This window comes from Osmerus eperlanus, chromosome 2 (assembly GCF_963692335.1).
Source record: "Osmerus eperlanus chromosome 2, fOsmEpe2.1, whole genome shotgun sequence".
Classification (NCBI taxonomy): domain Eukaryota; kingdom Metazoa; phylum Chordata; class Actinopteri; order Osmeriformes; family Osmeridae; genus Osmerus; species Osmerus eperlanus.
The window spans coordinates 20,635,823-20,779,572 of record NC_085019.1 but is presented as its reverse complement, the minus strand read 5'-3'; the positions used below and the strand labels follow the sequence as shown (position 1 = coordinate 20,779,572).

Genomic DNA, 143,750 nt, shown 5'->3' with positions numbered 1-143,750 from the left:
TAGTCTTGTCACATTACGTGACTGTTCTGTGCCACTGCTAGCTCGCTAGCCCAGCCTACAAACGACTGGTTGAGTGACCGGTGGCGTAACATGTATTTTACTGTAATCTTGCACTAGTAAAATCTTGCACTTACATAAATGTTGTGTAAAAGTGGTATTTTGATCGATAATGTGAGTACATGAACCCAAATCTGCACGCTTGGCCATGACTACAACAGTAACCTTAGAGAACTACAACTCTGTATTAACTAGTGATGGGTCGTTCGCGAACGATCCGGCTCTAAGAGCCGGCTCTTGAAGGTGAACGTCGGGAGCTGGCTCGCATATCTGAAGAGCCGACTCTATTTTTAATAGATTAATACAGCCTATAAAAACTAAATGATCATGAAATAATGAATTTTAATTGTATTTAAAATAACTGACTAATTCAAAGAACAACAAAAAAATACTTGTAGGCTTAAAGGTGCACACGATCATCCTGCATGAGGGAGGGCCGAGCCAACTCACTCACAGTCAGAGAGTAGTCAAAACTCGGAGGAGAGCCATGACAAATCAATGCATTTGTAAAGATATGTGGTTACGGTCGAGTATGATTTCATTTCATAATTTACTTCAAATTGTTTTCACACCCATCATAGTCAAATTCATAGTTAAAACATGTATTTTTTAACCCTTTCACACGTAGGTTCTAAATTCCTTGACTGGTCCCCCAGAGTGAGTTTTTTATGCGCGTGAGTTTGGATCAATCTCAACGTTCCAGAAATTGATTATGACGCATTAAAATCGAATTGCTATACAATTTAAGTATTTCTCGGTTCGCATTTTCCATTGACCTAGTTTGCACCCCGTATTAGTGACGAATACTCCATTCATTGGTTGTTTTGTTTATCCACCTTCTCGTTACGTATTTCTTCCGCTTCAGGGGACTGGCGGAAACCTTCAAAGTAGATATTTTGGCTATTATTCTGGTGACTGAAGTATTTGTATAACTCAAATTATACCACCCATATAGTTTGCACGATACTGAGATGAAAGCATGAACTGTTGTATTTCACGAGGTGATGTTTTTGCCAAACTAGCTAGCTCGTAGTGTAGTAAAGAGTCAATCAACAAGTTAGCTGTTGCTAATTTACTAGGCTATGTTACGTTGTTTGTGTGGTCGGATTATAACGAATACAAAATAATTTGGATACATCCAGTCAGTCTAATTTGATTTATATTCATCGTTTTGTTTTCTCTAGCTGGCTTCCATCTCGTAAACCTTCTGAGTTGGCAACGCAGCCAGTGTTCACAAAATAAGTTACTGGATGGAAGCCAGCTAAACGAAAACAAAACGATACATTACAATCCTAGTAATACGCTAGACTGACTAGATGCACTTGCATTACTTTGTTATAATCCTACTACACAAACTACGTAACATAGCCAAGTAAATTAGCAGCAACTGTTGATCGTCAACCAAATTGAGCTATAGGCGAGACTGGAACATGACTCCCACACACCTCGGCGAAAGGCGATCAAGCAAGCTCATGCTGCTTGGATACCTTCAAACCTTTTTGGTTGGCATCTTTATCTGGGAAACTTTTCTGGTGAGTAGATTATTTATACCCACAAAATATACACATACCTGTGGCATGATATTGAGACGAAAGCATGACCTGTGGTTGTTTTCCACTATCTGATGTTTTTACTAGCTAGCTCGTAGTAAAGGGTATTATTCAGGTAACTAGCGATTACTAACTTGCCATGTTTAGTCAAATTAAAGCAAACACAATAATTCAGACATCCATTCTATATTGATGGCTATGTTTTGTGATCTCTTGCTACCATCTACTGTCATTAATTTCCGTGTTGATAGAAAATGTATTCCTCATTTATTGTCAGGCCACAGTTCAAGCAAAAATGAGAGGCAAGTGTAATTTGTTTGGAAAATCTGGGCTAGGGCTAGTTGATGGACGACATGTAGAATAAACCAGACTTTATGCTTATTCAATCTAACAACCTATTGAAATGACAAGACGGCAATGTATGACTGTAATGTTTCATAGGGTAATGAAACGCACCACTTGTCATACCACTTGATTGCCTGCTGTTGACCGTTTTCTATATCTTGAACATCTCCCTATAATTTTACAGGTGAATGTTGGCCTGCACAGGCCCCGTTCCAAGAAACAGAACATGACAGCACTGCTGTACAAATTGTCCATGTATAGTACATGGCCTTCTCTCAGGTGTCGAGCAAGTACGGTCAGCACAAAGTGACCATTCCTTGCTGAACATCAACGAGACCGTCAAACACCTAATTCCTTGATGTACCAGCAGCATGTTTATTTTTTTGCAAAGGCTGAAAGCCCATCTCCCATCCCACACCATCACCACATTGCATAGAGGGACTGTAGAGAGCATCCCAAGGAGCTGCATCACGGCCTGCAGAGGACAGTGAGGACAGCTGAGAAGATAGTCAGGATCTCTCTGCCCTCCCTCACAAACATCTATACCAAATGCTGCATCCCCAAACCCACACGCATTGTGGACAAACCCATGCACCCCACACGCTCCTGTACATCATCAAACTCAATATTTTTGCATATTGCTGCTACCTCAATAACTGATGTCCATGTATTATGGTATTAGTATGTTATGTTTACATTCAGTTTCCCTTGCACTAGCTTACTTGTTTACATTCACAGTATCCCCACTTCTTGGTGTTTTGAGGCATTTGTCACAAATTTCATCTTGTCTTATTGGACCAATTTTATTGACCTAATTCCACACAGTTGTTGTAGTTGTCTAGGTTATGTCTAGGTCCTGGAAGAACGTTGTTTTGTTTCATTGTGTACTGTAAGTATATGATGACAATAAATACCAGTTGACTTGTCATGACAACAGATCCAGAAATCCCAAGCCCTTCATGATCCTGGATGTCCATAGTGGATCCTGTGTAAAGGATCATGTCCTAAACATAGCCAGTACATCACACAACTCAAACATGCTGTACCTTTTTGCCGATATGTTGACGGAAGCTTTGCCTACCCCTACACAGTAAGGTTTTAAATAATTTTGATGTGATATTTTTTATAGCTGTGTGCTAATGATATTCATTGATATGTAACGTGACAATGACGAGATTGTACCCTTTCCTGGACATGTAATTAGCTACCTGAAATGAGTAAAAGGATATGTGTTAAAAATTAAGAAACGTGTTGGTGTGGGCTTTTAAACTTATTAAAATATTTATTAAAATAACTTAGTACTGTCATTACTGTTCCGATTTTTAAATATTCACACAGGTGAATCCACAGTGAATTGATATGATATATTATCGTAGTGTAGCTTTCGAGAAGCTAACTTGGCTAATGACGATAATGTAGGCTGCCATGTTTTTTGTTTTGATCAGTACTCTGCATTGTGGGTGTCAAATGGTCAACGAGATGACCTAATCTTCTCACGAGAAAATACTGAGGTGTACGGGGTCAAGGGGTACATCATCAAGGGTCATATTTGTTGCCGGAAGACAAAAAAATCAAAGATGGCCTCTAGTAGCTCAAAACGAGACGAAAGACAGACGAATGTCAGATGTTTTAGATGCATATTTGTGAACGTATATCTATTATTTCGATCTCTGGTTGGTTGTACAATAGTAAAATCTGTTGAAAGCGATAGCCAAGTCAAGGAAAACGGATAATATTATGGTTTACTAGGTGGCGTGAGTAAAGCGTGAGTTATTTTTGGTTAGCTGTTAGCTAACATTAGCTAAACTAAATTGTTTGAACGTTTTCTTATGGATAATAAAGGTAAACTTTCTCAAAATATACAGTAAATTGAGATTCATGTTTATAACATACGCGTAGGCTAATGCTGAAGAGTTTATTGTTACGTAATAAGCCAAACTGGACATTCTAAAGGACGCGTTCCAACACACCGGTGTGTTGGTACGCTCCAGGGACCAGCCAGGACTCAACACACCGGTGTGTTCGTACGCGTCAAAGGGTTAAAGATCCGTTCGGGAGCCAAAAGAGCCGGCTCTTTTTGGTGAGCTGAGCCATACGAGCTGGCTCACGAAAAAGAGCCGGAATGCCCATCACTAGTATTAACTTGTCTAACACGCCCCCGAGCGAGGTGTACTGTGGGAAGGCAAGCGATGCAGAGCGTTAAAAAACGCTGCAGTGTGAACGCAGCGTAACAGACCCAACATGGTGTCAGAAGTGGCCGTTTGCAATTGAGGACGACGGACGACCCGCGAATTGCAACGAGAGCCAAAGTTTGCTGTGAGAGAAAAGTCCGGTCACTTAGCAACTCTCAATAGCACTTAGCAACGAATACAAACCTGTGGAATAAGCTAGCTTGCTAGGTTGACGTTGAATGCATGCACTCTGAAAACTCTGTTGATGCTGAAGGAGTAGAGGAACTGTCACTACAGAGAGATGTGAATGTAGTTCCCGAAAACAACCAGCCAGGTCTCGGAGTAATTCAAGCTGTGGAAGCCCCGGTGCCCAGACACGTCATGGATAAACTCACTCCACCCTCGTGCATGCAATTGACAGGTAATCTTGCCGACAATTGGAAGCGCTTTAACCTTTTCAAAATCCTGTTAAATTTGCCTGAAAACGCCTAAACAGCATACCCAAAGTAAATTGAAAGCTGTTCTTGAACCATTTGGAGTGCATGCATGTAAATGGTCTCTTTTGAAAGCTGACACTCTGAAGTTTTTTCCCCTGTTGTCAGGACCCCTGTCAGTCCTACTGGTGTTGATTAATTTGTTGCAAACTTTCAACCGTCTCTGGAGGAGGGGATCCCTCTCTGAATTGCTCCTCCCAAGGTTTCTTCCATTTTTTTTTCTCCTGTTGAGAGTTTTTTGGGAGTTTTTCCTTGTCTTCCTTGAGGGTTTAGGTTGGTTGAGGGGCAGTTCTATGGGCATATGTGAAGCCCTCTGTGACATGCTTGCGTGTAAAAAGGGCTATACAAATAAATTTGATTTGATTTGATTAATAGAGGCTTGAACACAAGGAAATTGAAAGTTTCTAAGTCCGCCTAGATTTTGTTTTGAAAACAGAGGCCTGAAGAGGCCTAGAAGTGGTAGGTATTAGCTGGAAGGCAACATTGGACCACAGCTTGAAGCCTTACCCAATTCAACTCAAAAGTCGAATATAATACCACAATATATTCATATTTGACACATGTTTTTATAAGAGTACATCCAGGTGTTTTCTAAAAGGGCCTTTTGGAGACTCCAAAATGACCCTTTGTAACCAAGGTCAAAAATACCTAAAAAGGTATTATTTTTCATAATTGTTATCTCTAATGAAAGGTGGTACTTAGAACTATCATATATAATAGCTAAATCCCTAATTAGTATTACTGAAACACAAAAACTGAAGCATGAACACATTGGAGTGCTTTATCTGATTCCCAGGATTGGCGCACAAAGAACTCTGATTCTGTCAACCATATTGCGCAATCGACTTTTATTTTGAAGGTTCCACAGACACATACAAATGAGGTATTGGCATTTTCAGCAAGCTGTCAGCTACAAGGCTAACGAGCTAATTTCAGAGCCAGTCGAAGCCAGTTCGAGAAATTAGTTTAGAACGAGTGTGTGTGTGTGGGGGGGGGGGGGGGGGGGGCGGGGGGGTGGGGGCGGTCAGGACGCACCGACCTAGTTGGCTTTAGAGGGCTGTCAACGGGGCATGGAAGCTCCTATTGGGTCAAACAATGTGTCAATCAAAAGGGGAGGGTTCAACGGACATTTTGATGCCTTCATATCGTAAATACTCCATTGCTAACCGGAGAAAATAACACTTTTATGTGAACAAGTTGTTTCTTCCGTCGGCTAACTTGCATAATGAAACAAAGGATAATGGCTATTCATGAACGTAAAACATTGTATTTGGACAAATTACTTTACATGGCTAGATACTTTGAACCCTTGGGAATGTACGCAGATCAAGTTTTGATGTGTTGTTTGCATACCTGGACGACACAGAACCTTTGAGGGTAAGTAGAGACGTTTGGCTTTGTAAACAACACCAAAGTGGTGACTGGACAAAGACGTTGACTAAACTTGTTGTTGTGACTCGATCTTGAAATGGTTTACATATCTACAAGCACAAGAATCGTAGCTTTCCAATGATGTATAACATGTGTAGTAGTCTAAAAAATATATTTATTAACATTTAGTGCGTAGTAACAGGGGGAGTAGGGGGCAGTGTTTCGGTCCCGCGGGCGGGCCCGGACGAAAAACAGGTTTTTAAGCAAAGATTTAACATCTATTTGGCGGCTAGTAGAGCAGGGGGTGATGATGACAAACTGAAAGCGTCCATTTTCTTGCATGTCATTGGAGAAGATGTTCTGGACATTTATAATAGCTTTCAACTAGATGAAGACACGACGTTGACAGTTTTGATACCCAAATTTGAAGAGTATTTTGTGCCTAGTCAGAACGTAACTTTTGAGCGGTACAAATTCTTCACTCATGACCAGAAACAAGGTGTACCGTTTGATCAGTATTTAGCGGAGCTCCACACACTGAGCAAAACATGCGAGTTTGCACCTCTAAAGGACTCACTTGTCAAAGACAGAATAGTCTGTGGAATTTATGACAATGTGCTCAGAGAAAGACTGCTCCGTGAGACAGGACTTACATTAGAGAAGTGTGTTCTGACATGTAGAGCCGCAGAAACTACTAGTGCACAGGCCAAGGAGCTACGCAGAGGTGAAACAGCAGTGCATGCAGTGGAAAAACACGAACGAAGGAAACCAGTTACCACACAGAGATGAAAGAGAGAAAGCTACAGAGTTTAAGTGTAGTAAATGTGGATACAGCCACAAGCCCACATCATGCCCAGCATATGGCAAGTCATGTAATACCTGTGGAAAGAATAATCACTTCTCAAAATGCTGCAGAGCAGACAAGGATAAAGGGAAAAAGATAAAGAAGAAAGTCTACGCAGTTGAAGAGGATAGTGATAGTGACAGTGACTTTGTTTGTGACAGTGTGCAGACTTGTGAGAAAGCAGACAAAGCCGAATGGATTGTACCTATAGAGGTAAATAAAACAGTAATACCATTCAAGCTTGATACAGGAGCCCAGGTAAACCTGCTATCGATGGAGGACTACAAACCCTGACTGTGAAGAGCAAGATCCTTCCTGTAAAAATGAAAGTGACAGGATACACTGGAGACATCGTGCCAGTGAAAGGGAGCTGCATAGCAACCTTCAAAAACAAAGGACGACAGATAAAGGCACAGCTACTGATCGTAGACAAGAGTGTACAACCAATCCTCGGACTCAGGGCATGTGAGAAGCTCAATCTGGTCAAAAGGGTGTTTGTAGTGACATCACAAAAGGCCCCAAACAAGCACAACTCGCTCATGGAGGAGTACAGGGACTGTTTTGAAGGACTTGGATGTCTACCTGGACAACACAAGATACATGTGGACAAAAGCGTGTCCTCAGTTGTGCATCCCTGCAGGAAAGTCCCGTTCAAGCTGAGAGACAAGCTGAAAGTGGAGCTGGCGCGCATGGAGAAAATGGGAGTCATAAAGAAAATCGATGGGCCTACAGAATGGGTCAGTTCGCTGCAAAAGAAGACAGGTGCTTTGAGAATATGTCTCGATCCGAGGGATCTCAATAAGGCAATTAAAAGGGAACACTTCAAGTTGCCAACCAGAGAAGAAATCATGGCGCAGTTTGCTGGAGCGAAATGGTTTAGCAAGTTGGATGCTTCGTCAGGCTTCTGGCAGCTTAAGCTAGAAGAGGAGAGTTCGAAGCTTTGTACCTTTAACACGCCTGAGGGCAGGTACCGCTTTCTTCGTCTGCCGTATGGCATCTTGTTAGCACCTGAGGTCTACCACAAAACCATTCACATGATATTTGAGCACATACCAGGGGTTGACACCATGATGGACGACATAATTGTGTGGGGGTCTACCCGAGAAGAACATGACACAAGACTGAGACAAGTGCTTGATAAGACAAGAGAGGTCAACTTAAGACTGAACAAGGACAAATGTGAGTTTGGAGTGAAAACACTTACCTTTGTGGGAGATGTTGTCAGTGTGGAGGGGGTGAGGCCGGATCCAAGGAAGACATCAGCGATCAACAACATGCAGCGACCCCAGGATAAAGACGAGGTCAGACGGTTTCTGGGTATGGTAACATACCTCGCCAAGTTTATACCACAGTTGTCCACACAATCAGCACCTCTCAGAAGCCTTCTCAATCAGAAAAATGAGTTTGTCTGGTCACATGAACAATGCTTTCTGCAGCTGAAAAAGACTAACACAAGAACCTGTGCTGAAGTTCTATGATCCAGAGAGGAGCACCAGGATCTCTGCAGACGCATCACAGTACGGCCTGGGGGCGGTGCTACTACAACTGCATGCGGAGGAGAAGTGGCTGCCAGTCGCCTATGCATCCAGAGCCTTGACGAGCGCAGAGACCAGGTACGCTCAAATTGAGAAGGAACTTTTAGCGAGTATGTATGCGTGTGAAAGATTCCACCAATATGTTTATGGCCAAGCTTTTGAAGTAGAAACGGACCATAAGCCACTTGTGTCGATCATGTCCAAGCCGCTGAACGATTGCCCTGTCAGAATACAACGCATGTTAATAAGACTGCAAAAGTATGATGTACAGATGACATACACACCCGGAAAGTATATGTTCACCGCTGACACTCTGTCTAGGGCAGTGGACAAGGAGGAAAGTGCTGACAGCGAGACTTGCGCAGACATACAGGCGTATGTGGATATGATTGTGACATCATTACCAGTTACAGCTGACAGAACCGAGCACATCAGACAAGAAACCAATGAGGATGAAACCATGAAAGTACTTAAAGAGACAATACAGAAGGGATGGCCTAAAAGCAAAAGAGACTGTCCAAACACATTACAGGACTACTGGAATCACAGAGCAGAGCTTACAGTGGTGGATGACATCGTTCTCAAGGGAAGCAAGTTAGTCATACCTCATTCACTACGGAAAACAATGCTTCAAAAGATACACGAAGGCCACTTAGGGGAAGTCAAGTGCAAGCGCAGGGCCCGAGAGGTGATGTACTGGCCAAGAATCAATGACGACATTCACCAGACAACAGCATCTTGTGAACTTTGTCAAACCTACCGACCAAAACAACAGGCCGAGCCTCTGATGCCTCACCCCGTGCCTTACAGACCTTACTTTAAAGTACTTTTCTAATTATCCCGAAGTCGGACAACTGCAGTCAACATCAAGCAAAGCAGTCATCAGCTACCTTAAGACTGTGTTCGCGAGACACGGTGACCCTGTGAACTGTTTACAGACAATGGTCCACAATTCTCTAGCGGTGAGTTTGCTTCATTTGCCAAGGAGTGGGGAATCCAGCATTCAACGTCAAGTCCCACTTACCCAAAATCCAATGGCCTGGCGGAAAGCTCTGTCAAGACAGTCAAAGGTCTGATGAAAAAGGCTGAGGACATAGATGACTTTCAGAAAAGCTTACTGATCTATTGGAGCACGCCTCTCCGGAACGGCCTGTCACCAGCCCAGATGCTGATGGGTCGGCGTATTCGTTCCAATCAGCGAGGATTTGCTGACGCCCAAGGGTGCACACAAGATCAGAAAGGAAAAAGTGAAGCAAAAGGAGGAACAAAAACGGCTGCATGACAGGAGAGCAAAACGATTACCTACCTTGAAGCATGGAGACAGAGTACGTCTCAGAGACATCAACTCAGGTACATGGAGACTGATGGGACGCGTTGAGAAAGAAGTTGCTCCACGTTCCTACAGGGTCCAGACGGAGTGTGGACTGTCTCTAAGGAGAAATCGCACTGATCTTAAGCTACAACAGACTGATGAAGAAACAACAGCTCAGGAGAGGGAGATTCCGCAACACACTCCAGAATCTCCTGTACCAGTCAGCAGTGAACAAGACCACGCTGACAGTGGTCTGACAGTGGTGTCCAGCTCTCCAGCTGCTGAGAGACTTTCCAGACCTAGGAGGGAGATTAAGCCAACTCAGAGGTTGATTGAGAATTGCTGAAAAGAAACACTGACTGATTCATTATATGAGTTCCTGAGAAAAAAAAAGAGGAAATGTTGAGTTGTAATGACAATGTTGAAATGTTGGCTCACAAAAATACTGCCCATCCTCAGATTTGTACTCAATAAAAAAAAAACATGTCACTGGATGAACGATGTTAAAGTCATACTCTTGAGAAGGTGAGTCAGGCTTCTCTGTGTGAATGTAAATTCAACATGAAGAATGATAACATGCCTGGATGTCATGTTCGTCAAGACTTGTGTTAAGTGTGTGCTAAGAGTTTTTTTTATTTCAGTATGAATGTGCTAAACCAATTGTAATTCTTTGTTGTTGCTTGCCAGTTTTGCTAATCTGTTTTCGATAGGTCATCGATTTCGGTACAACACCTGTATTGTTTGCCGTCTCGGGCAAAGGCAGAGATTGCAGAATTCAAGCGACAAACAACTGCCACGTGTCATTCCCCTTTATTTTCAATTTGACCAAAGACCACATTGTTTTATTCTCCATCTTTCAATGTATTTTGCCGATACATGAACCTCGCAATGTCATCACAGATTAAAATTACCATTCAAAATATGTATTCCTTTTATGAGAAGGCGGCAGAACCCATCTCCCAGCTAACACAGTTACGTTGCCCTTACGTTGCCGCAACGTCACTCGATGATCAAACATATGTAGCCCGGGTGGTAAACATTTCTGTTTGAACTATGGTATTACATGACTATGGAAGTTTGAATAAATAAGAGTTAATGGTTTGGTGGGTCGATTTTGGGGTTTGAGAGTTATGGTTTTTGATTTGATGAGAAATGCATATTGTTCATGTTTTACTGAATGCAGCATTTGAAAATGTATATCTGTTGTCTAAAAACACATGTTAAAGTGTACCGGTTACAAATATGAAGAGAGTAAGATGAATGTTTCGTGAATTTATGTTGTTGCTTTAATTTTGATTATGACGATGAGCCAATCCGATGTGAGGTCAAAGGACAGGGTAACGCGGGAAGTGGGGAGACAGAGCGAGCGGAGGAGTTGAAGGGAGAAGAGAATTGTAGCGTACGGTAAAATACCAAGTGAAGATTCAATATTATCATTAGTGGTGTTATGTTTATATGGTTGGGTGAATATCAACCAACAACAATAACCAAGAAAGAGGAGTTTGGCTGTTGGCGGTTTTGGATTAAGCACGGGCTTTGCCGCCAGGCTAGCGACAGCGAGTGCCAGTGTTGGAGCCGGTGGAGGTCGGGATTGTCGTCGTCCTCAGTCTTCTTCCTGAGTTGGTTCGTCTCGTAAATCCACGAGAGTATTTGGTCGGTCTCTTTTCCACCTGCTGCCGCCCTTCTGCCGCTGTGCAGGTGGCTACCGCACTGTTGACCCGAGGTACCAGCTCACTTTTATTTTGTGCCATCGTGGCGAAACAGCCATTTTGTTTACGGCTACAACGCACACAAGCTACAGTCCGGCCTGCACCGTAGAACTGTACTGGACGAAGGCATTAGTGTATTAGTATTGCCGGCTAGTTTGTATTGTCGTTCAATGTGCATATGATATGTCATGTTAATGTGAAACAACAATTGAAGAACTGGTCTGTGTTGTCTAAAGTAAATCTTTCCTGTTTTTGTTTAACAGTTGGGTGTATTGTTTTTTTCATATGGTTTAGATTAGTAACAACTACTAAAGAATTCAGGTTAGCCACCTCTCATTACAAATCAACCAAACTAGAGAGGCGCTACACATACGTTGCCGCAACGGACTGTGCATCTGTGGGACGCCAGAAGGTAACCGCAACGTAATCTCGTGACGTTGCCAGTCCGTAACCGCGACCTCCTAGCAACGTCATTTTCCGACGTTGCCAGTCCGTAACTGCAACGTTAACTAAGTAACCTATATTTCTCAATGCTACTGCTTATATTGGGGCGGTTCATATGCAGACCTCATTTGCCCAAAATGCTACTTGTTCTTGTATAATAGGCTACATGGTAGCCAACTTTAGGAGGACTATGTTTGTGTGATGTGTAGCCTAACTCCAGCTAATCATAAACAAGGCAGCATTTCCATGTAACATTGTCATTTTATTTCAAACAAAGTGCCAAACAGTGAATTAAAATCTTCTGCCAGTCCCCGCTACAGGTCCTGTCTGTTGGCCCTGACAATGAAGCACAAAATAAGTTAGTGTTCTATCAACATAATTGCACGTGTAAAAAGGCGCTATATAAGTCATAAAAAAATCACATCTAAAATAATATACATCATCAAAAAAATGTGATTCTAGATTTTTGTCACATAGCCATGTGAAAGGTTGGATATGGAAGCTGCAATCCAGTGGCGGCCGGGACTTTGCAGAGGCCCCCCCGCAAAGTCGGAGCTCGAGGCCCCTCCCCTAAATCCACTCAAAATGTATCTCCATACTATCTTATACATTGCTGTCTACCTTTAAATATAGCCTATATTCACCAATGTGAGAGAAATAAAAGTTTAAAAATTATAAAATCATTATAGCAGCCTATTTGTGTGGCGTCCTGCAGAAACCCGTCGGATGTCGCGGCCGCTCATTGTTGGCTATAAGCCATAAAAGATCGATTTTTTTTTTCTGTTTTCTATAGTTAACACCGTAAACTTCATTGTAATGTACAAAAAGTATAGCTTCTGAAAAACTGTTAATTTCAACGTTTTTTGGACATGTCAGCTATAGCAAGATTTCCAAGCCATTTCAAATCAAATGCTCAGTTTGCTTGCTCTTTTGAGTGCTGCAGCAGCCCCAAACAACTGATCAATGAAGTCAGGCTGTGAAACTTAAAAATAACTTGCTGAGAAGTTATTAAAGTAGCCTATACTTAAACTGACATTTACATTCACAACGTGATTACGAACAAAAGGATTTCCTTTCCATATTCGCCACAGAATTAGAATGAAACGGAGTGGAATGCAATTTTCTCGCTTATCACTTTATTGACACAGGTCAACTTTAAAATTATGTAACTTCAGTTGTGATAAAGATATGAGTTATTTAAACAGATTTGTATTCAGGATAGTTTGTAGTTTCCAAATATGTATAATACCCAGAAAGACCCAAATGCTCACGATGTGAAGGGTTTCCGCAGGCCGCCACACATTTGTCATTGTTTAACCCTTGTGTTATCTTCGGGTCGTTCTGACCCATCAGTCATTATGACCCACCGCCGTATTGCGACAACTTTACCGCATACAAAAACAAAGTGAAGCATTTTCTTTTAACCGTTGGGCTGTCTCAGACACCCCACATTGCGAAGGTTAAAAGAAAATTATTTGTATTTGTTTTTGTATTGGGTAAAATTGGGTAAACACAACGATGGTTCGTTATGAACCTTTGGGTCATGTGACCCGAAGGCAGCACGAGGGTTAAACCAAAGACAGCACTAGCCTTCTGATAGTTCAGCACCAAGGATAGCATCGCCGAAATAACACACAATCAATGGAGGAAAGGAAAACATGTATTCTTGCCAATAAGTAGGCTAAGCAAGTATATTTATTGTTGGTTGCTGGTGAAGACGTGCTGCTGCTAGCTAGCTGCGGTAGTGTTTCGTCTGGAGATGTTGATAATATTCTTCTCTGGCTGGTCTAAATAAGTGTGTAATCTTCGGGTGTTTTGCTCGAACTTGTTCAGACAACAGTTTATTGCTGCGCTTTAGAGCACCGCGTGCATATTTTCTTTTACTCATGTATCTACCGTCATCTAGCAGAACGTAGCCTAATGATTAGTATTTTTGAAATGTGCGCGTTCAATAGGCGTAATGGCCCAAAAGGCACGTAAGATACGCAAAAGCCATTGTTGCCAGATTCAGGGATTTTGAGACTATTTAGCCTATTTAGATCTGTTACGTTGCCTACATTACGGAATTCCTTTACCTGGCAGTTGAAACTTGGGGCTCTCAATGAGCGCCCTCAAAGAGTTTTCCTTGTTTTTTAAATATATATTTTTTTAATATAGGCCCAGTCTGTTTTTTGATATGTAGGGCGGGGCCCTTAGGAAGTGGGGGCCCCCCCGCCTTGCGAGGGCTTCCCAGCCGCCACTGCTGCAATCATGATTCATTCACCTGGCTTGTTTTATATGGGCTGCCGGGGTGTGTTTGAGTGTCTCCTCTATGAGGAGCTCCACAGCTTTCTCTCCCAGTCCCGTCTTCCACTTCATCACAGTGTCTGGAATTAGAAGTCATGAACTTATTGTCAGCACCAATGTGAACGTTGAACGCGGCGTGTAAGCCATAGTTCATGGCATCTCCAAACACTTACTCTCTTTCGCAACTCCAGCACCTTAAGGCGCTCCTCAAGGTCTTGGAGTTAAGCCTGTGTTTGGGCCACCTGTAGGTCCATCACTGGCACCTCTTCAGTGTGTCTGCCCTGTAGTCGCCTGAATAGGAGAGCCTCTCGCTGGTTCTCCTCCAATGTCTCCATCTTCCGGAGCATAACCTGTAATGTGTCTGTCATTAAAGACAAGTAAAACAAGTTTACAAGAGTTAGCATGATTGGCATACATTGTGGTTCTTCTAGATTAGCTGTAACATTGATGTAAATAACAAATGTTACCTTGAATGGTTGTATACAAAGCACATATTTTTTTGAGTGTCTTATATTTGCACTTGCCTGGCTGCCAGCTGTTTTCCTGGGTCCCCAATGGGTTCACCTCCACCAGAGTTGACATCTAGGGGTATGGAATCTGGTGATGCAAAAGTTTTAAGTCATGCTTTTGCTTCAAAACATAGCCTTCAGGGTTGCCATGGCTCATACAATTATTGTCACTGTTTTAAACGGTCATTCATTACTTAACCCTCGTGCTGCCTTCGGGTCACATGACCCAAAGGTTCATAACGAACCATCGTTGTGTTTACCCAATTTTACCCAATACAAAAACAAATTAAAATAATTTTCTTTTAACCTTTGCAATGTGGGGGGTCTGAGACAGCCCAACGGTTAAAAGAAAATGCTTCACTTTGTCTTTGTATGCGGTAAATCTGTCGCAATACGACGGTGGGTCACAATGACTGATGGGTCAGAATGACCCGAAGATAACACAAGGGTTAACCATCATTTCCCAGGGACACAGTGCTAGGCCGTGTGACGGTGGTTGGATAATCTGTACAGAAATGACAGTGGAATGTAGTTTATGTACATAGTTTTAGCATATTGATATTAAAGGAGTAGCATTGCACATATTTGATCGTTCGAAAGCAGGGCCCCACATAGTAGCGTCGCACATGTGTGATTCTGAACATTCCAACCGACTATTTTCCGATAGACAAAAACTATATGACAAACGCTATAGTATGGCTTCAAAATGTACAATTAGTAGGCTAATAAGTAACACTACTGTAGCAGGTAGTAGCATTGCTACGAGTATTATGCTAGGTTGCTAAGTAACGGAAGCTAATTAAAGCTACCTAGCTGCCGTTTTGGAAAAATAACTGGTGGAAGCGTCGGAAATATTTAGAACTCACGCATCTAAAGGTTAAAACGAATAAACTTATCCAAAAACAGATGTCATGTACAAATTGGAAAAATTAGTGACATGATACTTTTATAGACGCCATTGCTGTGCATGCCATGACCGACTGTGATTAAAACGTGATCAGCCACGTTAGCTCCACAGTCTTTGAAAATTCCGGGCTAAATAAACTATTTTGGGACAAGGTTTTTTAATAACAGTTCTGAACGTTTATTTTCACTGATTCTTTTGTGGGTGATTTGTGAGACGCTAAACTTTGATAACATGTAGGCCTATGCATTTTCAGTATTTCAACATAACTTTCTGCAGGGTTTAACCTCTACTGTACTGTACAGTAGCTAGCGAAATCCTAACGTAAACAATGTGAATCTGATAGCACATAAACAGGCTAAATAGCCTAAATTTCAAACATATACGTATTAGCATGCCCCATCCAATTTCTGAAAATATGTTTATATATTTAAAACTATTTCTGTAAAGAAACTCACCTTTGAAGTAGCTAATTTCCAGTTGAAATCCAATGCGTACAAGACGGTGTTGAACCCCTGCGAAATCTCTTCTGAAACCCCAGTTTCAGCGATGCGTTGAAATGGGCATGCGCAAAGTTGTTGCTCAGGGGCAGACTGAGGGGCAGGTTTGCTAAGGAAGAATTGTAATATTCTGTGATGACTTGTCTTTGGAAATGAAACTCTTAAGAGTCGCTTACCTTTTGGTCACATTTAACAATTTTGTATTACAAAAATTATTGGAGCACAAATTTGCATTGTGTGTCATACAGCTTTGGTGTGCTATACAAAGAATGTTTGCTTAATCATGTTACACATCACACATTGATTGCTTTTGTACATGTTTATAGTAAAGAATGAAAGACTAAATTATATTCCAAATTCAGTCTTTTATTTATTAAAGTTATGTTTCTTCATATGAGAAAATTGATGACCAATGACATGCTGGGGCTGGGGCTGCACATGAATTATATGCATTGTGTACATTTATACGTGCCGGGTGCAACATTTAATATTGTGTGTGATTGAAATTCATGTAGACTATGGCTACATTGCAAAAGTGTCAGAACTGAGAGCAGTCCAGTGTGATCTCTCCATCTCTGGATAAACCACTATATTGCACTCGAGATCCGTTGTCCTGCGACCAAAGAGCGACTTAACCGCAACTTAACCCATGGTACCAAAATTAATGTATTTAGCCGGCCAAGGTACAAACGTCACGGCAACGTTGTCCACGGGACCAAAAATAACAGTATCCAACCGACCAAGGTACGACGTCGCGGCAACGTTGTCCACGGGTCTAAAAATAAGGTAACCAGCCGACCAAGGTACAACGTCACGGCAACGTTGTCCACGGGACCAAAAAATAACGTAACCAGCCGACCAATGTACGACGTTGCGGCAACGTTGTCCACGGGTCTAAAAATAAGGTAACCAGCCGACCAAGGTACAACGTCGCGGCAACGTTGTCCATGGGACCAAGAAATAACGTAACCAGCCGACCAAGGTACAACGTCGCGGCAACGTTGCCCACGGGTCTAAAAATAAAAAAACATGTAAAACATGTTCTTGCATTGTGAATAAGGGTTTGAAATTAGGCCTAGTTTTTAGGGTAAATTTCCAGAGGAAAATTAATTCCCTCTGCTCACTTTTAAGGCAAAGTAGGCTAAATAATAATACATTTTATTTACATAGTGCTTTACATGGTAGGCTACTCAAACTACACTTTACAGTAAAACCAGCAGCGCATAAACACAGATACAGCAATACAACCAACACATAAAACAAGCATATTAAAAGCAATTAAAACAGAGTGTACAACTTTCCAAGTAGATATTTTTCAATCCTTACGCATTCAGTCGGTCCGCGATTGTCTGCCAGGCTTTTCGCTCTGTTTAATAACAGCAGCCGTATTTCCTTTTTTGCATATTATATGCTTCACTATGCTTCAATTTCCATAATTAGTTGCTGCTCAGCGGGTGAAAAATATGCCACACGCGTCTTCTCCATTTCTGCATCAGTAAATCTGTGATCGATACCATGGTCTATTTAAGAAAGCCGTGAAGGTGCACTTATCCCAACTATGTACATCTGGATTGACATAGCGGCACCTTCTCATCCTGGTTTGGCAAACGTGCAACCGAATAAGCCGCGATGAGCGGATAACACTAAGTCAAGCTGCGCTTTTTCAGTCATCCTGTATTTCTTTATTCTACTTTCGTGCAATAGCCCCCAGGTGATTTTAAGCTGTTTACAGATGTGTTGTTGTCATGGCTACGGTGAATGATGCTGCTCAACGTGTTGAATAAAAAAGAAACATTAGAAAGAAAATAACTGTGTCAATATGCTTGCATGCTCGTGTGTGTACACGTGTGTGTGTGTACACGTGTGTGTGTGTACGTGTGTTCAGTCATCCCCCCTCACAGCAGCCCTCAGGCTGCTCCAGAACTCCTCCCTCCCCTGCTCGTCCCGGGGCCACTGCAGGAAGGTTCTGGAGCTCATCATCCTCCTGAGCCGGCAGAACCTGCGGGGGACGTCCTTCTCCCCCAGCGGCTCCAGCAGAACCAAGATGGCCGCCTCGTCCTGGTCGCCCTGGAACATCCGCAGGTGTGAGAACTCCAGCTCGTAGCGGCACCAGTCCGACCGCACAAAGTGCCCCGACAGGACAAAGATGGTGCGCCGGCTGTTCTCGATGGCGATGAGGATGTTGTCAACGATCCACTTGCCCGGCAGGAAGTCCCTCTTGTGGAGGCAGAGGGACAGAGGTACATCCTGGGAGCTGGAGTCCTCTTCAAGCTCCGGAACCAGGAAGTGCTCCACCCAGTCGGCGTCCTGCTCGATGTAGGAGACGAAGGCGTCGTAGCTGAACCTCGAGGAGTCGCTGACGGGGTCGTCGTTGCCGAGGAGACGGCTGCGGTCTTGGTGACGGTGGCGGCGCCTGGCGCTGCGGTTGGCAGATAGCCACGCCCACATCATCCGGAGGTACCAGAGGACGTGCAGCCGGTGGAGGAGGGCGGCGAGGAGGCCGGCGGCGAGGAGGGAGAAGCCACACAGAGACGCCACGAACGCCAGGCGGTGACAGTCCACCACCGAGAACCTCACCCCGCCCACCCTCTCGCCCCGCACCCACAGCGGAGAATCACAGACGTAGCTGTCCGGATCGTCCGTGAGACGCACCCCCACACCTCCCGCTCCCGTCCCCTCCACCGTCGCCCCGGACAACGCCGTCGCCATGAACGCCACGAAGGAGCAGGAGCACAGGAAGTTGTTTCCGCCGGCCTGCAGCTCTCGCAGACGCCCGAAAGGTCGTAGGTCGTCGAGGGAGAAGTCGCTGAGGGCGTTGGTGGTGACGACCAGCAGCTCCAGGTTGGGGGTCTTCCAGGGGGAGGGCAGAGCCAGCATCTTGTTCCCAGAGAGGAGCAGCTCTCTCAGCCTGGGAAGCACCACACCCAGGCTGGTCAGGTCGTTGTGGCTCAGGTCCAACACCTCCACACACCGATGTCAGAGGTTAAATATGATATGTTGAAGCCATTTCTGTGGAATAGTTTAATATTAAAAAAACACAAATATATATTTTTTAAAGAGATCTTATGTAAATATTATGTTTTACATATATTATGAGGCTCTGTGGAAGCTTGATAACGACCCATTCATTAGAATCAGGTGTGCCGGAGCAGGGAAACATCTAGAACATGCAGAACAGCGGACCCTGAGGACCAGGGGGGAACACCCCTGATCTAGAACCTCCATCTGCTTTAGGGGGCTGTTAAAACCCAGTCCTCAGTAACACAGACTTCTTAGTGTGTACCGGTGGCGTCAGTGCACCCCTACCTCCAGGGTGCTGGGCAGGCAGGGGGTGACCGTCCGCAGCGAGGCCCAGGAGAGGTTGAGGAACCTGAGGGAGGCCGGCCAGGAGCAGGCCCCGGGCATGGAGGCCAGGGCATTCCCGCTGATGTCCAGGTGAGTGAGCCTGTCCAGGCGTGCCATCAGGCGGCCGGCCAGGGCCAGGGACTTGATGGCGTTGGAGCTGACGTTGAGGACCCGGAGGTTCCGGAGGATGCCAGCCCCGTAGCAGAGCGTCTCTGCCAGGGTGTGGTCGGTCAGGAGGTTCTCACTCAGGTCCAGGTACTGGAGGTTGGTCAGGAGGACGGAGGTGAAGCAGTGGAGGACGAAGGCCTGGGGAAGGGAGGGGAGGAGTGGGGAAAGAGGAGAGAGGGGAGGGGGAGAGAAGGGATGGAGGAGGGAGGGGGGTACTTATCAATGATGGAAACTTCTTTTGTGAAACTTTTTTTCACAAGTCATGTCTGTATTACATACAGAGAGAGACAGAGAGGCCTGAAACTGATTTAGGCAGAGCACAATACAGTACAGTAGAGTCCTCATCAATGATTAAAAAAAAACTGTGAGAAAATCTTTTCAACCTTTCGGAAGAAATAAATCTAAACTTTATTGTATTCTTTTTAAGAAACAATACTGAATAGTACAGTATAGTATGGCTGAGTCCTCATCAAGTACTCATCAATGATGAAAAAAAATGTAGTAACTTTTTTTCGAAAATATTCTTTCAACTTGTAGAAACTTTTTGGTGTTTTTTTTTTTCACCTGTAGAAATGTTTTGGGAAACTTTCTTTTCCAACCTATAGAATTTTTTGTTCACACACATTGAAAGAAGAGGAGAGGAGAGGGGAGAGGAGAACAGAGAAGCCTAAAACAGAGTAGATTACAGCAGAGTACAAGAGTACAGCTCCATGGTAGCTTCATAGACTAGCTTACGTTTGTTGTGCATGAAATGCAGTGTTGTGCATGAACGAGTTCAAAAGAACGCGTTCATTAAACACGTTCATTTTTATGAGAACGATGAACTGAACGCAACTTAATGACAAATAATGAATTGAACGGTGAACATGTTCATATTATCTGAGGTCTAGCTAAAACGTTACGGAATGTTTTCCTTCTCCTGAGGAGAGATGATGTCTAAATCGAATGCTTGCACCATGTCGTTGCTCAGTGCCTGTAAAATTTTCGCTATGTAGCCTAACCTAAACCAACTAACTCGACTTTGCACTACGTTACCCATGATTCATTTCACACACATGTAGACCAAACAAGCAACGTATTCCAAGACAACAGGTGTGTTCGACTTCATGCAGGGAGCGTCGGAAATATTTAGACCTCATGCATCTAAGGGTTAAAAAACAAGTTAAGTCTTTCATTCTCACTTTCCACCTTAAAACTATGAAATGAACTGAACTATGAACAAGTTCATAATTTAAATGGTGAACTATGAACGTGAACTATTCATATTTACTTGTATGAACTGAACTTCAAGCCTGGCTTGAAAATGTGAGAAGTAGAATGTACAGATATTTTTCTGAAAAATAAATTGTGAAGTCCCATCTCTGCCAGAGCGCAAAAATGGATCTGAATCTGGGATGTTCAGACCCCCCCCTTCCCTTCACCCCCCCCTCTCCACCCCCCCCCCCCCCCCCCCCCTCACCTTGGCCCTGATGACAGACACCTGTCGGGGGTACTGCAGCAGGAACCCCAGCTCCTGCATGGAGCTGAAATGGTACAGGTTGACGATCTCCACGTTCCTCAGGTAGAACGTGTCAAACCCCTCATGCTGTGTCTTCCGCGCTTGCTCCAGGTGCCCCGTCCCCACCAACCTCACATCCTGCAGCGACAGGAAGCTGAGCGGCGTCCCGTCCGTCACCTCCAGGAAGTCGACCAATGTTTCATCCGACAGCGAGGTGTTGCTTAGCGACAGCGAGCGCACGCGGCGCCGTGCCACGGCGGCAAACGGACGCACGACACGTTCCCGGCCATCTGGAGGTCGCACAGGGTCAGCGGCGTCTCTGGGTACGACACGTCGTCCAGGACAGCCTCCGCCAGCGTCTGGTTGGTCAGGAAGGGCTCCCGCAGGCTGAGGGTGGCCGCGCCCAGGGACCAGGGCCAGGACAGGGAACCCGGGTCGTAGTGGCGGAGGTGGTTGGCGTGCAGCTCCAGGAGGTCCAGCCGGCCCACCCCTGCCAGGTCGTGGCTCCGGAGCTCCTCCAGGGAGGGGCCCCCCAGGCGGAGGGTCCGTAGGGACAGCAGGCCCTGGAACAGGGGGCGGGGGCCCAGGGACCTGGGCGGGGCAGGGGTGAGATCAATATAGGGCACACTCCCTCCTTCAAACTCTCTCTCACACACATACACACTCCTTCCCTCACACACACACTCCTTCCCTCACACACACACTCCTTCCCTCACACACACACTCCTTCCCTCACATACACACTCCTTCCCTCACACACACACTCCTTCCCTCACATACACACTCCTTCCCTCACACACACACACACCTACCTGTAGGGGTTGTCCAGCAGATTGAGGTGAGTGAGAGACAGCAGCCCTGTGAACCAATCAGCGTTCAGGCTGGCCAGCTTATTGGCCGACAGGTCCAGACGCTCCAGTCTCCCTAGCGACCGGAACGCCCTCCACGCCACGCTCCAAAGGCGGTTGCCATGGAGACGCAGGGTGGTCAGGCGGGCGTAGGCGGCGAGGTCGGCGTTGGTCACCGGAGAGGTTAAGGGAGAGGTCGAGGGCGACGACGTGGAGAGGGACCTTGGGGATGAGGGTCAGGTTCCTGGAGGAGCAGTCACACACCTGACGCGCATCACAGCCGCACGCCGTCCCCCCCTCAGCCCTCACCCCCGGATCTGACCTCTGACCCCCGGAGAGGAGGAGGAGGAAGAAGGGTGGCAAAGGCATGGCTGTCCGGAGAATGAGTGAATAGTGAGAATGAGTGAATAGTGTGAGAGAGAGAGAAAGAGAGAGAGAGAGAGAGAGAGAGAGAGAGAGAGAGAGAGAGAGAGAGAGAGAGATTAGTCAAGCATGTTAGGGAGTCAGGTGGCTGAGGTTAGGGAATCGGGCTAGTAATCAGAAGGTTGCTAGTTCGATTCCCGGCTGTGTGTCCTTGGGCAAGGCACTTCACCCTACTTGCCTCGGGGGAATGTCCCTGTACTTACTGTAAGTCGCTCTGGATAAGAGTGTCTGCTAAATGACTACATGTAAATGTAATGTAAATGTTCTGTAAACTGCAGAAAAAGAGCGAGGGATGGAAGACTGTACCTTTCTGAAGTTCTTCTGTGTGGTTCTCCTTCTGTGTGTGAGAGAGAGTGTGTGAGCGTGTTTGCGTCTGGACTGACAGAGGTACAGAGGGAGGAAGTCCTTCTCTCTTCGGAATGAGAGAAGGACTGTCTCATCATGTGTGTGTGTGTTCTGCCTGTTCAATGTAAAAAGAGGATATGAGCATTTTGTTTTTCCCGGTTACAGACACTCCACTGCGGTTACCATGACAATGATCTCCCCTAAGGCCCAGAGTGAAAACAAACACACACACACACAGGTCTTCTGATACAAACACTTTCAAATAACCTGCAAGCACAGAGGTATTCTATATGGGTTTTTATTTCAGTGCAGCGAGTAAAACTAGGAGATTATTATATGAAACTGTCTCAGAGACCAACACAGAGAGACAGAGACAGAGACAACGAGAGACAAAGAGAGATAGAGAAAGTAGAAGGTTATTCACATGCAACATCCAATCAGCCATCAATCAGTCATTATATATTTTTCATCCTGCATATTTACTGATCATTGATCTGTTGGGCTAAGATGATTCATATGAAATGTTCCAATAAAGGTGAAAAATATTTGTGAACACAAAGTCCAGGTTTGCGAAATACTATTTATATAAGGAACCTTAAGGTTCTTACATTTATCATTCAGTAAGAGAGGGCCTCTCTCCAAAACCAGACACCCAACACACACAGGCTGGGCTCTTTTTGCATTTACCAATTATTACGAACATTGACTCATACTGCCCATCCCTCAGATTTTTACTCAATAAAGAAACTAAAGCCACGTCACTGGGTTCTGTTTATGAAGCTGGATGAACGAAGGTAAAGTCATAGCCTTCAGAAGGTGAGTCAGGCTTCTCTGTGTGAATGTAAATTAAACATGAATGAATTAAAGAATGATAAAATGACGATGTCATGTTCTGGTATACATGCCTCTGAGGCCAACACAAACCCCCTCTTCTATTTTATTCCACTGGTTATATGGGAGTAGTGTGGTTGCGTGTATTACCACAGTCTACCACTGCACCGGCACAGGCAGCGGTAGCCTGCAGCGGTAGACTTTATTTACATAATCAAAAAAACATGATCATGAAACTATAATAAAATAAACAAATAAAAAATGTGTGTGCTGCTTAGATATTCTCATCTGTGTGGGTCCTGCAGTGAGCTCTGAAATGGCCAGCCTGTATAAAAGTTTTACCACAGAGGTCACAGCTGTAGGGCTTCTCTCCAGTGTGGATCCTGCTATGAAATCTGAAATTGTCAGCCCGGCTAAAGGTTTTACCACAGAGGTCACAGCTGTAGGGCTTCTCTCCAGTGTGGATTCTGCGGTGAACTGTTAAATCCCCAGTCTGTCTAAAAGTTTTACAACAGAGGCCACAGCTGTAGGGCTTCTCTCCAGTGTGGATTCTGCAGTGAACTGTTAATTCCCAAGTCTGTCTAAAGGTTTTACCACAGAGGTCACAGCTGTAGGGCTTCTCTCCTGTGTGGATCCTGCAGTGAGCTGTCAAAGCACTAGCATGCCTAAAGGTTTTACCACAGAGGTCACAGCTGTAGGGCTTCTCTCCAGTGTGGATTCTGCAGTGAACTGTTAAATCCCCAGTCTGTCTAAAAGTTTTACCACAGAGGTCACAGCTGTAGGGCTTCTCTCCAGTGTGGATTCTGCGGTGAACTGTTAAATCCCCAGTCTGTCTAAAAGTTTTACTACAGAGGTCACAGCTGTAGGGCTTTTCTCCTGTGTGGATTCTGCGGTGAACTGTTAATTTCCCAACTTGTCTAAAGGTTTTACCACAGAGGTCACAGCTGTAGGGCTTCTCTCCAGTGTGGATCCTCATGTGCTGCTTGAGGCTACTGGATGAGGAAAGGCTCTTCCCACATGTGTCACAGTGATGTGTCTCCATAACTCAGCTCTCTCTTGGTTCTCTGTCTGGTCTTTCTGGATCCTGGATGTAGTCTCTGGAAGCTTGTTTCTCTCTGGTTACTGCTGTTTCTGGTTGAGTCTCTCTCTGGTTGAGTCTCTGTAGTCTCTCTGGTCGAGTGTCTCTCTGCAGTCTCTCTGGTTGAGTCTCCCTGTAGTCTCTCTGGAGCCTTAAGGTGTCCTCTCTGTCTAGTCTCCGCCCATATTCAAATATGATTGTCCAGTAGGGGATCTGCAGCTTTCACATATAAATGACATCTAATGTCTGTCATAATGGGCCATTTTGCATATGTAATGTTGATCATTTGGTGAGAGGTGTATGTTTTTCAGGTTTATTTTTACTGGAGAGACACAACACTGTGACAAAACTTATTTGGCACACAACTCTTCTTTATAGCTGAGAAGTGAACTTTTACTGACAAGATAGTGATTCTTTTTGCGTTTAGTTTAGACAATAGCCTCTTGTTTGACTCCAAATTAATTGACAATTTGACTTACTGTCACGGCCACAGCCGTGCCCCCCCGGTTTCAGTTTTTTGCCCTGCCCTAGTGTTTCCCTGTCATTGTCTTCACCTGTTCTCGTTAGTGTCCACCTGTGTGTCGTTTGGTTCTGTGTATTTAGGTTTCAGTTTTGTGTCCAGTCTTTGTCTTGTCCTTACCATACCTGTCTGTGTGAGTACCCTATCTGTTCCCGTTTTTGTGAATAAAACCCTTGTTTCTGCCATGCCTGCCGACTCCCCTGCATTTGGGTCCAACCCCACCTCACGCCGTGACAGAAGGACAAGACCACAAATGGACCCAGCAGAGAGTTCCCCGAACCCTTTCCTAGGGACCCGACTTGCTTTTGACCGAGGCTGTTCCTGCCGGGGGGTCTCGGCCGCCTGCCGCCGGTACCCAGCCCCGTTCCTGCCCTGTACTCCAGCCTCGGTCCTGCCCTGGGCCCCTGCCTCGATCCTGCCTTGTGCCCCTGCCTCATTCTGAGGTTGTGCCGCCCTGCGCCCGGACGAACAAGGTTGCGCCGCCCAGCACCCAGACCACCGAGGCTGTTCCTCGTTCTTGCCCCAGCCTCGGTCCTGCCCTGTGCCCCAGCCTCGGTCCTGCCCTGTACCCCAGCCTCGGTCCTGCCCTGTGCCCCAGCCTCGTTCCTGCCCTGTGCCCCAGCCTCGGTCCTGCCCTGTGCCCCGGCCACCGCCTCCTCCGCCCGAGGACTGCTGGCCACCTCCTCCGCCCGAGGACTGCTGGCCACCTCCTCCGCCCGAGGACTGCTGGCCGCCTCCTCCTCCGCCCGAGGACTCCTGGCCGCCTCCTCCTCCGCCCGAGCACTTCTGGCCGCCTCCTCCTCCGCCCGAGCACTTCTGGCCGCCGCCTCCTCCTCCGCCCGAGGACTTCTGGCCGCCGCCTCCTCCGCCCGAGGACTTCTGGCCGCCGCCTCCTCCGCCCGAGGACTTCTGGCCGCCGCCTCCTCCGCCCGAGGACTTCTGGCCGCCGCCTCCTCCGCCCGAGGACTTCTGGCCGCCGCCTCCTCCGCCCGAGTACTGCTGGCCACCTCCTCCGCCCGAGTACTGCTGGCCACCTCCTCCGCCCGAGGACTGCTGGCCACCTCCTCCGCCCGAGGACTCCTGGCAGCAGCCTGCCGCCGTGCCCTGTGTATTTAGGTTTCTGTTTTGTGTCCAGTCTTTGTCTTTTCCTTACCATACCTGTCTGTGAGTACCCTATCTGTTCCCGTTTTTGTGAATAAAACCCTTGTATCTGCCTTGCCTGCCGACTCCCCTGCATTTGGGTCCAACCCCACCTCACGTCGTGACACTTAGGCTAATTAGAACCTCATCTGAAGACCTGATGCTGTTTCCTTAGCCTGCTCTACATCTGTAGTTGTTTGATGCTGTCTTTCCTGCATACAAAATGGTTCATTCATTTTGTAGCATATCCTATGGCTAGCAAGTTTAACCCTCCTAGCATATTGTATAGTTATTTTGATATTATTAATCAAATAATGATTCATTATATTTGAATAACCAACAGTGTTAACTTATTCACATTGCCAACACGTTTTTCCAGCACGTGTCTAGCAATGCAATGGCGGTTCTTCATGTGAATCCAGTGGTCTCCCTTTTATTTATCTAAATTGTGTAGGCTACACTCACAAATACATTACATAAACGGAATATAGAAACGAAAAATGTCTCTGATCCACTGTTTATTGAGACTGCAAGATTCTAACTTACGGTAGACTGATTAACATTCAGTGACTTGGTAACGTAGCATTCTATCATGATAGCGCGACTTCTATGCGACTATCTGTGCTGCACACCCCTAATCAATACTCCTGTCCTAACCTTGGTAAAAAAATTACAGAAGCTAGGTTTAGCTGTAACAATATTCTGGGTAGCATACAGGGGCGTCGTTAGACCCTTTTTTACTGAATCTGCTGTGCCCCAGTAAAATCTAAAGTTTGAGTTTTAACAATTTACTTTATTAGTTAGTGCATTCATTTAGATTGATAATCCTGGAAAAATAAACGCAGTATCCCAATCGACCCTTGTAAAATCAAAGCTGAATCAAAGTCAAAGTTTAACCGAAAACACAAACCGATGCCCACAGAATTCCATGTCAGTGAGCTCTTCTGAGCTTGCCAAATAGCCACTGCAGCACGCACACAGAAGTCCAGGTGTCGGACTCGGCAAACAAGTCAGAATTGAGGTAGGCTAAGAAAACATTACAAAACTAAAGAAAGTTTCTAAATGATAGGCCTACCAATCATCTTATTTTGACTAAAACATAACAACAATATAATAAGCAAGGCGAGTTTCTATAGCCTAGTAGTGCATTGTGCGCAGCAATCTTTGAAGAAAAAAAAGGGATATGAATAAGGGCCTGTGCCCCAGTAGGGCTTTATGTGTAACAACACCCCTGGTAACATATACTATCACCAGTTAATACTATTTTCCACAGTAGAATCTGCATTTGGAAGCCTGGTCACTACCGCTGCTAGTTTTTTTGTGTGACTAGTTATTTTGCTAGATGAAAAAGTCCCCTTTCTTCTTCTTGGGTGGCATAGCTACAAAGAACAAAAAGGGGCAAACATGTACATGCTGAAGGGAAAAGGGAATATTTAAAGGTTTTACTCTGGCCTGTTATGGGGTAGGCTATGTTTGCAGACAGCGCTGGTAAGTTACCGTTGTATTCGATAGGTCATTTGTTTGACCTAAATAGTCAGTGTGGACTTAGGGCTTCTCTCCGGTGTGGGACATGCAGTGACGTCTGAGATTGCGAGCGTTGCTAAAGGTTTTACCACAGAGGTCACAGCTGTAGGGCTTCTCTCCAGTGTGGATTCTGTGGTGAACTGTTAAATCCCCAGTCTGTCTAAAAGTTTTACCACAGAGGTCACAGCTGTAGGGCTTCTCTCCAGTGTGGATTCTGCGGTGAACTGTTAATTTCCCAACTTGTCTAAAGGTTTTACCACAGAGGTCACAGCTGTAGGGCTTCTCTCCAGTGTGGATCCTGCTATGAAATCTGAAATTGTCAGCGCGGCTAAAGGTTTTACCACAGAGGTCACAGCTGTAGGGCTTCTCTCCTGTGTGGATCCTGCAGTGAGCTGTCAAAGCACTAGCATGCCTAAAGGTTTGACCACAGTGGTCACAGCTGTAGGGCTTCTCTCCAGTGTGGATCCTGCTATGAGCTCTGAAATGCCCAGCCTGACTAAAGGTTTTACCACAAAGGTCACAGCTGTAGGGCTTCTCTCCTGTGTGGATCCTCATGTGCTGCTTGAGGCTACTGGATGAGGAAAGGCTCTTCCCACATGTGTCACAGTGATGTGTCTCCATAACTCAGCTCTCTCTTGGTTCTCTGTCTGGTCTTTCTGGATCCTGGATGTAGTCTCTGGATGCTTGTTTCTCTCTGGTTACTGCTGTTTCTGGTTGAGTCTCTCTCTGGTTGAGTCTCTGTAGTCTCTCTGGAGCCTTAAAGTGTCCTCTCTGTCTAGTATCCGCCCATATTCAAATATGATTGTCCAGTAGGGGATCTGCAGCTTTCACATATAAATGACATCTAATGTCTGTCATAATGGGCCATTTTGCATATGTAATGTTGATCATTTGGTGAAAGATGTATGTTTCACAGGTTTATTTTTACTGGAGAAACACAAAACACTGTGACAAAACTTATTTGGCATACAACTCTTCTTTATAGTAATTTGGTTTTCTTCAAAAATTATAGGTTATATGATTAGACATGGTACAAAAGAGACACATGTTCGTTTTACATAGCAAATAAAACCACAGAGACATATCAGTCTGTGTTTGTATTCCATTTATGCCATTATCTTCATTTATCTTTTTCATCCTGCATATTTACTTATCATTGATCTGTTGGTCTAAGATGATTCATATTACATGTTCCAATGAAGGTGATTTTTTTTTGTGACCACTAAGTCCAGGTTTGCGAAATACTATTTATATACAGAACCTTAACGTTCCTACATTTATCATCCAGTAAGAGAGGGCCTCTCCAAAACCAGACGCCCAACACACACAGGCTGGGATCTTTTTGCATTTACCAACTATTATGAAGATTGACTCACAAAAATACTGACCATCCTCAGATATTTACTCAATAAAAAAAAACAAAAGCCATGTCACTGTGTTCTGTTTATGAAGCTGGATGAACGAAGGTAAAGTCATACCCTTCAGAAGGTGAGTCAGGCTTCTCTGTGTGAATGTATATTCAACATGAAGAATGATAACATGTCTCGATGTCATGTTCTGGTATACATGCCTCTGAGGCCAACACAAAACCCCTCTTCTAGAACATTTTAAATTGCTGCGACGAGACGTGTATCACTGAAAACGATCTATTCCACTCGTTATATGGGAGTAGTGTGGTTGCGTGCATTACCACAGTCTACCACTAGATGGCAGCGGTAGCCTGTGCTGCACTACTCGGTAGTAAATCAAGACAGCCACAGACTATTTAGTTTTTGGTCTGATGCTACACTCATCAGTCCTATCGTGATGGGTCCGCGACTTAATGTGTGATTATGCAACAGATGCCCATGTAGGCCTACTCACTGACAACTCATTGAGAATCTATTCTGTGCTGTGAATTATATTCATAGGCAACACTCACAATTACATTGTAAGTCTACATTGTGATCCTCGAGGCTCCAGGTGTGCGCCAGCCGCCAGACCGTTATGTAAATCTGACTTTTGAGGTAAAGGGTCAACAACATGGCTCATCGATGGCTAATTTTCCTGGCAGGACTAGCTGTCTCACGAAATGTAACTATAATGATTTGAACAAAAATATTGCAGTCATTCAAGGCATTCTGTGTGAAAGCAATTACAAAAGTATCCACAGTTTAATTCACAGACTTGTGTTAACCCTCGTGCTGCCTTCGGGTCACATGACCCAAAGGTTCACAACGAACCATCGTTGTGTTTACCCAATTTCACCCAATACAAAAACAAATAAAAATAATTTTCTTTTAACCATTGCAATGTGGGGGGTCTGAGACAGCCCGACAGTTAAAAGAAAATGCTTCACTTTGTTTTTGTATGAGGTAAATTTGTCGCAATACGACAGTGGGTCACAATGACTGATGGGTCAGAATGACCCGAAGATAACACAAGGGTTAAGTGTGTGCTAAGAGTTTTGTGATTTCAGTACGAACACATGTGCTAAACCAATTGTAATTCTTTGTTGTTCCTTGCCAGTTTTGCTAATCTGTTTTCGATAGGTCACCGATTTCGGTACAACACCTGTATTGTTTACAGTCTCAGGCAAGGGCAAAGATTACAACTTTCAAACGACAAACAACTGCCACAGATGATTTTACTTTATTTTCAATTTGACCAAAGACCACAATGTTTTATTCTCCATCATTCAAAGTATTTTGCCTCTACATAAATGAACCTCATCGTAGATTAAAATTACAATTCGAAATATGTATTCCTTTTAAGATGAATCTATTGCTATTGCTTATTACCTGATGTCCAGTGTCCTTGGCTCAGACACTCACTACACCAGCATAACAGGGCTGAAGGGGTGCATTGACGCTGAACGAACTTCATGGGTGCGTTTGTTGGGGGCAAGTCTTGCCTCATAAGATCATTCACAGCTGGGACACAATGATTCTCTCTAAAAAGAGAAAATCATTAATGAGTTGTGTATCTCAACACTTCAGTTGCCACACTTAACAAAAAATGATATTACATTGTACAACATTGTATCCATGAAGGAACTTGACTCTGAAAGTATGGTGTAAAAATGAAGACTTTAATTAGATAATAAAAACATGACCATGAAACTAAAACACTATGACATAGTAAACAACAATACAAAAATATAGCTGCAAGCAGCGATGTGGGTTCCTCCGCAAAATGGCAAAATATTATAAACATGTACACTATCGAAGATCGAGAGTTGGAAAACAAGAGAGCAAAACTACTTCATGTTTGGCCAACAACAGGCTGAATGGGGATTTGAACTCATGAGCATAAGGTTACAAAGCAGTCTCTCTATCCTCTCTGCTACACACCAACTGTTGAGATATAGAACTGTTTCTTTGAATAGAAAGGGCTGAGTATTAGCTTTGGTCAACATTGGGACAAAGGTTAAGAAACAGTTGACATTTCAAGGTGAAATTGCATGAAATTGTGCATGGTATTTCAGAATGATGTCATCCTGTTTAGCTAAACAGATAATCAAAATTATGACAGGCCAAAAGATAATGGCTGGATTCCAACCTAGTACCTTACACTTTACAGATCACCATCCCAGCCCATTGAGCTATTCTCAGTGTTGAATATTATCATGTTCAGTTACTGTATAAAAAAATAATCTGTTTCTCCTGTGGTAAGCATTGTAAGATTCGTCCAAAGTTGAAACTGCTTGTACATTTCCTATAAAAACGGGACAACGGAATGACTGGGTTGCTGCTGTAAAGAATAACTTACTCATAGTTTTTTTAAAAAGGTTGTTAGGAGTGCCATAACTTGTCAAATTTCAAATCATGCCTAGCATCAGTGGGGATGTGTCCTTACTGAAATGAATTTGTGCAACAGGCAAGGGATCCACCTGAACAATTAATTTACTTCATTAGAGATAACCATTAGAGTTATCTCTACCATGCGTAGACTACAAGTAGCTAGCTACTGTGGTGAACCTGGCTTGTTTTGCAGTGGTTTACACAGTCTCGCTAAACAGATGATCGGAGTGTTGTGATGGGCTCAAATAAACACGCATTGCTATGTTTTACAACCGGAGGATTTATCGGGAGACTAGAAACCGTTTGGTCAGAATAAAAAATTAAAAACTATGCCTCTGACTGGTATTGAACCTTGATTACCAGCACACCATCTCAGCCAATTGAGCCATTCCCAGGCACGGAATACACAAAGTTCAATAACTGGATAATTAAAAAAAGCTGTTTCTCCAATGGCGAGCATTGTCAGATTTGGTCCAAGTTCAAACAGCTGTAATTCAGTCATATTTTGACATATCAAGGTGAAATTTTGCATGGTACTTCAGAGGCATGTCACCTTAAAGCTTATTAGGTTTGAACCATCCTTCAAAAATACATTTGATTTAGTGACACAAACATATTGAGGCAATGTGTACATTTACATAAATACACCCATTTCAGCCATTTTGTACTTGATTCAATTGCCTTAAGTAACGTGTTTAAATACGTCAATGATACATATCTGTACCAAATTTCAAGTCAATTTCACCTTTGGTTCAAGAGAAGAGGAATTTTGAAGGTTTTCCCAAATTATCACAGTACAGGAAAATCCATCTTGGCGGACCTTATGGGTCCTTGAGGCTTTTTTGTTCCTCATGAAAAATGAGGCATGCACACCAAGTTTCAGAAGAATTGGAGCAATGGGGTGGAAATGCCATCACTTTGAAAATCGGACTTTTGGGCGTGGCCTGTGGCGCCCCTTATGGTCCGATGTGGCCCATATTTGGTGTGGGGGTACCCACTTGGATGTAGTATCAATGTGCCAAATTAGAAAATTTATAACCAGGGACTTTTTGAGATATTGGGGCGCAAGGAGAAGAAAAATAATAAGAAGAATACCAACAATAACAATAGGTTCCCTCCTACCGGAGGAACCTAATAAGGTATAATTCTTACCTGTCTTGCTTGTTCCAACATTGTATCCATAGAGGAACTTGACTCTGAAAGTATGGTGTCAAAATTATTCTAAATAAGACTTTATTTAGATAATCAAAAAAACATGATCATGAAACTATAATAAAGTAAACAAAAAATAAAAATGTGTGTGCTGCTTAGATATTCTCTTCTGTGTGTGTCCTGCAGTGAGCTCTGAAATGGCCAGCCTGTCTAAAGGTTTTATCACAGAAGTCACAGCAGTCAGGGCTTCTCTCCAGTGTGGATCCTGCTGTGAACTGTGTAACTGCTAGCATGGCTAAAGGTTTTACTACAGAGGCCACAGCTGTAGGGCTTCTCTCCAGTGTGGATCCTGCTGTGAACTGTGTAACTGCTAGCATGGCTAAAGGTTTTACTACAGAGGTCACAGCTGTAGGGCCTTTCTCCAGTGTGGATTCTGCGGTGAACTGTGTAACTGCTAGCATGGCTAAAGGTTTTACTACAGAGGTCACAGCTGTAGGGCTTCTCTCCAGTGTTGATCCTGCTGTGAACTGTGTAACTGCTAGCATGGCTAAAGGTTTTACTACAGAGGTCACAGCTGTAGGGCTTATCTCCAGTGTGGATCCTACGGTGAACTGTTAAATTCCAAGCCTGTCGGATTCTGCGGTGAACTGTGTAATGCTAGCATGGCTAAAGGTTTTACCACAGAGTTCACAGCTGTAGGGCTTTTCTCCTGTGTGGATCCTGCGGTGATCTGTGTAACTGCTAGCACGACTAAAGGTTGTACCACAGAGGTCACAGCTGGCTTTTCTCCTGTGTGGATTCTGCGGTGAACTGTTAATTTCCCAACTTGTCTAAAGGTTTTACCACAGAGGTCACAGCTGTAGGGCTTCTGTCATGTGTGGATCCTGCAGTGATGGTGGTGTTGGTGGCAAATAAAAATGACTGTTATTTAAAAGGTGTTTGAGGTGAAAATTCCCCCACAAAAACGTTAAAAATAAATTTGGAAGCTTCAATAACGTGAATCTCTGCAAAATCTGAGTCTGGATGATGACGTTTAATGTATAAAGAGTTGATGAAGTTCTACGTGTGATATAGATGCATTTTCTGCCGATAGAAATGAATGGGAGGAATTCGCGTATAAACTGCACACAAAACAGCTATTTGGCGTATATATGGCACGCAAAATAGATAGATGTAAACTTGTGTCATAGATACGCAAAAGTATGAGACTGAGTTGGTATTATACAACAGAACACAGCCAATCCAACGCTCCCTATCTCATTCGCCACAGGTGTATCTAATCACCAATTATCTACAGTTATTCCTGGCCTGTGACAGGTACGATTTTGGGGGGCAAGTCTTGCCTCATAAATTCATTCAGAGCTTGGACACTCAATGGTTCTCTACAAGGGCGTAGGATGTACTTTGACATTGGGGGGACATATTGACCCGATATCTTCTGTGTCACGCTTTCAAAATAAAGGTTCCAAATGTACCGTTTTTTTCCCTGCGGTATCTAGGCTCATTTTCGTGTGGGACGCATGCTGCATTTTCCAGTATTGAGGGGGACACGTCCCCCCCAGTTCCTACGCCAATGGTTCTCTAAAAAGAGAGACCTCTAAAAGAGAGAATCATTAATGAGTTGTGCATCTCAACACTTCAGTTGCCAAACAAAAAAAAAATGATGTTACATTGTACAACATTGTATCCATGAAGGAACTTGACTCTGAAAGTATGGTGTAAAAATGAAGACTTTAATTAGATAATCAATAAAAACATGACCATGAAACTAAAACACTATGACATAGTAAACAACAATACAAAATAAGGTATAATTCTTGCCTCTCTTGCTTGTTCTGGTTCTTGATCATCTGCTATACTTTCTATGTGCACTATCTGGTGTATTTAGCGTGACATCCAGTGAATGACATATAAAGTCCTCAGACAGGTATTTCCAAAGCATAGACAAGAAAGTCTTCAATATGTCATTTGTTGGACATAAATAGTCAGTGTGTGCTTCTAGATCTTCTCTCCAGTGTGGATCCTGCAGTGAGCTCTGAAACTGTTAGCCTGGCTAAAGGTTTTATCACAGATGTCACAGCTGTAGGGCTTCTCTCCAGTGTGGATTCTGCGGTGAGATGTTAAATCCCCATTCTGTCTAAAGGTTTTGCCACATAGGTCACAGCTGTAGGGCTTCTCTCCAGTGTGGATTCTGCGGTGAACCGTGAAACTGCCAGCCTGGCTAAAGGTTTTACCACAGAAGTCACAGCTGTAGGGCTTCTCTCCAGTGTGGATTCTGCGGTGAACTGTTAAATCTCCAGCCTGTCTAAAGATTTTATCACAGAGGTCACATCTGTAGGGCGTCTCTCCAGTGTGGATCCTACTATGTGTTCTGAATTGGCAAGCCTGGCTAAAGGTTTTACCACAGAGATCACAACTGTAGGGCTTCTCTCCAGTGTGGATTCTGCGGTGAGATGTTAAATCCCCAGCCTGTCTAAAGGTTTTATCACAGAGGTCACAGCTGTAGGGCTTCTCTCCAGTGTGGATTCTGTGGTGAACTGTTAAATCCCCAGTCTGTCTAAAAGTTTTACCACAGAGGTCACAGCTGTAGGGCTTCTCTCCAGTGTGGATTCTGCGGTGAACTGTTAATTTCCCAACTTGTCTAAAGGTTTTACCACAGAGGTCACAGCTGTAGGGCTTCTCTCCAGTGTGGATCCTGCTATGAAATCTGAAATTGTCAGCGCGGCTAAAGGTTTTACCACAGAGGTCACAGCTGTAGGGCTTCTCTCCTGTGTGGATCCTGCAGTGAGCTGTCAAAGCACTAGCATGCCTAAAGGTTTGACCACAGTGGTCACAGCTGTAGGGCTTCTCTTCAGTGTGGATCCTGCTATGAGCTCTGAAATGCCCAGCCTGACTAAAGGTTTTACCACAAAGGTCACAGCTGTAGGGCTTCTCTCCTGTGTGGATCCTCATGTGCTGCTTGAGGCTACTGGATGAGGAAAGGCTCTTCCCACATGTGTCACAGTTATGTGTCTCCATAACTCAGCTCTCTCTTGGTTCTCTGTCTGGTCTTTCTGGATCCTGGATGTAGTCTCTGGATGCTTGTTTCTCTCTGGTTACTGCTGTTTCTGGTTGAGTCTCTCTCTGGTTGAGTCTCTGTAGTCTCTCTGGAGCCTTAAGGTGTCCTCTCTGTCTAGTATCCGCCCATATTCAAATATGATTGTCCAGTAGGGGATCTGCAGCTTTCACATATAAATGACATCTAATGTCTGTCATAATGGGCCATTTTGCATATGTAATGTTGATCATTTGGTGAAAGATGTATGTTTCACAGGTTTATTTTTACTGGAGAAACACAAAACACTGTGACAAAACTTATTTGGCATACAACTCTTCTTTATAGTAATTTGGTTTTCTTCAAAAATTATAGGTTATATGATTAGACATGGTACAAAAGAGACACATGTTCGTTTTACATAGCAAATAAAACCACAGAGACATATCAGTCTGTGTTTGTATTCCATTTATGCCATTATCTTCATTTATCTTTTTCATCCTGCATATTTACTTATCATTGATCTGTTGGTCTAAGATGATTCATATTACATGTTCCAATGAAGGTGATTTTTTTTGTGACCACTAAGTCCAGGTTTGCGAAATACTATTTATATACAGAACCTTAAGGTTCCTACATTTATCATCCAGTAAGAGAGGGCCTCTCCAAAACCAGACGCCCAACACACACAGGCTGGGATCTTTTTGCATTTACCAACTATTATGAAGATTGACTCACAAAAATACTGACCATCCTCAGATATTTACTCAATAAAAAAAAACAATAGTCATGTCACTGTGTTCTGTTTATGAAGCTGGATGAACGAAGGTAAAGTCATACCCTTCAGAAGGTGAGTCAGGCTTCTCTGTGTGAATGTATATTCAACATGAAGAATGATAACATGTCTCGATGTCATGTTCTGGTATACATGCCTCTAAGGCCAACACAAAACCCCTCTTCTAGAACATTTTAAATTGCTGCGACGAGACGTGTATCACTGAAAACGATCTATTCCACTCGTTATATGGGAGTAGTGTGGTTGCGTGCATTACCACAGTCTACCACTAGATGGCAGCGGTAGCCTGTGCTGCACTACTCGGTAGTAAATCAAGACAGCCACAGACTATTTAGTTTTTGGTCTGATGCTACACTCATCAGTCCTATCGTGATGGGTCCGCGACTTAATGTGTGATTATGCAACAGATGCCCATGTAGGCCTACTCACTGACAACTCATTGAGAATCTATTCTGTGCTGTGAATTATATTCATAGGCAACACACACACCAATTTACATTGTAAGTCTACATTGTGATCCTCGAGGCTCCAGGTGTGCGCCAGCCGCCAGACCGTTATGTAAATCTGACTTTTGAGGTAAAGGGTCAACAACAATATGGCTCATCGATGGCTAATTTTCCTGGCAGGACTAGCTGTCTCACGAAATGTAACTATAATGACTTGAACAAACATATTGCAGTCATTCAAGGAATTCTGTGTGAAAGCAATTACAAAAGTATCCACAGTTTAATTCACAGACTTGTGTTAAGTGTGTGCTAAGAGTTTTGTGATTTCAGTACGAACAAATGTGCTAAACCAATTGTAATTCTTTGTTGTTCCTTGCCAGTTTTGCTAATCTGTTTTCGATAGGTCACCGATTTCGGTACAACACCTGTATTGTTTGCAGTCTCAGGCAAGGGCAAAGATTACAAAATTCAAACGACAAACAACCGCCACAGATGATTTTACTTTATTTTCAATTTGACCAAAGACCACAATGTTTTATTCTCCATCATTCAAAGTATTTTGCCTCTACATAAATGAACCTCATCGTAGATTAAAATTACAATTCGAAATATGTATTCCTTTTAAGATGAATCTATTGCTATTGCTTATTACCTGATGTCCAGTGTCATTGGCTCAGGCACTCACTACACCAGCATAACAGGGCTTAAGGGGTGCATTGACGCTGAACGAACTTCATGGGTGCGTTTGTTGGGGGCAAGTCTTGCCTCATAAGATCATTCACAGCTGGGACACAATGATTCTCTCTAAAAGAGAAAATCATTAATGAGTTGTGTATCTCAACACTTCAGTTGCCACACTTAACAAAAAATGATATTACATTGTACAACATTGTATCCATGAAGGAACTTGACTCTGAAAGTATGGTGTAAAAATGAAGACTTTAATTAGATAATCAATAAAAACATGACCATGAAACTAAAACACTATGACATAGTAAACAACAATACAAAATAAGGTATAATTCTTGCCTGTCTTGCTTGTTCCAACATTGTATCCATAGAGGAACTTGACTCTGAATGTATGGTGTCAAAATGATTCTAAATAAGACTTTATTTAGATAAAAAAAAAATGTGTGTGCTGCTTAGATATTCTCTTCTGTGTGTGTCCTGCAGTGAGCTCTGAAATGGCCAGCCTGTCTAAAGGTTTTATCACAGAAGTCACAGCAGTCAGGGCTTCTCTCCAGTGTGGATCCTGCTGTGAACTGTGTAACTGCCAGCATGGCTAAAGGTTTTACCACAGAGGTCACAGCTGTAGGGCTTCTCTGAATCCTGATGGGACCCCTGCACTGTCTGCACTGGGGGGCTTCTCCCCGGCTCCAAACCTTTTGAGGGCAACCTTTTATTCTTCATTCAACCTTTATTTAACAAGGAAAACCTGTTGAGACATAATCCCTTTTTCAAGGAGACCTGAAGAGCGATATTCAAAAGTTACATTGACCACATGTATGACAGTACGCACCTACTTACATTTAGCAGACGCTCTTATCCAGAGCGACTTACAGTAAGTACAGGGACATTCCCCCCGAGGCAAGTAGGGTGAAGTGCCTTGCCCAAGGACACAACGTCATTTGGCACGGCTGGGAATCGAACTGGCAACCTTCAGATTACTAGCCCGACTCCCTCACCGCTCAGCCACCTGACTCCCTGTTATAACTGCAGCCTTGTCCACTACCAGAGGATAACTCATCACGCGTGCGTTTGTGTGTGTTCTCCCAGGTTCTCCTAATGTTGTGAAGTCAGAGGAGAAGTCCCCCAAACCCCCAGAAGGTTCCTTTAAATTCATACCCTTCAGGAGGTGATTCAGGCTTCTCTCTGTGTGAACGTAAATGCAACATGAAGAATGATAACATGTCTTGATTTCATTTTCTGGTATACATGCCTCTGAGGCCGACACAAGACCCCTCTTCTAGAACATTTTAAGGTGCTGCGACGGGACGTGTATCATCACTGCATTTCGTGGCCTTGGGTGGGGATTTCATTAACAATTTATTCCACACATGACATGGTACATTACCACAGTCTACCACTAGATAGCAGCGGTAGCCTGTACAGATGTGCAACAGATGCTCATGTACTCACTCTCAACTCATCGAGAATGTCTTCTGTGCTTTGAATTATATTCATAGGCAACACTCACACACCAATTCTTATTGTAAGTTGACATTGTGATCCTTGCAGGTGTGCGCCAGCCGCCAGACCGTTGTAATTCTGACTTTGGAGGTAAAGGGTCAACAACAATACAGATCCTCGATTGCTAATTTTCCTGGCAGGACTACGCTGTCTCACTCTACAGTGATTGTAAAAGTCATGCACAAACATTCAACTGTAACCCAAGCTATCTGCCATGATGATGTCATCATGGACCCCCATTGTGACATCATCAAACATAGGCAGGAGGAAGAAACAGAAATCCTTCTCACTGAAACTGTCAATCAATGGTCCAATAGTACAATAAGTCAAATGAAGTACCAATAAGGGTAATTAAAATGGCAAATGTCTTGCTCTAAATGTATAATGTAATATTTTGTATTCATTGAGATTTCTATTTAACAATTTTTGCAAATTAGAAAGGATCAACCCAAAATCATTATTGTTGTATACTTTTCAAAAGTCTGATATGTAAATAAAAACATGCTTCAAAATATCTGCTGTTTCACCTTTATTATTGTTATTATTATTATTATTATTATTGTTACTACTACTACTACTACTACTACTACTACTACTATTACAACTATTACTACTATTACTACTACTACTACTACTACTATTACTACTACTACTACTACTACTACTACTACTACTACTACAACACAACTTCTATAAAGGTTCTTCACAGAGCTTCAAAAAGTTCTTCAATGTGAAGGGGTTCTTCTAAGAACATTTTCTTGAAGTTTCCTCAAAGCACCATAAGAGGTTCCTCCACAGTTTCAAATTGAGGAACCTTCAAAGGTTCCTCAAGGTTCTTGTTCTTTCAACAATTGTTGAAAGTTGGTAAGTGTGCCAGTGATCCAAATGACTGAGCAAAGGTGTAGACGTTTAACTTTCTTGTTTGGAAGGGTTAGCAGAAAAAAAAACATTGCTGACATGGTGATGACAGAAAGGAGGGCAGTCCCTGATGCTTGTCAGGGTTGGTGTTACCGTAGATGGAAAGTCTCTCTTATCAGTGGAAATGAAAGGCCCTCTTTATCTTCTCGAAGAAGCCACGTTTTGGCAAAGACTCCATTTCCAGTTTTCTTTTTTCTGACTTTTTCTCTTCCTTTTCTTTCTTCTTCATTTCCTTTCTTTGCTCTTCTGCTAACCTTTGCATCTCTTTCCTTTCTAGATCTTTCATTTTGCGTCTCTCATTCTCCAGCTTTGTTTGAATCTCCATGTTTCTTTTTTCTGCCTGCTCCAGCTGCTTCCTCTGTTTCTTCTCCATCTTCTCCTGCGCCAGCTTTTCTGCTTTCTTCTGCTTTTCTATGAACTCCCTCTCTTTCTTTGCTGCTTTCCCCTCCTCAGCCTTTATCTCATTCTCAATTTTTGTCAATATGTCACTGTTGGAACTCTCCCCAACAGATGCCTCCAGTACTTTCATCTTTGCCAATCCACTCTCTAATCCTTCCTCCTGGTTGGCCAAGGGGTGGGTGTAGATTCGAGTGTCCTTAGGAAGAGGTGTGCAGGTGGGATGCTTGACCCCGTGGGGGTGCCTGGCCTGAGCTTCCAGGGGCTTGGTGGTGGTGAGGCCCAAGTATGCTCCATCTTTACCCAGTGGCAGGGGTGTGGGGGTTGGGGAGACTGGCTGATGGATGGGGGACATTGATGGAAGTTTGATATCTTCTGTCTGTGTTGGAGACAAGAAAATAGTTAGCACTGTAATGGAATACCCAACAAAAAAGGACATTTTCTGAAGTAAAAAACAAATGACATGTTGGCATATAGTCTTACCTCCTCAAGCAGTTCATCCAACATCTTCAACTCCTCCAAGATGGTAGGAGACTTAAGCACCTGTGTGTGAGGTGTCTCCTGCAGATCTTCAAGTTTCTTCTTGGAGGAGTTGAGCTCCTGCTCTTTCTGTCTCTGCTCTGCCTCCCACAGCTCTCGCTCCTTCTGCCTCCACTCTCTCCACCTCTCCTGCCTCTGCATGTCCAGACTGTCTTCTGCCAGCCTTTTCTCTGCCTCCCTTAGCTCTGCCAGCCTCTTTTCAGGCGGCTTCTGTAAGGCATTTTTCAGGTTTACCCACCTTTTAATTATAAACCTCGTTTCAGCATCCTTCTTTGCTGCCTGCATCTTCCGGGCCCATCTCTGTTCAGCCAGTATCTGTGGCCCGCTTTTTACCACCGGTGTCCGTTCTTTCTTTTTCTTATCCATCCGCTTCTTTTCTGGAAATACGCTCATGTTCTCTGTTCTGTTTGGAATGGAAAGTGACTGCAGTGTTGACATCAACTTTTATAGTTATTTTACTCATTATGACCAACAGATATGACACATTAGAAATGACACATTGCTTTGTGACATCATAGCTATTGTGACAAAATTCTGACTCGCCCGCTGGACATTTCATTCTCTGATGTTTTTCTAACATAGGGCTATTTCATGGCAAAAACATGGCGCATGTATCTTCAAGTAAGAAAATGACTTGGTTTACGGCATGTCCTGGAGTGCCCCAAAGGTTGATTTGTAATAAACAGCACAATATTCTCTAAAGCAAAATAACTGTGTAAATAGTAATTTTCTACAATATATTGCCGACATGCATCATTTTCTGGTCTTGTCACCTGAAGCTTGATAAAAAAAGGCTGGGCCTAATTAGCAATAATCTGAAACCAAAGCAACCGTAAAACCTAAAGCAGAGTAACGGAAAAGTTGAAACTTTGCTGAATTCTAATCAGAAAAGTTGCCTGACAAGAAGTAACGCAAATTACAAAAACTAAGACACCTATCATCATATATACCGAAGGATGATTTCAACTTCTGGAACTTATTTTAAATATCGACTCAATAATAAATCGATTTTTGAGCACAACTCCTAAATATGTAGCATAAATAACAAGAGCACATGAAAAAGGTACTTACGGATTCAGAGTAGCATTCTGCTTGTAAAAGTGTCAGTACAGATCGAGGTAGAAATCTAGAAAGGTCTTGCACAAACATTCAACTGTAACCCAAGCTATCTGCTATGATGATGTCATCATGGACCCCCATTGTGACATCATCAAACATAGGCAGGAGGAAGAAACAGAAATCTTTCTCACTGAAACTGTCAATCAATGGTCCAATAGTACAGTATAATAATTACCAATACTACTACTACTACTAATACCAAGCTGTTTTGGCTAAATCTCTCAGCAGTAAATACAGTGAACCTGTCAACCGGCATGATAACAGCTGATAGGAGTCACTTTAAATCTTAAACATTGATGGTTGTGGCTTCAAAATAGCTGATGTGTATCTGTGCAAAACCCTTGTGAACTTGGAGAGCCCCACCCGTCATCATTTAAATTAAAAAGCTGAATACAAAAATACACAAATGATACAGAAAACACTAGAAATGACTATTTTACTGCCCTGCTGTAATAAGAACATACTCTAAGTCAGTATTCCTCAACCCTGGTTCTCGGGACTCACTGTCCTGCCAGTTTCCCTGCTCCAACACACCCGATTCTAATGAATGGGTGTTATGAAGCTCAGGAGAAGCCTGATAACAAACATTCATTTAAATCAGGTGTGTTTGACCAGGGAACATCTAAAACATGCTAGACATGGGTCCCAAGCACCATCCCAATCATGGGAAACTTGCTGCCCTAAAAGCCCATTCAATAAAATACAGACAAACACAAGCACACACACACACAGAGAGAAGTTCCTGGCATTGAGATAGACTAGTATATCTTCTGGTTTCATCCTATGAGTCAACAGCTCTGGGACACTTAATGATTCTCTAAAAAGAGAGAACTCTAAAAGAAAGAATCATTAATGAGTTGTGTATCTCAACACTTCAGTTGCCAAACTTAACATACAATGATATAACATTGTACAACATTGTATCCATAGAGGAATTTGACTCTGAAAGTATGGTGTCAAAATGAAGTCTTTAATTAGATAATCAATGACAACACAATCATGAAACAATAAACACTATAATATAGTAAACATCCATTAAAAAAGTAAGGTATTAATTATGCCTGTCTTGCTTGTTCTGGTTCTTGATCTTCTGCTGTACTTTCTATGTGCACAATCTGGTGTATTTACAGTTAGGTCCATAAATATTTGGACATTGACACAATTTTCATCATTTTGGCTCTGTATACCACCACAATGGATTTGAAATGAAACAATCAAGATGTGCTTTAAGTGCAGACTTTCAGCTTTAATTTCAGGGTATTTACATCCAAATCAGGTGAACGGTGTAGGAATTACAACACATTTTATATGTGCCCCCCCCCACAATAACAACATGAGCATGAAACAATGAACACTATAATAAAGTAAACAACAATACAAAATAAGGTATAATTCTTGACTGTCTTGCTTGTTCTGGTTATTGATCTTCTACATGTGCTGTCCTAGTAGGTGCAGGCAAGTAGTTCTTCCAGCTGTGGGTCATAAAGAAGTTCTCTCAGGAGGTGATTTCTGGGAAAACTTCACCCACTAGGTTTTTCTATCATAGATGTGCAAGAAACTCTTCAATAGGTCATTTGTTTGACATAAATAGTCAATGTGGGCTGCTTAGGGTTTCTCTTTAGTGTGGGACATGCTGTGACGTCTGAGATTGTTAGCGTTGCTAAAGGTTTTACCACAGAGGTCACAGCTGTAGGGCTTCTCTCCAGTGTGGATCCTACTGTGGACTCTGAAATTGCAAGCCTGGCTAAAGGTTTTATCACAGAGGTCACAGCTGTAAGGCTTCTCTCCTGTGTGGATCCTGCAGTGAGCTGTCAAACCACTAGCATACCTAAAGGTTTTACCACAGAGGTCACAGCTGTAGGGCTTCTCTCCAGTGTGGATCCTACTGTGGACTCTGAAATTGCAAGCCTGGCTAAACAGAGGAGAAGATCTAAGCAGCACACTGACTATTTATGTCAAACAAATGATCTATTGAAGAGTTTCTTGCATATCTATGATGGAAAAACCAAGGGGGTGAAGTTGTCCCAGCAGTCACCACTTGAGAGAACTTCTGTATGACCAACAGCTGAACGAACTACTGGCCTGCACCTACTGGGACAGCACATGCAGCAACACCAGATCTACAGTTCAACATGACAGGACACAGGGAAGATACACTACCCCTCTAACAATGGAGGGGAAGCTGTGTCAGACTGGGGAAAATCTTGGTAAACACTGGCTGACACCTTTCAGTTGTGAAGCACACATTTGTAATTAAGAAACCCATCAAGGTGCTCAATATTAATTTCTGGTTGACCTCTGTTTATCTCTGCAGCCCTTTATAGTTTCATGATCGTGTTTTCATTGATTATCTCATTAAAGTCTTCATTTTGACACCATACTTTGAGTCAAATTCCTCTATGGATACAATGTTGTACTATGTAATATCATTTAATGTTAATTTTGGCAACTCAAGTGTTGAGATACACAACTCTTAAAAAATTCTCTCTTTTAAGCGGCAAGACTTGCCCCCCAAAAACGTACCCATCAAGTTTGTTCAGCGTCAATGCACCCCTTCAGCCCCGTTATGCTGGTGTCGTGCTCGAACCAAAGAAACTGGACATCGGGTAATAAGCGATATATAGGTTCTGCCACCTCCTCATAGAAGGAATAAATTACATTGCAAGGTTCATTTATGTAGAGGCAAAATAGCCTATATTGAATGATGGAGAATAAAACATTGTGGTCTTTGGTCAAATTGAAAATAAAGTAAAATCATCTGTGGCAGTTGTTTGTCGCTTGAATTCTGCAATCTCTGCCCTTGCCTGAGACTGCAAACATTACAGGTGTTGTACCGAAATCGTTGACCTATCAAAAACAAATTAGCAGTGTGGCAAGCAACAACAAAATATTACAATTGGTTTAGCACATTTGTTCGTACTGAAATCACAAAACACTTAGCACACACTTAACACAAGTCTGTGGATTAAACTGTGGATACTTTTTTCATTGCTTTCACACAGAATGCATCGAATGACTGCAATAGTTTTGTTAAAATCATTATAGTCCTGCCAGTAGAATAAGCTATCGAGGATCTGTATTGTTTTTGACCCTTTACCTCAAAATTCAGATTTACATAACGGTCTGGCGGCTGGCGCACACCTGCGAGGAACACAATGTAGACTTGACTTCCTTGAGGGTTTTGGTTGGTTGAAGGGCAGTTCTACGGGCGTATGTGAAGCCCTCTGTGACATTGCTTGTAAAAAAAGGGCTATACAAATAAATGTGATTTGAATTTGATGATCAGTCGTCCAATGCACACTGATCTTTATCCATTGTTGAAGACTACGGACGCACTTCTCTGTATTTACATTTGCAAGTAAAGAGACTGGATGGTTCTGAAACAAAAGGGTTTATTGTCCTATTTGCCAGATGATAGCCCGATAACAGGGCAGTTTACACCCTTCTCTCCTACCTCACTGGAAGATGAAGACTGGAACAGAGATGTGTTAAACATAGGGCCGGGCGGTAGGCCTATGTCCTCAAATTTACGTCATTGCGGTATAAATCTGTAGCACGGATGGTACCGGTAGGCTATATATCACGATATATACGTTTTTCGTAACATTTTTTGTCCATTCGTTTCAATAGACTGCAATCCGCACCGGCCATAATCTGCCACACTTGCATTCATTCCTCTGGGCCCACACTCCCCCTTCACAGCAGGGTCCCCCTGAAATACACACAAGCATCACATGAAAACATGAAGGAAACATTTGGCACAAAGCAAATAGGCACGTCATATTATATTCAGCTGGTTTCCTTTGATTTAGAAATCTTCTGGAAAAAATAATCTCCAATACTTTTGTTTATCTAGTGTATATCATTTTAAATGTATTTTGGGCACTGTCAGGACACAGTAGGATATGTGAATACAAACGGGGTATTTCTAGAATCACACAAGCACAATTCATCTTGGGAATTACATGTATTTATTTACCCATAAAACAGACCACATATAATGTATTTAATAATACTGTTTGATTAGGAATATGTTTGTTAGTGAAAGGGTTATCCTATAAGGATTGAAGAATGCTGACAGAACTGTGATCAATGGTTCAGAGATGAGTGTCTTGGGGGGCTTCAGTTTGTGTATATTTGTCAGTTAAAATGAGAGCAGGACGTTATCTGAACTTTTGGTACAAGTCTAAGTTTGGGGAAAGGGAAGTGTGCTGTGAAGCATGTAACATAAAATACACTCAGGATTCTGCTTTGTGAAGGTTGTATTTATGTCAGTCATGTTGAGAGATCAGCTGAGTGAATGCACCAAGTACAGACTACATTACAGTGACACTAGAATGCGCTAGTCCAGCTGTTACTCTGCTGCTCTGAGGAAAAGCCCCAAGAAAGAGGATTAGGGTTAGATAACCCTTCACAGGTAATTGTGGTTATTATGTCCACCCGTAATCTCTAATAGTCTTTCACAAATTATGTGAATGTTTTCATTTTCCTCATCCACAGCCTAAAGTCAATTCAAACATCATCAGTCACCTAACATTATACTTGATTTCTCCCTTCGAGAAATAACATGCGTTCACCATAATAATTCCTACCTAAATAAATACTTTTGACATTTACAGTAAAATATAAAGCAATCCTGTCCTTTCAACAGTTCAACCATATTTACATACAACAGAAAATAATGCTAAAACCTACAGGAAAATATTTAAAGACTGCAATTTCAGTCTTACTCCATGTTATGTAGCATATTACGAAGTGTACTGAAGTATGTGTGTGTGTGATTACATAGGTTGTGTGTCATAGGTCTGAAGATTCAGACACGTATGAAACAGTATGGGGAGTTTAATAAGGAGGATTTCTTTTATTAAAGATGGGTGAACAACTGAAAAAAGCTTAATTAATCGGTGAGATGACTGAAAGCTAAATGACTTACTGACCACAGCCCTCTCGGTAACAGTTCTTACTAAAATAAAATCAGAATGTCAATTGATACATAAAACTCTTCATAATTATGAATTGACGATACTGAGTTAAGTACTATTACACACATTAAGATAGTAAAAGAAAATATTTAAAAAGAGCATTTGGTGGGTACACCATGTTCATGTCCGACAAAGCAGGGGGAGTGAGGTGACATAGAATAATAATAGTAAAACTATAAAATATCCCCTGTAGATTTTCTGTAGATGCTCAAAAAGGAAAACCTTTTTATGCAGAGACAGCTACTGTTCAGCGTTAAAGTAACTGTAGATGACTAATTAATACTTGTTGATAGTTAGTTCAGAATCTGCTGTTTATAACATCTGCAAATGTGAGTCATGTTGACACTAAATAGTTCCAAGTTCCTCTATGGATGCAATGTTGTACAATGTAATATCATTTTTTGTTAACTTTGAAGTGTTGAGATACACAACTCATTAATGATTTTCTCTTTTAGAGAGAATCATTGTGTCCCAGCTGTGAATGATCTTATGAGGCAAGACTTGCCCCCAACAAACGTGGGGGCAAACGTCTATAATGTATACTATTTACAGCCACCCATGCAGCCCCGCTAGTGAACCTTCCCATGTTTTATGACGCTGTTTTGTGTGTCTGTGTGTCAGTGAGGCTCCCAAGGAGGCCCCAGTGAGGAAGTACCTGCCCTCTCTGGAGAAGACTGATGAGCAGAAGAAAGATGAGGTGCATTCATCTACCCTGAGTCTGTGTGTTCTTTATGATTGGTTTAAGCATTTTGGTGACCTTTTGATTTTTTACTGCTTTGTGTGTGTGTTCCAGTTGCTGAGCGCCATGGTGGCGAAGCTGGGGAACATGGACGACCCTCTTCCACAGGAGTCCTTCCAGGGTGTGGACGATGACGAGTGGGTAAGTGATGCCGCCACTTAGTATTCTTTAGATATTCCATTTCAGGGTGGGTTTCCCACATGGTTTTATTTTGTATCAAAGATTAAAGATTAAGACTTATTTAGTAGACATGCACGTGCACACTTCTTGTCCTAATCTTGTTTTCTCTCCTTCGTAGGACGACTAGTGTGTGTGTGTCTGTTGCCTTGTGGACCAATCAGGGTGCCAGCATCTGCCTGGGCGTGGCAGGAGGATGCCATTCTTGTGTGCCAACCTACAGCTGTGAACATCATTAATGAGTTGTGTATCTCAACACTTCAGTTGCCAAAAAATGATATTACATTGTACAACATTATATCCATAGAGGAACTTGACTATGAAAGTATGGTGTCAAAATGAAGACTTTAATTAGATAATCAATAACAACATGAGCATGAAACAATGAACACTATAATAAAGTAAACAACAATACAAAATAAGGTATAATTCTTGACTGTCTTGCTTGTTCTGGTTATTGATCTTCTACATGTGCTGTCCTAGTAGGTGCAGGCAAGTAGTTCTTCCAGCTGTGGGTCATAAAGAAGTTCTCTCAGGAGGTGATTTCTGGGAAAACTTCACCCACTAGGTTTTTCTATCATAGATGTGCAAGAAACTCTTCAATAGGTCATTTGTTTGACATAAATAGTCAATGTGGGCTGCTTAGGGTTTCTCTTTAGTGTGGGACATGCTGTGACGTCTGAGATTGTTAGCGTTGCTAAAGGTTTTACCACAGAGGTCACAGCTGTAGGGCTTCTCTCCAGTGTGGATCCTACTGTGGACTCTGAAATTGCAAGCCTGGCTAAAGGTTTTATCACAGAGGTCACAGCTGTAAGGCTTCTCTCCTGTGTGGATCCTGCAGTGAGCTGTCAAACCACTAGCATACCTAAAGGTTTTACCACAGAGGTCACAGCTGTAGGGCTTCTCTCCAGTGTGGATCCTACTGTGGACTCTGAAATTTCAAGCCTGGCTAAACAGAGGAGAAGATCTAAGCAGCACACTGACTATTTATGTCAAACAAATGATCTATTGAAGAGTTTCTTGCATATCTATGATGGAAAAACCAAGGGGGTGAAGTTGTCCCAGCAGTCACCACTTGAGAGAACTTCTGTATGACCAACAGCTGAACGAACTACTGGCCTGCACCTACTGGGACAGCACATGCAGCAACACCAGATCTACAGTTCAACATGACAGGACACAGGGAAGATACACTACCCCTCTAACAATGGAGGGGAAGCTGTGTCAGACTGGGGAAAATCTTGGTAAACACTGGCAGCCCTTTATAGTTTCATGATCGTGTTTTCATTGATTATCTCATTAAAGTCTTCATTTTGACACCATACTTTGAGTCAAATTCCTCTATGGATACAATGTTGTACTATGTAATATCATTTAATGTTAATTTTGGCAACTCAAGTGTTGAGATACACAACTCTTAAAAAATTCTCTCTTTTAAGCGGCAAGACTTGCCCCCCAAAAACGTACCCATCAAGTTTGTTCAGCGTCAATGCACCCCTTCAGCCCCGTTATGCTGGTGTCGTGCTCGAACCAAAGAAACTGGACATCGGGTAATAAGCGATATATAGGTTCTGCCACCTCCTCATAGAAGGAATAAATTACATTGCAAGGTTCATTTATGTAGAGGCAAAATAGCCTATATTGAATGATGGAGAATAAAACATTGTGGTCTTTGGTCAAATTGAAAATAAAGTAAAATCATCTGTGGCAGTTGTTTGTCGCTTGAATTCTGCAATCTCTGCCCTTGCCTGAGACTGCAAACATTACAGGTGTTGTACCGAAATCGTTGACCTATCAAAAACAAATTAGCAGTGTGGCAAGCAACAACAAAATATTACAATTGGTTTAGCACATTTGTTCGTACTGAAATCACAAAACACTTAGCACACACTTAACACAAGTCTGTGGATTAAACTGTGGATACTTTTTTCATTGCTTTCACACAGAATGCATCGAATGACTGCAATAGTTTTGTTAAAATCATTATAGTCCTGCCAGTAGAATAAGCTATCGAGGATCTGTATTGTTTTTGACCCTTTACCTCAAAATTCAGATTTACATAACGGTCTGGCAGCTGGCGCACACCTGCGAGGAACACAATGTAGACTTGACTTCCTTGAGGGTTTTGGTTGGTTGAAGGGCAGTTCTACGGGCGTATGTGAAGCCCTCTGTGACATTGCTTGTAAAAAAGGGCTATACAAATAAATGTGATTTGAATTTGATGATCAGTCGTCCAATGCACACTGATCTTTATCCATTGTTGAAGACTACGGACGCACTTCTCTGTATTTACATTTGCAAGTAAAGAGACTGGATGGTTCTGAAACAAAAGGGTTTATTGTCCTATTTGCCAGATGATAGCCCGATAACAGGGCAGTTTACACCCTTCTCTCCTACCTCACTGGAAGATGAAGACTGGAACAGAGATGTGTTAAACATAGGGCCGGGCGGTAGGCCTATGTCCTCAAATTTACGTCATTGCGGTATAAATCTGTAGCACGGATGGTACCGGTAGGCTATATATCACGATATATACGTTTTTCGTAACATTTTTTGTCCATTCGTTTCAATAGACTGCAATCCGCACCGGCCATAATCTGCCACACTTGCATTCATTCACTCCCACACTCCCCCTTCACAGCAGGGTCCCCCTGAAATACACACAAGCATCACATGAAAACATGAAGGAAACATTTGGCACAAAGCAAATAGGCACGTCATATTATATTCAGCTGGTTTCCTTTGATTTAGAAATCTTCTGGAAAAAATAATCTCCAATACTTTTGTTTATCTAGTGTATATCATTTTAAATGTATTTTGGGCACTGTCAGGACACAGTAGGATATGTGAATACAAACGGGGTATTTCTAGAATCACACAAGCACAATTCATCTTGGGAATTACATGTATTTATTTACCCATAAAACAGACCACATATAATGTATTTAATAATACTGTTTGATTAGGAATATGTTTGTTAGTGAAAGGGTTATCCTATAAGGATTGAAGAATGCTGACAGAACTGTGATCAATGGTTCAGAGATGAGTGTCTTGGGGGGCTTCAGTTTGTGTATATTTGTCAGTTAAAATGAGAGCAGGACGTTATCTGAACTTTTGGTACAAGTCTAAGTTTGGGGAAAGGGAAGTGTGCTGTGAAGCATGTAACATAAAATACACTCAGGATTCTGCTTTGTGAAGGTTGTATTTATGTCAGTCATGTTGAGAGATCAGCTGAGTGAGTGCACCAAGTACAGACTACATTACAGTGACACTAGAATGCGCTAGTCCAGCTGTTACTCTGCTGCTCTGAGGAAAAGCCCCAAGAAAGAGGATTAGGGTTAGATAACCCTTCACAGGTAATTGTGGTTATTATGTCCACCCGTAATCTCTAATAGTCTTTCACAAATTATGTGAATGTTTTCATTTTCCTCATCCACAGCCTAAAGTCAATTCAAACATCATCAGTCACCTAACATTATACTTGATTTCTCCCTTCGAGAAATAACATGCGTTCACCATAATAATTCCTACCTAAATAAATACTTTTGACATTTACAGTAAAATATAAAGCAATCCTGTCCTTTCAACAGTTCAACCATATTTACATACAACAGAAAATAATGCTAAAACCTACAGGAAAATATTTAAAGACTGCAATTTCAGTCTTACTCCATGTTATGTAGCATATTACGAAGTGTACTGAAGTATGTGTGTGTGTGATTACATAGGTTGTGTGTCATAGGTCTGAAGATTCAGACACGTATGAAACAGTATGGGGAGTTTAATAAGGAGGATTTCTTTTATTAAAGATGGGTGAACAACTGAAAAAAGCTTAATTAATCGGTGAGATGACTGAAAGCTAAATGACTTACTGACCACAGCCCTCTCGGTAACAGTTCTTACTAAAATAAAATCAGAATGTCAATTGATACATAAAACTCTTCATAATTATGAATTGACGATACTGAGTTAAGTACTATTACACACATTAAGATAGTAAAAGAAAATATTTAAAAAGAGCATTTGGTGGGTACACCATGTTCATGTCCGACAAAGCAGGGGGAGTGAGGTGACATAGAATAATAATAGTAAAACTATAAAATATCCCCAGTAGATTTTCTGTAGATGCTCAAAAAGGAAAACCTTTTTATGCAGAGACAGCTACTGTTCAGCGTTAAAGTAACTTTAGATGACTAATTAATACTTGTTGATAGTTAGTTCAGAATCTGCTGTATATAACATCTGCAAATGTGAGTCATGTTGACACTAAATAGTTCCAAGTTCCTCTATGGATGCAATGTTGTACAATGTAATATCATTTTTTGTTAACTTTGAAGTGTTGAGATACACAACTCATTAATGATTTTCTCTTTTAGAGAGAATCATTGTGTCCCAGCTGTGAATGATCTTATGAGGCAAGACTTGCCCCCAACAAACGTACCCATGAAGTTCGTTCAGCGTCAATGCACCCCTTCAGCCCTGTTATGCTGGTGTAGTGAGTGCCTGAGCCAAGGACACTGGACATCACGTAATAAACAATAGCAATAGATTCATCATAAAAGGAATAAATATTTCGAATTGTAATTTTAATCTACGTTGACATTGCGAGGTTCATTTATGTATAGGCAAAATACATTGAATGATGGAGAATAAAACATTGTGGTCTTTGGTCAAATTGAAAATAAAGTAAAATCATCTGTGGCAGTTGTTTGTCGCTTGAATTCTGTAATCTTTGCCCTTGCCTGAGACTGCAAACAATAGCGTAGTCCACAGCGTAGTCCTGCCAGGAAAATTAGCTATCGATGAGCCATATGGTTGTTGACCCTTTACCTCAAAAGTCAGATTTACATAACGGTCTGGCGGCTGGCGCACACCTGCGAGGATCACAAAGTAGATTTACAATGTAAATTGATGTGTGAGTGTTGCCTATGAATATAATTCACAGCACAGAATAGATTCTCAATGAGTTGTCAGTGAGTAGGCCTACATGAGCATCTGTTGCATAATCACACATTAAGTCGGGGACCCATCACGATAGGACTGATGAGTGGAGCATCAGACCAAAAACAAAATAGTCTGTGGTTGTCTTGATTTACTACCGAGTGGTGCACACAGGCTACCGCTGCCATCTAGTGGTAGACTGTGGTAATACACGCAACCACACTACTCCCATATAACGAGTGGAATATATCGTTTTCAGTGATACACGTCTCGCCGCAGCAATTTAAAATGTTCTAGAAGAGGGGTTTTGTGTTGGCCTCAGAGGCATGTATACCAGACATGACATCGAGAAATGTTATCATTCTTCATGTTGAATTTACATTCACACAGAGAAGCCTGACTCACCTTCTGAAGGGTATGACTTTACCTTCGTTCATCCAGCTTCATAGATTTTTTTTTATTGAGTAAAAATCTGAGGATGGGCAGTATTTTTGTGAGTCAATCTTCATAATAGTTGGTAAATGCAAAAAGAGCCCAGTCTGTGTGTGTTGGGCGTCTGGTTTTTAAAGACAGGTCCTCTCTTACTGGATGATGAATGTAAGAACCTTAACGTTCATTATATAAATAGTATTTCGCAAACCTGGATTTTGTGTTCACAAAAATATTCACCTTTATTGGAACATTTCATATGAATCATCTTAGACCAAAAGATCAATGATCAGTAAATATGCAGGATGAAAAAGATAAATTAAGATAATCAAATGGAAGGAATACAAACACAGACCAAATTACTATAAAGAAGAGTTGTTTGCCAAAGACGTTTTGTCACAGTGTTTTGTGTTTCTCCAGTAAAAATAAACCTGAAAAACATACACCTCTCACCAAATGATCAAGTGGCCCATTATGACAGACAAAATTCATATGTGAAAGCTGTAGATCTCCTACTGGCCAATCATACTTGAATATGGGCGGAGTCTAGACAGAGGAGACACCTTAAGGCTCCAGAGAGACTACAGAGAGACTCAACCAGAGAGACTGCAGAGAGAGACTCAACCAGGGAGATCACAGAGACTCAACAAGAGAGAGACTCAACCAGAAACAGCAGTAACCAGAGAGCTTCCAGAGACTACATCCAGGATCCAGAAAGACCAGACAGAGAACCAAGAGAGAGCTGAGTTATGGAGACACATCACTGTGACACATGTGGGAAGAGCCTTTCCTCATCCAGTAGCCTCAAGCAGCACATGAGGATCCACACAGGAGAGAAGCCCTACAGCTGTGACCTTTGTGGTAAAACCTTTAGTCAGGCTGGGCATTTCAGAGCTCATAGCAGGATCCACACTGGAGAGAAGCCCTACAGCTGTGACCTCTGTGGTCAAACCTTTAGCCGGGCTGACAATTTCAGAGCTCACTGCAGGATCCACACTGGAGAGAAGCCCTACAGCTGTGACCTCTGTGGTCAAACCTTTAGACGGGCTGACAATTTCAGAGCTCATAGCAGGATCCACACTGATCCACACTACTTTATTATAGTTTCATGATCATGTTTTTTTGATTATCTAAATAAAGTCTTATTTAGAATCATTTTGACACCATACTTTCAGAGCCAAGTTCCTCTATGGATACAATGTTGTACAATGTAATATACATGTACATGTAAATGTACAATGTAATATCATTTTTTGTTAAGTTGGGCAACTGAAGTGTTGAGATACACAACTCATTAATGATTTTCTCTTTTAGAGAGAATCATTGAGTGTGCAGCTGTGAATGATTTTATGAGGCAAGACTTGCCCCCAACAAACGCACCCATGAAGTTCGTTCAGCGTCAATGCACCCCTTCAGCCCTGTTATGCTGGTGTAGTGGGTGCCTGAGCCAAGGACACTGGACATTGCGAGGTTCATTTATGTAGAGGCAAAATACATTGAATGATGGAGAATAAAACATTGTGGTATTTGGTCAAATTGAAAATAAAGTAAAATCATCAGTGGCAGTTGTTTGTCGTTTGAATTCTGTAATATTTGCCCTTGCCTGAGACTGCAAACAATACAGGTGTTGTACCGAAATCGGTGACCTATCGAAAACAGATTAGCAAAACTGGCAAGCAACAACAAAGAATTACAATTGGTTTAGCACATTTGTTTGTACTGAAATCACAAAACTCTTATCACACACTTAACACAAGTCTGTGAATTAAACTGTGGATACTTTTTTCATTGCTTTCACACAGAATGCCTTGAATGACTGCAATATATTTGTTAAAATCCTTATAGTTACATTTCGTGAGACAGCTAGTCCTGCCAGGAAAATTAGCTATCGATGAGCCATATTGTTGTTGACCCTTTATCTCAAAAGTCAGATTTACATAACGGTCTGGCGGCTGGCGCACACCTGCGAGGATCACAATGTAGACTTACAATGTAAATTGGTGTGTGAGTGTTGCCTATGAATATAATTCACAGCACAGAATAGATTCTCAATGAGTTGTCAGTGAGTAGGCCTACATGAGCATCTGTTGCATAATCACACATTAAGTCGCGGACCCATCACGATAGGACTGATGAGTGTAGCATCAGACCAAAAACAAAATACCATAAAACAATATATCACAGCGAGTACAAAAATGTAAGTCAGTTACCACTAACCACAAGAGCAAAAAGTCTCTAAGCAAGAGTCATTGTGATCCTTGAGGAAACTAACATCGGGTCAAGCGAACCATTCCTAAGTACCGTTGTACTCCCGGAACAAGTGCGTCTTGAGCCTTTTCTTGAAGGTGGAGAGACAGTCTGTGTCGTTATGTTATTGTTGTTATGTTTTAGTCAAAATAAGATGATTGGTAGGCCTATCATTTGAAACTTTCTTTAGTTTTGTAATGTTTTCTTAGCCTACCTCAATTCTGACTTGTTTGTAAGTTAGAATCTTGCAGTCTCAATAAACAGTGGATCAGAGACATTTTTCGTTTCTATATTCTGTTTATGTAATGTATTTGTGAGTGTAGCCTACACAATTTAGATAAAAATAACTTCTCAGACTTCTCAGCTATGAAGAAGAGTTGTATGCCAAATAAGTTTTGTCACAGTGTTGTGTCTCTCCAGTAAAAATAAACCTGAAAAACAAACACCTCTCACCAAATGATCAACATTACGTATGCAAAATGGCCCATTATGACAGACATTAGATTTCATTTATATGTGAAAGCTGCAGATCCCCTACTGGACAATCATATTTGTATATGGGCGGAGACTAGACAGAGGAGACACCTTAAGGCTCCAGAGAGACTACAGGGAGACTCAACCAGAGAGACTGCAGAGAGACACTCGACCAGAGAGACTACTGAGACTCAACCAGAGAGAGACTCAACCAGAAACAGCAGTAACCAGAGAGAAACAAGCTTCCAGAGACTACATCCAGGATCCAGAAAGACCAGACAGAGAACCAAGAGAGAGCTGAGTTATGGAGACACATCAATGTGACACATGTGGGAAGAGCCTTTCCTCATCCAGTAGCCTCAAGCAGCACATGAGGATCCACACAGGAGAGAAGCCCTACAGCTGTGACCTTTGTGGTAAAACCTTTAGACAAGTTGGGAAATTAACAGTTCACTGCAGAATCCACACTGGAGAGAAGCCCTACAGCTGTGACCTCTGTGGTAAAACCTTTAGGCATGCTAGTGCTTTGACAGCTCACTGCAGGATCCACACAGGAGAGAAGCCCTACAGCTGTGACATCTGTGGTAAAACCTTTAGACAGACTTGGGAATTAACAGTTCACTGCAGAATCCACACTGGAGAGAAGCCCTACAGCCAGGGGCGGTTTTAGGCACGGGCGGACCGGGCAGCCGCCCGGGGCGGCATTTTTTCATGTCACGTGGGGGGCGCACGAGCATAAAATAAATAAATAAAAATCTCTGCACCGCGAAGCGGTTTTCTCTTTTCTATCATTTCACTGTGTGGGGAATTGGCAAATTGGCGCCCCCTTCAGGCAGCTGCAGGCACCCCTGCTTGCTGAGAAGGTGCCGTGTACAGAAGCTGTGTGAAAAAAGGGGAGAGGGACAGACAGCTCATCTGACTGGGTCTCCCAAATGGAACGGACAATTCATAATATTATAAATATAGGCCTAAAGTTCCTGCACATTTTTGTTTTTTTGAATTGTGTGAAATGGCGAATTAAAAAAATGGGTATAGGCTAATTCTTACGTTGGTTAGCCTTTTTGCTATGATGCTTGCTATGCAACAACAATATTTCGGTTTTAACTCAACAAACACGAGATAACATTTCACCATAATAGTGTGCTTTGCAACAAAACTGTTACAAGTTAAGTTATTATTTATTTTCATTATTTAGGTTAGGCCCTGTAATTAGCCAACGGAATTTTCAAATCTGTAGGTAGTTTCAAAGACGAACATTTGCTATTTGCTACAACTATATTTCGTGACAAAGTATAGTTTAACGTCATAACTAAAAGTGTTCCTCCCTAAAAGTTATATTAATATATGTACACATTTACATTTGTATGTAAATGATTAAAAAATGACTAAAATGTATGTATATATTTTTTGTTGTGGACCTGAGGGGTACATTTTGGGTTGTTGGTTTCGGCCACTGGGTGGCGGTGTCGCGAACCAGATGTTCACGCGGTGCATCTTGGTCGTTCTTTCTTTTCTTTTTCGTCCGAGCATGAAAGCAGCACCTTTGGAAACTGCCGGAGTAGACCGTGTAAACATCTAGGTAAATGTTATAATACTGTTTAAAACATGTATGTTAAAAGGTTTGAATTATACCTGTTCGTCTTTAGCCGGGTGATGTTTTGTGTTTGTTATGTATTTTTGGATGGATGTCTATGGATTCGTATGTGGCGGCTAACGCCAGTGTTTCCGTGACTGTATATTTATATTGTTTTGTTTTCTTTGTCAGTGTTCCTAAGTCCACTGCCGTATTGTTTTGTATTATTTTTGTTTTGAATCATTTCTTGGGGTGTGATTTCTGCGTAACAGTTAATAAACGAACCCGGGAAAAGTAATTGTGTCCTGACTTGGTCTCAGTTCGGCAGGCTACAATTTTGGTACCAGGAGTGGGGTTTGTAAAGAGAATAATTTTTCTCTACAAATTGGCAATAGTGGCCTCAATTTCTTTTAAAAAATACGGCAGTGGTGAAGATTAGCAGGTGGTTTCCAGTGTTCCAGTCCCAACGGCCAGCCTGGTGTGGATAAATCGGTCCTGGAGGAACGCGTGGTGGGATTTCCAGCCGGTGCCTGCTGTGTGCATGTGAGGAACAGACTCGTCCGTATCGGCAACGTTCCACTCCAGACTTCAGCTGCATTGAAGAGGGTCCAGCGGTGCCATCAACTAGAGACTGCCTCCTTCATATCCTTGGTTTTCATAAATTTGGACTGAAAAGTGATAAGCAGTACAACCTATCAATATGTCTAGTGAATCTGGTGATGAAGAGGTTGTAACCAATGACAATGGGCAGTCAGTCCCAGTCTCAGGGGGAGCAGCTGGTAGAAGTACCGATCCTATGGAAGAAATTAACACATTACGTGATGAACTAAGTAGATTGCGTGACGAGACAAGAGCAGATAGGGTACATAGCAGTGCACCCACACATTATTTTGTCTACATTCCACGGGAACGTCAGGTCCAATTGTTTAGTGGAGTATGAGAAAGATGGGAAGACTGTGGAGGAGTTCATTGAGGAGGTAAAGAGTGTTTTAAGAACCAGGGGACAGTCCCGAGAAGGGCACTGTGATTACATACTCTCACTCCTCCGTGGCCCTGCATTAGAAGAGATGCGATTATGTATGGGAGATCAGTCAGTGGAGGCCAGTGAGCTCTATTTCTACTTAAGAAATGCCTTTGGGGAAAAACGTAGTGTTACAAAACTTCTACAGGCCTTTTATAACCGTAAGCAGGCAGATGGAGAAGACCTACGTGACTACTCCCATGCACTATCACAACTGTTGAAATCTGTTATGAAACAGTCCAGTGATGCTGTACTCAATGAGAAAGTTGTGCTGAGAGACCAGTTCATTGAGGGTTTGGGAGATGCAGCTCTTAGGCGGGAGCTCCGCAGGATGGTTAGAGATCGGCCAGAGGTCAGTATTCTAGATATTCGGGATGAAGCGCTCCTGTGGCAAGCGGAGGAGACTAGGTCTTACACTAGAGTTGCCAAGAGCCGGAAGGTTCAGTCAGATGTCAATGAAGCCCTGTGCTCTGGGGTCACAACAGAAAGGGAGCAGCGCACCATTTTAGATCAGGTTCAGAGAGCTGTTGCCCGTCAAGATAAACAGATCACAGAGTTAACTAAAACACTGTCAGAGTTGGCTGGGGCTTTGAAAGATTTGACTACAGGCAGTACATGTCGGACAGTCCCAGAGCCTAGACAACGAGCTAGACCCCAACCCAGATTCACACCAGATGGAAAGCCTATATGCTTTAAGTGTAACGGGGAGGGACATGTAGCAAGGACATGTCTCCGGTCACAGAGAGTTCAGGATGAGACACAAACCGAGTTCCCTGTAGTACAGGAAAACTAGCACCCTCGGTTGTGAGGAGCCAAACCAACCGAGGGGAAACAGTTGTCTCACAGAAAGACAGTCTGGACAGAAGTAGGATATTAGAAAGAGCAGTTGGGGAGTGTAGGACTGTGGAAGTAAAACTTAAGGGTGTTGTGACAACATGTCTTCTGGACACTGGCAGCCAGGTCAGTACAATGTCAGAGAGTTTCTTTAGAGAACACTTGTCAGGTAAAGACGAGGAAATTCATCCTACATTTGAGTGGTTAAAGATTACTGCCGCCAATGGGCTGAATATACCTTATGTGGGATATGTGGAGCTTGATGTTGAAGCTATGGGTCTGACTATCCCTGAGCGTGGGTTTCTAATAACTAAAGATGCATTTCACTCTGCCTCTGTGCCAGGTCTCATAGGCATGAACATTGTAAAAAAAATGCAAGGAGTTGGTGTGTACAGAGTTTGACCATGCAGTGGAAGGTAAATTTGACTCCAGCTGGAGGGAAGCCTTCCAGAAAATTCAGACAGCGGATGTAAAAGATAAGGTCTCTTTTGCTAGGGTCTCTGGTAAGGATGTGATCCATGTGCCAGCATCATCGGCTGCTACAGTTATGGCTAAGGGGCTCAGGGTTGTAAATGAGAAAAGCCCCTTACTGGTGTTGGAGCCTGTGAACACACCATTACCTGAAGGGCTAATTGTTCTACCTACCTTGGTCATCTCAGAGAGCCATACCTTTCCGGTTCAAGTGATGAACATATCTAGTGAGGATGTCTGGTTGAAGCCAAAGACGAGGCTTGGAGTTCTGACTTATGTAGACAGTGTTTCAGCTGAGGAGGGGTGTGAAGTGAAGTTTCAGAGGATCGTGTCTGATACCGAGCAAGTCAGTATTGATCAGCAGACAGGAGAGTCCTCTAATTCACAGTCTGTCATTGACCAGCTGCAGATTGGTGGTTGTCCAGAACAGCAAGCAAAGTTGAAGGCTCTGTTGGAGAAATATATTGGGGTATTTGCAGTTGAAGATGAGGATTTAGGACATGCTGATAAGGTGAAACATGAGATACATCTTACTGATGACACACCTGTGACGCAACCGTACAGGCGTATTCCCCCTACACAGTACAGTGAGGTAAGGGAGCATATCAGCCAGTTGCTGAAAAAGGGAGTTGTTCAGGAGAGCTCTAGTGCATATGCTTCCCCTATAGTGCTTGTAAGGAAAACTGATGGCAGTCTGAGGTTATGCGTGGATTACAGAAAACTTAATTCAAAGACAAGACGGGATGCCTTCCCATTACCAAGAATAGATGAGAGTTTTGATGCTTTGACTGGTGCTAAGTTTTTCTCCACCATAGACTTAGCCAGTGGATATCATCAAGTGGCTATGCATGAGAGAGATAGGCATAAGACAGCATTTACCACACCGTTTGGTTTGTTTGAGTACGTTAGGATGCCGTTTGGTGTCTGTAACGGGCCAGCCACATTTCAGAGACTTATGCATGCTACTATGAGTGACCTCGTTTTCCAAATACTCCTGGTGTATTTGGATGACATTTTGGTTTACTCTGAGACATTTGAACAGCACCTGGACAGGTTGGAAGCTGTATTTAGGAGACTAGCAAAGACTGGCCTTAACCCTTGTGCTGCCTTCGGGTCACATGACCCAACGGTTCATAACGAACCATCGTTGTGTTTACCCAATTTTACCCAATACAAAAACAAATACAAATAATGTATTTTAACTATCGCAATGTGGGGGGTCTGAGACAGCCCAACGGTTAAAAGAAAATGATTCACTTTGTTTTTGTATGCGGTAAAGTTGTCGCAATACAACGGTGGGTCACAATGACTGATGGGTCAGAATGACCCGAAGATAACACAAGGGTTAAAGTAAAACTGCAGAAGTGTGCTTTCCTACAGAAAACAGTGAAGTTTCTTGGTCACAAGGTGTCAGCAGAGGGTGTGGGGACAGACCCAAGTAAAATCTCTGCTGTTAAGAAGTGGGAGATCCCATCCAGTGTCAAAGAGCTTAGGTCCTTTTTGGGATTCGGTAGCTACTATAGGAGGTTTATTCAGGGTTTCTCGCAGCTTGCTGGGCCACTGCACAACCTCGTCAACCACTGTTTGCGTGAAGGAAAAGTAGATAAGGGAAATCGTATGTTTAAGTCAATGTGGACTCCTGAGTGCAGTCAGGCCTTTGAACAGTTAAAGGAGAAGCTTACTTCTGCCCCCATACTGGGTTTTGCTGATTTCACTTGCCCCTTTGTCGTTGAGACAGATGCTAGCCAGCACGGATTGGGTGCAGTGTTATATCAGCAACAAGGTGACACCAAACGAGTGATAGCGTACGCAAGTCACAGGCTACGCCATGCTGAGAAGAATGACCGTAATTACAGTAGCATGAAACTGGAGTTACTTGCTTTAAAATGGGCGGTCACTGAAAAGTTCAGGGGTTATTTGCTTGGATCAAAGTTTGTGATCCTTACAGATAATAATCCCCTCTGTTACCTTCAGACAGCTAAGCTGGACGCCATAGAACAGCGGTGGGTGTCACAGCTGTCAGTGTTTGATTTTGAGGTAAAGTACCGACCCGGGTGTAGTAATGCTGCAGCAGATGCCCTCTCTCGGCAGGAGTTTGTAGGGGAGCCTGAAGGTGCTTCAGACTCTGATTTTGATGATTGTGTTGCTATCTGTAATGTGGTATGGAGAGGAACAGCTTTAGAGCCGGACCTTGCCTCTAAGGGCCTTGAGTGTTACAGGGTAAGACAGATCCGAGCTCTAGAAGCAGATTCTGCTGAGCAGAGTGACAGACAGGGAAACACCTATACACTCCCAGGTTATACCCAAGAAGAACTAATAGACTTCCAAAAGAATGATCCAGCTCTGAAGGAGTTTATGACATTCTGGGATCAAAATAGGAGGCCGAGCCAAAAGGACAGAGCTGTCATGTCCAGGCCAGTTAAACGGCCTGGACATGGCCCTTTACGGCCTGGACATGACCCTTCTCTCTGACATCCGTCAGAGAGAAGGGTTGTTGTACCGAGTTAAAACTGGCCCACAGCATGGTGAATGTTGGCAGCTGCTCTTGCCTACCTGTTTAAAAGACCAAGTCATAGAAAGTGTACATGACAATATGGGGCATCAGGGCATCGAGCGCACTGTGAATCAGAGAGAGGTGTTTTTGGGTGGGGATGTATGATGATATTGAGAGCTGGGTTAAAAACTGCCAGAGGTGTATTCTGACCAAAATGCCCCAGCCCAAGATCCAGGCTCCAGTTAAGGCATTTCTAGCTTCCCGACCTCTTGAGGTTGTTGCTGTAGATTTTACAGTGTTAGAGAAAGCTTCAGACGGACGTGAGAATGTGTTAGTGATCACGGATGTATTTACCAAATTTACTCAAGCATATCCTGCAAAGGACCAAAAAGCTGATACAACAGCAAAAGTTTTGCTTAAGGAGTGGTTCATGAAGTATGGGGTGCCAGAGAGATTACACTCTGATCAGGGTCGAAATTTTGAAAGTGACGTTTTAGCGGAACTGTGCAAGCTCTATGGTGTTAAAAAGTCAAGGACAACCCCTTACAGACCGCAGGGTAACGCGCAGTGTGAAAGGTACAACAGAACACTCCACGACTTACTGAAAACACTCCCACCAGGGAAAAAGAGACGGTGGCCCGAGTATCTTCCTGAGTTAGTTCATGCCTACAATGTCACACCACATTCCACTACAGGATTTTCGCCCTATTATTTACTTTTTGGGGTACAGCCACATCTCCCTGTAGATGCATTATTAGGGCATGGGCATGTTACAGACAGGAAACAGGACTGGTTGTCTGTCCATCAAGAGAGGTTGAGACAGGCACATGAGCGAGCTAGGGAGTACTCAGAACAGAAGGCAGCGGAAAGAATCTCTCTCCAAAATAAGGTGTTTTGTCCTCCTGTAAACATAGGTCAGCTTGTCTATTTGCGTCACAGGCCTTTAGGGAGAAATAAGATTCAAGATGCATGGAGTCCAATAGTCTACCAAGTGGTGGATGTACAAGGGACCACATACACTGTTGAACCTTTGGAAGGTGGGCCCATGAAGAGAGTTCACCGGACTGGATTGCGCCCCGGAGCAATTCCAGTGCCTAAACCAAGAACTAGGGTTAGGGCACAAACTAACAGTCAGCCTGTGGTTGAAGAGGGTTTTGAGTCAGCGGAGCCTGATTTTGTAGTGGTAGAAGATGTCACTGACTACTCCACGGCAGAACAGGTTGATGTGCACCTAAAGGAAGATACAGGTTTTGGTGCTATTATAGGGAATGAGTCAGGTTGTAGTGGTGTGGACACTGACGACACTGAGTCAAGTGTTCAGGAAAGCGAGTGTGCGGACGATGACTTGCCCTTAGGATCTGGTGATGATGTCCGTCCTGATGACGCCGGTAGGGATGAACATGTAACGGGAACAGGTCTTAGTCCCAGTATATCGGTGCCTACTGTCAGGAGAGGCACGAGGGCAACAGCAGGGTATCATTCAAATCCGTTTCACTTACCTACGTCTGCATGTAATTCGGTGACAGTCCACACAGAAATGATCTCACAGGTATTAACAAGCCTGGGTGTTGCCTTATTTGAGAAAGCCTTGCAGGGAGTGATTGGGTCAGCTCAGGTTTTATAATCTGCAGAGACGCTGATTTATTGTAGGGGAGAATGTAGCCGGGTGGTGAATGCATGTGTATGTAAATGATTAAAAAATGACTAAAATGTATGTATATATATTTTGTTGTGGACCTGAGGGGTACATTTTGGGTTGTTGGTTTCGGCCACTGGGTGGCGGTGTCGCGAACCAGATGTTGACGCGGTGCATCTTGGTCGTTCTTTCTTTTCTTTTTCGTCCGAGCATGAAAGCAGCACCTTTGGAAACTGCCGGAGTAGACCGTGTAAACATCTAGGTAAATGTTATAATACTGTTTAAAACATGTATGTTAAAAGGTTTGAATTATACCTGTTCGTCTTTTGCCGGGTGATGTTTTGTGTTTGTTATGTATTTTTGGATGGATGTCTATGGATTCGTATGTGGCGGCTAACGCCAGTGTTTCCGTGACTGTATATTTATATTGTTTTGTTTTCTTTGTCAGTGTTCCTAAGTCCACTGCCGTATTGTTTTGTATTATTTTTGTTTTGAATCATTTCTTGGGGTGTGATTTCTGCGTAACAGTTAATAAACGAACCCGGGAAAAGTAATTGTGTCCTGACTTGGTCTCAGTTCGGCAGGCTACAAATAGCATGTAATAACAGACATTTAGCGTGTAAGGGCATGTTTATGTAACCCTCCTATTATGTTTGGCTGTTTTAGCTGTATAGAACATAATCGGTCTTACCACAACAGCCTTTTGATTTCAATGAGGGGGGGGGGGGGTGGGGGGGCGCGAAGGGCGTCTCGCCCTGGGTGTAATTCAATGTAGAACCGCCCCTGCCTACAGCTGTGACCTCTGTGGTAAAACTTTTAGACAGACTGGGGATTTAACAGTTCACCGCAGAATCCACACTGGAGAGAAGCCCTACAGCTGTGACCTCTGTGGTAAAACCTTTAGCCGGGCTGACAATTTCAGATTTCATAGCAGGATCCACACTGGAGAGAAGCCCTACAGCTGTGACTTCTGTGATAAAACCTTTAGACAGGCTGGCCATTTCAGAGCTCAATGCAGGACCCACACAGAAGAGAATATCGAAGCAGCACACACATTTTTAATTTGTGTTTACTTTATTATAGTTTCATGATCATGTTTTTTGATGATCTAAATAAAGTCTTATTTAGAGTCATTTTGACACCATACTTTCAGAGTCAAGTTCCTCTATGGATACAATGTTGTACAATGTAATATCATTTTTTGTTAAGTTTGGCAACTGAAGTGTTGAGATACACAATTCATTAATGATTTTCTCTTTTAGAGAGAATCATTGTGTCCCAGCTATGAATGATCTTATGAGGCAAGACTTGCCCCCAACAAACGCACCCATGAAGTTCGTTCAGCGTCAATGCACCCCTTCAGCCCTGTTATGCTGGCGTAGTGAGTGCCTGAGTCAAGGACACTGGACATCAGGTAATAAGCAATAGCAATAGATTCATCATAAAAGGAATACATATTTTGAATTGTAATTTTAATCTACGACGAGGTTCATTTATGTATAGGCAAAATACTTTGAATGATGGAGAATAAAACATTGTGGTTTTTGGTCAAATTGAAAATAAAGTAAAATCATCTGTGGCAGTTGTTTGTCGTTTGAATTCTGTAATCTTTGCCCTTGCCTGAGACTGCAAACAATACAGGCGTTGCACCGAAATCGGTGACCTATTCAAAAAAGATTTGCAAAACTGGCAAGCAACAACAAAGAATTACAAATGGTTTAGCACATTTGTTCGTACTGAAATCACAAAATTGTTAGCACACACTTAACACACGTCTGTGAATTAAACTGTGGATACTTTTTTTCATTGCTTTCCCACAGAATGCATTGAATGACTGCAATATTTTTGTTAAAATCATTATAGTTACATTTCGTGAGACAGCGTAGTCCTGCCAGGAAAATTAGCTATTGATGAGCCATTTTGTTTTTGACCCTTTACTTCAAAGGTCAGATTTACATAACGGTCTGGCGGCTGGCGCACACCTGCGAGGATCACAATGTAGACTTTTTCTTTTAACCATCGCAATGTGGGGGGTCTGAGACAGCCCAACTGTTAAAAGAAAATGATTCACTTTGTTTTGGTATGCGGTAAAGTTGTCGCAATACGACGGTGGGTCACAATGACTGATGGGTCAGAATGACCCGAAGATAACACAAGGGTTAAGTCGCAGACCCATCACGCTAGGACTGATGAGTGGAGCATCAGACCAAATACAAAATAGTCTGTGTGTCACGGACCCACCTCCCTGAGCTTGTTTCCATTACACACCTGCTCCTGATCATCGTTACCACTACTTAACTTGTGGCCTGACATCCAGTCCCTGCCGGATCGTTAGACGTACCAGTACTTTGCGCTTTAGTGCCTGTATTTAAAGTATACCACTAGTCATCCTGTTCGCTTTGCAAATTTTTCCTTATTTTTCTGACCGGACTCCTGCTCCTCTGTTTCAGCCTCTGCACCCTGGAGACCCATTCACTCCCGCCTAGCCACCCTCACCACCGACCTGCACGTTTGTTACCACCATCACCTGTACCCACCCGTCACCAATAAATACCTTTTTTTTCACCACCTACCAGTCCCGGTCTGCATTTGGGTCCGATCACTGGGATTTGTGACACTGTGGCTGTCTTAATTTACAACCGAGTGGTGCAGCACAGGCTACCGCTGCCATCTAGTGGTAGACTGTGGTAATGTATCCAACCACAGGACTCCCATATAACCAGTGGAATAAATTGTTTTCACAAAGTGCAGTGATACACGTCCCGTCGCACAGCAATTTAAAATGTTATAGAAGAGGGGTTTTGTGTTGGCCTCAGAGGCATGGATACCATAACATGACATCGAGACATGTTATCATTCTTCATGTTGAATTTACACTCACACAGAGAAGCTCATTATAGTTACATTTCGTGAGACAGCTAGTCCTGCCAGGAAAATTAGCTACCGATGAGCCTTATTGTTGTTGACCCTTTACCTCAAAAGTCAGATTTACATAACGGTCTGGCGGCTGGTGCACACCTGCGAGGATCACAATGTAGACTTACAATGTAAATTGGTGTGTGAGTGTTGCCTATGAATATAATTCACAGCACAGATTAGATTCTCAATGAGTTGTCAGTGAGTAGGCCTACATGAGCATCTGTTGCATAATCACACATTAAGTCGCGGACCCATCACGATAGGACTGATGAATGGAGCATCAGACCAAAAACAAAATAGTCTGTGGCTCTCTTGATTTACTACCGAGTGGTGCAGCACAGGTTACCGCTCCCATCTAGTGGTAGACTGTGGTAATGCACCCAACCACACTACTCCCATATAACGAATGGAGTAAATCGTTTTCATAAAGTGCAATGATACACGTCCCGTCGCAGCAATTTAAAATGTTCTAGAAGAGGGGTTTTGTACCCCAATGACAAAATACATTAGACACCCCAAAACAATCTTCAAGCACAGACTAATTCCATGCTCTGAAGCAATTAGATATTTTAACACTGGATTTCTGTCAGCAGCCATCAGTATACTGAAATTGTGCCAGAATAAGTGAAACCATGGGTATGTGGCCGACATGATATGATGTGCCGACTACGCCACCTAGTTGTAAGTCTAGGAACTCAATTGGTTTGTTCTGAGGGGGAGGGACCCGTGTGTTTGACCAAAGGAACAGTCAACAACCATAAACTATTGTATTTTAATAAGTAAAAGGTATTTACAAGTCTAAAAGAGAGAATGTCTCAGTCTAACAGCGTCACCCGTGTGTGCTGACTGGTAGCCTCGGTCCTCTGATTACCTCGGTTCCCGTCTCGTTCCCACAGCGTCGTCCGGGTGTGCCGACTGATAGCCAAGTCCTTAGATCTCACTCCGTTCCCTTGATTGTCTCGATCGGGTTCTCCGTGACTTCGTCGGTGGTCTATCTCTCCTGTTTCACCGTGACTTCCTCGTTTTATAGGCCAGGTAGCCCACCCCAACTGCACTCCAATTGGTCCCTTCCATTATTGTCAATTAGGCCCAATTGCGCTCCAATTGATCCCCATTCCCTTCCCTTATTGTCAATCAGGCTTGGTGATTCCGGAGGTACAGCTCCGCTGTCAAAAGAAAAGCAAAACAACCACACAGCAACCAAACAAAGCACACCACTGCAAACCAAATAATAACCCAGTTAACTAATTATACAAATACACCCTGTACCTCACTTTCAAGCCTGTGACAGGTTCGGTACTATACATTGAATACCATAGAAACGTGGAACCAATACATCTGTTTTTCAAAATGAAGTTTTGAGCAAGTTCTTTTTAAAGAAAGCTCTTTCTGAAAGCATGTTTAGAATCTGAAATATACAATATATATGTACTATTAGGGCTTTTGTTCATAAAAGCAATTTGTGGGAACAGTTCAACTGTCAATACTCCATTTGTTTGTGCCGCTGTGTCTAATTGTTCTAACCTAGCTATGAATGGGTATGTTTAAATATTTCAAGACATGTTTTTTTGCAGGCTCTGAGGACACTTCTAGTTGAAACTTAAAAGCAATATCCAATAATCACCATGTTCAGTACTATCACACTAGTCATTTTTGTAACAATACATACTGTGTACAGTAACAGTATTAGTGACTATGTTAAGATTGTGGAAAAGTCATTGTCTATGTTTTGGATTATGCTACAATGTATATAATCTCACCTGGACTTTCGTCACCTTTGGAAGTCTCCAGAGGTTTTGTGTTTTGTCTGTGTGTGAAATACTGCCTAATGACTTACTTGACGTGACTTTTTTCTGTTTTAGATCCTACAGATCTTCCCTAAACCAGTAGAGCAGGTCCTATGGTGTCACACACTAAGGAATGTAACCTGCCAACCGCAGGGTTTAGTGCAGCCAGCAGCATACCTTTACTGAAAACTGAACACAACTCTATTGTACATTGTATTGTTGTAAAATAGGATTCAATCAATCTACTTGTGAAATGGATTTGGAACCAATGACCCTTCACTGTGAGAAAAACTACATCTAACCCATGTGCACTGTCAGTGTCATGCCAAGTCAGACTGCAGGATAAGTTTGCAACGAACAAGTTTGAAACTTTTATGTACTGACATAGCTTAGACAATGTAACACCTTTTCACTGAAAGTTGTTTATGACAGTATTACACTCTGTAAGGTGAAGACATAATAATTGATTGACTGTAGTGTAAGGCTGGGTGTCACCTTGCCCCCACCACTCATATGCTAAAATCTGGAGCTGCTGGACAGAGTTTCTACTTGATGGCTCTCACATCTCATTGTGTAACTTACTGTAGCATTGCCAGTCATATGTTGATAAGTAAGGGTCAATATGTGGTGTGATTGATTGTTCTTGGGTATAAAGAGAATTGTGAAGCATTATTCTCTGTATTCTTCATCTCCTGAGACCTTCTCCTCAGCTCTGGCTTGTCCTAATCGAGAGTTAACCTTAATTTTGTAACATGTTTGCCTTGTCATTGATTTCATTCATTTGCAATGTTATTTAATTACTTTTGACCGTTCTTGCTCTGATTTAACCCGTATAGTCTGTAATTCTATTGGTATATGTCACATGGCCTTTCAGGGGTGACCTTGAGCCTACATAGACACTGGAATCGGGCCATGAACATCCCAATGATCATGCCTGGCTCATGCTCTGCAGTTGACTGGAGCACTGAAGTGTTTTGTTCTTCATTAACGGAGTGACTAAATTCAGCTGAGTTCTGGATTTTTATAAGTATTGTCAATATGCAGATTGGGAGAGAAAACTATAAATCTGACAATAAATGACAATAAATGACAACACATCACCAGGCTTAGGTCTCAATCATGTCTCTCTCAGCTCTGAAAGCTGGAGGACCATCTTTTATAGGGCACAAGAATGTAAACATAGATAGTGACAGTTAGGCAGTAATGGTGTTACAACAATCAAAGAGAAAGAAATTCACAGCTCCCCGCTATTGACCACTCTCAGGGCAGAGAGGGATCATAGTTGGAGCTCTCCTTGTAGTCATCACAAGGGACGTTTACCCAGTACTTTCTCCTGACGCCAAACATCTATTCAGCCTGGCACATAGACACAATCTACACTTGTTAGTAGCAAACATATTAACTAGTATCCAATGACTAGTTCTATTGATTAGGGAAAGTTCTATTGATTGGTGAATAACGTAAGTACACAGGATATTCTCCACAGTACCCTCTGTCACCAAGCAGGTAACCATCAAAATCTCCCATGATAATACGAGGATACAGTTTGCATTTTCAGTTGCAATAGGAGGAAACAAAATATACATTATAATAGGATATATATATATAGAAATTCACCAAGAGCAAATCTAGCGGTCAGTGTACACTCACAAAATATTTGCGAATCATTCACAGACCCAGGACACTTCCACGTTGCTGATGATGTGGGTTGGAGTATGAAGCTGCAGTTGCTGTATTGTGAAGTATCTTTCATTTAGAATGCTAATGCTACTATTTAGGTGCTACATTTACTGGTCAGGGCCTCTTGCTAGAGACAGGCAGGAGCCAGAGAATAGAGAGTATTGGGCAAGACCTGTCAAGAATACAAATATGCTGACCACATGCTGTGCCCTGTAAGGAAAATGTATATGGAAACTATATTTGACCCACTATACTGCATTGTATATAAGGCCTTCTGTAACTCATGGCCTCACTCATGTGACCACTTTGCCTGGACTGGTTTAAATGATCCAAGCTCACTCTAATAAACCAAGTCAACCCTTTTAAAATGTTGTCCATCTTTCCAGCCATCATGACATCATCCTAACACTTCCTATTCACATAATCTCCTTAATTTACTGATGGAGCTGTGATAGGAATTTAAGTGCCATCTATGTAGCCAATCACACCTGGAAATCCTAAAATATATCAAATTAACTGATTAGTGCATCAAGTCTCAAATCAATACTAGATAAATAAATGAATGCTTAAACTGGCAACTGCAATTCTATGGAATTCTTTTTTGATGTGTCTTGTGGGTCAGTGATTGGGAAACAGTACAAAACTATTCAGAAAACATTTCAGTGCAAGAGTCAGAACAAGAGTCACATTTCTAACAGTACGACAGACCCGGCCCAAGCCCGGCCTTGGAAATATGCTCAGCGTCAGTAATGTTATGTGGAGAACTCCCGTTGACAAAAAACAAGTGCATCACAAATAATTTGTTCCAAACTGAGAGCATGTCCATGATGAGTCATATGAACAATATGAGGGATGAGAATAGTGTTCAAATGAATGATTGATTTGTGCAGAAAAAACACTAATGGATAATTATCAGGAAATTATCAAACATCTAAGCGGCGTCTGATCAACTCATGTCCTGCTTCTGCAGCCGAGTCCTCCTCTTCTCCTCCAGCTCCTTCTGGATCTTATAGATCTTCTCGGCCACCAGGTGGTAGTACTCATCCTGGGACCGAGAGAGGAGGTATGCATTAGGGAGTATTTCCCCTCTCTAATATTATCACTCTACCTGTCTGTGCAACACCAAGACTCATTCATGTGATTGAGTGTGTCTGAGTGTGTGCGCCCGAGTGTGTGCGTACATGTGTTCTTACCCTGCTGTAGGCCAACTTGTACATGTGATTGAATGCATGTGTGTATGTGTGGTAATAGTATTCCTACCCTGCTGTTGGCTGACTCGTACATGTCCCCCTCCACCTTCCTGGCGTAGGCCACCAGGTTCTCCATGCGCCGGTCCTTCAGCGCAGCCGGGTCCGGGGTGGGGAAGATGGCCTGCACACTGCTCACCCAACACACGCACAAACACAGAGAGACACATATAAGCCAAGTGGACACGGGTGTCCTCACCTGACCACACCTCCAACACTGCCTGGTCAGGGAGCGAGGCCAGGTTAATTACCTCAGTGGTGCACGAGCGGTGTGTCTTGCCAATCTGACAATAAGAGTTATGTTCACAACGCTTTTACTGTATTTTTCTACATCTTTGATGTATTCTGGCTGTGAGGCAACTCGCAGACAGCAGTGCTCTAGGTCAACACTGCTATGGAATTGCGCACTTTGATTCAAAAGCTCTTTGGGTGCTGTTGGCTGACGTGGTCACCGTTCAAGTTTGTGCAGACTGTGCACGTGTGTTTTTTCATTCAGAAACGGTGCGTGTCTGGTGCAGTGAGGGCGGACTCACAGCTTATGGACGAGGTGGTTCCGCAGGTCCTGGGTGATGTCCTCATGCCAGGACTTCCTCATGCCCGCTGCTGAGGGAGGGGTTGCCGTGGGCATGGAGCCCAGACAAAATAGACAAATGAATGGCCAGGTACACATACCTGATGAAGTTAAAACATCAAATAAATTGTAGAATCATTTGTTGTACACGAGACAAGTGAACCTGTGGCAATCAATAGCCTAAGTTATGGGTGCTTGATTGGGAATGATTCTTATGTTCAAAACAGTAGTCTACAAAGGTGCCAGTTTACAAAATATTTCTCAGATTTCAAATTGTGGGCCTATTGTTTAGATTGCTCACCGAGTGGTTTTGGACCGTGTACCTGCGGTGGCCATTGGTTTTTCTATTTTGATATCCGCGTTGACAAACGCAAAATGGGGCCGTAATATCGTTTTGTCACTTTAGTAACTCACATTTAGTAACACATTTAAGTATAACAGCTTGTTTTTTGTTTTTTTGGGGTGGGGGGGGGGGATAATGAAATAACCATATAAAAAAAATGCTATAACGAGCCATTAATCGTTGTTTTGATTATTCCATATCCTTTTTACTGGTATCTGCAAACAAATAAAAACTAGGCGCGTAATATCGTTTTGTCCATTTCGGATGTCAGAACTGGATTATGGGGAAATGCTTGGATTGTTTTATTTTATTTTGGAATAATGGAATAACCATATAACACAAATGGTATTAAGAGTCATTTACTCGTTTGTTTGATTGGCCGTATTATGCTTACTGGCACTCGTGAAAAGGAGAGAGAGGGGGAGAGATGTGCAATGATCGGAGGTGTTATTATTTCCAAACACCAGATGGCAGCAACGACTATCTTTTTTTTAACCTGTGATCTGTAGGCCTACTATCTTGACGACACAGCAGCAGGTTCTTTAGTAGAAGACACACACACCAAACTGTATGCACATGTTGACCGAGTTTGCTAGTTGCTACTAAGTTAATAAACAATGATCTTTGATGAACCCAAGTTTAATATATATTAGAAACATTACAAGGCGGGGCTCCAGTGTGTGTTCAAACAAGGCCAAAAGTGCCATAAGGTATCAGTTGAAAAAGACAATCACACCCGTCAAAGTAACCCTCCCCCCACCTCAATTACCTAAATAATCTATATACTATGCCACTGCTTTTGCCTGTTAATGCCTGCACTGCAGTGAAGAAAACTATATGACAACAATAATGTTTAATGTAACTGGCCCCTCTAACAGAACCTCTGGCCCCAATGTAACTGCCCCCCTCCCTCCCTCCCCAGAAGATGGGAAACTGAACAGTGTATTAGCATGAACCAAATAATGCCAATACCAATGGAATTACAGTTATTTGACTCTAAGGGTCAAATCAGAGCAAGAATGGTCAAAGTAAGGTTACATGAAATATACATTTAATAACATTGCAAATGAATGAAATCAATTACAAGGCAAACGTGTTACCAAATGAAGGTAAACTCTTACCTACGCTACCATGATTATTGTAAACCAGAGATAAAAAGCAATATGTGAGGAAGGAGAAGGACTAGCCAGAGCTGAGGAGAAGGCCTCAGGAGATGAAGAATCCACAGAACAATGCTTCACAATTCCCTTTATACACAAGAACAACCAATCAGACCACATATTGACCCTTACTTATCAACATATGACTGGCAATGCTACAGTAAGTTACACAATGAGATGTGAGAGCCATCAAGTAGAGACCCCGTCCAGCAACTCCAGGTTTTAGCATATGAGAGGTGGGGGCAGGATGACACCCAGCCTTACATATGCATACATATTTAAAATATACAGAAATATCAGTTGCAAAATGTAAGTACACCAATGAAAATTCTCCAAATGTTTGGATGTTTGATATTAGTTTAAACAATAGGTTTGGAGGTGATATAGTAAAATAAAAAAAAATAAAAGTGCCCCCAGCGTGGCAAGCACACCTCACAATTTCCCTGAAATTGTACTCTCTCTAGTTATGCAAGTATTGTATGTTTGTCTTTGAAAATCAACTAGTCACATTCAGTTAAAAATGTTTTAGAGGTAAAGTTACAAATTATTTCCATCTCAGATTGGCAAACAGCATGGGCAAATGTTCAATCTAAAACTCAAAAGTGGTTGACAGGTCATCCCTCATTTTCTCCTGTAGCATTTGCTTGTTCTCCTTCCTTTGATTCTCTTTCTCTTTATTCATCTCTCTCTCTCTTTCTCTTTTTCCTCTCTTTCTTCTTCTCTTTCTGTAGCTCCCTCTTCTGCCTCCTGCTCTCCTTCACACTCCTCTGCTCCACTCTTGATTTCTCCTCGTTCTCGTTCTCCTTCTCTCTTTGTCTCTCCTGCTCCTGTTTGTCCTGGTCATGCAGAAAGGTCAGTATCTCATTGGCTTCCTTGGAATGCTGTGTGCTCCACCATTCAGCTATCAGCCTCAACTTTTTTTCTGCCTTGTGTTTTTCACCTGTATGAACTGGAATTTGATAGGCTGCTTTCAACTGTGTGACAGTTGCGCTCAGGCTCCTGATTTCATACATCAAGAAACACCCATAGGAGCATAGCACATGCTGCCGCTCAAACTCCCCCAGGCTCTGGTCCTTCTCCAGGGAGATGAAGATCTTAGTAGCCTCTTCCATCTGCAGGTTTTGACCGTAGGCCTCTGCCAACTTCACACGAGCCGAGATGTTGGAAGGCTGTAGCTCCACAGCTCTTGAGAAGTGATGTATGCTCTCTGCAGTTTCGTTGTCAAGCATGCTTTCCGACGCAACCTGCTTCATCCTCGCACGCTGCCTCCTCTCCTCCAGCATCTGGAAGAGCAGCCACTGGTGGCACAGGCCTGTCTGGTAGTGCAGAGAGAAGGATGTGGGAGTGACCTCCAGAGCCTTCCTTAGAACATCCAAAGACTCCTTAATGGATCCCTCCATTTTAAAGAACTTGGTTAAATGGTTGGTAACCAGAAGAGAATCTGGGGACAGGCTCAGGACCTGCTTGACAAGTGCCATGGCTTCCTGTCTGTCCTTGTCCTGGCTTTGCAGTTTTAGGGCTAAGAGGGCCATAACCTCCACATTTTCAGGCTCCAGGACCAGGGCCTTCCTTAGCTGGCTGGTTACCTTGCTGGTCTCCTCTTCTCCCTGTACCTTGCCCTTTAACCTACCATCTAGTCTGTACAGCACCACAGCATAGCCCACATTGAAAGACACGCTCTGTGCTTTTGAGCAATTGAATATATCTCTTGTTCTGCCTGTTTTGTGATATACATGCCTAAAAGGTGCCTAATATTTATATACTGATATAAAATCGGCATTATAATTATTAGTACTATGATGATTTTTGAGTTGGCAATTTTTTGGTTCCCCCTCAGGACTTGGTGCCCTACGCACAGCGCGTAGTGCGCGTTATGGGAGCGGCGGTACTGAGTACAATATTGATTATTTAACAGTTAATTTACTCTCAGGGGGAATGTCCTTGCTTATACACTTCTGCCTCCTATTTTCTGAAACAGAAAATATCAAAAGAATAGACAAGTGTAAATAAAACAGGTGTTAATCCTTAAATATTATCATTTGGCCTAAATAAGCTTTGCACAGAGACTTGTTGATGTTGTTGCATCAGCACTGTTTATGTAGCATAAACGTATCGTATAAAATGTTATGGATGGGTTCTGTATTTGAGAGTACAGTAGGGATTCTCTGTGTGTTCGCATTTTTTCCGTCTTAAATATAAACAGAGGACATATACAGAAAACGCACTTGTTCCAGGAGTACAACGGTACTTAGGAATGGTTCGCTTGACCCGATGTTAGTTTCCTCAAGGATCACAATGACTCTTGCTTAGAGACTTGTTGCTCTTGTGGTTAGTGGTAACTGACTTAAATTTTTGTACTCGCTGTGATATATTGTTTTTATTATTGTTGCTTGCTTTTTCCACAGGTACACTTGCACTTATAGCAGTTCATGTTGTTTAATTGTAACTTGTTTAACTACATGCTCTTATGGTTCTTCCCTTTGGCACTTATTTTTGTTGTTCACAATGTGTGCTTCATGTTTTGGCTACTCGCAATGTTTTGTGGCTATCTCGTTATGATCAGTGACCTATGCACTTTGTAAAGCTCTCTCTTGGAAGTCGCTTTGGATAAAAGCGTCTGCTAAATGAATAAATGTAAATGTAAAACAACTTACGCCTAAACAGAAATTGTATAGGTTATGTTGCACCATGAGACAAGTGAGTCTGTGTCATCAATAAGTTATGGGTGTGTGATTGGGAATGAAAGTTTTAATAAAAACTATGTCTATAAACATGCCAGTTTACAAATATGTCTCAGATTTACAATTGTATTGTTTGGATTACTCACCAAGAGGTTTGGGAGACTCCGCCATTTTATGTCATCAGAAAACAAGGAAGTGAAAGTGAAGGTTTAAACTCATTCAGTTAACCCATTCCTGTCAAGGTAGCAGGCTAATGCATGCAGTTTTTGTTGCAAGCAGGAAAGCATCTATCATGCATGTGCATGTAGTCTGTCAATCTAAATAGAGCTTAATCAATTTTACAAATATTTTAAGAACTGGTAGAGGTGTCCCCTCACCAGGATTCTCTGGCAATTTCAGTCTAATCACTGGAGTTTTTTTCTTAAAAGCTCTTTTCTAGTTTCTCATCTCATTCCCTTGCCTACTATTAGGATACAAAACCTCATATTAGGTCAGTAGTCCACACAGCTGGGGCATCTTAAAAAGTCCACTTGTAACAGCAGCAGGTTAGATCCAATAAATATCAGTGCTCCCAACAGGTACACACTCATGAACAATAAAACAGGGTTCTGTTTGGGTGCATTCATGCATGATCTTTTATTTATATGTTTGTGGAAAACCCCAATGACAAAATACATTAGTCACCCCAAAACAATCTTCAAGCACAGACTAATTCCATGCTCTGAAGCAATTAGATATTTTAACACTGGATTTCTGTCAGCAGCCATCAGTATACTGAATTTGTGCCAGAATAAGTGAAACCATGGGTATGTGGCCGACATGTAATGAGGTGCCGACTACGCCACCTAGTTGTAAGTCTAGGAACTCAATTGGTTCGTTCTGAGAGGGAGGAACCCGTGTGTTTGACCAAAGGAACAGTCAACAACCATAAACTATTGTATTTTAATAAGTAAAAGGTATTTACAAGCTTTCGAAATGTCTAAAAGTCTAAAAGAGAGAATGTCTCAGTCTAACAGCGTCACCCGTGTGTGCTGACTGGTAGCCTCGTCCGTAGGTCTCCTTCCGTAATCCGGATCACTGTCTTTCGGTCCTCTGATTACCTCGGTTCCCGTCTCGTTCCCACAGCGTCGTCCGGGTGTGCCGACTGATAGCCACGTCCTTAGATCTCCCTCCGTTCCCTTGATTGTCCCGATCGGGTTCTCCGTGACTTCGTCGGTGGTCTATCTCTCCTGTTTCCCCGTGACTTCCTCGTTTTATAGGCCAGGTAGCCCACCCCAACTGCACTCCAATTGGTCCCTTCCCTTATTGTCAATTAGGCCCAATTGCGCTCCAATTGATCCCTTCCCTTATTGTCAATCAGGCTTGGTGATTCCGGAGGTACAGCTCCGCTGTCAAAAGAAAAGCAAAACAACCACACAGCAACCAAACAAAGCACACCACTGCAAACCAAATAATAACCCAGTTAACTAATTATACAAATACACCCTGTACCTCACTTTCAAGCCTGTGACAGGTTCGGTACTATACATTGAATACCATGATAGAAACGTGGAACCAATACATCTGTTCTTCAAAATGAAGTTTTGAGCAAGTTCTTTTTAAAGAAAGCTCTTTCTGAAAGCATGTTTAGAATCTGAAATATACAATATATATGTACTATTAGGGCTTTTGTTCATAAAAGCAATTTGTGGGAACAGTTCAACTGTCAATACTCCATTTGTTTGTGCCGCTGTGTCTAATTGTTCTAACCTTTTTTTGCAGGCTCTGAGGACACTTCTAGTTGAAACTTAAAAGCAATATCCAATAATCACCATGTTCAGTACTATCACACTAGTCATTTTTGTAACAATACATACTGTGTACAGTAACAGTATTAGTGACTATGTTAAGATTGTGGAAAAGTCATTGTCTATGTTTTGGATTATGCTACAACGTATATAATCTCACCTGGACTTTCGTCACCTTTGGAAGTCTCCAGAGGTTTTGTGTTTTGTCTGTGTTTCTGAAATAGTGCCTAATGACTTACTTGACATGACTTTTTTCTGTTTTAGATCCTACAGATCTTCCCTAAACCAGTAGAGCAGGTCCTATGGTGTCACACACTAAGGAATGTAACCTGCCAACCGCAAGGTTTAGTGCAGCCAGCAGCATACCTTTACTGAAAACTGAACACAACTCTATTGTACATTGTATTGTTGTAAAATAGGATTCAATCAATCTACTTGTGAAATGGATTTGGAACCAATGACCCTTCACTGTGAGATAAACTACATCTAACCCATGTGCACTGTCAGTGTCATGCCAAGTCAGACTGCAGGATAAGTTTGCAACTAACAAGTTTGCAACTTTTATGTACTGACATAGCTTAGACAATGTAACACCTTTTCACTGAAAGTTGTTTATGACAGTATTACACTCTGTAAGGTGAAGACATAATAATTGACTGACTGTAGTGTAAGGCTGGGTGTCACCTTGCCCCCACCACTCATATGCTAAAATCTGGAGTTGCTGGACAGAGTTTCTACTTGATGGCTCTCACATCTCATTGTGTAACTTACTGTAGCATTGCTAGTCATATGTTGATAAGTATTGTAAATATGCAGATTGGGAGAGAAAACTATAAATCTGACAATAAATGACAATAAATGACAACACATCACCAGGCTTAGGTCTCAATCATGTCTCTCTCAGCTCTGAAGGCTGGAGGACCATCTTTTATAGGGCACAAGAATGTAAACATAGATAGTGACAATTAGGCAGTAATGATGTTACAACAATCAAAGAGAAAGAAATTCACAGCTCCCCGCTATTGACCACTCTCAGGGCAGAGAGGGATCATAGTTGGAGCTCTCCTTGTAGTCATCACAAGGGACGTTTACCCAGTACTTTCTCCTGACGCCAAACATCTATTCAACCTGACACATAGACACAATCTACACTTGTTAGTAGCAAACATATTAACTAGTATCCAATGACTAGTTCTATTGATTAGGGAAAGTTCTATTGATTGGTGAATAACGTAAGTACACAGGATATTCTCCACAGTACCCTCTGTCACCAAGCAGGTAACCATCAAAATCTCCCATGATAATACGAGGATACAGTTTGCATTTTCAGTTGCAATAGGAGGAAACAAAATATACATTATAATAGGATATATATATATAGAAATTCACCAAGAGCAAATCTAGCGGTCAGTGTACACTCACAAAATATTTGCGAATCATTCACAGACCCAGGACACTTCCACGTTGCTGATGATGTGGGTTGGAGTATGAAGCTGCAGTTGCTGTATTGTGAAGTATCTTTCATTTAGAATGCTAATGCTACTATTTAGGTGCTACATTTACTGGTCAGGGCCTCTTGCTAGAGACAGGCAGGAGCCAGAGAGTAGAGAGTATTGGGCAAGACCTGTCAAGAATACAAATATGCTGACCACATGCTGTGCCCTGTAAGGAAAATGTATATGGAAACTATATTTGACCCACTATATTGCATTGTATATAAGGCCTTCTGTAACTCATGGCCTCACTCATGTGACCACTTTGCCTGGACTGGTTTAAATGATCCAAGCTCACTCTAATAAACCAAGTCAACCCTTTTAAAATGTTGTCCATCTTTCCAGCCATCATGACATCATCCTAACACTTCCTATTCACATAATCTCCTTAATTTACTGATGGAGCTGTGATAGGAATTTAAGTGCCATCTATGTAGCCAATCACACCTGGAAATCCTAAAATATATCAAATTAACTGATTAGTGCATCAAGTCTCAAATCAATACTAGATAAATAAATGAATGCTTAAACTGGCAACTGCAATTCTATGGAATTCTTTTTTGATGTGTCTTGTGGGTCAGTGATTGGGAAACAGTACAAAACTATTCAGAAAACATTTCAGTGCAAGAGTCAGAACAAGAGTCACATTTCTAACAGTACGACAGACCCGGCCCAAGCCCGGCCTTGGAAATATGCTCAGCGTCAGTAATGTTATGTGGAGAACTCCCGTTGACAAAAAACAAGTGCATCACAAATAATTAGTTCCAAACTGAGAGCATGTCCATGATGAGTCATATGAACAATATGAGGGATGAGAATAGTGTTCAAATGAATGATTGATTTGTGCAGAAAAAACACTAATGGATAATTATCAGGAAATTATCAAACATCTAAGCGGCGTCTGATCAACTCATGTCCTGCTTCTGCAGCCGAGTCCTCCTCTTCTCCTCCAGCTCCTTCTGGATCTTATAGATCTTCTCGGCCACCAGGTGGTAGTACTCATCCTGGGACCGAGAGAGGAGGTATGCATTAGGGAGTATTTCCCCTCTCTAATATTATCACTCTACCTGTCTGTGCAACACCAAGACTCATTCATGTGATTGAGTGTGTCTGAGTGTGTGCGCCCGAGTGTGTGCGTACATGTGTTCTTACCCTGCTGTAGGCCAACTTGTACATGTGATTGAATGCATGTGTGTATGTGTGGTAATAGTATTCCTACCCTGCTGTTGGCTGACTCGTACATGTCCCCCTCCACCTTCCTGGCGTAGGCCACCAGGTTCTCCATGCGCCGGTCCTTCAGCGCAGCCGGGTCCGGGGTGGGGAAGATGGCCTGCACACTGCTCACCCAACACACGCACAAACACAGAGAGACACATATAAGCCAAGTGGACACGGGTGTCCTCACCTGACCACACCTCCAACACTGCCTGGTCAGGGAGCGAGGCCAGGTTAATTACCTCAGTGGTGCACGAGCGGTGTGTCTTGCCAATCTGACAATAAGAGTTATGTTCACAACGCTTTTACTGTATTTTTCTACATCTTTGATGTATTCTGGCTGTGAGGCAACTCGCAGACAGCAGTGCTCTAGGTCAACACTGCTATGGAATTGCGCACTTTGATTCAAAAGCTCTTTGGGTGCTGTTGGCTGACGTGGTCACCGTTCAGGTTTGTGCAGACTGTGCACGTGTGTTTTTTCATTCAGAAACGGTGCGTGTCTGGTGCAGTGAGGGCGGACTCACAGCTTATGGACGAGGTGGTTCCGCAGGTCCTGGGTGATGTCCTCATGCCAGGACTTCCTCATGCCCGCTGCTGAGGGAGGGGTTGCCGTGGGCATGGAGCCCAGACAAAATAGACAAATGAATGGCCAGGTACACATACCTGATGAAGTTAAAACATCAAATAAATTGTAGAATCATTTGTTGTACACGAGACAAGTGAACCTGTGGCAATCAATAGCCTAAGTTATGGGTGCTTGATTGGGAATGATTCTTATGTTCAAAACAGTAGTCTACAAAGGTGCCAGTTTACAAAATATTTCTCAGATTTCAAATTGTGGGCCTATTGTTTAGATTGCTCACCGAGTGGTTTTGGACCGTGTACCTGCGGTGGCCATTGGTTTTTCTATTTTGATATCCGCGTTGACAAACGCAAAATGGGGCCGTAATATCGTTTTGTCACTTTAGTAACTCACATTTAGTAACACATTTAAGTATAACAGCTTGTTTTTTGTTTTTTTGGGGTGGGGGGGGGGGGGGGGTAATGAAATAACCATATAAAACAAATGCTATAACGAGCCATTAATCGTTGTTTTGATTATTCCATATCCTTTTTACTGGTATCTGCAAACAAATAAAAACTAGGCGCGTAATATCGTTTTGTCCATTTCGGATGTCAGAACTGGATTATGGGGAAATGCTTGGATTGTTTTATTTTATTTTGGAATAATGGAATAACCATATAACACAAATGGTATTAAGAGTCATTTACTCGTTTGTTTGATTGGCCGTATTATGCTTACTGGCACTCGTGAAAAGGAGAGAGAGGGGGAGAGATGTGCAATGATCGGAGGTGTTATTATTTCCAAACACCAGATGGCAGCAACGACTATCTTTTTTTTAACCTGTGATCTGTAGGCCTACTATCTTGACGACACAGCAGCAGGTTCTTTAGTAGAAGACACACACACCAAACTGTATGCACATGTTGACCGAGTTTGCTAGTTGCTACTAAGTTAATAAACAATGATCTTTGATGAACCCAAGTTTAATATATATTAGAAACATTACAAGGCGGGGCTCCAGTGTGTGTTCAAACAAGGCCAAAAGTGCCATAAGGTATCAGTTGAAAAAGACAATCACACCCGTCAAAGTAACCCTCCCCCCACCTCAATTACCTAAATAATCTATATACTATGCCACTGCTTTTGCCTGTTAATGCCTGCACTGCAGTGAAGAAAACTATATGACAACAATAATGTTTAATGTAACTGGCCCCTCTAACAGAACCTCTGGCCCCAATGTAACTGCCCCCCTCCCTCCCTCCCCAGAAGATGGGAAACTGAACAGTGTATTAGCATGAACCAAATAATGCCAATACCAATGGAATTACAGTTATTTGCCTCTAAGGGTCAAATCAGAGCAAGAATGGTCAAAGTAAGGTTACATGAAATATACATTTAATAACATTGCAAATGAATGAAATCAATTACAAGGCAAACGTGTTACCAAATGAAGGTAAACTCTTACCTACGCTACCATGATTATTGTAAACCAGAGATAAAAAGCAATATGTGAGGAAGGAGAAGGACTAGCCAGAGCTGAGGAGAAGGCCTCAGGAGATGAAGAATCCACAGAACAATGCTTCACAATTCCCTTTATACACAAGAACAACCAATCAGACCACATATTGACCCTTACTTATCAACATATGACTGGCAATGCTACAGTAAGTTACACAATGAGATGTGAGAGCCATCAAGTAGAGACCCCGTCCAGCAACTCCAGGTTTTAGCATATGAGAGGTGGGGGCAGGATGACACCCAGCCTTACATATGCATACATATTTAAAATATACAGAAATATCAGTTGCAAAATGTAAGTACACCAATGAAAATTCTCCAAATGTTTGGATGTTTGATATTAGTTTAAACAATAGGTTTGGAGGTGATATAGTAAAATAAAAAAAAATAAAAGTGCCCCCAGCGTGGCAAGCACACCTCACAATTTCCCTGAAATTGTACTCTCTCTAGTTATGCAAGTATTGTATGTTTGTCTTTGAAAATCAACTAGTCACATTCAGTTAAAAATGTTTTAGAGGTAAAGTTACAAATTATTTCCATCTCAGATTGGCAAACAGCATGGGCAAATGTTCAATCTAAAACTCAAAAGTGGTTGACAGGTCATCCCTCATTTTCTCCTGTAGCATTTGCTTGTTCTCCTTCCTTTGATTCTCTTTCTCTTTATTCATCTCTCTCTCTCTTTCTCTTTTTCCTCTCTTTCTTCTTCTCTTTCTGTAGCTCCCTCTTCTGCCTCCTGCTCTCCTTCACACTCCTCTGCTCCACTCTTGATTTCTCCTCGTTCTCGTTCTCCTTCTCTCTTTGTCTCTCCTGCTCCTGTTTGTCCTGGTCATGCAGAAAGGTCAGTATCTCATTGGCTTCCTTGGAATGCTGTGTGCTCCACCATTCAGCTATCAGCCTCAACTTTTTTTCTGCCTTGTGTTTTTCACCTGTATGAACTGGAATTTGATAGGCTGCTTTCAACTGTGTGACAGTTGCGCTCAGGCTCCTGATTTCATACATCAAGAAACACCCATAGGAGCATAGCACATGCTGCCGCTCAAACTCCCCCAGGCTCTGGTCCTTCTCCAGGGAGATGAAGATCTTAGTAGCCTCTTCCATCTGCAGGTTTTGACCGTAGGCCTCTGCCAACTTCACACGAGCCGAGATGTTGGAAGGCTGTAGCTCCACAGCTCTTGAGAAGTGATGTATGCTCTCTGCAGTTTCGTTGTCAAGCATGCTTTCCGACGCAACCTGCTTCATCCTCGCACGCTGCCTCCTCTCCTCCAGCATCTGGAAGAGCAGCCACTGGTGGCACAGGCCTGTCTGGTAGTGCAGAGAGAAGGATGTGGGAGTGACCTCCAGAGCCTTCCTTAGAACATCCAAAGACTCCTTAATGGATCCCTCCATTTTAAAGAACTTGGTTAAATGGTTGGTAACCAGAAGAGAATCTGGGGACAGGCTCAGGACCTGCTTGACAAGTGCCATGGCTTCCTGTCTGTCCTTGTCCTGGCTTTGCAGTTTTAGGGCTAAGAGGGCCATAACCTCCACATTTTCAGGCTCCAGGACCAGGGCCTTCCTTAGCTGGCTGGTTACCTTGCTGGTCTCCTCTTCTCCCTGTACCTTGCCCTTTAACCTACCATCTAGTCTGTACAGCACCACAGCATAGCCCACATTGAAAGACACGCTCTGTGCTTTTGAGCAATTGAATATATCTCTTGTTCTGCCTGTTTTGTGATATACATGCCTAAAAGGTGCCTAATATTTATATACTGATATAAAATCGGCATTATAATTATTAGTACTATGATGATTTTTGAGTTGGCAATTTTTTGGTTCCCCCTCAGGACTTGGTGCCCTACGCACAGCGCGTAGTGCGCGTTATGGGAGCGGCGGTACTGAGTACAATATTGATTATTTAACAGTTAATTTACTCTCAGGGGGAATGTCCTTGCTTATACACTTCTGCCTCCTATTTTCTGAAACAGAAAATATCAAAAGAATAGACAAGTGTAAATAAAACAGGTGTTAATCCTTAAATATTATCATTTGGCCTAAATAAGCTTTGCACAGAGACTTGTTGATGTTGTTGCATCAGCACTGTTTATGTAGCATAAACGTATCGTATAAAATGTTATGGATGGGTTCTGTATTTGAGAGTACAGTAGGGATTCTCTGTGTGTTCGCATTTTTTCCGTCTTAAATATAAACAGAGGACATATACAGAAAACGCACTTGTTCCGGGAGTACAACGGTACTTAGGAATGGTTCGCTTGACCCGATGTTAGTTTCCTCAAGGATCACAATGACTCTTGCTTAGAGACTTGTTGCTCTTGTGGTTAGTGGTAACTGACTTAAATTTTTGTACTCGCTGTGATATATTGTTTTTATTATTGTTGCTTGCTTTTTCCACAGGTACACTTGCACTTATAGCAGTTCATGTTGTTTAATTGTAACTTGTTTAACTACATGCTCTTATGGTTCTTCCCTTTGGCACTTATTTTTGTTGTTCACAATGTGTGCTTCATGTTTTGGCTACTCGCAATGTTTTGTGGCTATCTCGTTATGATCAGTGACCTATGCACTTTGTAAAGCTCTCTCTTGGAAGTCGCTTTGGATAAAAGCGTCTGCTAAATGAATAAATGTAAATGTAAAACAACTTACGCCTAAACAGAAATTGTATAGGTTATGTTGCACCATGAGACAAGTGAGTCTGTGTCATCAATAAGTTATGGGTGTGTGATTGGGAATGAAAGTTTTAATAAAAACTATGTCTATAAACATGCCAGTTTACAAATATGTCTCAGATTTACAATTGTATTGTTTGGATTACTCACCAAGAGGTTTGGGAGACTCCGCCATTTTATGTCATCAGAAAACAAGTGAAAGTGAAGGTTTAAACTCATTCAGTTTACCCATTCCTGTCAAGGTAGCAGGCTAATGCATGCAGTTTTTGTTGCAAGCAGGAAAGCATCTATCATGCATGTGCATGTAGTCTGTCAATCTAAATAGAGCTTAATCAATTTTACAAATATTTTAAGAACTGGTAGAGGTGTCCCCTCACCAGGATTCTCTGGCAATTTCAGTCTAATCACTGGAGTTTTTTTCTTAAAAGCTCTTTTCTAGTTTCTCATCTCATTCCCTTGCCTACTATTAGGATACAAAACCTCATATTAGGTCAGTAGTCCACACAGCTGGGGCATCTTAAAAAGTCCACTTGTAACAGCAGCAGGTTAGATCCAATAAATATCAGTGCTCCCAACAGGTACACACTCATGAACAATAAAACAGGGTTCTGTTTGGGTGCATTCATGCATGATCTTTTATTTATATGTTTGTGGAAAACCCCAATGACAAAATACATTAGTCACCCCAAAACAATCTTCAAGCACAGACTAATTCCATGCTCTGAAGCAATTAGATATTTTAACACTGGATTTCTGTCAGCAGCCATCAGTATACTGAATTTGTGCCAGAATAAGTGAAACCATGGGTATGTGGCCGACATGTAATGAGGTGCCGACTACGCCACCTAGTTGTAAGTCTAGGAACTCAATTGGTTCGTTCTGAGAGGGAGGAACCCGTGTGTTTGACCAAAGGAACAGTCAACAACCATAAACTATTGTATTTTAATAAGTAAAAGGTATTTACAAGCTTTCGAAATGTCTAAAAGTCTAAAAGAGAGAATGTCTCAGTCTAACAGCGTCACCCGTGTGTGCTGACTGGTAGCCTCGTCCGTAGGTCTCCTTCCGTAATCCGGATCACTGTCTTTCGGTCCTCTGATTACCTCGGTTCCCGTCTCGTTCCCACAGCGTCGTCCGGGTGTGCCGACTGATAGCCACGTCCTTAGATCTCCCTCCGTTCCCTTGATTGTCCCGATCGGGTTCTCCGTGACTTCGTCGGTGGTCTATCTCTCCTGTTTCCCCGTGACTTCCTCGTTTTATAGGCCAGGTAGCCCACCCCAACTGCACTCCAATTGGTCCCTTCCCTTATTGTCAATTAGGCCCAATTGCGCTCCAATTGATCCCTTCCCTTATTGTCAATCAGGCTTGGTGATTCCGGAGGTACAGCTCCGCTGTCAAAAGAAAAGCAAAACAACCACACAGCAACCAAACAAAGCACACCACTGCAAACCAAATAATAACCCAGTTAACTAATTATACAAATACACCCTGTACCTCACTTTCAAGCCTGTGACAGGTTCGGTACTATACATTGAATACCATGATAGAAACGTGGAACCAATACATCTGTTCTTCAAAATGAAGTTTTGAGCAAGTTCTTTTTAAAGAAAGCTCTTTCTGAAAGCATGTTTAGAATCTGAAATATACAATATATATGTACTATTAGGGCTTTTGTTCATAAAAGCAATTTGTGGGAACAGTTCAACTGTCAATACTCCATTTGTTTGTGCCGCTGTGTCTAATTGTTCTAACCTTTTTTTGCAGGCTCTGAGGACACTTCTAGTTGAAACTTAAAAGCAATATCCAATAATCACCATGTTCAGTACTATCACACTAGTCATTTTTGTAACAATACATACTGTGTACAGTAACAGTATTAGTGACTATGTTAAGATTGTGGAAAAGTCATTGTCTATGTTTTGGATTATGCTACAACGTATATAATCTCACCTGGACTTTCGTCACCTTTGGAAGTCTCCAGAGGTTTTGTGTTTTGTCTGTGTTTCTGAAATAGTGCCTAATGACTTACTTGACATGACTTTTTTCTGTTTTAGATCCTACAGATCTTCCCTAAACCAGTAGAGCAGGTCCTATGGTGTCACACACTAAGGAATGTAACCTGCCAACCGCAAGGTTTAGTGCAGCCAGCAGCATACCTTTACTGAAAACTGAACACAACTCTATTGTACATTGTATTGTTGTAAAATAGGATTCAATCAATCTACTTGTGAAATGGATTTGGAACCAATGACCCTTCACTGTGAGATAAACTACATCTAACCCATGTGCACTGTCAGTGTCATGCCAAGTCAGACTGCAGGATAAGTTTGCAACTAACAAGTTTGCAACTTTTATGTACTGACATAGCTTAGACAATGTAACACCTTTTCACTGAAAGTTGTTTATGACAGTATTACACTCTGTAAGGTGAAGACATAATAATTGACTGACTGTAGTGTAAGGCTGGGTGTCACCTTGCCCCCACCACTCATATGCTAAAATCTGGAGTTGCTGGACAGAGTTTCTACTTGATGGCTCTCACATCTCATTGTGTAACTTACTGTAGCATTGCTAGTCATATGTTGATAAGTATTGTAAATATGCAGATTGGGAGAGAAAACTATAAATCTGACAATAAATGACAATAAATGACAACACATCACCAGGCTTAGGTCTCAATCATGTCTCTCTCAGCTCTGAAGGCTGGAGGACCATCTTTTATAGGGCACAAGAATGTAAACATAGATAGTGACAATTAGGCAGTAATGATGTTACAACAATCAAAGAGAAAGAAATTCACAGCTCCCCGCTATTGACCACTCTCAGGGCAGAGAGGGATCATAGTTGGAGCTCTCCTTGTAGTCATCACAAGGGACGTTTACCCAGTACTTTCTCCTGACGCCAAACATCTATTCAACCTGACACATAGACACAATCTACACTTGTTAGTAGCAAACATATTAACTAGTATCCAATGACTAGTTCTATTGATTAGGGAAAGTTCTATTGATTGGTGAATAACGTAAGTACACAGGATATTCTCCACAGTACCCTCTGTCACCAAGCAGGTAACCATCAAAATCTCCCATGATAATACGAGGATACAGTTTGCATTTTCAGTTGCAATAGGAGGAAACAAAATATACATTATAATAGGATATATATATATAGAAATTCACCAAGAGCAAATCTAGCGGTCAGTGTACACTCACAAAATATTTGCGAATCATTCACAGACCCAGGACACTTCCACGTTGCTGATGATGTGGGTTGGAGTATGAAGCTGCAGTTGCTGTATTGTGAAGTATCTTTCATTTAGAATGCTAATGCTACTATTTAGGTGCTACATTTACTGGTCAGGGCCTCTTGCTAGAGACAGGCAGGAGCCAGAGAGTAGAGAGTATTGGGCAACACACTGATGAGTTCTGTCAGGTATGACCTGTCAAGAATACAAATATGCGGACCACATGCTGTGCCCTGTAAGGAAAATGTATATGGAAACTATATTTGACCCACTATACTGCATTGTATATAAGGCCTTCTGTAACTCATGGCCTCACTCATGTGACCACTTTGCCTGGACTGGTTTAAATGATCCAAGCTCACTCTAATAAACCAAGTCAACCCTTTTAAAATGTTGTCCATCTTTCCAGCCATCATGACATCATCCCAACACTTCCTATTCACATAATCTCCTTAATTTACTGATGGAGCTGTGATAGGAATTTAAGTGCCATCTATGTAGCCAATCACACCTGGAAATCCTAAAATATATCAAATTAACTGATTAGTGCATCAAGTCTCAAATCAATACTACATAAATAAATGAATGCTTAAACTGGCAACTGCAATTCTATGGAATTCTTTTTTGATGTGTCTTGTGGGTCAGTGATTGGGAAACAGTACAAAACTATTCAGAAAACATTTCAGTGCAAGAGTCAGAACAAGAGTCACATTTCTAACAGTACGACAGACCCGGCCCAAGCCCGGCCTTGGAAATATGCTCAGCGTCAGTAATGTTATGTGGAGAACTCCCGTTGACAAAAAACAAGTGCATCACAAATAATTTGTTCCAAACTGAGAGCATGTCCATGATGAGTCATATGAACAATATGAGGGATGAGAATAGTGTTCAAATGAATGATTGATTTGTGCAGAAAAAACACTAATGGATAATTATCAGGAAATTATCAAACATATAAGTGGCGTCTGATCAACTCATGTCCTGCTTCTGCAGCCGAGTCCTCCTCTTCTCCTCCAGCTCATTCTGGATCTTATAGATCTCCTCGGCTAACAGGTGGTAGTACTCATCCTGGGACCGAGAGAGGAGGTATGCATTAGGGAGTATTTCCCCTCTCTAATATTATCACTCTACCTGTCTGTGCAACACCAAGACTCATTCATGTGATTGAGTGTGTCTGTGTGTGTGTGTGTCTGAGTGTGTGCGCCCGAGTGTGTGCGTACATGTGTTCTTACCCTGCTGTAGGCCAACTTGTACATGTGATTGAATGCATGTGTGTATGTGTGGTAATAGTATTCCTACCCTGCTGTTGGCTGACTCATACATGTCCCCCTCCACCTTCCTGGCGTAGGCCACCAGGTTCTCCATGCGCCGGTCCTTCAGCGCAGCCGGGTCCGGGGTGGGGAAGATGGCCTGCACACTGCTCACCCAACACACGCACAAACACAGAGAGACACATATAAGCCAAGTGGACACGGGTGTCCTCACCTGACCACACCTCCAACACTGCCTGGTCAGGGAGCGAGGCCAGGTTAATTACCTCAGTGGTGCACGAGCGGTGTGTCTTGCCAGTCTGACAATAAGAGTTATCTTGTACACAACGCTTTTACTGTATTTTTCTACATCTTTGATGTATTCTGGCTGTGAGGCAACTCGCAGACAGCAGCGCTGTAGGTCAACACTGCTATAGAAATGCGCACTTTGATTCAAAATCTCTTTGGGTGCTGTTGGTTGACGTGTTCACCGTTCACGTTTGTGCAGACTGTAGCGTGTGTTTTTTCATTCAGAAACGGTGCGTGTCTGGTGCAGTGAGGGCGGACTCACAGCTTATGGACGAGGTGGTTGCGCAGGTCCTGGGTGATGTCCTCATGCCAGGACTTCCTCATGCCCGCTGCTGAAGGAGGCGTTGCCGTGGGCATGGAGCCCAGACTGCCCACCCCACTGTCATTCATCAAACTGAAGGGAGGGAGAAGGGAGAGAGAGGGAGGGAGGGGGAGAGAGACAGGGGTAGAGAAGGAAAACAGAGGAGGGTGGCGAGGGAGAAAAGCAGAAAAGAGAGAACGTGAGTTATGGTGCGAGCCCAAAGCCAAGATAGATAACAGAGATGATGACTAGCCGATTCAAGGGAGAGGAGGGTATGTGTGTGTGTGTGTGTGACCTCTGTGAGTTCATGCTGTTGTGCAGCATGGCGTCTGGGAGCAGGTTGGACTGTTGGTTGGGCTGCTGCACCCCACCATTCACTCCCATGGGGTTCCCTCCTGGTGGACAAACACACACAGAGCAGACCCACAGCGGTCACAACACAGCTCCTGCTGGCTTCCACTTCTGTGGAGAACTAGTTATACAAAATAGCATGCACATTTAAATCATGCTAAAATAAAACTATTCACTACATGACTGAAATGTACTCAAACAAACTACATATGAAATAGGTCTTCCATCACATTTGGTCCCGAAAACAACCAATCACGTGGGTGATCCAAAACATATAGGCAAGAGTGATTATGTCAAACTCTTGATACCTGACAACAACATACCACTCTAAAGCAAAGCTGTGACAAGCTCTCCTAATTCAAAACAAGATTGAATTACTCCTGTGTGGTAATCAGTGACTCAGAGCCTTTTGCAACAGCCAGCACATTTGCGCTGAGCGTGCAAGTGTCGAGGCTCTCCCTTCTGCCAACTCACCCATGGTGTTGAGGGACCTCATGCCAGGCTGGCCAGGCAGGCCCTGGTTGGCCATGTTGCCCTGGGGGGGCTGCTGAGGCATCTGGTTGCCCTGGTAGGTGAGGCCCAGGGCTGCGTAGGCCCGCTCTATGGAACTGGGGTCGATCTGGCTGGGGGGGTTCAAGTTGGGGGTGCTGGGCTGGCCCCCAGGTACGATTCCGAGGGAGCCCAGGCTTAGTCCCCCGTCCCCCCCTGGTCCTGGGGGGGGCTGGCCTACCCCCTGCATGCTGGCCATCCTCCTCCTCAGCATCTGGGCCTGCTGGAGGCGGTGCTGCAGCTGCTGCTCCCTCAGCTTGTGCTTGATGTTGAGGCAGAAGGGCACAGGGCACTTGTTCTCCTGGCAGTGCTTGGCGTGGTAGCAGCACAGGGCGATCAGCTGCTTGCAGATGGGGCAGCCACCGTTGGTCTTGCGCTTGCAGCCCTTGGTGTGCTGCACCACGCGCTTCATCTTCGGGCAGGACGGCAGCGAGCATTTGGTGTTGCGGCACTGGCAGGCGTGGACCAGGGACTGGATGCAGCGCTGGATGCTGAGGCGCCGGCTCTCCTGGGGCGACTTGGACGCCTCGCCGCCCTGGCTGTTGCTGTCGTCGTCCAGGCCCAGGCCCCACTTCACCATCTGGTGCTCGTGGCCCTTGGCGTTGTAGCAGATGATGCAGAGGTCAAAGTCCTGGAGGAGGGGAGGACAGGTTTGTAAACCGGGGGTTGTTTTACGGCGAGGCGCAACCAACAGGCTGCTGTCTGTGTGCATCTGTATAAGTGAGTGTGTGTGAAAGAGAGAGAATGTGAACACAGTGTTTGCTCGCTCCATCCCTCCCTCCTTCTTCCATCCATCCCACCCTCCATCCCCCCCTCCCTCATCCTCCTCACCTCGCAGACGGTGCAGTGCCAGCGTGTCTCCACGTGGTGCTTGCACTCGTTGCAGGTGTAGACGAAGCGGTCCTGGCCCTGGTTGTGCAGCTCCACCAGCATGCACATGGAGCTCCACTTGCAGCGCCGCAGCGAGCTGAACTCCCAGTGCTTGTCCCGCGCCAGCGTCAGGAAGGCGTCGCGGCCGTCCATCAGGTCGCAGGTCAGCAGGGGGTCGGGGTCCATGATGGGGGGCAGGGTGTTGACGCTGGGGCCCGCGTGCAGGTGGATGACGAAGAACACCTGGGGGGGGAGGAAGAGGAGAGAGAAGGGGAGGTGAAAGAAAAGGAAAAAGCTGGAACTAAAAAACCTTACAAACGGGTGCTGAAGAGCTGTGTCCATGTCAAGTCCAAAACAAGTGCCCTGTTACGGCTCAAACCCCCTCGCCCCCTTAGTAGCAGGAGAGCCTGAGGCCCCTACCTCCTTGTGCTTCTCCAGGGTGGCGTACAGCTTCTGGGAGAGGTCATTGGCCACGTTGGGCATCCCCGGCTTCTTCTTACTGGCCCGGCTCACGCTGCTCTTGTTCTTATTGGTCTTCTTGTTGTTCTTCTTCTTGGCGTTCTTGGTGTCGCCCTGGGTTCCCTGGGGAAGGGTCAATCGCTCTGTTTAGCGCCCGAGGGCTACTTGCACTTGTTGTGCAGACAGGAGACTCAGCAACCCATAGTTAAGACAAGACGACGCCGCCATATACATTTGTGAGACATCAAAACAAATACTTAATTACAAGTATTATTATTTAACCTTTTAGGAATCCTGTTAAATTTGCCTGAAAACGCCTAAACAGCATACCCAAAGTAAATTGAAAGCTGTTCTTGAACCATTTGGAGTACACTCTGAAGTTATTTCTCCTGATGTCAGGACCCCTGTCAGTCCTACTAGTGTTGAGTAATAGAAGCTTGAACACAAGGAAAGTGAAAGTTTCTATTTCCGCCTATATTTTGTTTTGAAAACAGAGGCCTGAAGAGGCCTAGAGGTGGTATGTATTAGCTGGAAGACAGAATTGGACCACAGCTTGAAGCCTAACCCAGCCTAACTAATTATTAAATACACATCCACACCACTCCCTGTTACTGCCAAATCATTTGAACACCATTGTGCGATGCTAACTGATCCTATCAAAGCATGCTTAATTGTTCTTTATCGCCCACCAGGCCCGCTAGCCGACTTTGTGGAGGAGCTGGACATGCTCCTCAGCGTCCTCCCGGATGATGGAACCCCCCTGATAGTCCTTGGGGACTTCAACATCCACCTCCAAGGAACTCAGGCCGTCGACTTCTTGTCTCTCCTGACCTCCTTCGACCTGACGTTGCTGAGCACACCGGCGACCCACAAAGCAGGCAAACAGCTAGACCTCATCCTGACACGTAACTGTATCACTGACTTAACCTCTGTAACCCCACTGCATATTTCTGATCACTACTTTATCCAATTCTCTATCTCTCTCCCTCCAACTCCTTCTACCTCCCCTCCCCTTGTAACTTTCCGGCGCAACCTCCGCTCCCTATCCCCCTCCCATTTCTCCTCTATTGTAACATCCTCCCTCCCCCCCATTGACGAGTTCTCGTCCCACCCCACTAACACTGCCACTGACACCTTGTTAACCACTTTAACTGCATCACTTGACTCTCTCTGTCCCCTGTCAACCAGGCCTGCACGATCTTCTCCCTCCTGCCCGTGGCTTACGGATGTTATCCGTGAAGAACGGTCCACCCTTCGGGCAGCTGAGAGGAGATGGCGCAAGTCCAAAGGCGGTCCGGACCTTGATAAGTATCACTCCCTCCTCAAATCCTTCTCTTCTCACATAACTGGTGCTAAAACCCTCTACTTTCTGAACAAAATTAACTCTGCTTCAAACCCCCACAAACTTTTTTCTACCTTCTCCACGCTTCTTAACCCACCTCCCCCACCCCCTCCCTCCACCCTGACAGCAGACGACTTCTCCTCCTTCTTTGAGAAAAAAGTCGCTGACATTAGCAGTCGGTTCCCTAAGCCCACCTGTCCTACCCTCTCACCCTCCATGACTGACCCGACTAAATGTCTAAACTCTTTTTCTCCCCTGTCTGAGGCAGAGATCTCTGACCTCATTCTCTCTCATCGCCCCACCTCCTGTCCCCTTGATCCTATACCCTCCCCTCTCTTTCAAGCCATCTCCCCCTCCATCATAACTTTTCTTCTCCATGTCCTAAACTCCTCTCTTACCTCTGGCACCTTCCCCTCGGCCAGAGTTACCCCTCTACCCAAAAAACCCTCCCTTAACCCAGCTATCACTCCAGAACTACAGACCAGTATCACTGCTACATTCTTTTCAAAAACAATTGAACGCACTGTATCTAACCAACTGTCAAACTTTTTCTCTCAGAACAACATCAAGACTGGCCACTCCACAGAAACTGCCCTCCTGTCAGTCACCTCTGCCCTCCAGTCTGCCAGAGCGGCTTCAAGGTCATCCGTCATCATTCTGCTGGACCTTTCTGCAGCATTTGATACGGTTAACCATCAGATCCTGCTCGCCCGACTCTCTGGGATGGGCATCACTGGCATTGCACTTCAGTGGATCTCATCCTACCTGTCCAGAAGGTCCTACCAGGTCTCCTGGGGAGGCAAAGTGTCTGGCCCCCGCCAGCTCTCCACTGGTGTCCCAGAGGGCTCCGTCCTTGGCCCCCTCCTCTTCTCCCTGTACACCACCTCACTTGGACCGTTCATCACCTCCCATGGCTTCTCCTACCACTGCTATGCTGATGACACGCAGCTGTACCTGTCGTTCCCCCCGACTGATCCGGGGATCTCCGCTAGGATTGAGGCCTGCCTCACAGACATCTCCGCCTGGATGACCAAGCACCCCCTCCAGCTGAACCTTGCCAAAACAGAACTTCTCATCATCCCGGCTAAACCCTCCATCTCCCACGATCTCTCAATCACCCTGGGATCTGCGACGGTGACCCCTTCATCCTCTGCCAGGAACCTTGGGGTTACCATGGACGACGAGCTCTCCCTCACGGCCCACATTGCTGCGGTCTCCCGGTCGTGTAGATTCACCCTCTACAACATCCGGAAGATCAGGAGATACCTGTCTGAGCACTCCACCCAGCTGCTAGTCCAAGCACTTGTCCTCTCCAAGTTGGACTATTGCAACTCGCTGCTCGCTGGTCTCCCAGCATGTGCAACCCGCCCTCTTCAGAAGATTCAGAACGCAGCGGCCCGCCTGGTCTACAATCTACCCAGACGCTCCCATGTTACCCCGCTCCTCATCTCTCTCCACTGGCTACCTATCATGGCCAGTATCAGATTCAAGACCCTGGTATTGACCTTCCGAGCAGTGAACGGGACTGCACCCGTCTACATCAAGTCTCTCCTGCAGCCCTACACCCCCACCCGTCACCTACGGTCTTCTTCAGACAACCGCCTGGTGGTCCCACCGCTCAAGACCGCCCGGTCCCAACACAAGCTCTTCTCCTGTCTGGCCCCCCAGTGGTGGAATCAACTCCCCACTTCCATCAGAGACACTGACTGTCTCTCCACCTTCAAGAAAAGGCTCAAGACGCACTTGTTCCGGGAGTACAACGGTACTTAGGAATGGTTCGCTTGACCCGATGTTAGTTTCCTCAAGGATCACAATGACTCTTGCTTAGAGACTTGTTGCTCTTGTGGTTAGTGGTAACTGACTTAAATTGTTGTACTCGCTGTGATATAGTTTTATTATTGTTGCTTGCTTTTTTTCCACAGGTACACTTGCACTTATAGCAGCTCATGTTGTTTAATTGTAACTTGTTTAACTACATGCTCTTATGGTTCTTCCCTTTGGCACTTATTTTGGTTGTTCACAATGTGTGCTTCATGTTTTGGCTACTCGCAATGTTTTGTGGCTATCTCGTTGTTATGATCAGTGACCTATGCACTTTGTAAAGCTCTCTCTTGGAAGTCGCTTTGGATAAAAGCGTCTGCTAAATGAATAAATGTAAATGTAACCCAATTCAAATCAAAAGTCAAACATAATACCACAATATATTCATATTTGACACGTTTTTATAAGAGTACATCCAGGCGTTTTCTAAAAGGGCCTTTTGGAGACTCTAGAATGACCCTTTGTAACCAAGGTCAAATACTTAGGATAAAAAGGTATTATTTTTCATAATTGTTATCTCTAATGAAAGGTGGTACTTAGAACTATCATATATAATAGCTAAATCCCTCATTAGTATTACTGAAACACAAAAACTGAAGCATGAACACATTGGAGTGCTTTATCTGATTCCCAGGATTGGCGCACAAAGAACACTGATTCTGTCAACCATGCGCAATATACTTTTATTTTGAAGGCTTCACAGATACATAGCAAATGGGGTATTAGCATTTACAGCTAGCCCTCAGCTACAAGGCTAAGAAGCTAATTTCAGAGCCTGTCAAAGCCAGTTTGAGAAATGTTTTTAGAACGAGTGTGTGTGTTTGTGTGTGTGTGTGTGTGTGGGGGGGGGGGGGGGCAGGGAGGGGGCAGGACGCAGAGACCTAGTTGGTTTAGAGGGCTGTCAACGGGGCATGGAAGCTCTTATTGGGTCAAACAAGGTGTCAATCGAAAGGGCAGAGTGTAGCGGCCATTTTAAGACCATCCACTCGTAAGTACTCAAACCACATCTCCTCCTTTGATGCGTGAGAGACTGAAATAAAAATAATTGGCGAAGGAAGAATGAAGCAACAAGATCGTGGCTATGTATGGATATAATTAATTGTTTGGACAACTACTCGACATGGTTAGATACTTTGGACCTTTGGGAATGTAAGCAGATGAGGTTTTGATGGGTTATTCCCTTACAAAAAAGATGTATATTAAAGTATACTATAAGTATACTAAAATATGGCAAAAGGGTTGCATTATGCATTTGAAGGTTATACTGTCAAACTGACTGAAGAACGAAATAACGACGTGAAAAACTGAAGATAGCGTGGCTCATTGGCTGGTCAATTCCCATGATGCAAGGCGGTAAATAGTGTTAAAATTGGCTGCTAAGTTTGCCGTTTGTTCGAAATACAAATGTAAGTTCATGAATTTCGTTTTTCAAAAAACCCACCAGGAGCACCGACAACGTCGGCAAACCTTCGCCTGGCCTCATTCTTTTTATTAATGTCTTTGTACAAATACAGAGACGTATCGTACAGGACTGGATATGCAGCCACACAGGCGATTAGTTTCTCCTCCATCTTAAAAACTGAAAGCTAGAAATGTTTACCATGGTTGCTACGTTACGAGAAACAAGAAAACACTGCGATTGGCCATCCGTGCGAAAATCGCTCCTCATTTGCATAAAGTTGAGAAAATCTCAACTCGATCGTGTCGCTACCCACAATGCACCACGCAAGCGATTCGCCTGGCTCCATTGAAAATGAATGGAAAACATTTTGTCGCTCGCATCACGTCGCTGCAGTGTAAACGCACCGTATCGCGTCGTGTCGCTACCCACAATGCCCCACGCAAGCGATTCGCCTGGCTCCATTGAAAATGAATGGAAAACATTTTGTCGCTCGCATCACGTCGCTGCAGTGTAAACGCACCGTATCGTGTCGTGTCGCTACCCACAATGCCCCACGCAAGCGATTCGCCTGGCTCCATTGAAAACGAATGGAAAACATGTTGTTGCTCGCATCGCGTCGCTGCAGTGTAAACGCACCGTAACTTTGCAAGGGCCCCCGTTCTCGCTAAGTGACTTATAATCTGAGGGGCTCCTAAACATTATAATATATTAGTAAGTAATAGTAAAATTATTAATTATTATATTATTTAAAAAACTTAGCCGTGGCAGCCAGCCACGGCTAAATTTCTGTCGCCACGGTATCAGAAATACGGCCATACAAAAGGCCGTCTATCAGCAGAGTGCATGTCGGAGAATAGCACGGACACGCGCTTCACACCGCGGGCACGTGCGCCACTCGGCGTTAAAGGGAGAGAAAGAAAAAAGAGACTGCCGCTGTCCGGAGGATAACTAGCCAGTTGAGATTGCGTGTGGGCGTCCTTGAGAACTTTAAGTCGTATAACTTATGTTGTCAGTTCATTTTAGCCTGTTGTTGTATTAGTCTATAGTTCGTGCAAATATAAATTAAGTTAACTGGTGATTTTCGTTGTTTGCATTCTTCACCTGCTAGCTAAATTGCACTTGGCTGTTGATTTGATAGCGATTGCTGAACGCCCTTGCTCACGTTTGTATTTTAGGTGCCTTATTATGCTGAAGCAGTTACATGGCATTAAGATAATGTAATTAATAGTGAGTTTATTGTTAATACTTGCTAGAGAATGTTTAGCCAATATGTCAAGATCAAATTAAGCAGACAGTTCCGTTTTTTTTGGGGGGGGGGACAGGCCTGCCCCCACTGCTAAAAAAAATCCTAGCGGAAACACTGCCAAGGTATACTTTTAAGTACTATGGGAAGTATACTTTATGAACTGAAAGTGCACTACACAGGTTACTTTAGAGTATTCCAAGGTATACTTTTAAATACTTTAGGAAGTATACTTTATGAACTGAAAGTGCACTACAAAGGCTACTTTAGAGTATTCCAAAGTATACTTTGAAGTACTTTAGGAAGTATACTTGATGTACTGAAAGTGCACTACACAGGCTACTTTAGAGTATTCAAAAGTAAACCTTGAAATACACTATAAGTGTACTTTAAAGTGTACTAAGTGACCTAAAAAGTGGGCCAATTCAGTTTACTTAGTACAAAAATAGTATATAAATAAGTAAAAAAATAGTATATAAATAAGTACACTGCTAGTATACTTTAACTAACATGATAATAGTATACTTTTTATACTAAGTATACTTACAAAATAAACTTGAAGTACACTTCTTTTTTGTAAGGGTTTGCATATCTGGACCATTCCGAAGTAATGGTAGGTAAGTACAACTTTGTATACTTACAAAATAAACTTGAAGTACACTTCTTTTTTGTAAGGGTTTGCATATCTGGACCATTCCGAAGTAATGGTAGGTAAGTACAACTTTTTCCTCTGGCTTTGTTGATATATTGGTCACCGGACAAAGACGTTGACTGTACTTGCTGTTGCGACTTGATCTTGAAATGGTTTATTTCAATGGAAGCACAAGAATCGTAGCTTTCCAATGATGTACAACATGTGTAGCAGTCTAAAAAATATATTCATTAACATTTAGTGCGTAGTAACTGGGGGAGGAGGGGGCAGCGTTTCCGAAAATCAGGTTAAAAAATTATTAAACTATGTATCAATTTATATAAATCCCCCTGTTTCTCCCTCCACCCACCAGGGTCCCTCCCAGGGTCCCTCCATCCCTCCCAGGGTCCCTCCCTCCCAGGATCCTTCCCTCCCAGGATCCCTCCCTCCCAGGGTCCCTCCCTCCCAGGGTCCCTCCCTCCCAGGGTCCCTCCCTCCCAGGGTCCCTCCCTCCCTCCCAGGATCCCTCCCTCCCAGGGTCCCTCCATCCCTCCCAGGATCCCTCCCTCCCAGGGTCCCTCCCTCCCTCCCAGGGTCCCTCCCTCCCTCCCAGGGTCCCTCCCTGCCAGGATCCCTCCCTCCCAGGGTCCCTCCCAGGGTCCCTCCATCCCTCCCAGGATCCCTCCCTCCCAGGGTCCCTCCCTCCTCCTCACCTCAGGGGTGTCACAGGAGGCTGTGTGCTCCTCCTTCTTGCGCTCCTCCTCCTCCTGCTCCAGCTCCTTGATGCTCTCCTCCAGCACGTTGGGCCAGAAGTCGCCCTCGAAGTACGGCAGCTCGTTGGCACTGGTGATGCAGTCGTCCGTCGCCTGTTTGAAGATGTCCTGCACACACACACACACATCAATGGTTTATTTATTTATAAAAAAAGAGAGCATATTTGCTTTTAATTCTAATTTGTTTTTATTTGTGCCCAAGACTTTGGATCTGTGACTGAGTACAGATTTTCGTTTTTATGCTTTTGTTTAACAGCAACAATTAAGTATGAAAGGAAAGCCGGGGGAGGAAGAGAGAGACACAGAGACATGCAGCAAAGAACCTAGGGCGGATTTGAACCCAGGTCGCTGCGGTGGTAAGGGCTCCCCTCGGTGACCCCTCCCCCTCGGCCACACACCTTGTAGTCGTGCAGGATCCTCTCAGCTAAGGCCTTGTCCAGCATCTTCTTGCACCACTTCTGCAGTCGTTTGGACTTTGGGATCTTCTGGTCCATGGGGTGACAGTGGAAGATGTAGTCGTCACCCTCGCTGGGGGGACACGCCCAGATGTGACCCGTCACGTACCTGGAGGGGGTACATTGTTAGCTGGCGTTCGTTTTGATTCTTTTCATTTGATTACATGTAATAAAATAAAAACATTCAGGACCCTATTTTAACAATCTGAAACGCAAGTATCAACGCAAAACGCAAGTAACTTTGTGGGCGGGACTCCGGCGCTGTTGCTATTATACCGGCGGAATAAATGAACCCTCCGCCCAACGCAAATCTAAAATGGGTTGGTCTGAAGTAGCTACATTACTCATAGGTGTGGTTTGGGCATTACGTGCAATAAACCAGAGCGTCAGAGCGTCATCTCTCATTCCCTTTAAGAGCAGGCGCGCTTGTTCCATGGCGGATTGCTATTATAACGGCGGTTTTTCCAGGCGCACGTAGGGTTGCAAAGGGGCGGAAAGTTTCCAGTAAATTTCCGGAAAGTTTCCGGAAAGTTTCCACGGGAATTTTGGCTCGGGAATTTTGAAGAAAAGAAAAAAAACGTGCCAAAGTTTTTTTTTGCAAAAGCATATAACAGGGAACTTCAATGTAGTTGAGAACAAGACTATGCACGCCTAGCTCAGCTGGACCCTGAATGCAGCTGGTTGGGAACATTGTCTGCCTACAACAAAAACCTAAATGTAAAACGTTCTGTTGTTTTTGAACGTCTTTGTCATCAGTGTTGCGTCTGAACGTTTCAGCCCTATGCCTGGCAAGTGTGAGAGCTCTGAATTGCGTAGAGGCCACGAGCGGTATTGCAGACAGAGATTTCAATTATAGCTGGCAACATATTGAAATATTTTTGGAGCTGTGAACTTAAACATTTTGAACTATGAACTGAACTAGTTCATGTAGAAAGTGAACTTTCCCAACACTGTTTGTCATTACCTAGCATATTGATTACTTGGTAAACTGAAGCCATGTTCATTTAAATACCAGTGTTAGTCTACCATACAGTAGACTAACACTTTTTACAGCAGTGAGAGTAGGATGTATCTATGTCCACACAAAAGTTGTATTATAAATGTTTGCATGCATGTCTGCTTATGACATGGTAAATACAGTTAAATTACCCCCAAATTTCCAGTTTATTCCTGTTAATTCCCGTTAATTCCTGTGGAAAGTTTCCAACTTTGAATATTCCCGGAATTTTGCAACCCTAGGCGCACGCCAGGAGCGGTTCACAGCCGAGGAGACCGACGTTCTCGTCAGTGCCATAAAAGATAGAGAAGTGACATTTTATGGGGATGGGAGAAGAAACCCACCCATATTAGCTTCGGTTAAACAGGCGTGGGAGGAAATTGCCACAATTGTTACAAATCAAGTTCACATACATAGAGATTTCTCAAGAAAATCTTTTCAATCATTGACATGAAAGAAATTTAACACAGTCATACAATAAATCAAAAGCTTTTCAAGAAGAAGACCCTGCGCCAGCAGTGCGCACGGGCTAAGCATGCGCCTTTAAAATAGCATCTGAATAACGAGCCACTGACTTTAGACTGTTTTTCCTGGTCTGTGGCGGAATTGTTTTCTGAAACTGCAAAATAGCACCGGAACACGCCTCCTTTCACTGAACCGCCCCCGGGAGCGCAAATGTATTCCCTAATTTACCGACGTGCGTCTGTGAAGGGAAAAGTCCGCTGTGCGTTGAGTGCGAAATAGGAATGATACATGCGTCGGTGTACAAAGTCAATTGCGCTGGGTGCAAGATAGGACCCTCATTGTCCATATTTGAGAGGGTCTGTGTGTGTGTGGCTCTGAACACCTACCCCAGTTTCTTGACATACTCCAGGTAGCCAATCAGGATCTCGTGGTAGACGGCCGTCCTCAACCCGCGGGGCTTAAAGAAGTGGATACTGTCCAGGTACGATATGTACACCCGCCTGGAGGGAGGGAGCAGAGGGGGAGAGAGAGGTGGTCAGGGGTACCGTGTCTCAAAAACAGCCAGTAGAAATACAGTATCCTGGTGTGTGTTTTTTTAATGCGGGTGGAGTCTATGGGTCCTGACTTTTGACAAGGACGTCTCATGTCACGTATCGTGTCTAGATTCATAGTGGAACGGACCGCTTGCACAAGACAAGCGTGAGAAAGAGGCTGCAATCCAATCTGAGCTTCTGCATTTGGGTCGCGGCGGGCCTGAGGGGGCGACCAGAGGGGGCGGGCCTGAGGGGGCGGGCCTGAGGGGGCGGGCCTGAGGGGGTGACCAGAGGGGGCGGGCCTGAGGGGCAGGACTGAGGGGGCGGGCCTGAGGGGGCGACCAGAGGGGGCGGGCCTGAGGGGGCGGGCCTGAGGGGCCGGGCCTGAGGGGGCGGGCCTGAGGGGCGTACCTGGTGTTGGGGAAGGAGCACTCAGAGCCATACTCCTGGACGTGCATGCCGAAGAAACACACGTCCACGCCGTCGATCTCCTCAAAGGCAAAAAGTGCTTTGGTTCTGTAGGGGAAGCTCTCCATCATCTCCCCAGAGTCCACAAACCTGGTGGTGAGGAACACGCTGTCAACACATGGTTCTTCCACACAAATAAAAAGTACATATAAATGTAGCACATCTAAATGTGCAGCGACAGTTTTTGTATCGCCATTGTGTCTGTTATTTATATACCATTTGAAAAACTAAATAGAAGTACTGTGCAAAAGACTTCAGTACAAATAAATTGAAGAATTGAAGACAATGAAAAGAGAAAAAATAATCTCAGCCCTTTTATACTGCAGTAGAAATACTGAAAAAAAGCTATATTTACGATCAAATTTGTGTAACAAAAAGACTCTTGCACAGCACTGTGTAATAAATTAATGAATAAAAATGCTATATATAAAAACTTAACAAATGCTATTTTTCATGCTAACTGCTTGCATGTTGACAAACAGAACACGTCAAACACACGCGTGTCTCCTCCGTGGTGTGTTACCTGGTCCTCATGCCCGGCTTCACCTCCACCGTCTTGTCGGAGCTGGCCACCACCCGCACGAACACCTCCCCCGCCTCCGGGTGGTTCTGCCTCTTCAGGTACTTGTTCACCCGGTCCTCGATGTACATACCCAGCCGTGTGGTCTGCAACCCTGGGGTGAGGGAGGGGCACACACACGGGCACACACACGGGCACGCACACACACACATCGAACAAGGATTAGAATGATCATCATGCTTCGTTTGTGAGTCTCATCTCACAGAAGGAAGGTTGTTGTTATTTGACGGAGGCTCTGACTTACTCTTGGCTGCAAACTTGTTCTCCTTTCTCATCTTGTCCGACTTCTTCAGACAGTTGTCACAGATGAAGCTGGGGAGACCACAGGACAGACCACAGGAGAGACCACAGGAGAGACCACAGAAGAACCGTCAAAACCCTTCAGCTTACTCATCTTTCAAACGCAGATCCGAGTCGGCTAAATTGAGGATCGCAAGACTAAGATGGAGGATGAGAAAGAGAGAGAGAGAGAGTGAGAGAAAGTGAGAGTGGGAGAAGGAGAGAGAGGGAGGGAGAAGAAATGAGAGAGAGGGAGGGAGAAGAAAAGTGAGAAGAGAGAGAGAGGTAGAAGAAAAGAGAGAGGGGGAAAGAGACAAAAAGAGAGAGAGGGAGAAGAAAAGAGAGAGAAGAGAGAGGGAGAAGAAAAGAGAGCAAAGAGAGTGAGAAGAAAAGATAGAGAAAAGAGAGAGAGGGAGAAGAAAAGAGAGAGAAGAGAGAGAGAGGGAAGAAAAGATAGAGAAAAGTACGGTGGCCCTGAAGTGCAAATCACACCCACTAACATGAGTGCATCCCCCAAATGAAAACACTCCCCCCCGAATACGAGTCAACTCCCCCCAAATAGGATGACGTGCTTACCTCCCCCCAATACAAAGGTACGCTCCCCCAAATGGGAAACAACATTACATTAACTCAAAAACACATTACATTAACTCAAAACGGAAATGGTTGGTACTGGTACTACACTTAGTCGCTGAATGGATGCAGTAACTAACAAGAAATAAGAAATTGATCGACAGAAGTACAAAATGCAATAGCCTGACAGAGTTACGTGCACCAGGACATTTATTTGGGTATCGAAGCATGTAGCAAATAGTAGGCTACTTATGCAAAAGCATAAATTGCGTGTTAAACGTAAACATCGATAGCCAAACTATCCTGGTCCACGTAACTCTGTCATTATAATGAACTTGATCGTTTTGGTTGGAAGGAAAGAAGAAACATTTGTGTTAACAATTCAGAGTCATGACTTGCACTACTTTTTATTTTAATCAGGGTCATTCCTATGAAATAATCTTAGATATGCTGTTAACGTTTCACAATATTAAAATAAGTAGCCTATGCGCACGCTAAAAACGCAGTTGAAGGAAGCAGAACCTTTCAGAAGAAAAAACTAATAGTCCACGACAGAAGAACGAAATGCCACAATGACAGAGTTACGTGGACCAGGATAGTTGTTTGGCTATCAATTTTTACGTTTAACACGCAATTTATACTTTTGCATAAGTAGCCTACTATTTGCTACATTCTTCGATAGCCAAACAAATGTCCTGGTGCACGTAACTCTGTCAGGCTATTGCATTTTGTACTTCTGTCGATCAATTTCTTATTTCTTGTTAGTTAGCCTACTGCATCCAATCAGCGACGAAGTGTAGTACCAACCCTTTCCGTTTTGAGTTAATGTAATGTGTTTTTGAGTTAATGTAATGTTGTTTCCCATTTGGGGGAACGTGTCTTTGTATTGGGGGGAGGTGAGCACGTCATCCTATTTGGGGGAAGTTGATTGGTATTTGGGGGGAGTGTTTTCATTTGGGGAATGCACTCATATTAGTGGGTGTGATTTGCACTTCAGGGCCACCGTAGAAAAGAGAGAGAGGGAGAAGAAAAGAGAGAGAAGAGAGAGAGGGAGAAGAAAAGAGAGAAGAGAGAGGGAGGGAGAAGAAAAGAGAGAGAGGGTGGCACTAACCCAGACGGCCAGATTACATCATTGTGCAGCACGCAGATCTGGTGCATCTTCCTTCCACAGTCCTTACATTCAACAAACCTGGAGGAGGGAGGAGAGGAGGGAGGAGAGGAGGGAGAAATGAGATAGGAGAAGGAGGTGAGAGTAGAGGAGGGGGAGGGTAAGAGAGGGAGCGAGAGAGAGGGAGGAGGAGAGAGAGAGAACATCCACTAGGGCTCCGCCCATCCACATGCCCAGGAGTCTGCCTGACCACACTCACGGCTCAGGGTCCAACATGTCGTTCTTCTTCTTCTCAAACTGGTCTTTACAAATCATCCTGGAGGCAGAGAGGACCAGAGAGGGACTTAGTACAGCAGATGACCAGAGCATGAAGCCCACCATGGGAACAACAGCCCCAGAACTGGGTCTGATAAGTACTGTAAATATGCTACTTGAAGTCCCAACAACCAGGTAGAGGTGACAGGAGCAGGGTAGAGGTGACAGGTAGAGGTGACAGGTAGAGATGACAGGAGCAGGGTAGAGGTGACAGGTAGAGGTGACAGGAGCAGGGTAGAGGTGACAGGTAGAGGTGACAGGTAGAGGTGACAGGAGCAGGGTAGAGGTGACAGGTAGAGGTGACAGGTAGAGATGACAGGAGCAGGGTAGAGGTGACAGGTAGAGGTGACAGGAGCAGGGTAGAGGTGACAGGTAGAGGTGACTGGAGCAGGGTAGAGGTGACAGGTAGAGGTGACAGGTAGAGGTGACAGGAGCAGGGTAGAGGTGACAGATAGAGGTGACAGGTACAGATGACAGGAGCAGGGTAGAGGTGACAGGTAGAGGTGACAGGTAGAGGTGACGGGAGCAGGGTTGAGGTGACAGATAGAGGTGACAGGTACAGGTGACAGGAGCAGGGTAGAGGTGACAGGTAGAGGTGACAGGAGCAGGGTAGAGGTGACAGGTAGAGGTGACAGGTAGAGGTGACAGGAGCAGGGTAGAGGTGACAGGAGCGAGGAGAGGTGACAGGTAGAGGTGACATGTAGAGGTGACAGGAGCAGGATAGAGGTGACAGGTAGAGGTGACAGGGCTGTCCTGGCTGTGTCACAGGAGGGAGGGATGGGGGGAGGGGTCCTTTATAAGCACATGGTGTTGGTTCATCTATCTCAGCTGTTGAGGGACAGGTCCTCTGTGGCCTCAACTCAACCCCCCCTCCCTCCCTCCCTCCCCTCCCCTCCCCTCCCCTCCCCTCCCCTCCCCTCCCCTCCCCTCCCCTCCCCTCTCCCCTCCTCTCCCCAGGTCTCACCTGTTCTGGTAGCTGTAGTAGGTACCGTCCCTGGAGATGGAGCAGAGCTGTTTGCTATAGCAGCACAGGGTCTGGGGCGAAAACTCATACTGGGGGGTAAGGGGCACACGGACACACACACACACCCACACACACGGACACAGTTAGAACATAGCTAGGATTAGGGGTGAAGGCATGTTTGGCTACTGATGCATCTAAGCTATTGGTTCTTCCTACGGCTGAAATGTACACACATGCCTTCCACACCATCAGCAAGTCTCTCAAACGTTTACAGTCCCTCCCTCCCCCCCATGCTCCCCCCTCCCTCCTCACGTTCCGCCCGCAGCAGTAGCCCATGCCCTGCATGACGGGGTCGATCTCCTGCTCGAACACCTCGGCCAGCTTTGAGCAGTATTTGTAGAAGTGCGACGTCTTGCGGTTGTACAGCCAGGCGTTGTTGAACATGAGCCAGATGTCGTCCACGTACTGCCAGGGCTCCTGGTACTGGCCCGTGTCCAGCTTCCTCTTGATGCTGGACAGGTCCATGGGGGTCTTCACAATGTCAAAGTAGTCCTGGTGGGGGAGGGGGGGTGGGATGAATACAGTGAAGGGGAAATGACCCACACCTAGGGGTCCAGGATCTATGTCATGCATGTCTGCGTGTATGGAAGTGTGTGTCGGTGCACATGGGTATCTGTGTGTGTATCTAAGCCTGTGTGTGTGTGTGTGTGTGTGTGTGTGCGTGTGTGTCCTCACCGGGATGCCCAGCAGCATGGGGTCCACAGGCTGTCTGAAGGGCAGGGACTCAGGGTCCTGGCGGTACAGAGCCTCCAGGGTGGGCATGAGGGCCTGCCGCAGCTCCGCAGGCTTGAAGACTTGAGGGGGGGTGAGAAAGATACAGAGGTGGGGAGGAAGAAAAGAGGGTTGAGAGGAAGTGGTTGCAAGAAAGGATAGATGGTGGAGAGAAAGAGAGAGAGAGAGAGAGAGAGAGAGAGAGAGAGAGAGAGAGAGAGAGAGAGAGAGAGAGAGAGAGAGAGGAGACATTATATGAAGGAATGGGGATGGAGGGGTTAACACATTCAAAATGTATTGTTATACATTCATATGTATATATAACTAAAAGGATAAAACAGCTGCATTTCCAGAGATCCAATGAGATCGGTCTGGAGAGAGAGGGATGAGGAGGGCCGACTTACTCTTCTTCTTACTCTGAGCACTGGTGGGGGAGCTGTGCGTGCCTGAAGACCCCGACCCCTCCTCTTCCTCGCTGGCCGTCCCCGACGAGGACGATGTGTCCATTGGCTCGCCCTTATACCAGTCGCCCAAGGGCTTCTCCTTCTTAATGTGACAGGACAACGGAACAAGAAATCGTTTAGTCACTTAACTGTACTGTTACGGCGTAGCTGTTTGACGATACGAAATCAGTCTGCATTCACAGTAAGTTTAGTTAAGTCAATCAATGAGGGTTGCTGAACTGGAAGTGACAGTTTAAATTCTATAAAGTAACTTGTATGCCACCCTGCCAACTTCCACACCAAACTCCCTAAATTTCTTCTGTGTGGGGCGCCCCGGTAGCTCACTGGGTAGGACACGTACCATATGGGCTGAGGCCCACAGCCAGCTGCCCAGGTTCGGTTCCAGCTCAGGATATTTCTGCATGTCTCACTCTCCCCTATATTTTTCCTGTCTCTGTCCAAATAAAGCCATAAAAGGCGAATTATATCTTTAAAAAACTTGACTTCTTTATGATGATGGTTTCCATAATTTTTGAATAAAAGGTTCATCAGGGTTTCCCGCAGAAAATGTGTTAGTTAAGGTGGTAGGGTGAGGTTTGCTTTGATAACTAGAGAGGGTACAATTTCTGGGGAAATTGTAGGGTGTTCAGATGGGTCCGTGTATTAACTGTAACTTTTACAACTGATATTTCTGTATATTTTATATAAAATTAGGGCTGTGAAATGATAAAAAATGTTAATCAAATTAATCATAGGTTTCTGTGGATTAATCATGATTAATCACATATTACCGATTTTCAAAATTGTTGTCATTAGTGTGAGTCTTTGACTTTGCGGTGCTTTGATGCTCGAGTCCCCCGTTGCCACTCGCAAAACTTCGGTGAACCCCTCATCCTCAACAATATTAATCGGTCTACAGCTTTTTGCAATCCATTTGGCACCTGTGCTAGTCAACTTGTCACAGGCAGTCTTAGTGAGGGCCCTACGCTGTTCAGTGAGGGTGGCGCATTACTTGAACTCCCCTCGCCGACCAACGCATGCTTCGCGTTGAGGTGGTAGCTACTTTAGGCTGGTATTGCTTTGGTGAAACAATAACGTCTTCTCGCAGAGTGTGCATATCACTTTGGTTTTATTGAATGTTCCATCTTTGTTTTTTGGAACACAAACTTCCCATAAGGTCCTCAGGTTCATCAGAATTATCCATGTTGTTTGTTTGTTTGGATAGCAGCTGCCGTCTGACTGCATTAGAGCAGCGACAAGTGCAGATTGGGTGGATTTGTGGATATTACGTTAATGCGTTAAACAAAAATAACGAATTAATCCTGTAATTTAATCATAACGTGTTAACGCGTTATTTTTCACAGCTCTAATAAAAATGCATACTTATTATTTATGAAGATTGCATAGATTTAAAAGCATACATTTGTTGCTGCTCATTTACAATTCAGAATACAAAAAGTGAAGTGCAGAAGAAACGGTTGTCTTCTCATGTCCCCTGCAAGAGGGAATAGTGATAAGCTATAGCAGCCTCAGTTGAAAAGTTGGATCAAACGAAGATATTGGGCAATCCGGTGTAAAAATTGTTCTAACCTCTATGACTTAAAGATCCCATGACATGCTGTCTTTGGATGCTTTTATATAGGCCTTAGTGGTCCCCTAATACTGTATCGGAAGTTTCTTTCCCGAAATTCAGCCTTGGTGCAGAATTACAGCCACTACGAGCAGTCCCACAATGAGCTTTCCTCAGGACGTGCTGTTTCTGTAGCTTTAAATTCTATGAGGAAGAAAGAGGGGGGGGGGGGCTAACTGCCATGCTTCGGTCGTTTGCAAGCCATGATGTCTCGAGGAAAACCAATATCGCGCTCGCACGGTCGTAGCTCATTTTTTCATTGGTGGGCCAAATTATCTGTGCGGGCAAAGCAGAGAAAAGGGAGGTAACCTTCACTCTTATGGCGTCATAAAACCAGCATTTTCAAAACCGAGCGTTTCAGCTTTTATTTTCTCAAAGGCGGAGAAGAATACCCAGGGCTTGGTTTACACCTTTCTAGCCACTGAGGTACCAAAGGCAGGCTAGGGGAACTCATATTAATGTTAAATAACCTCCTAAAGTAAACATTTAATGTTATGGGACCTTTAAGCCCCATATATTTTTGTTCCCTAGTTATCTTGTCTATGTCAACTTCTATTTTATTGTACTCTATTTTAGTTTTCTGAACTATGCTAACTTGTTCCTGTAAACCAACCACTAAATAATTAGCTTCTCTAACATTAAAAAATGTCATTTTGATTAGTCTCACCAGCATAACGCCTGGGACCATGGGCGGATCTACAAGGGGGCAAGGGGGGGCAGCTGCCCCCACTCTAGAGCCTTGCCCCCCCCAGCTGCCCCCCTAACTTTGGTGATCCAAAAACAGACCGCCACTATGTCCACAAACTTCTCAAAACATTGAACTGAACAATACATTTACCGAAAGTGAACAATTACATTTTTTATTTTAAATGCATTCTCAGCCCCCTGCCCCTAAAATACTTAGCTACGTCCCTGCATCAAACGTGCAGAGCGGTGTTCACACAGTCTGGCTCGCACACAACGAGTCTGCTGCGGTGCGGTGGCATTGCATCCCGGCAAAGACTGGAGCGACTGAGCTGCGCCTCCGAGCCTCTAAAGGTGAAGTCAGTTTCCCCAAGTGAAGTTTAAACGCACATGTTTAACTTAAAGTTACATTTGTAATGAATGTAATGCTAAACACAATTCAGCATCAGCAAAAACAGTGAGTCTATTACGTCCCTCGTGATCCCGTGATCACGAGATCCGTAATCCGATTACGTGATCCGTAATCCCTCGTGATTAAGAGCACTCACAACAAGGCCATGTACAGAGTAGATAAGCGTAAAACGTAGAACGTAGGGTGCTGAGCTGCCCGCTACGGAGGCTGCTGGACTGTCCTGCGAGGACACGGCGGAGGGGATGACCGACACTGCCCACGATGGCCAAGAGCTTGCCCCGCATCTGTATCTTCTACCATCTGATTGATGGTGAAGATAATGTAATACATTGTTACTTTGTCTATGAAACAAGAGTACCACTATTCTTTGTGGCAATTTGTGTAAAGGTAAAGACTAACATTCTCAGCAACCAGTTCAAATGAAATGACTGAAAAGTAATTTTGCATTGGGATGGGTTGTGCCACCATCTAAATAATCTCACTAGAATTTTTTCTCTCTCTGTCTGTCTGTTTTTTTTTATTGTTTCTGAAGTCCTTTGGCATGGGGAATGTCAATAAACATTTAACATATTTAATGATACAGTCTGTGCAAATATCAAGCTTTCCATAATTTACTGTGATAAATTGTCTAGATCAGTATTGTGACAGGTAATACAGCTTTGTTTATCTTGCTGTACTACAGTACAGGTTTACAGATGAAGTAAGTCTTAAAATTCTCAAGGTGTCTAAATATATGCATTACACTAATAGAAAGCTGTCCACTAATTGTATATACAGTAGCAATGGAAAACAGATAAAGTATTGTGTTTAAAAATTCCATAATCGATAATAATTGTTTGTTCAATCGAACTGAAAGAGAATTTGGTAGGTACAGAACATTTGATTAAAAAAAACAAAGGGGTATATTAATGAATATTAGCGTTAGGGTTACTGACTGTTTTAATCACTCCACTGCAATCACTCTAATAAATGAACCAGCTAGAGGCTTAACATTGTTCATTGTTCATACAATAAGTACAGCATAACATCCCCAAGAAAAAATAACATAATACCTTAGGTGTTACATACATAAAATACATAATTTTAAAATAAACAATCACGGAGCATAAGGCACTTATACAGCTATGCCAGTCTACCATTGCAGGAAGTAACATATGCGTTTTTGATTCACTTAATATTCATGTCTCTTTCATGTCCCTTATTGTCATAACCCTTCCCAGCCTATTAATATTTGTTTGTCTGTATATATACATAGATACTGAATCAGCATTTCCACCTAAAACACAACTTTTAAACATTATGTAGAACAAGGCCCTTCAGGCGTTAAAAGTTATTTGGCTTTTGTTCAGGTATGCACCAAACACAAAGGCAATTTGATTACTAGTTGTCTTTCAAAATGTATTGTCAGAACATAAGACAATTAAAACATTTGCATCAATGACTAAAAGTAATATTACACAAATACGACACAGCACATCACATCATTTAGTGAGACATTATCCAGAAGTGTCCAAGCAAGGGACACCATGATAGTTATACAGCAGTATTGCTAAAACACAAATTTATCATTACTGTTTTACACGTTAGTTGATCAAATAATCCAAATTAATCATACACTGCTTGAGACTCTACATACACATGCATAAGGACACACTTTCTATAAACCATTAACACCATTGAACCATATTTTAAACCATTTAGATTCTCTGATGACACCTGATAATTTTAAACCCTTCCCTACTAGTTATATGGCACTACTACTTGTTTTTAACTGAATATTTGGTTTGAGAATAATAGCATGGTGTACACAATTTCAAGAATGTGTACACATACATTTGGGAGTCAAAACACGGTCACGTGAGACAATCAGTCAAGTTACTACTGTTACTACCACCACAGCCTTAATGTGTCCTGATATTTTATATACCAGCATTGATTTATTGTACAAAACATCCTGGTTTCCAATAATGGGCACGTTTAAAATCTTCTATTTGTTTTTTATGTTCCTCCTCTAGTCGTTTCCTTTCTTCGTTCAGTTTTTCTATAGTGTCTAGCTTTGAGAGGTCTTCCAACAGCTGACAGTCTTGTTTATGTTTCTCCTTCATAGCTTCGTATTCCTCCCAAGATTTTTTTTTAAAATCATTAAACTCCTCTGCTTTTTTCCGAGCCTCATCCTCATATCTCCGTTTAATTTCTTCTTTTTCTTTGTCATGAGCTTTTACCAATTCCAGGCGCTTTTTTTCCTCTTCGTCTATCTTAATCTGGTCTTCATTACTTTTCTTTAAGAATTTGTCTCTCTCTTGTTCCAACGTCTCTTGTAGTTCTCTCAGTTTATTTTCCTCTTTTTTTCTAATTAAATCTTCTTTTTTTCTTTTGTCTTCATCCATTTTCTTCTTCAGCTTCCATTGCTCTTGTTGTGCTTTCATTTCTCTCTTCTTATCTTTTAACTCTGTTTCAAGCCGTTTTCTTTCCTGCTGCTCTTTACGTCTCCTATCATTTTCTTTTTTTTCTCGTTTTTGCTTTACTTCCTCTTGTTCTCTGTCAAAGTCATCAATCAGTTTCTTTTCTTTCTCAGCCCATTCTTGTCTTTCTCGCTCCCTGTCTACAGCCTCCTTTCTCTTGTTTTCTTCAGAATGTTCTTTCTCCATTTTCTCATACTTTCGAATAAGTTCTTGTTTTATTTCTTCTTTACCCTTCTCTGCATCTTTAATTTTACTCATCCACTGCTGTTTTACTCTTTCAAACTCTATTTCTCCCTCATCCTTCTTCGTCTTTTCTTCCCTCTGTCTCCTTTCAAATTCTTCTTTTTCTTTGTGAAGTTTATCGTTCCATAGTTTTCTCTCTTCCTCTATCCTGGTTTTCTCCTCTACTTCTCTTATTTGTTGTTCTCTTTCCCACTGTTCACGTTGTTTTATCTGGGCCTTTTCCATGTCATTAACTGTTCTCTCCCATTGTCTCCGCTGTTTCTCTTCTCTGTCTCTTCTCTCTCGTTCTTCTGTATCTCTTTTATCTTTCTCCAGCCTCTCCCTCTCGTGTATTTCTTTACCAATTTTTTTGATTTCATCTGCTTTTCTTTGTAACTCTTCCTCCTTCTGTTTTCTCTCGTTCTTAACCTCAAGTCTCTGTTCCTCCATTCTTTTTTTCATTTCATTCATTTCCTCCTCGTGTTTGGTTTTAAGTTGATTCTTTTCTCTCTCCATCTCTTTTTCTTTCTGTTTCAGTATTTGATCAATTTCTTGTTTGATGGCAGCTTCAGCCTCCTGGAACATCTCGTTGGTATAACAACCTCCTCCATTTTTCTTCACCATCTCATCTATCTTTGTCATCAGCTCCCTGACCTGGCCATGGTTGTTCTTGTCTTTGTTATTGAAGACATGGTACCTGCCTCCACAATCCTGGATCAGTTTCTTCACCATCACATCAGCTCTTTGAATGTAACTCTCGATTGACTGATCTTCCTGAAGATCATCGCCTCTTGTGAACAAGACAATACTGTAGATGCCTGCATTTTTCCCAAAGTTTCTCTTGATGAGATCCAACGTATCTTTTTCTTCTTTTGTGGTTCTTCCAATCTGTACTGTCAGTAAGAAGACATGAGGACCTGGAGCTAAAAGGCTGATACATTTCACTATCTCCTCTTGAACTTGATCATTAGAGAAAGTTGTATCAAACAGGCCTGGAGTGTCGACTACTGCAACAGACCTGCCATCTACCATTTCTGTTTCCTTCTGGCACACAGCTGTCACAGATGTTGAACTTGTTTGAGAAATGAACTTATTTTTCCCTAAAATGGTGTTTCCTGTTGCACTCTTTCCACTTCCTGTCCTCCCAATCAGCACCACCCTCACACACTCTTCAAGGCTGCTCTTCTGGGAACCTGACAAAGTAAATGCAGTCATGTAAACAATCTGTAAGGTGTTCTTATAAGCAATGTAACAAATATAACTGGTACTATGGGCAACAATTTCATATTTTCACAAAACAATATTTTAGATGTTGGGTAATGTTAGACCTTTTGAATGTACTATATGTATGTCAAATGATGATGAAAGGTTACAACAAAAGTTTTCTCTATAGAAATAACTATTTTAACAGACTCCTGATATTAACATTTTAATACATACTTATATATTAAATTCATAATCTTCTCACCTGTCTGTATGTTTTTGGTCTGGTTCTCCAGCTCATTAATCCTCTTCAGAAATTCTTTCGAGTTCTTCTCCAACTGCAACTTCATATACATCTCAAGACTGAAGCAGCTGTCACCAGCCATCTTCTTTTCTATCTTCTCTAGGAGCTGGCGGACTTGTGTGTCATTAAAAAATTGATTCCCTTTTCCACATGACTGTAGGAGATCAACACAGCTTTCATTGCGATTCAATACAGCCATCAATTCATCATTTGTTGCTTGAAGATCATGAGTGAGTACAGCCAAGACAAAGTTACTGATTTGTGAGCCGTAGAATTCCTGGAGTTTCTGTAGCTCTCCCTTGTCTTCATCAGTGAGTGGACCCACAGGCACCACCAGGAGGAAAGCATGGACTCCAGGAGGGTCACACAGAGAGACACAGCGGAGAGTCTCACGCATCACTTCCTCCTGAGTGAGTGTTGGTCCACACAGAGCAGGCATCTCCACCAGGGTCAGCCAGCGTCCACACACCTCTCCCTCTCTCTTCACACACACTGCTGAGGAGAGAGACTCTGGCCTGGTCTCTCTCTGACCCAGTATGGTGTCGGCTGTGGAAGTCTTCCCACATCCTCTCCTCCCACACAGGACCAAGTTCATTCTAGGAATGTTACCCTCTGACTGTGGTGTCTCTTCATCATGTTTCAGGTATCTCCACCCATTCCTTCTCACCATCTCCTCTATCTTATTTGTTAACTGTGAATGGTCACCTCCATGTGTCATTTTGTAATGATGTCCTCCACAATCTTTGATGATCTGAGTCACACAGAGATTTCTTCCCTCTCCTTCATGTGTTGTGATCACCAGAGAGTGTTTGAAAGCATCTTTACCAAACAGGCTCAGGATCCACCTTAATCTTTTGTTGTTCTCTTCTGTGAACTCCTCTGGTTTCAGCAGCAGTAAGAATACATGAGGACCAGGAGCAGACAGGGACAAACACTTCTCCATCTCCTTCATCAGACCGTCTGCTGTCAATTTTGGACTACAGAGGTCTGGTGTCTTCACAACAGTTGTTTTCTTGCCCTTCACATGTGCACTGGCTGATACACATGTGTTAGTGGAGAAGACCATGGTGGGACTAAACTTTGTAAAGGAATTCTTCCCTAGAATGAAGTTTCCAGCTGATGTCTGCTTGTCATCACTCGTCCCCAACAGCACAATCCTAATTTCTGAAGAAATAATTGAGCATTCGATTACAATATAACATATACACATGCTTATCAAATTCACACATTGGATTGTTAGTATTGTAAATTGTACAATATATACTGTCTATGATATATACTTTTAAGATAATTTTGCACTGATATAATCACTTTTACTTTCTATTAAATTGTTGAAATATATGTAAATGTATCCCCATAGTGTGAAACTTACGACAACTTCTTGTACTGACTGATGACTGCCCAATACTGCCTTGAATGATGGACACCCCTGAATAAAGTTAAACACCAAACCTTATGCGTTCTGTCAACAATAATGCTGTAATATCCTTAACAGGGTATCTGCAGACATTGATTAATATTCTTATAATTTCAATTGGCTTCTGCAATTTAGCTTTGTGCTTGTTTCTATATGAATGAAATAAATCCAACCAAATATTTTAAACAAAACTCCAAGAACATATCAAGCAAATCAATATCTTTCAGTTGGAATATTATCCTACAGCCAGATTTGGTAGTTTATGCATGTCTTATTGCCTCGTTAACAATAATATATCCATTCATTTATCCATATGATACTAACATTCTTGGAGGATGGACTACATACATACCAACGTTTCTCACTGTCTCCCAATTCTCCTGATGTTTTGCTGCTTCCTCGGTTGTGCCACTTGCAGCATCTTCAAACCGATCACAGGCAAGGTGATCTCCTCCATGGGCCCTTACAATCTCCTCTAATTTAGCTAGAAGTTCAGTTTTATCATCAAGGCTCTTCAGCTGAAAGTACCTTCCTCTACATTTCTTGACCATTTGAGAGAACAAGGAATTTTCTGCTATATAGGTTTCCATTGGTTTTCCTATGTTATCTGCATTAACTATCATCATCATTGAGAAATCAAATGACTGCTGACTGTTGAGGGAGTTAAGGATATATGTTAACCTGCGACTTTCTTCTTCAATGAACTCTTCAGGAGTCACCACCAGGAGGAGCACGTGAGGTCCAGGTGCAGACAGAGTCACACACTGCTGCAGTTCCTCTGAGAGTTTTCTATCAGAGATATCTTGGTGTAGCAGGTCTGAAGTGTTGACCACAGTGAAGCGTCTTCTCTCCACTTGTCCACTGATTATTTGAGTCTGTTGAGAATAGTTAGGATGAAATCCTTCTGTACCCAGGAGAAGGTTTCCCATAATGCTCTTCGCTCTGCCGTTCCTCCCCAGAAGTACAATCCTCCGGTCTGGATGATCCTCAGACACTGAGAAGCAAACATCACAAAATCACAAGGTTGAATTAGTTTTAGTACGAGCACATCACAGGCACAGCTACTAGCACTACACACACTAAGACTTTCCAACGAGTAAACAATGTATGAACAACATTGAACCACAGACATCCTATAAGTATAACAATTATTTATAGTATTTACAATATATAACACCACAGAATAATTTGAATGAATCAACTTACTGAGAGGAGGCAATAACTCAGAGCTGTTGGTCTTCCTCATTCCTCTCTCTGAGAATAAAACATATGAAATAGAACAATGGAATGAGAATTTGAATGGAACATTTATTCTGAATGCAATCCAAGCATTCAGGGCATTCATTTAATGACAATTTATTGATTAATGATTATCATTAACATCCCTAATTAGACTTAACATTTATATAGCCTAAATAAACTTTGCAGGGAACCGTTGGATGTTGTTGCATCAGCACTGTTTGTGTAGCATAAACTTATCCTATAAAATGTTATGGACGTGTCCTGTATACAGTATAGGTTCTCGGTGTGTTTGAAGGTCCAAGGTTTCCAAGTAAGTAAGTAATTTTATTTGCCATAATTGAATCTTGAGAGAAATACAGCAGAGATCCATTTCGGTAGTCTTCCGAGTTTTGGGTGGGTTTCTTGGTAATCTATACAAAGTGTCCCAAGACTTCTTTGCAAAAACCATCAGTCCTGATCCATGCGTAACAGGCACACCTTGTAGTGCATCATTTTCTTTAATGTGTTGCCAGGGAAAACATCCAGTGTGATGCTGATGAAAACTGGAACAAATGGAGACCATGTGGTATATACTGCATTTGCGTTGCATTTTTGACATTTGTGTTGCAACACTTGCCTGTTTGTGCTGTGTTTTCTTAGCGATTGTTTTTTTATTTGTATTCTGCTGTATGCATATACAATAGATTGCAGAGTACATGGAATTTGTCAAGGAAAAAACAAGTATCTTGTATGTAAAAAGCCTTTTGTTTCTGTATATTGAGTGACTTTCTTTCTGATTTAATGTGGTCATTTTGCGATCTTTGGTAGTCTTTTTATTTTATGGTCTGTGGTCAAATTATTTTCGAAAATAATATTTTTCACAATCGGCAACACGTCTACTCTTCTCTTATTGAACATAGACTAATGATAGTATCAACAAAAGGCCCAATCAGGGTTAACTATATTAGGCTATAATAATAATTGTAGTTTGTATTTATTGGACCATTGTGTTGACCATTGATTGAACATTCAATGTCAGGTTGTATGTTTTGATGAAGATTGGTTTTGTGTCATGCTTTTTTGTTATAAGAATTTGTGTTCCAGTTTGGGGCTGCATGTTTTGTGTTTTAAGAATTTTGTTTAGAAAGGTGGGCTCATCCAATTGATTCTGTAACAGTTACTGGGATCTGTACTGCTATTCAGCTTTGGGCTCCAAATGCTTCAGCATAAATTGAACCATGTTTGTAGTGACAATATTTTTTATATAATAATATTATTATTTTATTTTTTTACAAATGTAATACGGATTACTGTTTTGTCAGAAAGAGGCAACCCTAACCTCTTGCAGGCAAGTAGGGTGAAGTGCCTTGCCCAAGGACACAACGCCATTTTGCACAGCCGGGGAATCGAACCAACAACGTTCTGATTAATAGCCCGACTCCCTAATCGCTCAGCCATCTGACTCCTTTTGTTGATACTATCATTAGTCTATGTTCAATAAAAGAAGAGTAGACATGTTGCCGATTGTGAAAAATAATCCCTTCTAAAATAATTTGACCACAGACTATAAAATAAAAAGACTACCAAAGATCGCAAAATGACCACATTAAAGCAGAAAGACTCTGACTCCCTAACCGCTCAGCCATCTGACCCCCTCTTATTTCTATCTGTTTCTACTATTGTTTTCTATTTGGATAGTCTTTACATCAGAGGGCGCACTAGGTAAATATCACCGGTGGCTTCCACTGCATTGATTGGGCATGATTGGGCTTCATAAACAGGTGCATAGCTCCCATGCACAAACAATGCATGGAAGACCACTGAGACGCCACTGTTGAGTAGCTTAGCTTGGAACCATGTATTCAGTTGCCTGTATTTTAGTTGCAAGCCTCTATTTGTGTTGTAGAACGGTTTAGTTGTAATTATTATTTTGAACGCTTAGAATCTGTTTCTTTCTTTAAGGTTTTCAACCTGCTTATTCTGCTGGAGTAAAAGTCCAATAAAAATCACTAAAGCCGAGTTGAGCCTTGCGTCTCTCTGTGTCTCTTCCTGGGTCTTGCCAAGTGGACCAGCATTGTTGGAGATAGAACTTGACAATTACAAATAATTAAGAGCAGCTTATGCCATTTAGCATGGTCACTTACCAACAGCCATGCCACGTTCACCATATTCACCCGCTCCTCTCTCATCCCCCCAACTCCTCTCTTCTGCTTCTGCTCCTCTCTCTGTTGTTGCTCCTCCTGTAGACTTTTCATGAAGCTCACAGGTGAGTTGTCCTCCTCTGTTCTCCTCCACAATCTTGTCTATACTTGATATAAGTTCGGTGTGGTCGACAGATTGTTTGAACTTGAAGTATTTCGATCTAAATTCTCCAATCAATTGCTGTACCTGGGGATTTATATCCTCACAGGATTCCAAGTCTTGTCTTCTGTCTCGTTCAGCAGTTACTACCACCATTGAGCAGTCACAGGACTTTCCACTAATAGAATCAAGCAAGTGTCTGATTCTGTCCCTCTCATCTTCAGTGAACTCTTCAGGTGTCACCAGCAGGAGGAGCACATGAGGTCCAGGTGCAGACAGAGTCACACACTGCTGCAGTTCCTCTGACAGTTTATCATGAGAGATATCTGGGTGTAACAGGTCTGGAGTGATGACCACAGTGAAGCGTCTTCCCTCCACCAGTCCCCTGGCTCTCTCAGTCTGGTGCAGAACATAGTTGAGATCAAACGCCTCTCTGTTCAGGAGGATGTTTCCCACAATGCTCTTCTCTCTGCCATTCCTCCCCAGAAGAACAATCCTCATCTCTGGAGGATCCTCAGACACTGTGGAGTAAATGTCAGAAATCACAAGGTTTAATTTGTTTTAGTAAGTGCAGCTCACAGGCACAGCTGATGGCACTACACACACTAAGACTTTCCAAAGAGTAATATACAATGTATGAAGAACACTGAAGCAAAGAGATATTATTACTATATATATATATACATACACTACACACAACTATGAAGATAATTTCCCATATTTATGATATATCATGCCATATAACTTGGGGGTAGACATGATTTATGAATCAACTCACTTTCAGGAGGCAATAATTCATAGCTGCTGGTCTTCTTGATTCCTCTGTCTGAGAATGAAACATATCAGATAGAACAATGGAATGACTATTAGAATGGAACATTCATTCTGAATGCAATTCAAGCATTTGGGGCATTCATTTACAAAAGTGTAATAGTTGAGTGTAACAAGATTGCATGTGCTCCTTGAACTGAATTCTGTAGTGGGTGATGTTGGTTCTTCATTAGTGTAAAAAGCTATGCTACATGGTCATATATTCATCCTAGATGTGAAAGATGCTAAATATGCCAATATCTGAAGCTATTGTAATAAAAACATTATCTGTTTTTGAGATGCATAATGAAAGCATTCGATTTTCCATATGATAGGGCGGTTTTCACCAAAATAACACAAGCTTTCAAATGTGACCTTGCCACAAAATTCACCACTCAGTCTATTTTGTTCTGTATATCCCAGCATTACATTATTTTCACAGTACATGTGTAGGTTTGATAGGTCTGAAAACAGAATAGTCCATACATTTCCTTTGGTAATCAAAGCTGGGGTAGCCTATATTTCCTCAGAATGCGATGTTGTTGAACAAGAAAGATATTGGTTTTGATTGCCGAGTTTAAGGTTTTTGTGTTGAGAAGAAAAAAAATTGAGACAGTCTCCCCTTTATGAATGCAATCCAAACTGTGTAACGGCGGAGCATGTGGAGTAACCATGTCCACAGTGGAGTAACCATGGTGTAAGTAAGGGATAATGATAATGGACACCTCGGGGGGCATTATCCAGCTAAATGCCATGGTCACATGGCAATTTTTAATTTATGTTTTTATGCGTTTTATTTTGAAAAATCTAAGATTTTTCAGACGACATAGGCTAAGCCAACTCTGATCATTCTAGTCCGCACAGCTCATAGAACCAACACCGGCTTTGCAGCCAAAGAAACTGCACCACTTTACATACGGTCCCTGCGGACTTTTATCTCCAAGAGTGTATGGATGCAGCCTGGAGCCTCCCGTCTCATGCCCTCCCATCTCATGCCCAGCATGTCCAACGGTAAGTTCAGAGGTTCAAACATACGAAATCGCGAATTATTCACGAAAAGAATGAGGAATTCCTGAATAACAGATTAAGGACACACAGTCCTCACTGTCAGTGTCAGGACAGTTATCTTTCAGTTCCTCAGTTTCTTTTGTGTTGGCACAATTACAACAACGACATAAGTCTGTGCAACACAGTCCTAGCGAAAAACAGGTACATCTGCCAGTCTCACAGGCACTTTTGCAGCCGCAGTGTATCACATGCAAAACACTGTCAGGGGCCGAATTTCTGGTCATCCCGGTAACGTGCAAGGTCCCATCCTCTATTTGACAACCATATCCATCCATGTGGACAAAAAGCAGCTACCTTATTGGTGTAGAACGATCACGTGTCGAACCGTGCCGTCACGCAATCCCAGCATGCACCGGTCATCGCCATTTTGGCAGTAAAGTGGAGAGCCAAGTGGAGCGCCAGAGTGTACATACATATATACTTACATACATATTATACATAGTTTAATTTGCTGCCTATTTCAGTAAACGTTGATTTAACATGGTGGATAGCTGCTGTGCGCCGGGATGCCTGAACCATCGGGGAAAAGATAAAGGGAGAGCATTTTATAGGATTCCTAAGATCCAGAGAGAAGAACCCCATAATTCCTGACAACCACCCATGGCTTCAACTGAAGATCATTCAGTCTCTTGGAATGACTTATCTGTAATAAATGTTATGGCATTTTTGTGATGAAAAGTGCACTGATATAATGAACGTTAGCCAAAGTTAGTAGCTAACCGTTGACGAACGTTACAGACTAGCTAACACTAGCTAGCTATAGAAGTTATAAAACCGACTGCATTAGCTAACGTTACACATAGCAATTTGTAGCCGGTAGACTTCAAAGCTGAATATTCATCACTACTCCCGCTGATTGCGTCCATTTATATCCCTCCAGGCTTTTGTAGGCTTTCAAAGATTCTCTAGAGTAGGACGAATGAAAGTTGATAGAGAGTTGTAAATATCTGGATACAGAAGGTCATGGAAGCCTTCCGTTTCACTCGTAAAGGTCGTAAAAAAATAACTCCGGGAGCATTATATGGATCACTAATGTTTAATCGATCAAGTTTTGCTTTATAGTTGCGTATGTCTTTTGAATTAAAGTGCGCAGTGAACTCGGACAGGTTGAAATGCCTGCTGGCGCCGTTCATTTTTGCCGCTACTTTCCTGCCAAAATGGCGACATAAACAGTACAGTCACGTGACGTCCGGGGCTCTATAGACCTTTTTTGGAACGTAAACAATAACAGATCAGTTTAGATCGCAAGGCCCTGAACTACATCCGGCTAGCGCGTTTCCTACATTATCGCTAGCTACTTTACCATCGAGTTAACATGACTAGTATGGAAGCAAATCGTTACCAAAATTCAAATGCAAATGCATTTCCAGAAATGCATTTGCATTTTAAGAATGTGGCTGCATTATTTGACTTATAAATGAAATTAGCAATCAATCATCCTATTTGCATTTTAATTTTCTTCTTCAAGAGTGCTCAATCTTTCACTTAATTAAAATGAAAAAGAAATAGACATTTGAGATTTAATTTTCAAAACATGCCCCAGCAAATAGATACCAAAATTCAATTTGAAATGTAAAATTTGAAAATTAAAATGAATTTCCAGAAATGCATTTTCATTTTAAGAACGTGGCTGCAAAATCGTGACCACAATTCAAATTCAAATGCATTTCTGGAAATGCATTTTAATTTTAATTTTAATTTAATTTTACAAATTTTACATTTCAAATTGAATTTTGGTATCTATTTGCTGGGGCATGTTTTGAAAATTAAATCTCAAATGTCTATTTCTTTTTCATTTTAATTTAGTGAAAGATTGAGCACTCTTGAAGAAAATTAAAATGCAAATAGGATGATTGATTACTAATTTCATTTATGAGTCAAATAATGCAGCCACATTCTTAAAATGCAAATGCATTTCTGGAAATGCATTTGCATTTGAATTTTGGTAACGATTTGCTTCCATAGACTAGCGCATATTACCATCAATTAACTGGCTGTGGATAGCAGCGATACATCGAATAGTGTCCCCTAACCGACCCACTGGATCAGAACTTTATTTATTTTAGGCTATAATTTATTTTAGGCTGATCTGAAATTGATAGCCTACCTAAGGTAGGGCTAGAGCTAATCTATCCCGATGTCTACTATTTCAAATAGTAGCTACATTAGCCTACCAAATAGTATTTGGTAGAGTGTGTTTACAGTCAGGAGAGGTTATTGGAGCCTATAAAAGTCTGATGCCTACAACTATTTTTTTTAATGGGAGTCAACAAACAATGTACATATTAAGACATGACGGCTTAAAAAGACCTAGACCAGCTGTGATGCCTGCATACTAAAAGCAACGGTCGGGGAGGTGTGCAGCATAGGCTATCTGCTGGTTACTTGTTGAATAACTGCTGTGAAATTGTAGTAATTAATAAACCCACTGATAAATGTTCAATATTATCTGCTGTTTTTACATCACCCGCAGTCATTTCTGAACCCAGTGTATGGTCGAGGGTTAAAAAAAACAGGAGGATATGAGAGTTAGCCATAGCCTAGGACTACGCATGCAGTGTCAGATCCACAACCGAGTTATCTCTACTGAAGTATATTTATTGTTCAGGTGGATCCCTTGCCTGTTGCGCAAATTCAGTAACCAAAGAAAGGACACATCGCCACTGATGCTAGGCATGATTGGAAATTCCCTTCCATGACAAGTTGGGGCGGAGCTAGACTCAGTACAGTGGGGGCGGAGCTTCATCACGAGGCCCTCTGCTACCAAGTCATTAAAAAAAAATTAACCGTAAAAGAAAAACGGTTAAATATCTGATGAATGCACATGTTATAACGTCACTTGTTGAGCCATAAGCATGTTAAAAAAAAAACACAAAGAAAAGCCAATTCTTTGGACAAATTTGTATTTACGAACACAGAAAACAGTTTGCCAGTCAAGTAAAAATGTTTTAACACCACAGACAACGACAGCTGATTGACAGCGATGCTGAACAGGCCAAGTGTGCTCAATCAGATGATGAGAAGTACGATGTGAGAGGAGCACACGATGCTACCACACTTCTACTACTATCTCGTTCTTTTCTTTTTAATGCGCCCGATTTACATTCTCTCTCCATTTTCGTAACTATTCTCTTAAGTGCTAGCCTATATCTATGGCGCAGCCACTGTCTAACTGTACTCCCTGGATAAATATTGTCTAATTTCTGGAAAAAACAAAAAAGCTATTTGAGAAAGAAGCAGACAGAAGGTTAAACTGTCAAAATGTAAGTGATGCAAGATCAGTGGTGTTTGAGGGGCCCCTTATTGGCACGGGGCCCTGGGGCGGCCGCACCCAAGCTATCTCCGCTACACCCCAAACCACCTTTTTAAAGCACTACCCAGATAGCAAACGTCATTGAAACTACGCTGAATCATCCGCTTTCAACGCTAATTTCATTGAAACAACGTCAGACTATGATGTTGAACAATCATCATTTTGCACCCTTATTTCATATTGAAACGCGATTCTAACGGTATTTCCACTAATATTACTATTGAAACAACGTTGAAAAACAAACCAAAATCAACGCTATTCTAACGGTATTTCCACTATTGAAACAACGTTGAAAGATCAACAAGCTATATACTTTACAGCAGCAACCCACTCGTCCCGTTTTTATAGGACATTTAAACTGGTTGACAACTTGTTCTTCCCCAATCTCGACGACCGGTCATTTATGACAAAGATATTGAGGAAATACTGAAATATTGGTGTTTTTCTTGATTTATTGGCAATATAGGTTAATCAATAATCAACTTTATCACCAATCCAAAGCTTGGACAACTTGGTCTGCTAGTAGTAGAATAATGTGAAACAGGTCTGAAGCTTCTATGGTCATTTTTGACAAAGATATTGAGGAAATACTGAAATATTTGTGTTTTTATTGATTTATTGGCTATGGGTTAATCAATAATCAACATTATCACCAAACCAAAGGTTGTACAAATTGGTCAGTCAGTAGTAGAAGAATGTGCAACAAGTTTGAAGTTTGTATGGTGACTGTCAACTCTTTTACCCCGGTCCCTAAATATGATGCGGAGCCTGAACGGAGGTACGAATATGAATGTCTGTTGAATCTCGAATATGAAACTGATTTCACCTCGGTATCTCGACGAACAGACAAACACAGCAACATTTTTTGCCACAGTAACTTGCTCACTTCTTCTAAACTGACTTCCATCAAAACAATCATTCGCGCGTCTGAAACCGGAAGCTCTCAAGGGCCAAACTTGACGAATTAAAATTCTAGAATGTTCATCAAAAAAGGTCACTAGTTCTGCATTAAACATAGACGCATCGACAATCGACTGGAATGTTAGCGACGAACTTTTTTTTGGTAGCTAAGCACGACTCGTTCTTTTTTATGAGCTAAAGATTGTGTAGATGCCAGACTGTGGAGCGGAATGAAACGATAATAGGGTTCAGTTTACGGACTATAGGTAGTCTTTTGAGTTTTGTGTGGTTTTCTTATCGATTATCCTACCAAGAAATCTTCTATACAAAAAGTGTCCCTAATTACCTGACTTCACCATACATTCTGAAGACACTGTATATAGGGCATGATGAATTTAGACATAAAACATGTTGTGAAGCAATGTAGGCTATATAATATAAGTTTAGGACATAGGCTATACAGAAAAAAACGTAATCTGAATCAGAAATTGTGTATAGGTTATGCTGAAAGACTGAAAGTGCTGAAAGTGCCTGTGGCATCAGTAAGTTATGTGTGCTTGATTAGGAAGTATTGTTATTATAAAAACAGTAGATTACATTTAGTCAGTTTATCAACATTCCAGTTTAGAAATATTTCTCAGATTTCAAGTTGTATTTTTTAGTATGCTCACCGAGAGTTTTTGCAGACTCCGCCATTTTATGGTCACAGATAACAAGGAAGTGAAAGTGAAAGTATAAACTCATCCAGTTAACCCATTCCTGTGAAGGTAGCTGTCTACGTAGGCTACTCTGCGCAGCCTGCAAGGAGACTGCGCTCTGCTTCCCCTGAGTTGAGTTAATTGATTTCACCTTGCCTATTCAGTTTTGTCCGTTTCTGTGATCGACCATTTGCCTGTCTTCCGACCACTTTTTTGGATAACCTCTATTGACCTGCCTGCCTGTGTATCGACTACTGCCTGTTCCTGGACTACCCTGTTCTTAATAAACCCTCAGCACTTGGATTCCGAGTCTGGTCTGGTTACATTAGCAGGTTGATGAATGCAGTGTTTGTTGCATGCGGAAATGTATTGTGATAAATGGATCAGCCCAGCAAAGACAAAAGCACTGATTGGCACACCTGGGGGTGATTGAGGAGGGTGTATATGAAGAGAGAGCGTGAGGAAGAGGGGAGGACTGTGTGTGGACCAGAAAAAGAGGTCGAGTGTGGCCGAGAGGAGACTCTTTGCCATTGTATGCCATTTGGCTGAACGAAATTTAGCATTTCGAGGACACACTGAACACCTGTACCAACCCAGAAATGGGAACTTCCTGGGTCAGGTTGAATTAATGCCCCAATTCGACCCAGTAATGAATGAACACTTGAGGAGAATGCAAAGATCATTACCTCAGCAAACAGATACAAAATGAGATCATATCTGTAATAGCACAAAAGACCACAGATGCTGTTGTATCTCTGATAAAGAGAGCCAAGGATGTTGCTGTCATAATGGGCTGTACACCAGACAACAGCCATACTGAACAGCTATCCCTTGTAATGCGCATTGTAAACTGTGAAGAAAAATGTGGGTATTTCCATTGAGGAGCATTTTCTTGGATTTGTTGACGTCCATGACACAACTGGGAAAGGACTGTATCAAACTTTGATGGACCAACTGACCAAATTGGATCTTAACATCTCTGACTGTCGTGGGCAGGCATACGACAATGGGAGCAACATAAGCACCAGGGTGTACAGAGGAGAGTGCTAGACACCAATAAGAAGGTCCTGTATGTGCCATGTGGGAGCCACAGTTTAAATTTGGTTATTTGTGATGTGGCACAGTCAGGTGCGCCTTATAGGGGGGAAAAGTTAGGACGATTCTGGGGCCCCTGACTGACAGGGGCCCCAAAAAATTGGTAAAAACTAATATGAAATTACATTTTATTAAATATCATATATACCATCATCATTGAGTATATATATATTTTAAATATAATAATACAATTAATGATCTCTTTGTTTTTACTTGTGTTTGGCAATAAAAGTTAAATATCCCCATTGACCAAAAAGTAAACATCCATATTGACCCACCACCCCCCTGTATCGGCATGAAATGGTTTGTTCCTGCCTTAGCGCACTTATCACTGACGATGTTTAGGTGCAGTCAGTAGACGCGCTAGTCGCCAGAAATAATGATCACAATGTCACCTGGTAAATATAAATCAGGTTTTCAAAAAAGTTCAAAAAAAAGTTCAGAAAAAATATATAGAGAAAAGACAAAGGAGAGGTTTTCAATCTGTAACCCAGTTTTTCACCAAGAAAGGTGGGTAGCCAGTAGTCTGTGGTATTAACCTGTTGGCTTGTCCATACTAGTGAAATTAGTGAAATAAGATAGCTAGCTACAGACTAGTGTTAGCCTACATTTCATGAACATTTAATCATTACAGGGAAACGTTTAGCAAGATATTCATATTAAATCATTGTCCCGACTCCCTGCCCCTTTTAGCAGACTTAACAACAGATGAGTCAGCAGCACCCCAGTCGTTACCAAGTTAGCATCATTCCAGGGAGTCTGTGGGGATTTCTCTGTCTCTCTTGCTCTTTTTACCATAACAAAAAATAAAAATATTTATTAATGACAGAAATTCAAATTAATTATGTTCTCACGTAATGATCATTATGAAATAATAAAAAATAAACTACTGTCTGTACTGGATGATGGACAGTTGGAAACAGTGAGTAGCTTACCTCAGCCTGCATGTAAGTTACAGAAAATATTAAAATAATCCAGTTTGATACGTTCATTTAGATTGTATTATGGCCGTTAAATGGCATCTATAGATACAGACTTTATTATTCCCATCATGAAGGGTAATTTATTTGAGAAGCTTGCACACACACACCAAAAAATCTATTGGATCTAATGTATGTAATCAAGTGGTGGTGATACAGAACTGTAGGTAATTTGGGTCAATGCTCTGTAGTATTAGTGTCATTTATTGGTCTATGGCATATTTTTATATATACTGTAAATATCACAGTATATATGTATATATCACATACATTGTGTACATTGTGCTCTCGCCGAAAGCTTGAGCACACCCAATAATTTTCTTTTAACCTTTGCAATGTGGGGGGTCTGAGACAGCCCAACGGTTAAAAGAAAATGCTTCACTTTGTTTTTGTATGCGGTAAAGTTGTCGCAATACGACGGTGGGTCATAATGACTGATGGGTCAGAATGACCGAAGATAACACAAGGGTTAAAGTTTTACATTGGACCATTTCTTCTTAATTTCTGCCATGGTCCGGTTCTCTGAACCCACATCATTTATGGGCCATCATTTATGACATCACTGCATTTTCCAATGCTAAAGCACGAAGAATCAGGATTTAATCCTGCACCCAACACTCACACACAGTAAGTGTCAGTTATAACTCCTTTCAATTCATGCCATTTTCATTAAAATGCTATACTGAATCCTAACCTCTCTTTTTGTCTGCTTTTTCAGGTATTTGCTTGCCTCCTGTACAGATTGAAGAATGGGGAGCTGCCCCTCCTTTGCCCTCCAACTCCATCCCCACCTTGGCCCACTCTTTTCACCCAACCCCACAAGACTGAAATACATGTGTACAGACACTCACACACACACACACTCACTCATTCACATCCAGTTGTCTCCCTTTCACTCACTCTCACTCACTCATTCGTCTCCCTTTTTCTCACACACACACAAACACACATCTCCCTTTCACTCACACACACACTCACTCTCACACATACAGACACACTCACTCACGTCTCCCTTTCTCCCACTCACTCACACACTCACTGAAAAACTCACTCACTCTCTCTCTCTGTCACACACACACACGTCTCACTTTCACACACACTCATTTACTCACTCTCTCTCTCTCTCTCTCTCTCTCTCTCATACACACACACACACACAGTCAAAATAGATGTTAAAGTCAGACGTTTTGCTGTAAAGTTAATCATTATGAAGTAAATAATTATTTAGTTGTTTCTATTCACAATAAATGTACATTTCACATAACATGGCTCATTACAGGTTTTTTTATTCGCTTTGGTACTATTTTCACAAGTAAGGTGTACATTTTCAAAACTCTTAGTACAAAAATCCAAACTGATCACACTTGTAACGCAGCTAGTCATTCTTTCAAAACCTGATGGAATGCTTTCAGTCCACATAATCATTGTTTCAAACACAAGATTATTGTAATATGTAATGGGAACATTTGGTTTAATCACCACAACAGAATGATCTTCTTTCAGTTTAGTACTTTTAACAATCAGTTCATCCAACAGCAAACAATGCAAGATACATGTTTCAAATCGGCCTTAGAAGTGCTGAAATTAATATGCTACAGTACTATGTAAAAGACAGATTACACAGTTTCACATTAGGCAATACACTTACATTACTCACATTTACATAATAAATAATAATTTCCAAAATATCCATCCTATGTGTAATCAAGTGAAGGATCAATGAAGACATTGTATACAATCATTTGGGCAAATTACGTAGTTTTTACAATTTTTCTGATATAATTGTAACATAGGTATACTTTCTATTATGTAACTAAAAGAGAACAAAACATAACATTTAGAGGCCCCATACCTCTGACCTCTGTTGGTGCCCATTCCCACCTCTCTGACCTCTCTGTTGGTGCCCATGCCCAACTCTCTGACCTCTCTGTTGGTGCCCATGCCCACCTCTCTGACAGATCCCTTGTCCATAAGCTCTTCCTATTCCTTGCTGTCTATCCTGCTATGTTGAAAGAAATTGCCAGTGTTTACGCCCCCACTTTTACGTATATATAATGACCAATTGTGGTTACCCCTGAAATCTGAAATCAAGTAGCAATAACGAGTATTCATCATGTGTGGTTAATGTATATGTTCGTACAAAAACACATTTTATTTCTGTAGTCCTCAAAATCAATATACTGTTTATTGCTGAAATGAAAATATATAGGTTTACCAAACGGTTCAGTGATTAACCATTAAGATCAGTTGGATTAAGTGTTGGTCAAATGTATTTACGCAAATTAGATGAGAAGCATATCAAAAGTATTGTGAGCATTGCATTGTGAAAGACAATTACTTCATATGAAAGGTATTTCTTTGATGACACACTGTTTAGGTATCGTGAAAAAGTGATTGTGTAGTTTGTGCATTGTACTTTGTTAATTGAACAAGTGATTACATGTTTGAAAAAATAGACTTTTTGATGATCTGCTTTGAATTTTGTACTAACAGTTGTGAGATTTTACCACATACTTGTGAAAATAGTACCAAAGCGAATAAAAAAAACTGTAAGCCTTTACAGTTTTTCACAATTGCTAAAACACATTTCTTGAAACAGTCACCCACTTTCTCAAAACTGTAAACACAAAACCTCATCTTCAAGCACTATTTACAAAACCTCTGAATCCTCTTGCAAAATGAAACTTTCGCCTCAAAACAGATATACCTGCGCTCAAAATCAAACACTGCTCTCAAATCATAAACAAAGTGATCAAAATGATATACACTATCAAGCAGTCAGTAAACAATACACCAAAAAATAGAAAACACATTGTTTAAAACATATAGTTCTCACGGAGAAGATTACATTTTACGTAATCTCAAAACAAATTTCATATTTATCCGTCATTGTCTTTTGATGAACGAAAACATGTTCTATCATAGTAGCTCAAAATGTATCAGAAATTACTACTCTGCTTTGCTCTTGGCAATTTTTCTTGTTCTTTCTCCCCCTTGTACCCCTATACAGTACTGTACCCTGCATCTCACAACTCACTCTTGTTCTTTGTTTATATGAACCTGCAACCAGTCAAAATCTATTGAGCAGTCAGTACTGTTACTGTAACAAATGAAAAGTACAATGTTCAGGGCCATACAATTTGTTAATTGTACAGTATACAGAAATGCAGTATATACAATGCACTGTAGGCTACTACAGTATACAATACTACTGTAAAAGGGACAAAAATCAAAGAAGTAAACATGTGATCAATGTGCTTCTTCTTGTCTTTGGGCTGGGTTAGGCCAGAGCACTTTGTCGACATCACAAGCAATATTTTCCCACCTTCAACAACCTGTTTGCTCTCTGAACTGGCTTATATTGGTTGTGTCACATCATTTGAAACAAGTGAAATCAATTTTGAGTGGTTGTGTTTAGTCAATGACATGTTTTCTCTATTTGTATTTGATTGTTGCCATTTGTGTTTACCAGTATGGATGACATGTGCATTAGAGTGCAGAATGTGTTTTAAAAATGAGAATGTGTTTAGAGTTTTGCTGAAAATTCTAAGTGAGATCTGCAAATTGTGTTTTACCATGTGAAATGGTTTAAGGTATTGACAACAGACAGACACAATTAGCTACATGAGTTCAGGCAACTGAGAACTTTGTTCAGCCAATGGGTTTTAGTGTTTTAGCAATTGAGAAAAACTGTAGGTTACTAGATCATGGCTAGCCCTACTCTGAAATACGTATTTCAAACAGGCATTATACAATACCAAACAGCTATTTGACTGCAGAGTGTTCATCTTTTGTAACATTAATAGATTGATAAGGCATCTCATCAAGGAATCTTAGCAGTTAAAGTACAAAAATAGTGTAGCGACCCACACAGAAAGATGTGTTGTTACCAGTAGTGTTTGCGGGGTCCGACATGCCAATCAACCTGCTGCCTGCCAATCACGGGAATGCCCGGAATGTTCGGATGCCGGGCATCCTGGTGGTTGGCGAAGGGGCATGGAGGGGGGTTGAGCAAAGGGGATGGAGCATTCGAAGTTACAGTTTTTCTCAATTGCTAAAACACTAAAACCCATTCCTTGATGAGATGCCTTATCAATCTATTAATGTTACAAAAGATGAACACTCTGCAGTCAAATAGCTGTTTGGTATTGTATAATGCCTGTTTGAAATACGTATTTCAGAGTAGGGCTAGCCATGATCTAGTAACCTACAGTTTTTCTCAATTGCTAAAACACTAAAACCCATTGGCTGAACAAAGTTCTCAGTTGCCTGAACTCATGTAGCTAATTGTGTCTGTCTGTTGTCAATACCTTAAACTATTTCACATGGTAAAACACAATTTGCAGATCTCACATAGACGTTTCAGCAAAACTCTAAACACATTCTCATTCTCAAAACACATTCTGCACCCTAATGCCCATGTCATCCATACTGGTAAACACAAATGGCAACAATCAAATACAAATAGAGAAAACATGTCATTGACAAAACACAACCACTCAAAATTGATGTAACTTTTTTCAAATGATGTGACACAACCAATATAAGCCAGTTCAGAGAGCAAACAGGTTGTTGAAGGTGGGAAAATATTGCTTGTGATGTCGACAAAGTGCTCTGGCCTGACCCAGCCCAAAGACAAGAAGAAGCACATTGATCACATGTTTACTCCTTAGATTTGTGTCCCTTTTACTGTAGTACAGTGCATTGTAGGCTGTATACTGTACAATGAACAAATTGTATGGCCCTGAACATTGTGCTTTCCATTTGTTACAGTTACAGTACTGACTGCTCAATAGATTTTGACTGGTTGCAGGTTCATATCAACAAAGAACAAGAGTGAGTTGTGAGTAGTGAGATACAGGGTACAGTACTGTATAGGGGTACAAGGAGGAGAAAGAACAAAAAAAATTGCAAAGAGCAAAGTAGAGTACTAATTTCGGATACATTTTGAGCTACTATGATAGAACATGTTGTCGTTCATCAAAAGACAATGATGGATAAATATGAAATTTGTTTTGAGATTACGTAAAAATGTACTTCTCCCTGAGAACTATATGTTTTGAACAATGTGTTTTCAATTTTTTTGTGTATTGTTTACTGACTGCTTGATAGTGTATATCATTTTGATCACTTTGTTTATGATTTGAGAGCAGTGTTTGATTTTGAGCACAGGTAAATCTGTTTTGAGGCGAAAGTTTCATTTTGAGCACAGGTAAAACTGTTTTGAGGCGAAAGTTTCATTTTGCAAGAGAATTCAGAGTTTTTGTAAATAGTGCTTGAAGATGAGGTTTTGTGTTTACAATTTTGAGAAAATTGGTGACTGTTTCAAGAATGTGTTTTAGCAATTGTGAAAAACTGTAAGACCAGGTTTAGCGTCTGTTCTTTCTGTTACGTCTGGGTTTCACAAAAGACCAGGGCCGGAGTGGGAACCATTTTCATCCAGGGAGTGTCATGGCCAAAACCAGCCCATCCCCACCAGGGGCCGAGCCAAACGTCAGGCCTAGTCAAGGTTTTGATGTTAGCTGAAATCGGAACTTCACATTAATTTCAGTGCAAAATAGTTTTTTGAGCCTTATGTAAATAAACATTACGTTGGACTCCGATTGTTATGTTTGCCGGAAATGACCACCCAAATTTTTACCTGAAAGATTCTGGGCTTTTGAGAACATATTTTCCCCACCCTTGCAGGAAACTATAGATTAATGAAGTGACAGATCCTTCTTTTTTTGCCTGGCTTTTTCGGTTACTTCGGGCATCTTTTCCCATTCATTTTATTTTTTTCGCATCAGCTAAATCTTGCTAACTCCCTCTACAACAATAAATGATGGTTTGAAACTGCACATTTTAATGCACGCTCTGATCATGCGCTTATTTAAATTAAAACTTAGTGTGGCCTTTTATCTTATTATCAGTCACACAGTAACTTAACAAACTTAACACATTGTTTTTTCACACAACGAATACAACTACGAGAAAGCAGGTGATCTGCCGGCCCAATTTATGTGCAGGCAGAGCGGCCCACCGGGAATTCTCCCGATTCTCCCGATGGCCACTCCGGGCCTGAGGTCAGGGAGGAGATAGGGGAGGAGGTGATGGGAGATGGGGGGAGACAGGGGAGGAGGTGAGGGTGGGAGAGGATAGAGAGAGGGATAGTTGCAGTGGACACCCGCGTGGTGCAGGGGAATTACTTGCGCAGGTAGTGCGCCTTATTTCCGTGTCCTGACACACCTCATCCCCCCAGGCTACAGTATGTAAACCTGTTCACATGTAGGCTAATCTGCCCGGTAACTATATAGCATCCCCGCTGTTACATCCTCAGACTTGTAGCCGGTAATCACGGAAGTGTTGCTGTTTCTCTGAACTTTCAAAGCTACGTAAGTCTTTTCGTTTGACTATGTATTTTCTTATTTTTGACATTGATTTGTAAAAATTGTGAAGATTCCATGTCATAGCTAATTAAAAACTATTTACACAGTCAATAAACAAATCATTTTTACGACCGAAAGCCAAGTCTCGCCGTATTTGACTTGCTTTTTTTTTCTTTAGCCTATAGAAATATAGCATAACAAGTTCTATAGGCTATCAGAGTTTGTGGTTTCTACCAAAAAGTGTCTCAAATGACCTGACTATAGAGTAAAATATAAAAATATAGTCTAATTTAGGGACATGAAAAGGGACATGAAAACAACTTCAATCTGTAGGCCTACGGGAAGACGTGGTAATCATTATTTGTAATCTTTATTTGTTGTTACTTGATCAGTGGTTAATGACAGACCTCTTCAACAGACATACCTCTATCGTCAAAAAGTCACATTGCGCGTGCCTCAGCCTTACATTCAGGCATAGTGGTAAAATTAGAGGTGGGTAAACTATGAATGTTACTATTTATACCTACGTTTTATTACGCATTCAGATGGGACTTGCCTGCATCATTGTATTTGAAAGCACGTTATTACAGTTTTTTCCAATTGCTTAAGCACAATTTTGAAAACAAGGCTCACTTTGTCAAAACACAACACACGATTCACACAACTAGACACACAAGTAGCAGAACACTTCCAATCTTTTGCTAAATGAAACACTTCGTTCAAAACTATACAATCATGTATAAAAAACAATTTCTGTCACCATATGTCACACACATGGTTCATAAAATTGGACTCTGTAGTGCAAAATTTAAAAGACTTTTACACTAACTATTCTTTTCTAATAACCTGCTTGATTTTGTCAGAGGTATTGTTCCAGTAGAGTACGTACAAGTACATGAATATGTTGACCAAACACAACACACAAGACCAGTACTGCACACTGCTGAAAATATTTACTGTATTTTTCCAAATTGTCTACGTAACGGTTGCATTTTGTGCAGAAAATCAGAACATATTTCAAATTAAATACTGTAGTAGGCTACATAGTAGTCTGTAAACACAGCAAATACATTTGTGGAGACAAAAGAAGGAATACAGCAAATGAAATACAGTACATTATTTCAACCATGGACTGCAGTAAATATGTACAAAAAAGTTGAGTGTACAGAAAAGTACTGATGTAGTGCATATAGCTGTAGCTACATGTAGCTACATTTTACTGTACTGTACTGTAGACAGTAGAGAATAGTAGTTTTCACCTGTGCTCTTGTCGAAATGTCCAAATTACTTTTGTAACAGTATATCTGCTGAGGTTGGGCTGAACTCTCTGTCCAGCCTCTGTCAATGTTGCCCCATGGTTCACAACATGATCAACCAATGTGTTGTTTGAATTTCATTAGATACTTAAATTAGATACTGGGAGCACGCGATGGTCTCTTCAAAAATCGCCTGATATGGCTAATTAATCCATTCTGAACAGGTTGGAAGGCAGCAGTGATGTGTCGTTCATGAACGATTCGTTAATTTGAACACATTTTTGTATGACACGGGAGTAAAGAGGGATCCGATGGCTGAGCGGTTAGGGAATCGGGATATTACTGTAATCAGAAGGTTGCCGGTTCGATAACCTGCCTGTGACTGCTAGGTTTAGCAGTAAGATCTGAATGATATTCGTTCTTTGATTACAGGTTACATGAATCTTAGATTTGATTGATTACAGGTTTTGTTATTTTGGTCATTTTTGCAAGTTTTAAAAAAAACTTTACTTACAGTTCAGTGCGGTGTAATTGTGTGGCGTGATACTTAAATGCTAGTGTGATGCATTTACCCTCCACTACAGCAAGAAATCAATTTAAAAATCTGTAATATAAGGAAAAACAGCCTGTAGGCTACAACTTTGATTATCATAGGCTACGTTTTAAGTCTATATTCTTTGGAGTTTCTGCAATGAATGTATATAATGTTCACGTTCTCTTAGGTCTAATTAATAATGTTTTTTTTTTGTTTATTTAGCCTACTCTTTTGCCAGCGTTGGAAGATGGGCCGTTTCTGCCACATCGTGTTGCTGTTGATCTGTCTGTGTGTCAAGAGGGAGTTCGCGGGTGAGTTAGTTATTTAACAATCTCAGTGGAACAGCATTTGATTTCAGACCAAGAGGTTAGCATAACTGTAAATTGGGATAAACCCCCATTATAAAAACGTCTGCCTAAGAAATATCATAGCTGTTAAATATGAAATATTATAGCTGTCCATTCTCTCGACCAACGACTGCTCGATAGCAGTGTGTTACATATCTCTATATAAATGCATAAAACATGTATGTAAGTGAACAGTAAGTTATATAGTTACAAAGCTGTGAAGTTATAAACCCATCCAAACTTATATAATTTAGTCCCTCCACTTAATCCAAACAAGTAGAGCTCAAACCATATATCTAGCTACGTTTTGTTACAACACCTCGATATACTGTTATAACTATGCACTTCAGATCCTTGATCTGCTTTACTTTGTATCCGCCCTGTTTGTATACATCATTTTGGAAATGATGTCTGCTAGATCAAAATGCTAAAAGACAGAAAGACTTGCTAACTAACGACAATGAAAGACAACCTTTATTAAACACCTCTTGATAGTCCCAGATGGATTCTGTCTTTGTGTCTGTTCTTCCAGGAGAGTCTCAGCTGATTGGTTCACCTGACCCCATCGTTGCTGTAGCTTGTGATGATGTCATCCTGCCGTGTTCCCTGGAACCTTCCATCAATGCAGAGTTCCTGACAGTGGAGTGGTCCAGATCTGACCTGAAAACTGGATATGTACATTTATACAGGGATGGCCGTAACGATAATGACGACCAGAATCTGTCTTACGAGGACAGGACAATGCTGTTTAAAGGAGAACTGGTCAAGGGCAACGTCTCCCTGAAACTCTTCAGAGTGAAGCAGGATGATGAGGGGAGATACATCTGCCATGTTGTTAAGGACGGGCCGGTTAAGAAGACTGTCATCCAGCTCAAAGTTGGTACGTTAGATTAGATCCAAGCTGTTTAAGATTGTTAATAATTTTTCTGATGGTTAAATCAGTCTGTCTCTGTAGTGGTGGTTTCTAAACCAGAGGTATCCATCATGGAACACATCGGCACAGGGGTGGTTCTCCAGTGTGTGTCTGGAGGCTGGTACCCAGAACCTGAGCTGGAGTGGAGGGACAGTGAGGGACGCCTCCTCCCTGCTGATGTCACACACAGACACCCTGACCCCGGCCCTCACCAACGCTACACTGTGAGAAGCAACGTGACTGTACAGAAGACAGACAACAACAGGTTCACCTGCAGAGTTCTGCTGCAGAGCAACCAGCTCAGGGAGACAGAGATCAATGTTTCTGGTGAGGTTCTGTGTATTTTTTTACTGGTTGTTACCTGGCTATTATTATTCAGTAGCAATGAATCTGTGGAGACCCAGACATGTGAACATCTCTTTTCTCCAGAATAGTGATTGTTGTGTGTACTGTGTGTTTCAGATCAAATGCTTCTTAAGTCAGAAGTTCCTCAGACTGGAACTAATTTGCCAATATGGTGTGTTTTGTGGGCATCCTGCTGCTGCTGCTGCTGCTTCTGGAGCTGCCAATGATGTGGAGAAGATTATTATTATACATTATTCTTCAGGTGCCAGTTTGTTAATAATATGGACGCCAGAAGCAAACGTTTCTAGTCAGGAGAACAGGATCTCTGACCACTGAAACACTGTTAGAACTCTGTATTTCTGATCTTCTGCTGTACTTAATGCCCTTTTTTACGTTGCTGTGATACAAGTGTCAGAACATGTAAATGATACAGTTATCACAGAATAATACCTTATCTCAGCTTGTATTAAATCTACCAGTTTTTTGATTTAGCATCTTACATAGGTGATTCAGCACGGGCACTGAATTAATAGAAGTTGTATAGACTTGTGACGTACACCAAGGACTTACAGCCCCTAGAAAAACCTCCTATCGTATCACATATATGATCTCTGTTTGGTGTATGTAGTATGTATGTTAATTGTTATGAATCAAACAAAAAACAAATTCCAGCAGTGTGCTTCCCATCACCTCCAGCTACTGATTTTTCATGTATTCAGATGTAGTATGTTAGTGGAGGTTCCAACAGTATTCCAGCTGTCTGCCACTGTAAATCTTTTGGAAATAAAGTATTTTATTTATGAATCAGTAGCCTAGTTTTATTTACAAGGTTAAACTCTCTCTACCATCCCCTCCCCTCCTGTGTGTGTCATCCGCTCCAGGTCTCATCCCTGGCACTGCAGAATTCACACAGCACCCCCTGTAGTGGAGATACTGAATACGTTCTAACACTGGGCACTAGCTCTATATTATCTCTGCGTTGAGGGCCGGTGTGGGGCCACTTTTCAGCCCGGGAGTTTCAGGCCCAAGACCGGCCCACTTTTTTTTGTACACCAAACAGGGCCGGATGCAGCCTGCTTTGACTGGGGGTGCAGTGAACCTTTCTGGGGGGTATCATGATTACAGAAAGGGATCGTATTTTTTATATTGATACAATTTTTTAGACTGCTTAACGATCCGAGTGTTAATCAGGCACAGAGCCAGACATTGTAAACATTCGGGGCTTAGCCCAAAACTAGGATGTATGGATTTGATGTGATGCAAGATAGGAACTTCCACACTTAATGCGAGCGTGCATAGCGTGCAAGCGACATTTTTGGATTTTTGGCATATCTGAACTTTTTGGAAAAGACGGGCTATGGACCCAACCAACTCTATTTGGGAGGGGAGAACTCCCTCACATGGTACAACCCATGCAGAGGCTGCGGTGTCAGAATGCGGAACGTGTGTAGCCTACTGAGAAGATAGACTAACGTGACAAATGTCAACAACAAAAAAATCCTCGACCGGCCCAAAAGTGAAGCGGCCCACCGGTACTTCTCCCGATTACCCACCCCGGCCCTGGGAGAGGAGCCTCACAGACTAGAGAGGGGTAGCCAGGGGTCGGACCAAGTTGGAGCAGCAGCCTGACAGACCCCAGCGTACGGCCTGTGTAGTGCATGTCCTATCTTAGTCGGGTTAATGTGTGCATGTGACAGTGTTGCAGTTCTGGTGATATGGGCTCTGTTGCTTCTCTTTGTTCTCCACCACGATCTTCTGAAGTTACTTTGAAGCTCAGTTTGACTCACATGCATTTTCTTTTTCCCTAAAGTGTCACTTTGAGAATCTTCAAATAACTGACATATGAGTGGTTTTCCTCCGTTTGCTTTCACAATATTGTCTATATTTGACAAAAGATCATAGCGACCGTTGGTGATTTCCAAGTACCTCTGTCCACATTCTTCAGTCAGTTGCTGTACCTGAGGATTATCATCCACACAGGTTGCCATGGCTCGTCCAGCATTTAGTACCACCATAGAGTAGTTATGGGCCATTTCACTTAAATCATTCAGTTCCTCTGACAGTTTATCATGAGAGATATCTGGGTGTAACAGGTCTGGAGTGATGACCACAGTGAAGCGTCTTCCCTCCACCAGTCCCCTGGCTCTCTCAGTCTGGTGCAGAACATAGTTGAGATCAAACGCCTCTCTGTTCAGGAGGTTTCCCACAATGCTCTTCTCTCTGTTATTCCTCCCCAGAAGAACAATGCTCACTGTGGAGCAAACATCACACAATACATTTGAGTTATAAGTGAATTAAGAACTGTCTCAGAGGCACTGCCATGTGCATAACACACTGTTATGAAACTATCAAGCAAGGGGGATACATGTGCTTCATTGTATCCTATGAAGGCTACTGTATTAGAAATATATCAGTACAATATTGATTATTTAACGGTTAATTTACTCTCAGGGGGAATGTCCTTGCTTATACACTTCTGCCTCCTATTTTCTGAAACAGAAAATATCAAAAGAATAGACAAGTGTAAATAAAACAGGTGTTAATCCTTAAATATTATCATTTGGCCTAAATAAGCTTTGCACAGAGACTTGTTGATGTTGTTGCATCAGCACTGTTTATGTAGCATAAACGTATCGTATAAAATGTTATGGATGGGTTCTGTATTTGAGAGTACAGTAGGGATTGTCTGTGTTTGCATTTTTTCCATCTTAAATATAAACAGAGGACATATACAGAAAACAACTTACGCCTAAACAGAAATTGTATAGGTTATGTTGCACCATGAGACAAGTGAGTCTGTGTCATCAATAAGTTATGGGTGTGTGATTGGGAATGAAAGTTTTAATAAAAACAGTAGTCTATAAACATGCTAAACAGAAATTGTATAGGTTATGTTGCACCATGAGACAAGTGAGTCTGTGTCATCAATAAGTTATGGGTGTGTGATTGGGAATGAAAGTTTTAATAAAAACAGTAGTCTATAAACATGCCAGTTTACAAATATTTCTCAGATTTACAATTGTATTGTTTAGATTACTCACCAAGAGGTTTGGAAGACTCCGCCATTTTATGTCAGCAGATAACAAGGAAGTGAAAGTGAAGGTTTAAACTCATTCAGTTAACCCATTCCTGTCAAGGTAGCTAATGCATGCAGTTTTTGTTGCAGGCAGGAAAGCATCTATCATGTGCATCCGTCCATGCATGATCTTTGATCTCCCCGGTGTGGTTCTTTAATGACACAGAAAAACACCAGAAAGCACACCAGTACTCAAAAATTAAAAACAGCACAAAGGGAAGGTGACACTAGGGATTCTTTAACATTTATACCACTTAATCACATGTATTTACAACTGAACTTGTCTTCTGCTGGTAAGATATACTTTAGTTTTAATAACGCTGCCACAGTTCTCTTTAATATCTCTTCAAAAGTCCCAGATAACATTGAGGCAATATGTATTCTCTTAGTTTTTCTTACAATAAGACAGTTTTACGGTAACAAATCTGTAAGTAAAGCAGTTTCAAATATACACTCATTTCAAGTTAATCCCTGAGTCCAATCCCCTCTTATGGTCTTTGAGTGAATTCAATAGATGGATGTAGAACCTGAGTAGACTATATAAGAGAACAGTGTATGATAGTCAATTCAGTTTAGAGGATGAATGATTGAGGGATGAGGGTATTTGAGGAAGTTATCATTAACAGCTACTTTGTACACTACACACATTTCGTACTGTACACTACTTTGCACAATACTTTGTAGTCTCAATCTAAATTAGAGCTTAATCAATTTTACAAATATTTTAAGAACTGGTAGAGGTGTCCCCTCACCAGGATTCTCTGGCAATTTCAGTCTAACCACTGGAGTTTTTTTTTTCTTAAAAGCTCTTTTCTAGTTTCTCATCTCAATCCCTTGCCTACTATTAGGATACAAAACCTCATATAGGTCAGTAGTCCACACAGCTGGGGAGTCTTAAAAAGTCCACTTGTAACAGCAGCAGGTTAGACCCAATAAATATCAGTGCTCCCAACAGGTACACACTCATGAACAATAAAACAGCGTTCTGTTTGGGTGCATTCATCCATGATCTTTTATTTATATATTTGTGGAAAACCCCAATGACAAAATACATTAGTCACCCCAAAACAATCTTCAAGCACAGACTAATTCCATGCTCTGAAGCAATTAGATATTTTAACACTGGATTTCTGTCAGCAGCTATCAGTATACTGAATTTGTGCCAGAATAAGTGAAACCATGGGTATGTGGCCGACATGTAATGAGGTGCCGACTACGCCACCTAGTTGTAAGTCTAGGAACTCAATTGGTTCGTTCTGAGAGGGAGGAACCCGTGTGTTTGACCAAAGGAACAGTCAACAACCATAAACTACTGTATTTTAATAAGTAAAAGGTATTTACAAGCTTTCGAAATGTCTAAAAGTCTAAAAGAGAGAATGTCTCAGTCTAACAGCGTCACCCGTGTGTGCTGACTGGTAGCCTCGTCCGTAGGTCTCCCTCTGTAATCCGGATCACTGTCTTTCGGTCCTCTGATTACCTCGGTTCCCGTCTAGTTCCCACAGCGTCGTCCGGGTGTGCCGACTGATAGCCACGTCCTTAGATCTCCCTCCGTTCCCTTGATTGTCCCGATCGGGTTCTCCGTGACTTCGTCGGTGGTCTATCTCTCCTGTTTCCCCGTGACTTCCTCGTTTTATAGGCCAGGTAGCCCACCCCAACTGCACTCCAATTGGTCCCTTCCCTTATTGTCAATTAGGCCCAATTGCGCTCCAATTGATCCCTTCCCTTATTGTCAATCAGGCTTGGTGATTCCGGAGGTACAGCTCCGCTGTCAAAAGAAAAGCAAAACAACCACACAGCAACCAAACAAAGCACACCACTGCAAACCAAATAATAACCCAGTTAACTAATTATACAAATACACCCTGTACCTCACTTTCAAGCCTGTGACAGGTTCGGTACTATACATTGAATACCATGATAGAAACG

At 42.5% G+C, this 143,750-nt stretch overlaps 9 protein-coding genes and 1 long non-coding RNA gene across 11 annotated transcripts in view; 3 read left to right on the top strand and 7 right to left on the bottom strand.

The window, feature by feature from the left end:
- LOC134038204 (zinc finger protein 721-like) overlaps positions 1-56,756 on the top strand; it is a gene marked incomplete at its 3' end in the record, with an annotated part of 119,226 nt that extends 62,470 nt beyond the window's left edge. Inside the window, exons 10-11 of the mRNA XM_062483761.1 lie at positions 54,152-54,453; positions 56,478-56,756. Coding sequence (XP_062339745.1) covers positions 54,152-54,453; positions 56,478-56,756 — 581 coding nt within the window. The remainder of the gene's footprint in view (positions 1-54,151; positions 54,454-56,477) is intronic.
- On the bottom strand, positions 16,997-22,259 carry LOC134034709 (toll-like receptor 2). The gene is given in 6 exon segments (XM_062479269.1): positions 16,997-18,992; positions 19,338-19,682; positions 21,004-21,314; positions 21,317-21,633; positions 21,855-22,073; positions 22,075-22,259. Coding segments are annotated over 6 exon segments (2,457 nt in total). The 3' UTR covers positions 16,997-17,912.
- Positions 23,764-24,693, bottom strand: LOC134035114 (zinc finger protein 239-like). Its single transcript, XM_062479968.1, has one exon. It carries the CDS (start codon positions 24,529-24,531, stop codon positions 23,764-23,766), a length of 768 nt encoding a protein of 255 aa, XP_062335952.1. The 5' UTR covers positions 24,532-24,693.
- Positions 34,684-41,398, bottom strand: LOC134033969 (zinc finger protein ZFP2-like). The gene is made up of 4 exons (XM_062478259.1): positions 40,949-41,398; positions 40,453-40,844; positions 38,191-38,243; positions 34,684-35,693 (listed from the first exon to the last, which is right to left on the bottom strand). Exons 1-4 carry the CDS (start codon positions 41,396-41,398, stop codon positions 34,684-34,686), a joined length of 1,905 nt encoding a protein of 634 aa, XP_062334243.1.
- Positions 47,770-48,250, top strand: LOC134035299 (uncharacterized). Its single transcript, XR_009932340.1, has 3 exons — positions 47,770-47,803; positions 47,900-47,986; positions 48,144-48,250. It is a non-coding gene; the product is annotated as an uncharacterized LOC134035299 (long non-coding RNA).
- A 13,209-nt stretch (positions 56,757-69,965) lies between the features above and the next one.
- Positions 69,966-76,694, bottom strand: LOC134035264 (histone acetyltransferase p300-like). Its single transcript, XM_062480230.1, has 4 exons — positions 76,677-76,694; positions 72,309-72,447; positions 71,789-71,906; positions 69,966-71,573 (listed from the first exon to the last, which is right to left on the bottom strand). The coding sequence occupies exons 2-4, from the start codon at positions 72,443-72,445 to the stop codon at positions 71,475-71,477; spliced, it is 354 nt and encodes a 117-aa protein (XP_062336214.1). The 5' UTR covers positions 72,446-72,447; positions 76,677-76,694; the 3' UTR covers positions 69,966-71,474.
- A 2,511-nt stretch (positions 76,695-79,205) lies between these two features.
- Positions 79,206-85,939, bottom strand: LOC134035258 (histone acetyltransferase p300-like). Its single transcript, XM_062480217.1, has 4 exons — positions 85,922-85,939; positions 81,550-81,688; positions 81,030-81,147; positions 79,206-80,814 (listed from the first exon to the last, which is right to left on the bottom strand). The coding sequence occupies exons 2-4, from the start codon at positions 81,684-81,686 to the stop codon at positions 80,716-80,718; spliced, it is 354 nt and encodes a 117-aa protein (XP_062336201.1). The 5' UTR covers positions 81,687-81,688; positions 85,922-85,939; the 3' UTR covers positions 79,206-80,715.
- Positions 85,940-88,446: 2,507 nt separating this feature from the next.
- On the bottom strand, positions 88,447-110,466 carry LOC134037368 (histone acetyltransferase p300-like). The gene is made up of 19 exons (XM_062482597.1): positions 108,226-110,466; positions 107,786-107,904; positions 107,363-107,602; positions 107,051-107,139; positions 106,031-106,087; positions 105,775-105,852; positions 104,056-104,123; positions 103,755-103,905; positions 103,175-103,321; positions 102,617-102,730; positions 100,712-100,877; positions 100,254-100,421; positions 93,063-93,224; positions 92,604-92,885; positions 91,698-92,403; positions 91,168-91,267; positions 90,834-90,965; positions 90,312-90,429; positions 88,447-90,080 (listed from the first exon to the last, which is right to left on the bottom strand). The coding sequence occupies exons 1-19, from the start codon at positions 108,326-108,328 to the stop codon at positions 89,982-89,984; spliced, it is 3,099 nt and encodes a 1,032-aa protein (XP_062338581.1). The 5' UTR covers positions 108,329-110,466; the 3' UTR covers positions 88,447-89,981.
- A 1,449-nt stretch (positions 110,467-111,915) lies between these two features.
- Positions 111,916-126,967, bottom strand: LOC134034423 (uncharacterized). Of its 2 annotated transcripts, XM_062478996.1 has the most exons (8): positions 126,883-126,967; positions 120,899-120,946; positions 119,964-120,641; positions 117,805-117,852; positions 116,951-117,592; positions 116,554-116,610; positions 115,143-116,345; positions 111,916-114,867 (listed from the first exon to the last, which is right to left on the bottom strand). In XM_062478996.1, exons 1-8 carry the CDS (start codon positions 126,953-126,955, stop codon positions 112,928-112,930), a joined length of 4,689 nt encoding a protein of 1,562 aa, XP_062334980.1. In that variant the 5' UTR covers positions 126,956-126,967; the 3' UTR covers positions 111,916-112,927. The 2 variants fall into 2 exon arrangements, with proteins under 2 accessions (XP_062334980.1, XP_062334990.1); XM_062479006.1 differs by lacking the exon at positions 116,554-116,610.
- Positions 126,968-137,327: 10,360 nt separating this feature from the next.
- On the top strand, positions 137,328-139,459 carry LOC134035091 (butyrophilin subfamily 1 member A1-like). Its single transcript, XM_062479907.1, has 4 exons — positions 137,328-137,454; positions 138,023-138,370; positions 138,446-138,730; positions 138,866-139,459. The coding sequence occupies exons 1-4, from the start codon at positions 137,343-137,345 to the stop codon at positions 138,973-138,975; spliced, it is 855 nt and encodes a 284-aa protein (XP_062335891.1). The 5' UTR covers positions 137,328-137,342; the 3' UTR covers positions 138,976-139,459.
- Positions 139,460-143,750: the final 4,291 nt, after the last annotated feature.

Excerpts from the sequence above, each read along its gene's own strand:
- LOC134037368 (XM_062482597.1), bottom strand. The coding sequence starts at position 108,328 with ATGGACACATCGTCCTCGTCGGGGACGGCCAGCGAGGAAGAGGAGGGG. Across the intron at positions 103,322-103,754 it reads AAGCCGGGCATGAGGACCAG|GTTTGTGGACTCTGGGGAGA; the intron begins GTAACACACCAC and ends CCTCACCACCAG. Across the intron at positions 92,886-93,062 it reads CCCTGGAGAAGCACAAGGAG|GTGTTCTTCGTCATCCACCT; the intron begins GTAGGGGCCTCA and ends CTCCCCCCCCAG.
- LOC134034423 (XM_062478996.1), bottom strand. The coding sequence starts at position 126,955 with ATGAGTTTATACTTTCACTTTCACTTCCTTGTTATCTGTGACCATAAA. Across the intron at positions 117,853-119,963 it reads TGAACGTGGCATGGCTGTTG|AGAGAGGAATGAGGAAGACC; the intron begins GTAAGTGACCAT and ends TTTTATTCTCAG. Across the intron at positions 114,868-115,142 it reads GACCAAAAACATACAGACAG|GTTCCCAGAAGAGCAGCCTT; the intron begins GTGAGAAGATTA and ends TTACTTTGTCAG.
- LOC134033969 (XM_062478259.1), bottom strand. The coding sequence starts at position 41,398 with ATGAGCGTATTTCCAGAAAAGAAGCGGATGGATAAGAAAAAGAAAGAA. Across the intron at positions 38,244-40,452 it reads AAGAAAGCAGAAAAGCTGGC|CCATGCTGGCAGTTACACAG; the intron begins GCAGGAGAAGAT and ends TAAAACCTTTAG. Across the intron at positions 35,694-38,190 it reads CCACACTGGAGAGAAGCCCT|ATAACTGTGACACATGTGGG; the intron begins GACTGCTGTGAC and ends TTATGGAGACAC.
- LOC134035114 (XM_062479968.1), bottom strand. The coding sequence starts at position 24,531 with ATGGAGACACATCACTGTGACACATGTGGGAAGAGCCTTTCCTCATCC.
- LOC134035091 (XM_062479907.1), top strand. The coding sequence starts at position 137,343 with ATGTTTTTTTTTTGTTTATTTAGCCTACTCTTTTGCCAGCGTTGGAAG. Across the intron at positions 137,455-138,022 it reads TGTCAAGAGGGAGTTCGCGG|GAGAGTCTCAGCTGATTGGT; the intron begins GTGAGTTAGTTA and ends CTGTTCTTCCAG. Across the intron at positions 138,731-138,865 it reads GACAGAGATCAATGTTTCTG|ATCAAATGCTTCTTAAGTCA; the intron begins GTGAGGTTCTGT and ends TGTGTGTTTCAG.
- LOC134035264 (XM_062480230.1), bottom strand. The coding sequence starts at position 72,445 with ATGTGTACCTGGCCATTCATTTGTCTATTTTGTCTGGGCTCCATGCCC. Across the intron at positions 71,907-72,308 it reads AACCACCTCGTCCATAAGCT|TGTGCAGGCCATCTTCCCCA; the intron begins GTGAGTCCGCCC and ends TTGGGTGAGCAG. Across the intron at positions 71,574-71,788 it reads ACGAGTCAGCCAACAGCAGG|GATGAGTACTACCACCTGGT; the intron begins GTAGGAATACTA and ends TCTCGGTCCCAG.
- LOC134035258 (XM_062480217.1), bottom strand. The coding sequence starts at position 81,686 with ATGTGTACCTGGCCATTCATTTGTCTATTTTGTCTGGGCTCCATGCCC. Across the intron at positions 81,148-81,549 it reads AACCACCTCGTCCATAAGCT|TGTGCAGGCCATCTTCCCCA; the intron begins GTGAGTCCGCCC and ends TTGGGTGAGCAG. Across the intron at positions 80,815-81,029 it reads ACGAGTCAGCCAACAGCAGG|GATGAGTACTACCACCTGGT; the intron begins GTAGGAATACTA and ends TCTCGGTCCCAG.